This window comes from Ruditapes philippinarum, unplaced genomic scaffold, assembly GCF_026571515.1.
Source record: "Ruditapes philippinarum isolate M1 unplaced genomic scaffold, ASM2657151v2 ctg406_1_1_1_1, whole genome shotgun sequence".
Lineage (NCBI taxonomy): Eukaryota > Metazoa > Mollusca > Bivalvia > Venerida > Veneridae > Ruditapes > Ruditapes philippinarum.
This window is the reverse complement of record NW_026865760.1, coordinates 84,028-228,206: the sequence shown is the minus strand read 5'-3', so window position 1 is coordinate 228,206 and position 144,179 is coordinate 84,028. Positions and strand designations below refer to the sequence as shown.

At 32.4% G+C, this 144,179-nt stretch overlaps 4 protein-coding genes across 14 annotated transcripts in view; 1 reads left to right on the top strand and 3 right to left on the bottom strand.

Annotated features, from left to right (window-relative positions):
* Positions 1–12,072, bottom strand: part of LOC132730207 (uncharacterized protein KIAA0825-like) — a 30,112-nt gene extending 18,040 nt beyond the window's left edge. Inside the window, exons 1-8 of the mRNA XM_060716074.1 lie at positions 11,990–12,072; positions 9,365–9,522; positions 8,729–8,897; positions 7,884–8,086; positions 6,905–7,039; positions 5,263–5,846; positions 4,689–4,844; positions 2,435–2,670 (exon numbers count right to left, since the gene is read on the bottom strand). Coding sequence (XP_060572057.1) covers positions 2,435–2,670; positions 4,689–4,844; positions 5,263–5,846; positions 6,905–7,039; positions 7,884–8,086; positions 8,729–8,897; positions 9,365–9,498 — 1,617 coding nt within the window. The 5' untranslated portion in view covers positions 9,499–9,522; positions 11,990–12,072. The remainder of the gene's footprint in view (positions 1–2,434; positions 2,671–4,688; positions 4,845–5,262; positions 5,847–6,904; positions 7,040–7,883; positions 8,087–8,728; positions 8,898–9,364; positions 9,523–11,989) is intronic.
* A 21,572-nt stretch (positions 12,073–33,644) lies between these two features.
* LOC132730199 (sodium channel protein 60E-like) lies at positions 33,645–35,731 on the bottom strand. The gene is made up of 3 exons (XM_060716053.1): positions 35,674–35,731; positions 34,883–35,009; positions 33,645–34,440 (listed from the first exon to the last, which is right to left on the bottom strand). The coding sequence occupies exons 1-3, from the start codon at positions 35,729–35,731 to the stop codon at positions 33,693–33,695; spliced, it is 933 nt and encodes a 310-aa protein (XP_060572036.1). The 3' UTR covers positions 33,645–33,692.
* A 3,604-nt stretch (positions 35,732–39,335) lies between these two features.
* Positions 39,336–122,708, bottom strand: LOC132730205 (sodium channel protein 1 brain-like). 11 transcript variants are annotated; one of them, XM_060716065.1, is made up of 29 exons: positions 122,625–122,708; positions 113,873–114,036; positions 105,907–106,426; positions 88,600–88,814; positions 81,974–82,102; positions 80,487–80,599; positions 79,277–79,492; positions 74,132–74,334; positions 73,551–73,685; positions 71,081–71,137; positions 66,605–66,695; positions 64,340–64,677; positions 61,382–61,405; positions 60,314–60,485; positions 58,796–59,052; positions 57,813–57,983; positions 56,610–56,803; positions 55,855–56,005; positions 55,274–55,496; positions 54,548–54,983; positions 54,252–54,269; positions 53,176–53,320; positions 52,448–52,621; positions 51,662–51,784; positions 49,800–50,063; positions 49,299–49,490; positions 48,714–48,824; positions 45,878–46,148; positions 39,336–43,178 (listed from the first exon to the last, which is right to left on the bottom strand). In XM_060716065.1, exons 3-29 carry the CDS (start codon positions 106,276–106,278, stop codon positions 41,908–41,910), a joined length of 6,066 nt encoding a protein of 2,021 aa, XP_060572048.1. In that variant the 5' UTR covers positions 106,279–106,426; positions 113,873–114,036; positions 122,625–122,708; the 3' UTR covers positions 39,336–41,907. The 11 variants fall into 11 exon arrangements, with proteins under 11 accessions (XP_060572048.1, XP_060572051.1, XP_060572045.1 ...); XM_060716068.1 differs by lacking the exon at positions 113,873–114,036 and having other exon boundaries at positions 122,625–122,706; XM_060716062.1 differs by lacking the exons at positions 113,873–114,036; positions 122,625–122,708 and adding an exon at positions 113,215–113,411.
* An 8,377-nt stretch (positions 122,709–131,085) lies between these two features.
* On the top strand, positions 131,086–143,770 carry LOC132730204 (molybdopterin synthase catalytic subunit-like). Its single transcript, XM_060716061.1, has 6 exons — positions 131,086–131,207; positions 131,615–131,753; positions 133,640–133,748; positions 139,031–139,181; positions 142,237–142,360; positions 143,333–143,770. The coding sequence occupies exons 3-6, from the start codon at positions 133,652–133,654 to the stop codon at positions 143,393–143,395; spliced, it is 435 nt and encodes a 144-aa protein (XP_060572044.1). The 5' UTR covers positions 131,086–131,207; positions 131,615–131,753; positions 133,640–133,651; the 3' UTR covers positions 143,396–143,770.
* Positions 143,771–144,179: the final 409 nt, after the last annotated feature.

Sequence of the window (144,179 nt, the reverse complement as noted above, 5' to 3'; positions counted from 1 at the left end):
ACCATTTTCAGTTTTAAGGTAATAGTGACCTTGACCTTTGACCTTTTGACCCCAAAATCAATAGGGGTCTTCTACCCAATATGGACAATCATCCTATGAAGTTTGAACATTGTGGGCCAATTGGAACTTAAGTTATGCTCCGGAAACTGTTTTCAGTATCAAGGTCATAGTGACCTTGACCTTTGACCTTGTGACCCCAAAATCAATAGGGGTCTTCTTCCCAATATGGACAATCATCCTATGAAGTTTGAACATTGTGGGTCAAATGGAACTTAAGTTATGCTCCGGAAACCGTTTTCAGTTTTAAGGTAATAGTGACCTTGACCTTTGACCTTTTGACCCCAAAATCAATAGGGGTCTTCTACCCAATATGGACAATCATCCTATGAAGTTTTAACATTGTGGGCCAAATGGAACTTAAGTTATGCTCCGGAAACCAAATTGCTAACGGACGGACGGACGGACAGACGGACGGACGGACGGACAGACAGACGGACGCCAGGGGGTATAACATAATATGCCCTTTCGGGCATATAAAAAGAGTTGAAATATAGAGTTATGGTTGTGGGCAATTAAAGATAGTTGTGGTTCTTGTATGTTGCATTTCCTGTTAATGTGGTTGGCCATTGATGAAGTTTTATTGAATTACTCTGTAATAAGTCCAGAAAGACAAGGAAAAGGAACAAAGGGCAATAACTCTATAAATACTGAAGATGGAGTTATAGTTCTTGTGCACTGCACTTCCTCTTATTGTGCTTGACAATTGTATGAAGTTGTTTTGAATTCCAACCAGTACCTTTTATGTTATGCTCCGGACAAAGATAAGTATCAAAGGGCAGTAACTCTATATTTTGTCAAAATGGAGTTATGGCTCTTGTGCACTGCACTTCCTTTTAATGTCCTTGACAACTTTATGAAGTTTAATTGAATTCCAAACAGTAGTTTTCAAGTTATGCTCTGGACAAGGAAAAGTAACAAAGGGCAATAACTCTGTAAATACTGAAGATGGAGTTATGGTTCTTGTGCACTGCACTTCCTCTCAATGTGCTTGACCATTGTATGAAGTTATATTGATTTCCAACCATTAGTCTTCAAGTTATGCTCCGGACAAAAAAAGCAATGGAAAAGTAACAAAGGGCAATAACTCTGTAATTAGTCAAGATGGAGTTATGGTTCTTGTGCACTGCACTTCCCCTTATTGTGCTTGACCATTGTATGAAGTTATAATGAATTCCAACAATTAGTCTTCAAGTTATAGTCCGGACAAAAGAATGTATGAAGTTGTTTTGAATTCCAACCAGTAGTTTTCATGTCATGCTCTGGACAAGGAAAAGTAACAAAGGGCAGTAACTCTGTAATAAGTCAAAATGGAGTTATGGTTCTTGAGCATTGCACTTCCTCTCAATGTGCTTGACCATTGTATGAAGTTATAATGAATTCCAACAATTAGTCTTCAAGTTATAGTCCGGACAAAAGAATGCAATGGAAAAGTAACAAAGGGCAATAACTCTGTAATTACTTTAGATAGAGTTATGGTTCTTGTGCACTGCACTTCCCATTATTGTGTTTGACAATTGTATGAAGTTGTTTTTAATTCCAACCAGTAGTTTTCAAGTTATGCCCTGGACAAGGAAAAGTAACAAAGGGCAGTAACTCTGTAATTAGTCAAGATAGAGTTATGGTTCTTGTGCACTGCACTTCCTCTCAATGTGCTTGACCATTGTATGAAGTTATAATGAATTCCAACCATTAGTCTTCAAGTTATGGTCCGGACAAAAGAAAGCAATGGAAAAGTAACAAAGGGCAATAACTCTGTAATTACTTTAGATAGAGTTATGGTTCTTGTGCACTGCACTTCCCCTTATTGTGCTTGACAATTGTATGAAGTTGTTTTGAATTCCAACCAGTAGTTTTCAAGTTATGCCCCGGACAAGGAAAAGTAACAAAGGGCAATAACTCTGTAATTAGACAAGATAGAGTTATGGTTCTTATGCACTGCACTTCCTCTCAATGTGCTTGACCATTGTATGTAGTAATATTGAATTCCAACCATTAGTCTTCAAGTTATGCTCCGGACAAGGAAAATGCAATGGACGTCTGGACCGACCGACCGACCGACCACCGGGTGACTCCTATATACCCCCCCAAACTTCGTTTTTGGGGGTATAACAATTGTTTCACCGTTTGTTTTAAGAAAAGGTTTGCGGTGGCCTAGTGGTTAAGATGTCTGCCTCTCAACCCAGGGATCATTGGTCCAAGCCCTAATAGGGTTTCAACCAGGTTTCTCCAAATGACACCAGTACTGGTTGGTTCCAGGAAGTGGACTCGAAAGTGATTAACAGAAGTTTCAAGAACTTGTTTCGCAATCGAGCTTAAATAAATATATTTTAACCAAAGGTTTGACTGTAATGTACTGTATTCATTTAAAACTCACCTTAGAAATGACCTTGGGATAGTCTAATCTACCACCCCACTGTGATGCATCCAGGGAAACAGTCGTCAAGGTGTGGGAAGATGTCCACTGTCTTAATTCTACATCAAGGCAGTTTCTCACTGTACACTCAATACTAGTTTGCATACTGTGAGCTAATTCTGGAGCAATTTTCTTAAATATAAACTTCCAGTCCCAGCGCACTTTCTCCTCCATCTTCATCTTCTCTACCACAGTTACTATAAGTTACAATGATAACAATGGTATCAGAAGTTTTCATTTAACTTTCTTTGCATAACAAGAGCTGTCAGTAGGACAGCACGCTCGACTATTCTAAGTGCTTGATAGTAAGAGAGCCTTGATAATGTTTAATTTTCTAAGTTCACAAAAGGGCTATTTTTTTTTTTTTAATTCATGTTATAGGCCTTACAGAGAGTCTAATTATACAGTATTGGCTTGACTATTTGGAAGGTAATGTCACAAGGGTGTTTTATTGAGTATAATAATACTAATTACCTATGAATACATAAAATTGACAGAAAAGGTACAAAGGCTTGTTATTAAGATGTTTTATCAAGTAAATCACTGCTTTATTATTATGAATGCATAAAATTGTCCCAAAAAAGGCACAAACCCTTCAGTAGTTATGGAGATAACAGCTTACAAGCAAAACTTTACCATGAATTTCTAAGTTGAAAAAGGGAAGAAAAATCAGCCTAAATGCAAGATAGAATTATGGATCTTTGTCAGTGACCTACAATTCTGACCCTAAATGCATATGTGAAGTTTTAAATAAATATCTTTAATAGTTATTGAGATATGTAAAACTTGCATGTAAACATTAACCAGGAGACTAAGTAGAAAAGGGGATATGAATCAGCCTTAATGCAAGATAGAGTTATGGAACTTGGTCAGTGACATACAATTATGATCCTAAGTGCATGTGTAAAGTTTCAAGTAAATATCTTTGAAGACCTTTTACCTTTAATCAAAATTTCTAAGTTTCAAAGGGGCAAATAATTCTGCAAATATTGCAGACAGAGTAATGCAATTTTGCAAAATGATGAACATTGTTACTACAAAAAAGTATTGTAAATTTCAATTGAATATCTCAAGCAATAATTGAGATATTTGACTTTACAAAAAAACTTTAATCAAAATTTCTAAGTTTCAAAGGGGCATAATTCTGTCAATATTGTAGGCAGAGTTATACAACTTGTCAATCTGATGTACCTTGTTACTATAAATAAGTATTGTAAGTTTCAATTGAATATCTAAAGCAATAATTGAGATATTTGACTTTAAAAAAAACTTTAACCAAAATTTCTAAGTTAAAAAGGGGCATAATTCTGTCAATATTGTAGGCAGAGTTATCCAACTTGTCAATCTGATGTACCTTATTACTATAAATAAGTATTGTAAGTTTCAATTGAATATCTCAAACAATAATTGAGATATTTGACTTTACAAAAAACTTTAACCAAAATTTCTAAGTTAAAAAGGGGCATAATTCTGTCAATATTAAAGGTAGAGTTATCAAACTTGTCAATCTGATGTACCTTGTTACTATAAATAAGTATTGTAAGTTTCAATTGAATATCTCAAGCAATAATTGAGATATTTGACTTTACAAAAAACTTTAACCAACGCAGACGCCGACATGGACGCTGACGCCGACGCCGACGCCGGGGCGACTACAATAGCTCTCATATTCTTCGAATAGTCGAGCTAAAAATGATCAGTGACTTTCTTTAAAGACTAGGGACAAGGTATAAATTAATACAGTATTTGTTTGTTTTGGTTTTACGTCACATCGACACAGTATAGGTCATATCGCGACGTTCCAGCTTAACTGGTGGAGGAAGACCTCAGGTGCCCTTCCGTGCGTTATTTCAGGCACGAACGGGCACCTGAGTAGAACCACCGACGTTCCGTAAGCTAGCTGGATAGCTTCCTCACATGAAAGAATCCAAAGTCCCTGTCGGGATTCGAACCCACAGCGGTGAGGGGCAAGTGGTTTGAAGTCAACGACCTTAACCACTCGGCCACGGACGCCCCATTAATAAAGTATAAATTAATATATGACATATTTTTGATATACAGAATTTTTAGTCTTAGGTTAAGTTATATAAACATCACATATGGTATGTTTTAAGATACACAGATCTTAAATGTGAAATATAATTCTCATTAAATTTGAGTAGATTACATAATCTATATTAACTCTGAATTTGACAATTCCTGCAATTCAAGATACCTTTAGGACCTGCTGGGGCTTCAAACATCATATTAGATGATACAGAACTGAATGAGCTTGCCATACCATCAGACATCCATGACTCAGAGTCTATAGATAGGCTGGCACTGTTAGGTCGCTTTGACAGTTCAGGACTAGAACTTGGCTTCAGTACACCTGAAAAATTTATTACATAAAAACTTATTATCTTCCGTAATGTTATTTTAATCTGGGGGAATCCGTGTTCTAGAATCAAAAGTAAATGTCTATTTGTTTATACAAAATAACAAGCAAGTCTGGATGTGACCCCATCATAATGTGACCAGTGAATACAAAATTTCCGGATATATTATGTTACTTTTTAACATTTATAGCCATAGAAAATGTGAATAAGTTTATTGATGAGTCTATGCCGTTGCCAGCTAAAGTTGCAATATAATTGAGAATTGTTTTTTTCCCGTTAGGAGATAACATAACAACATCCATACTGGAAAGTAAGGAGAAATAGCAGACCCCTTTTTAACCTTTAATTATATGTAAGTTGTGTTTCTATTTACTTTTGAATTCATGAATACATTATGAATACATGAATTACCTTTTAAACTTCCTTTCCGATGACTTTTCTTAGTTGAAATTCCACCAACATCCCAGATTGCTGCTCTCTGTAGATAGTCCATATGCTCCTCTATCTGATGAAGAGTTGTTACTATATTTATCATAACCTTCATGTACTTAGTAGGAATTGTTGGTAGCTGGCTCCCAGCTTCAGATGTTTCTCCAGGTACGAGGACAGTCTCAAGACTATGTGCCTGCTGTAATGTACTGGCGCCAGGCTTGGTGACATTTGATTTCCTTTTTGACCCCTGTGCACTGAAAGACTGTGAGGGTCCACGCTTGAGTAAATCCCTTATTTCATCCCAAACTTCATCAATCAAAGCTGACATCTCATCTGAATACTTGTCTAAATAAGTTTTATGAAACAAGTGAAAAATATTTGATGATTTCTTCATGACCCCAGCATTCAGCACCGTAAAATCTTCATTCATCATCTGCATAATAACCTTAGCTACATCAGCACAATGTTCAGATATGTTCAGTATATCTATACCATCAGACTCATTCTCTGGCATCAACAAACTTAAACATCTTTCCAACTGTTGTCTTCTAATGGCCTGGTATCTGGTCAGAAAAAATAAATCAAATCAAATAAATGTATCAGAAACAAAGTCTGATCAAGTAAGTTATCCATGCCTTCAAATAACTAGAGATACCCGAGGAGTGACGAAATACCCACACTTATGACACATGATATTATGTAGCGTAATTTATCCTTTTTTTTTTTAAAAGAAACCAAACAGTCCAGTAAAGTTTGAAAAAGTCATTTGAAAAGTATAGAATTTATAGCAGACAGAAAATGTTAAAACTTTAATTTACAAGAGGAATAGGATTTATAGCATGGACATGATAGAGACTGACACACCTACTGACAGGCCAACCAACGTGATAAATTGATTCCAGTACAGTCTCCTCCACATTATGTGATGGGATAATTTGTCGGGTATAGTTATTTAAATAAAGAAATGTCTATATGCAAAATAATAACATGCACATTGCATTTGCTCTAGAATCCACTTGCCTAAAAAGTTCTCAAAATGTCATAACTATTTCAATACTTTTACTCACAAAGATTTAATTTCAAGACATAATTATCACCTATACTAATACAGGTACTTTAGTTACATTGATTTGCTTGGATAATCATGTTTCTTATATTATCTACATACAGCACTGCTGTATATTAATTCTTTCTTTCTTTATTTAAGTATAATTATCATTCAGTCATTGCAGTAACATATTGAATAGAGACATTTAAGTCTTAACAGGTTATATGGCCAGTAAAATGTTTGACAGGATTTTTATATCCCTGTAAACACATTTGTTAGCTATAAAACCCTCACAAAACCTTTTGACAAAAATCTGTAAAACTAATATGAGCCGTGTCACAACAAAACTAACGCAATACGTTTGCGACCAGCATGGATCCAGACCAGCCTGCGCATCCGCGCAGTCTGACCAGGATCCATGTTGTTCGCTTACAAACCCTATTACAAGTAGAGAAACCGATAGCAACAGCATGGATCCTGATCAGACTGCACAGATGCCCAGGCTGGTCTGGATCCATGCTGGTCGCAAATGCATTACGATGGTTTTGTTGTGACGTGGCTCTTATTATTTACCGTTCCCAAACTTCCTCTGCTGGTTGAAGTGTCATCAAACTTTGCAGATATTTTAAACGTCTTCTCTCATATATATCTATCTGAGGGGGAGTGGGTGTCACTGGTAAACTTGTCAGTCTGTCCTGGAAATATCTCCTGTGTAACATAAAATATATGTTCAGTTTCCTAAATGTTCCAATAAAAAAAATCATATCTTACATTGTATTCCAGTTTTATGAACATTAAATTTTTAAGATGACATTTTTTAAGAAGTTGAAATTACTATCTTTCATCGAAAATTTTTATTTAATGTTAAACTTTTATTGAAATATTTTTATCTTATGTACTAATCTATATACCTAAAACACAGTTTTATAGGAATCAAGCTTGTCTAAGACTTCTTTAATATAAACTTGCAATATCACTCTAAAATGAATTTTGCACACTGCTTATTACCTCTCTTTAATGTCAACTTTTATATTTTCATCACTTATAAAATGTAAATAGGTTTCTCTTACCATAATGGTACAGCAAATACATATGTAAATGTTTTATTATTATTACTCAATTCATGGTTGAAAGATTTAAACCAGACAATCAAAACATTTTAAAGATAGAGCATGAAACTTGTAATCATGATATTGTGGGTTCAATTCCCGGACTGGACAACTAAAATTACAAAATAATCTTTCAGGTGAGACTTTAAATTGAGGTGCGTAGAAGAATCTTCTGGAATTGGGGCATCTTTCTGTATCTGTATCTAGCACTATTCTCCAAAACTTTAAAATGACTCACACTCTACTGGAGGACTCGCCCATAGGGGCAACCAGTGGCAAGTATAAATAAAGTCGGACAAACACACTATTTTCAAGCAACAGTTTGTGGATTGCAGTCAGTCCTTGATCTAGTCTAGTTCAGTCTCCCTTTATCTAACAAACTCTTTAGACCTTTAACCTGGACACTGTTATAAGTAAAAGTATCAGAGAATATGGGAACCAACCTAAGTCTAAGAGCTATCTGGTCCCATGCCTGTGATATATGCATCTCACTGTTATCAGATACAGCATTTAGAGACAAAGTCGAGGCTATAGGATCAACAACTGTTGCCCTCAGTGGTAACAACAAACCCTGTTTAGATGATAGTGATAACAGGTCCTGGAATACAGCCTCTTCACTGCCTGGTACCTGGTCTAACATATATGCCTGAAATACATAAATCTGATAAACAACAGCATGAAATATTTATAATACCTTCTAAGGCGTGTTTTAAAATCTAAATATTCCTGTTTACTTTAGGTTCAGTAAGAACAGTTATGACACCAATGAATGCTCCAAACCTAAAACGTTTTCCTCTCAGTTACTTTGACTCCAACAATTTCAAGTCCCATCAATCTGTAACTTATTATGCAAGGTAACAAAATGCCAAATATCTAAGGTATAGATCAGTAAATGTCTGCTTTACAAGGAAAAACAGGACTACTGGACAACTATATACTTTCTCAATTATATAATACTTATAATTTTTAATTGTTAAATTACTATGATGATTGGCATTTTAGTAACAACAACACTACTGACATTTTATGTTATACTGAGACTTTCTAAAATAATTAAACTCAAAAAACTAACTTCAGGAAACAGAGGAAATTTTACAATGTCATTTGCTTCAATTTTAGTTGGTCTTTATAAAAGGCTACATGACTACAAAAAATTCTTACTTTAAAACCATTGCTAAATCCTAAAAGCTAATACAAACTGTCTTAAAATTACTATCGCCATTCATAATGTTAGAAATTTATTGGATCATTTACATCCTTCATGTAAAGATTTAACAATCTAACTTACAGCATGTGTGAGAATTTCAGTGACAGCGTCAGGTTCAGGATCGTAGCATGTGTCTTTCTCTAGTGTATGTGTACTGATCATGGTGAGGAGAGCATCTCTAGGTGTAATATATTCCTTACCCACTATTGTGTTAGTGGTCTTTAACATGTCATGTAAACAAACATCTAATCTGAAAATAAGGATTAAATCAATCTATGTATATTGTTTTGTTATAAATATTAATTAATATATATGACCTTTTTTCACAAAAATCTTTTTTTTTTACCCTTATTCAGCTATATTCTTATACTGGATCTGTCCAGCTTTGAATTTGAAACAATCCATTCAAAGTTCAAGGGATTTCAATATCAAAATACAAAATATAGAGCTTGAACAGATTGCAGGGACGGCTCTTTGCTGGTGGCAAAGGCTAATCACTTTTGGTTCAAGCAGGTTAAGTGTTAAATAATTGGACATTTACAATCATTTCTTAAAAATTCCCTTTTTTTTAACTTAGAGTGAATTTTGCTAAATCTTTCATTTACTATCTAGTATAAATTATAATATAATACATGCAATATTTATAGTATGTAAATACACATCTGGAATTTTGACATAAATTGGAGATCTAGAAGGAGGAAATAATTTTAAACTTACTCTTTGGTATTATCATCTAAGTCCATGTCCAGATCAGCAATGTATGTATCTAATGCTGCTATACTTGGTAACCCACCAGCCAGCAGGTGCTCTATCGGCGGAACTTTCTCAATAAAATTCAAAACATTAGCCATCTTGATGGCAGTAAATCACTTGACCTGCATAAATTAATAAATTTAATTGATTAGTCTTTGAGCAAGACCTTTCTGATAAGTGAAATAAGTCTAGCACACAAAGTGGACAAAGTTAGAGGAGCATTTAAAGCCATTCCTAATGGAATCATTCAGCTTTTAAATCTATACATTGGTTTACAAAGTTTTAGACTATTGCACATTTTGTACAGACAGCACAACTTAACTTTTATCAATGTAACCTTTTAGCACATGAGCTTATTGTGAAAAATGCCTGTTTTGATTGAAAACTTTCCTGTTAAAAGTTCAAACTGGTATAATAAACTATGAAAATTGCTTCAATACTGATGAAACTTGGCACAAATGTTTACTGGACCATAGCCTCTGTAACAGCATGCTAAATCTTAAATTTCCTGTTACCATGGCAACAGGGTGGTTACACATTACCTTAAGATTGACCTGAGGCCATTTTTAGCCTGTCACATGTCCAAAATTTTCTTGGAGATGAGGGCTACTGACCTCCTTCAAACCCCTAAACAGAAGGGGGTACATCCCCCTTCTGGCAACCCTTTGATGTACCTTTTTGATAGGGGGCACCGCCGAAAAAGTGATCGCTTCTTTAAACAACATTTCTCAAACAAAAAACAGTAATTCAAGCTTGATAATTCAGGAACTAGACTTGTAGCATATTTCTGAACTCTTTCTAAACTTTCAATATCTTTGACATAATGGGGGTTCCATGTCCATTAAAAGTCTAACATAGTTAGATATCTATCTATCTTCCATTAATGTCAAACCCTTCCCGGGGACGTAGACCTGTCTGCACCTTAAAAATATATGACTTTAAAGCTATTGATTTCAATATGTTTAAAAACACGTCTCAGTAAGCCAAGTATTTTAAAAACTGACTAGACTTTAGAATATGTCTGCAGCTATTTTTAACATTTTACAAAAATTATTACTTCAGTATATATCAGTTTATGTTCTCTAAACATCACTCAGATTACATCTAGGTTTAGGGCTAGAGGGTTAGGGTTATAATGTCACAGCGTGAGAAAAATGTGCAGCCTGATTGGGACTCAAACCTGGGACCCTAGGAATACCATACCGCAGCTCTACCGGCTATCCGGCCGCTTACACATCTTCTCTCCTAAATAGTGAACAGTTCTGAACTGTGACATACAGTTTACTCCCCCGCTACATTGAAATTCCTCTTCGAATTTCTAATGTGTACAGAGAACAATGAGAAATTGGACTCAGAGCTTATACAATCATCATCATCGTCCCCCATTTAAGGCCCCCACGGTTACACGTTTAAACGGATAAACGTTTAAACGGATAAACGTTTAAACGGATATGTTTCAATTTTTATTCCTAAACGTTTACGATATTTTTTACCGTTTAATCGAAATGACCATATTGTCTTACAAAATATCTTCATCATTGCCTGTAATCACAGCTTTTATCAATTCCAATTGGTTTATTCCAAAGTAAAAATAGAAAATGGGTGTTTACAACACACCACACAGCATCACAGTGCAATGATCGCTTTTGGCAAAATAAATTTTGGTAAAGTTGATTTATATGTTTGTATATATATATATGTATATATATGTTCAATATTTGAAGTATTTTTTCTGTTCATTAGCCAAAGGCAAGTTTTTTGTCGATATTTGCTAATAAAAGTTGTTGTTGATATTCCTTTGATCTTTCAAAAGAGCGAAATGGGGATACAGTGCAAAAAATGTGTGCCGACACCATCGTGATGAGCCCTGAACATTATTTATTTGTACATGTATTAAAATTAGAAAGAATGTCATCATTTGCCGACTTGAATACATGGTGTAGTATAGTACATGGAAGTACCACCGTTTAAACGGTATCGTTTCGGTTCTTGGCAATCTTGAAAACGTTTACAAAAACTGTAAACATGGGAGCCTACCCCCATTGGGCAACAAATGTCACAGGGTTAGAAAAATGTGCAGCCAGGACTCGAACCCGGTACCCTAGGAATAGTATACCGTACCGCGGCTCTACCAACTGAGCTATCCGGCCACTTACACATTCTCTTCCATAAATAGTGAGCAATTATGAACCGTGACAATAACACATGAATTTTGCTGCAAACGGTGGACGGGTCAGTGCTCCCATTTTCACTTCAGCTTTATAACTTATTATTATTAGTTTAGCTAGTGCTATATAGTATATATGTACGGTGAATGGAGTTTTATATAATTTTATAACCCATAATAGTATTTTTTTTATATCTTTATCAAATTTAAAAAGGTGCCAAAAAGACCAGGCCCGGGATTTGAGGCCGAAACGTCCAGATGTAAACAGTGGTAAAGTCCTGAAATCCTATGTACAGTAGATCTACTGTATGCACAACGTCAGTGATTTTACTTTCGCAAAATAAAAGAACTGTAAGCAGAATAATGTTTTAAAATAAGTTTTGACGAAGTTATGTCTGAATAATAATTAAATAATTACTTACAACCTAATACTTGGTTGCCACCATAAATGGCAAAAATGTTTACTTTTCTGATCAGTAGGCAAGGACTATATCAAAAGTATTCCAATTATAATTTCAGGGTATAGTCTAAAACAAGGACGCCTTAGGTGGACAATATAAACATATAGGGAAAACGCGGAAAATATAGACATTGTATAGATCTATATACTGTAAAATGATTGAGCATAGTTAAAGTTATAAAGTCTTTAATTTTAAGATGGTGTATAACTGACTTTTATAAAGTAATATTTGAATGACATTAGTAAGAACACGGATTTACATTACAAATGTAATATAAATCTGTTGTAAGAAGCAATAGATCTACCGTATTATGTTTTGATTGAAGCAATTTGGCAGAATTATGCCTCTAATTTCATTAGTTTGCATACAATCTCAAATATTTTCAAAGTCCATGGACATCTGACTTTGCACACTTGTTCACCATCATGCCCCAAACCTGAAGACAGGAGGAGGTAACTCTATTAAGCAGAAAGGGAGGAAAAACAACAGAAGTGCTGAAATTTAAATAAATCAATTTTTTATTAATTAATACATGTAATATAGATAAAATATAAAACCTATCTATAAAGATCCAACTTATATATATATTTTTGAAACTATTTAAATCAGCAGAATAGCAGGACTGAAAAAAACAAAATGTCCTGATAAACAGTTTCAGTTTGATTGGCAATATGCAAATAATTTTCATTTTATTATTACAATATTAACCCATTGAAGACAGTATAATAAACATGAAAAACTCAAAGAACAGAAACAAGAGCTGTCTGTAGAACAGCATGCTCCAATATTCTCAGTGCTTGTATAACAAAAGCCTTAATCATGTATACTTTTCTAAGTTCAAAAAGGGCTATAACTCTGTCAAAAACTATGTAAGAGTTATGGGCCTTGGATAGTAGCCGCAAATAATTAATGCTCTTAAATTGTCAAGCTAAAAAGAGCTATTATTATCATTAATAACAAACAATGATTAGTTAAGTTTACAAGCATTCAACAAAATAAATGCTCAAGTTTTTAGTCTAGACAACAAACATAATGTGAAAATGGAAACGTGTCAATGCTTTAGGAAGGGATATAACTTGCACTTAAAGCCTGAACTTAGCTCACAAGTGTGTGTAGCTCATAGTCATTAAAATCTATGCCAAAGTCTTAATATACTGTAACATACAAGTAAAGCCCTGCAGAAAAGAACATTTGGGATTTTATGTGGAGTTTTTTTACCATAACTGTGAAAAGGAAAACAGCCTGGTAAGTAAATTAAAATCAAGTCAACATAATGACATCATGGTAAGTTGAGCAACACATTGACAAGACAGTAAGTAAAGTTGAACCAAAATGTTTAAAATATAAAAGTATGGAAGTCAAAATACTATTTTATTTACATTTTGCTACCTTTACAACACTTTACAGCACATAAAGGACTACTTTCTTCAGCTACCCAACATCTTACATGCTCTAAATTCATCATAAGGACATTATTATTTGCATGTTTAAACTCTCTCAAACATTTAAACACTATTGATATCTAAAGCATAATATACTTTTAAACAAAATTGTTTATGTTCGGTAAACAATTGAGCACAATTATATTGATATTGAGGAAAACTACTGATTAAAAATAGATGATTCAAAATGTAAGATAAAATTATAATGTAACATGGTTTTATAAAATAATAGTGACAATATTTTAACACATTTTCTTACGTTTTGCTTATATAAAGTAACATACCCAGAAAATAAAGTAGAAGTATAATATACACATAAAAAGATATTAGAAATGAAATGACAAAATATTACTTTTTTAGTGCAAAATGTTGATATGAAAACAAGCACTATCATATTATTATAGATATCTCTTTTTAGTGCAAAATCACGGGGGAGGAAGTGTTACACGAAGGATGGAGTTCTTATGATAACTTGTTCAGGAGTTCTTGTGATAACTGTAACGGAGTTCGTCGGAAAACATCTGTATATACTACAAAAACACTCGTTAAAATGGTTATTTTCATCGTTCAAAAATGAGTTTTAGGTGCTTAATTAAACTTTAATGATTAAGCTTGTCTTACATCTTTTATTATGTGTCAAAAACTAATTCACATGCCATTTTTAATCGCCTCTTGCTTTAAATCTGGTAGTTTTCAGTAAAATTTCCAAATTATTTGCCAATTCACAAGTTTTGACCTGTTTATTTCTGGTCTTCATCCTTGCCATACATAATTACCTAATTATAATGCAAAATTGCAAATATAAAGCACCGGCTAACAGATATATACCCGATTTTTCAAATGTTCCGGAGTTCTTGTGATAACTCTAAAGATGTCACAGAGTTCTTATGATAACTTTTGTTATTGCCGATGTGTTTCTTGCGCTAAATCACGGCACGTTTTAGCGTTTTTTATTATTCAATAAGATTGTAAATCATTATGAAATGTAGTACGCTCATCCTTTGCGCAAAAAATAGGATATATAATGTTGGTTTTGAGTGAATTTTAGTTCAAGAGATATTATTTCTTACCCCCGTTTCTTTTTCATAGTATGTTTTTTTGTTTGACGCAGATTTTGTCCGGCTCCTAGCAGTATTCTGGCCCTTTATCATTTTCATCCAGGCATACAGACTATTTTTTCTCAGTTAAGCATCTATGTTACTGCATCAGTCAGAGAAACAATTATTTTCTATGTAACACAGCAGTTATAATAGTACAGCGATTAATATGTTTCAAAGTTTTAAGTTACATTAGAGAACTTGCGACACTTACAAGCAACACCTGGGGAATTCTAGTTTGAATGCCCATGCACAATAACTGAAATCCCATTCTAGGTAAATCACTACTTTTAAACAATATATTTGCAGACGACACGGAAAAGTTTGGGAAGTTATCTACATGTGTATTTGAAAACCCAGCTTAACATTGCTTATTGGTACTGAATTATATTCAAAATAAAAAAGGTTCGAAAAACTGCTCTGAAATTTTGAATAAATGTGAACAAAGTTGTTACATCTCAGGCCTAAACTCCATCAAAATGTAAAATAAAAGAGCAACATTAAAACATGATAATGCTGGACAGGTACCTAACTTTGTTCTGTCAAAGTTTGCACTCTTTGGTAGACAGATTTTTACTTTATTTGTTAAAAAGTGCGATTTGGTGCCGGGAACTGCTATGAAACCAGTAGGGCATTTATGTACGTGATAAAATGCGCTTTGAAATACTCAAATATAGTATTTTCATGCCTATTTCTCTGTCGGTGCTTGATGAGTATTTCCCCTATGTAATCTTAGTGGAGGAAACTCTGCTACTTTTGCTGTAATTGATAACAAAAATATATAGTCAAACTTAGTTCGCTTGAACCTGGAGGGACAGTTTAAATTTGTTCGAAAAATCGGTTGTTTAACATGTATCGTACTTTTTTAAGACATAGGTGTGAAAATTATCCTGGTTATATACTTATTTATTATGGTATAAAATGATACAAATTACTTAGCCCTTAGGTAAGGGAAGCATGCCTATATATAGTCTGCTTAAGAAAGGTGGTTGCTTAAAACATGTGAAACTGAGAACAACGTGTACGTTTTGAGACATTTTTGTTTTGTGGTTTAAGCAATTATCCTGCTGAATATCAGTGACCGCTGGTTCAATTTTGACTGTAGATGATAGCCATTCAGCTATTTATCCTTTGCAGACACTTAAGACCAACTTTTTATCTACATTTTTGTGCAAAGGATGATCGTACTGCATTTCATTATGATTTACAATCTTATTGAATAATAATAAACGCCAAAACGTGCTGTGTTTTAGCGCAAGAAACACACTGGCAATAACAAAAGTTATCATAAGAACTCTGTGACATCTTCAGAGTTATCACAAGAACTCCGGAACATTTGAAAAATCGGCTATAAATCTGTTAGCCGGTGCTTTATGATTGCAATTTTGCATTATAATTAGTAAATTATGTGTTGCAAGGATGAAGACCAATATAAACAGGTCAAAACTTGTGAATTGGCAAGTTATTTCGAAATTTTACTGAAAACTACCAGATTTGAAGCAAGAGGCGATTAAAAATGGCATGTGAAATAGGCTTTGACACATAATACAAGATGTAAGACAAGCTTAATCATTAAAGTTTAATTTAGCACCTAAAACTCATTTTTGAACGATGAAAATAACCATTTTAACGAGTGTTTTTGTAGTATATACAGATGTTTTCCGACGAACTCCGTGACAGTTATCACAAGAACTCCTGAACAAGTTATCATAAGAACTCCATCCTTCGTGTAACACTTCCTCCCCCGTGAAAATGTTGATATGAAAACAAGCACTATCATATTATTATAGATATGTTTTAATAATCTAACAACAGTCTGATGTAACTTTCAAGAAATTTTCCTGGTTAAATAATAAATAATCAAAACATTTTCTTTCATATTGTAACATTTGCTCTCCTATCATGTAACATTCAAATTAACATTGATGTTGTTACATTCACATTAATTTCCTTATTGCAACATTCAAATATATTTCTATATTGTAACATTCAAATTAACTTCTATAATGTAACATTTGAATAAACTTCTGTATTGTAATATTTAAATAAACTTCTATAAAATAACATTCAAATAACTTCTATATTGTAACATTTAAATGAACATGCAAATTAACTTTCAGAGTAACTTTTATATTGTAACAAAAAAACTTAAATTCAATATTGTAACATTCAAATCAATTTCCATACTATAACACTCTATATTGTAACTTTCAAATTAACGTCATAAATTTTCTTTAAATATTTGTATACCACACTTCAAACACCTTAGTGTTATTACAATACCACAAAATCATTCTACAGACTTTTGGTTAATATTAATATTATTCCACAAAATATAGTTCTTTCTCTTCCATTACAGAACAGAACATAATTTTATTATGATTATCAACTATGTCACGTGATTGGGTAGTGTAACACGTATAATGTAGTTGGTAAATTTTTGGATAAAATTAATATTTGTGGATTTGTTTTTGGATCCTTTTCTATGTAGACGTGGATTTAAACATATAATGAGTGCAAAATCTGGAAAAAACATAAAAAGCGTAAACTAAGAATCAGTAATGAAGAAGAGTTTGTGAATCTTAGTACAGGGTCGGAGGCCCGTCATGGGAGGCAGATTTGGACAAACATAATAAATCGGTGAGCGAAGTTTTGAATGAAACTAATAATATAGTGTTTGATTCTTGTAGTAGCGTTTTTGAATATATCAATTCAGTCAACATGGATAATTGCTCTCATGCTAATCATGAAACTACCCACGGACGGAAACACGTAGAAAAATGTTTGTTTCCGGCAGAAAGTGTCTCACAGTCTAACCCGTGCACCGTCAAATAGTGACATTATGAACTTTTGAGGTCAAACTGGACAGTGTTGAAAATCGTTTAATCAAACCAGATTCCTTAGAGAAGAATGTTATATCATTTGAGAAAGATCTACAAGTGCATGATCAACATAAAACATTAGATAATAAATTAACAAGTATAGCGGAACATTGTGAATGAGTAGAATATTTATCCGCCGAATATCAGTCCAAGGTAGAGGAGCTGGAAAAAGAAAGATAAAGTAACTTATTTAGAATCGCAAAGTATGAGAAATAACTTGTGCTTAGTGGCTTCAAGGAGGAGACGGGAGAAAATTTGGAAGTAAAATTTCGAGACTTTCTGTTACAGAAATTGAAGATCGCAAAATCAATAGTGGATTCTATCAAATTAGAACGCATACACCGTACGGGGGCTCCCAGTGCCGACACGAATCGTCGGGGGCGAAATATAGTTGTTAAATTTGCGTTTTTTTCTGACAGCGAGCTGGTTCGTCGGAAAAAGCATTTATTAAGAGGGTCAGACTACTATTTGTATGAACAATTTCCGCCAGAAATAGCAGCTCGTCTTATTATTGTTTTTATCTTTATAGTACATATTTAATGTACTTTTAAAGTACACGTGTAATGTATTGATATTACATCTGTAATGTAATTTAAAGCGCATCTTTAATGTTCTTTCTAGCGCATCTGTTACATTTTTTACCTGTCAGAGTGTAAGTTAATTTGTTACAAGAATAGAATGCCAGAATGAATGGTACTTTGTTTTTGCATGCCTTTTGCAAATATACATATTAAGGTTGTTGCACACTTGGTTCAAGCGAGCGAATTGGTTGCAAACTTGACAAAATGGCGAACACGGCGTAATTTTTTGAAACGGGTGAACGAATTTTTGCCAGGCAAGTGGGTTTCTTTGTTATTTTGAAGTTCATTAGTATGTCTATTCCATAATGCAATATATATATACTACACTCGGTTAAAGGTTTCAGCATCTCCTAGATTATGTTTTGACGAAGTTATTGAAGATATAAACTGATCATGTAGATATTTTGAAATTTGACATGTGACTGTTCTGGTCGGTTTTTCTCCTATTTTATTCGAATTTGTAAGTTTTGAACTGCATTTAACAATAACAAAATATGTTGCTGTCAATGCTGTACAAGTGGTTTAGTTCGCAAGTCCGAAGATAACGTTCAATACACAAAAAATATCTTGTTCAAGCACATTTTGGTTGCAGGCTTATACTTCAAGCATTTTTGGTTGCAAACTTTTGTGTCAATAATGTGGCATGCATATTTTTAGCGAGGAATAACTAATCATTTTTTTTAATAATTAGCAATATTAAGCAATTATACCCTGAAATATATATACAAATTGTGCATGTGTGCAGATATATCCTAACACAGGGTCTTTCAAATAGATATATAACACAATATGCTAAATTGAAGTTCAGTTGTGTTTATCTTCATCATTTTTCTGCTCGATATACTTCTTTTCCTTTTTACAGTCTTATGACTTTTTTTATATCTTGGCATGACTAACTGTAAAGGAAAAGAAAAAAATAGCAACACATAGCTTTCATTATTGTTCGTTTTTTGAGATTTGAAATAAATTTGATTATATAGTAGATAAAAACTATATTAACATTGACACAAGGGCATTATTTACATGTTTCTTTAAATTGTTCCTTATTATTGACCAATCAAAACATCTTCCAAATTCCCTTACTCGAACAATGACTTTAAGTAGTTTTGTCACGTATCAGTCAATGTAAATAACCAACCGTATATCATCTATATTATGATCTTATAATCAAAACCATCTTTAGAATACCAATTGACATATGATATATACATCAAATCCGAAATATTGTAAACAAGCATGTCATTTTAACTTTTGGTTTGTAAAAATATTTTAAGTACATTTACATACTTTATGTCTAAAGCAACTGCTGATCTTTACATACGAAACAAACAAATTAACATTTCTTGTGGTTTTGATAAACTTTGGAAATTTTGACGAGTAACATCGTATGTGTGCACATGTCCTTATGTTTATGATGAAAATAATTCACTTACATACAACAGTACTCTCACATACGTTTGTTTTGTATGTAGTTTTCATTTGCATTTTACGTATGATGACATATTTTAGAATTGAAGTATCAATGAATATTTTTCTATATGCTATTATTTTGTTTGCAGGCTTTTGCTGATGATTATAGTATTGAACTGAAAACCATGTTTGAAACATAAAGTGCATAATTGTTGTAAAAGAAGAAAGTATAAATAACATTTATAACAAAACAAGTAACAGAACATAAATGTCAATAATTGCCATTGAAAAAAAAATAACCTTCTACAGTTTTACTATGGATTTCAATAGAATAAGAATAAGTTTGCAACCAAAAAAAGCTTGAAGTATAAGCCTGCAACCAAAATGTGCTTGAACAAGATATTTTTTGTGTATTGAACGTTATCTTCGGACTTGCGAACTAAACCACTTGTACAGCATTGACAGCAACATATTTTGTTATCGTTAAATGCAGTTCAAAACTTACAAATTCGAATAAATTAGGAGAAAAACCGACCAGAACAGTCACATGTCAAATTTCAAAATATCTACATGATCAGTTTAAATCTTCAATAACATCGTCAAAACCACAGGAGCCTGAAATTATATCAAAAACAAAAAAATAACGATTTAAAAAAAATTCCCATATATATAGATCTACTATTTTTATAGTATGTATATGGGAATTTTTTTTTAAATCGTTATTTTTTTGTTTTTGATATAATTTCAGGCTCCTGTGGTCAAAACATAATCTAGGATGCTGAAACCTTTAACCGAGTGTAGCATATATATTGCATTAAGGAATAAACATACTAATGAACTTCAAAATAACAAAGAAACCCACTTGCCTGGCAAAAATTCGTTCACCCGTTTCAAAAGATTCTTATGGTCTATTAAAATGTGATGTATGTGATTTTCCGCTAACGTGTGTAACACCGCAAAACGTCCGTACCGCAAAACGTACGTGTGTGGACGTTTTGCGTCGCATGTCGTACACATGTGAACCATATTGCGGTGCATATCGTTCTTGGTACGTTTTGCGGCGAGAGTGTGTCTTTGCATCGCATATCGTCCATATTTTATGTATTAAAATATATTCATTATAAACGTTACTTTTCCATCAACGCCGTTTATCTTTTTTAAAGATATTTCTTGTTACTTGCTGTATTAACATATTGCCACGTGGTATGGTCTCCCTTGTTATGCTAAATTACGATGAGGTAGGTTTTCGGCGTGATAGAATCGTTAAAGGGTTAGATACCGTAATATACGGTTCTGTTGGTTGAGTCCCGTTATGGTTTCCTACAGAACCGTGTATCCCCGTATCGGGTCAGTAACTAACCCTGTAACTTTTGATACATTTTCTCAAAGATGAGATTGTAATTTTTGAACATCATCAATATGTGGAACAAATGACGATAGTGCGCATTTCTGCTTGATGCGGCTCAAATATTTTGAACTATAAATCAAGTAAATGCAAGTTTGAAATTGTCATAAAATTGACAAAAATGATTTAATCTATAGGTTAGTCGGAAAGTTCGTCCCTTTACTAAAACCGTATTATTTTATCGCATGAAGAACAAAACATTTTGCCTATAAGTTACATAGATAATGTGTAATAAAGTATATTCTAACAAACATTCTTCCGCATAGGAAATGATGAAAAAGAAGTTCAATGTGTTCTATTGATAAAAACAGGTTATAATCAAGCGATGGTATGAAACCACAATGATATAAGAGCAATATATGATACAAATGTATAGGTATGACAATAACATACATATGAAAATTATTTAGACGGGTATCATGTTATTGCCAATTGAAGTACTTAATAATTAAGTTCTTTTATCATCGATTTGATTAAAACCCATTTCTAAATGTTTAATGAACATATATTTCTGCTTTATACATGTATAAAGGGGAAATGGCACTTTTATTTCATGTTTAATATGACAATCAGTTGGGCCTCTAGAGAACATTAAAGATATGTTAATTCTTATACATGTACATACGATATAAATGTGCCTTGCATAATAATGCACAAATATTCATTAAATAAAGTTGATATTTCCGGACATCCATGAGAAACATTTTACAAACACTTGTGCAACATGCCATAGTAGTAAAATTATTGATTGATTTAAGAAGGATGCATGCATAAAAAATAACAAATTATATTTTTCATCTTTATAGCGCATCTGTAATGTTCTTTCAGTATGATTATTGTGTAAGAAGAAACCATGATAGAAAAGCATGAGTCAATTAATATTCTACCGTTATCATACGAGCTGATTAAGATTTTTCCCCAAATAAAAGACCACAGTCTTTGGCAACAAAGATGAATGCACCTTTATTTGACCATTTCCAGGTGTGTTTATGTTGTATCAACAATCATGCTACCTACAAGTGTATACAATCATGTTAAGCGTGAAGATTATGTTTTCTACCAGCGTATACAGTCAGAATATCTACCAGAGTGTACAATCATGTTATCTACCAGCTAGTACAATCATGTTATCAACCATGGTGTTAAATCATGTTATCTACCAGTGTGTACAATCGTGTTATCTACCAGTGTGTACAAATATTATCTACCAGCGTGTACAATCATTTTATTTACCTGTGTGTACAATCACGTTATCTACCAGCGGGTTCAATCATGTTATCTTCAAGCATGTACAACCATGTTGTCTACTAGTGTTTACAATCATGTTATATTTCACCGGCGTGTACAATCATGTCATCTATCAGTGTGAACAATCATGTTATCTAACAGTATGTACAATCATGTTATCTAACAGTTTGTACAATCATGTTGCCTAACAATATGTAGGAGGAGAGCTTATTATTTACGATATTATATTTTTTCCTTTCCAATGTGTACAATCATGTTATCTACCAGCGTGTACAATCATGTTATCTAACAGTGTGTACAATCATGTTATCTACTAGTGTGTACAATCATGTTATCTACCAGTGTGTACAATCATGTTATCTACCAGCTTACACAATCATGTCATCTACCAGTGTGTACAATCGTGTTATCTAACAGTGTGTACAATCATGTTGTCTAACCAAATATAGGAGGAGGGCTTCTAACTTATGATATTAAAGTCTATTAAACTAGCAATGGGCAATGCAGATTTAATGTAGGACAAGAACATCATGTACGGGAAATCGATTTGAAGCAATGTAGTATTATTGTTTTGTAATATATTTGATTGTGTATCTGTAATGTACTTTATAGTACACGTGTAATGTATTTGATATTACATCTGTAATGTAATTTAAAGCGCATCTTTAATGTACTTTATGGCGCATCTGTAATGTTCTTTCTAGCGCATCTGTTACATTTTTTACCTGTCAGAGTGTAAGTGAAATTGTTACAAGAATAGAATGCCAGAATGAATGGTACTTCGTTTTTGCATGCCTTTTGCAAATATACATATTTCACCGGAAACCAAATTGATTACACAACAAGCTCCGTTTGAATTATACAATGATTTTGATAATAAATGACATCGGTCAGAGAATAATATCAATGGATATCATATTAAGTTTAGGTAATTCCATTTTAGTTCGAGTACGGGCTAGACTACAGCCTGATGAGCCTAAATATGACATCTTAGACACACTCGAACCTACTACTGCGGTTAGCATATTATTTGTGATAATATATCTATCTTTGCATTGATATTTATCCCGTCTTGGTTTTTTCGCTGTTCGAGTGTTAATTTTTCTTTTTCAATGACCTGTTGCTTTTTACCGTGGTCTCGTGGTGCAACAATAACAGACTGTCTTGGTTTGTTCGCTGTTCGAGTGTTAATTTTTCTTTTTCAATGACCTGTTGCTTTTTACCGTGGTCTCGTGGTGCAACAATAACAGACTGTCTTGGTTTGTTAGCTGTTCGAGTGTTAATTTTTCTTTTTCAATGACCTGTTGCTTTTTACCGTGGTCTCGTGGTGCAACAATAACAGACTGTCTTGTTTTTTCGCTGTTCGAGTGTTAATTTTTCTTTTTCAATGACCTGTTGCTTTTTACCGTGGTCTCGTGGTGCAACAATAACAGACTGTCTTGGTTTGTTCGCTGTTCGAGTGTTAATTTTTCTTTTTCAAGGACCTGTTGTTTTTTTTTATCGTGGGCTCGCGGTACAACAATCGTAGACTGTCCATCGGAAGATGTCATGTAACCTGGCTTTTTGTACGGGTGGCGGCGAAAACGGTGAAATGCTTAACGTCTCTGTTTGACGGTTATTTCTACATACATAGATTTGATATAAATTTCCATTGAAATAAAAGATAAAGAATTTAAAATATAATGGAATATGGTAGAATATGCAAGAAAAAATATCTGACATATGTTTGCGGTTCGGATCGGAATATCCGTCCCTCGGTCACCCGCCCATGTCACCCGCCCATGGGCAAGCCTCGTTACCGCCCAATGGGTGGGTCACCTCGGACGGATATTCCGATCCGAACCGCAAACATATGACAGATATTATAAATCTAGTATATAAACATTTGATTATTCAGTCTTATGACAAAAAATGGCTACAAAAGTTGTACTCTTTGGCGACAGCTATGTAGAACGCCTAAGATTCTTTTGCGAGGATCGAACAGGCTTTCACATCCCATACAAAATAAGATGGTTTGGAAAAGAGGGTCTCAGAACAGACAGAATGGATACCAACTTCTACAACAATATGATACACGAGAATGCTGAAATCGTTGTTATTGCGGTGGGTGGAGACGAAATCATCTCTACATCTAGTCCGAAGGAAACTGTTAGGCGAATTATAGAAATTAATGATGATTTACAGGCACGCGGAACAAAGCACGTGCTTGTATCTGAGATATTGACACGTGGTGATTTTTCCAAGTGTCCGGGGCTAACCAAAAAATGTTTTGATAAACAACGGGTACGAATTAATAAACTTTTGGCAAAAACTTTCAAAAACAATTTCTTGAAATCAATAAAAACGGCCCTTTTAAGGGCCCAAAATATATTACGAAAGAAATCCAGAACAATATTGTCAACTTGTTTACCAATATAGCTACATTGTATTTATAAATTAAAAGTCTTTTGTTATATGTGCCATTTTATTTTCAGGTTCAGCGCATAAATTACGAAACAGTTAGGATTAAAGTGAATTGTCTGGGTTCAAGTATCTAATCTACGTATATATAGAATACATCAAACATTAGCTATGTCTTCTTCGGATTTTACCTAGAAAAAATGTTGCTTTTAAATAATTGTCATATAAAATCATTTATTGTGTTTCCGGCCATTCATTGACTATACTTATTATATAAATCTATAAAGGACGGTCGGTCCGTGCATTCTGTGTTGATTGAAATTGTAAGAACTGGTTTCATCGAACTTGTACCAATTTAAGTGTCATTTAGTCTTGGTCTGCTAGAACTTTGGTGTATACCTCGCAGAAATTAAACAGAAATGTAACTGATAATGAGACGACAAAATGATGCAAAACGCAGGCTTCGGCTTCCTCAGATCAAAAACTTCTTAAGGTCTATTGAAATGTGATGTATGTGATTTTCCGCTAACGTGTGTAACACCGCAAAACGTCCGTACCGCAAAACGTACGCGTGTGGACGTTTTGCGTCGCATGTCGTACACATGTGGACGTTTTGCGGTGCATATCGTACTTGGTACGTTTTTCGGCGAGAGTGTGTCTTTGCATCACATATCGTCCATATTTTCTGCATTAAAATATACATTGTATTCATTATAAACGTTACTTTTCCATCAACGCCGTTTATCTTTTTTAAAGATATTTCTTGTTACTTGCTGTATTAACATATTGTCACGTGGTATGGTCTCCCTTGTTATGCTAAATTACGATGAGGAAGGTTTCCGGCGTGATAGAATCGTTAAAGGGTTAGATACCGTAATATACGGTTCTGTGGGTTGAGTCCCGTTATGGTTTCCTACAGAACCGTGTATCCCCGTATCGGGTCAGTAACTAACCCTGTAACTTTTGATATATATTTTCTCAAAGATGAGATTGTAATTTTTGAACATCATCAATATGTGGAAACAATGACGATAGTGCGCATTTCTGCTTGACGCGGCTCAAATATTTTGAACTACAAATCTAGTAAATGCAAGTTTGAAATTGTCATAAAATTGACAAAAAATGATTTAATCTATAGGTTAGTCGGAAAGTTCGTCCCTTTACTAAAACCGTATTATTTTATCGCATGAAGAACAAAACATTTTGCCTATAAGTTACATAGATAATGTGTAATAAGGTATATTCTAACAAACAATCTTCCGCATAGGAAATGATGAAAAAGAAGTTCAATGTGTTCTATTGATAAAAACTAAAGCATATTTTATAATATCGTAATGTAAGCGTTTTGTTTGAATGCCATACTGTAATTTTATAATTGAACAATGTAATTTTATAGGCAAAAAGGTCATGGTGGCCTTATATCGTTCACCGGCCCTATAAAGGCTCCACATGACAAGGGTAGATAGCATTGAATATTACAAATAAAAGCAAGTACATTTCATGTACTTGATCAGAATCTGGGTAACAGATATCAGTACTCAATTATACGTCTGAAATGGTCATCAATATCCAAATATCTGTAAATGACAAAGATATGGTAATTTAAGCAAAATTCAATAGTGACATTGAGGTCAAGGTCATTTCAAGGTCAATATTATGGTGAAACTATTCAAGATGTCCGTCCTGTCATAAATGATTGTATCAATGACTGACATTTGATCATTGATAACAAAGAAATGGCAGTTTTATCACAATTCAATAATTTGACTTTAAAATATGTCTTTATTTTTATTATTCAAAGGCAAATAACTCTTGACATATTCAGTCGTTTTCGCTCATAAATGAACTTGATCGAGACCTTATTGTTATTCATGTACATATTCTGTATGAAAAAATTTAAGAATGGAGAAGAAACGAAAGTTCTAACAAGGTGAAATATAGTGCGGTTTTTTGTTGTTGTTTTTTTTTTGTTAGATTTAGCCTATAATCTAACTTTGTTGAGATTTTATGGTCATAGATATTCTGGTGAAAATTGTCAATATAGAAGAAGAAATGAAAGCGTTGGAGTGGTAACAATGTGAAATATAACATATATTGTAATTCAAGGGCAGATAACTCTGGACATATTGATCAGGGTATGTGGATGCTAGAGTGGTAACAAGCTAAATTTGGACGGACAGACAGACAGGTGCATACTCATGTGAGCTAAAATTATCACACAATAACACCTGATAATAACTGGTCAAAATAAACGAAAATTATATAATCTTTAAAATATGGACGTTATGCGGCAGGACCATGGCTTTTTGCCGCAAAATGTACGTCAGAAAAAATGTGGACGATATGTACGTTTTGTGGTACGGACGTTTTGCGGTGTTACAAACGTGACCCTTATATGTGAAAGCGGAGTATGTTTTCAACTTTATAAAATCCAAATCGTTTCCTCTATATTTAAGATTTTTTGTATAGGATTTCATGAATTCTTCGTGCATATCGTGAATATACTCTAGTTTTATGGACCAAAAACATGCGATGCGTTTAAAGAAAATGTTAAGAGAAAAAAACAAACAGATTCTAAATAGGGAGTTTCACAGAATCTGACTGCAGTTTTATGATAATAAGCCATTCAAATAAGCCTCAGTGAAACATTAAGATTTGGCTTCAAACAAAGAAATCGGCGGTCAAAATTTCATTCTGGGATTAACCCCATCCCTCACCCCCTGTTAATTGGCATGTCCGTGTTATGTATATATCTCTATACGTTGGGTTAGCCTTTTTGCGTGGAATTTATCCGTTTTATATCTGGTTGAACAGTTGCTCCACATACTTTGAGTTATTGCTTTGTCTGTGCGTGTCAGATATAACTCTACATATACATTATCTTACCACTGTGGAAGTTGCTTTAAATACGTTGGGCAAGCAACATATAATTATTGCTTTGTATTTCCGATTAATATTTTGCTGTAAATACGCTGAATTATCTAATAGGTGTGCTGGATATATAAATGTCTGTTTTGTTAGTTACTAAGCATACGTTGATTAGCCAAATGGACTTCTTGCTGTACATGTCCGTTTTATGTGTTGCTCCATTAACCAATTTAAGTTCTCACTGCACATGTTTTTAAGGTGTTACTCTACAAACATAGGACTCCGGTCACAATTACTCTTTTCATGTTTCAAATCGGATATAACGTATTGACGGCATTTGACCGGGAGCTATATATGCCAATTGTCGGCTGCCGGTTTCCAGGAAATGTGTGAATTCAGTCTTGAGTCTTGAGGTCTGTGGCCTTAGAAATAAAAAAAAATGTGCTACCTAATTCTTATCTTTGTGAAAGAGGTCTTAAAAGTAACAAAACGACAAAACAACAACAACTACAACAGCAACAACAAAGGATTTTGTCATAAACGGTAAGATATAAGTCTCGCGAACGAACACTGCCTTATAACAATGGTATATTCGTTTACGTACGAGACCTCTCATCTGAATTATGTGGGAATAGCCGATGTTTAACTGAGTCGTAAATCAGTCACGTTCACCCTTTGAATAACATTACCGGCAATAATTGTCCACTTTCTAAACCTTACTAAAGTGATCATCCAACATGTTAACGTCGGGCGATGCAAGGTTGCCGGGCAAACCTTTCAGGTTACATGCCAATCCAAATGCAAATGGTGAATGTACAGGTAAAAGTCATAATAACTTCACATTTGGTCATAGTTGTTTCAAATTTTATATTATACTTCACATGGATAATTAATAACACATGTGACTCACAAAAATGTCTATAAACATCCTTCGAAATATTTCGGTAAAGTTCAAATTATAAAAAAGCGGGTCAGTCATTTTCTATTACAATTTTTATGAAATCACCATTATAATAGTCAATCTGGTAAAATATATAGTTATTTCAGCTCAACTTAACAGCAAAGAAATGAGCATAATGTCACATTGAGTATACGTCCGAAGTAACATTAAGTACACTCTATTAGCTTGTTATCACAAACCCCCGCTGGAAAATAAAAAAAAAATGTGTCAGAATAAAGACAAATACACGATATTATTTCAATATTTATTGTTAAACTTTGGTCAACATAGCTTCAAATAATTGAGTCTTAGATTTTTTTACAAGTAAACAAATAAATAAAACAAAAATTAACAACATTGTTTTATATGAATCAATCATATAAATTCATCAGAGGACATGGTGAGTGTACTTCAAAGTAAACCGTGACAAAACATTCATACTTATTTTCTTTTAAATAAAATCATCTTTTTCTCTAACATTTTGCAATTTGATAGTATTCAACTCATATCAGTTATAAAATATAAAGAATAGAATATTCCTTAGATTTAGATCTACTTCAATTTTTCATGACATTAAAAATAAAATCACATGATACAAGATATTACAGTAGAAAAATGAACAAATGCTGATTCAACAACCCATTCTTCAAAGCAAACAGAAGTTAAAAACTATAAAGCAAGAAATACGTCTTAAAAGTACTACCGTCAGTCAAAGTTTGAGTTAAAAACAAATCTGAGCAATATATTTATCAATAAATACATAACAAAAAGTAATTCTATAAATATCACAGTTTTAAAACAATTTAAATAATGATATACAGACGTGTGCCAAATTAAAATTCGCACTCCAAAGTTTTTGTATCGTATACCACATACAGTCGCAATTGACAGAAATATTACTGCTTTTTGCTTATATTTTTATGCCATACTTTATATTAATTGTGATATCTTTCAACAAAACGTTAGTTTAATCAAAACAATATTTATGATGTTCTCCTAAATTACACGATCTTTTATTGTTACTGTACACCATTTACAAATAGTAATCTTTAGAACTTTAATTTGGCACACATTTGTATTTATAATGAACGGCGATTTGCAATGACATGGATTCAACATAGGTAACAAACTAGCTATGTAAAGTGGAATTACTCTTCCTTTTTAATGTAAAACATATGCACTGGCAGGTAGTTCAAATAATCAGGTATACTAAATTTCCTTAATATAAGAAGTTTAGCTTACTTTTCTAAGCAATGCTTTGTTATAGGTAAAAGCAACATTATACATAAACTGTAATTTTTTTGCATTATCATTTTCATATTTTTTTGTGAAATTGTAAATGCTTTTGTTAAAGATTTGTAAAATAAACATACTGTAAGTTGATCAAGTTATTTAAATTCGTCAGTTTATTCGTGTAACATTTTCTATACCCAGACAAAATTATGACATTCATGTAGTTGAAATGAAGTCCATTTTGAGATACGTCTATAAAACAAGAACATAACATAACAAAAATTGTATCTTATGTCATTTGGACAATTTTGTACCATTGTGCGCTTCATACCGCAATTTCAATTCAATCTATCATACAATCAATTAAATAAGATGTGCACCTTAAAATAATAGTTTACTCTATATTACTTTTCGTGATAAATGTGATACCGTGTACATTATCATTATTACACATTTAAATGACGTATACATATAATAATTTGATATCGTTATTAGCCAGCCAATGCATTTCTAAATGATCTTAAACATGATTCTGTATATAACGCTTTTAATTAACATCAACAAGGTGACACATATTTATACTTTGACAAAAAGAAAATCATTTGTTTCAACATAGAAAAAGGCAAAATATTTTGTATATGTAAAATAATAACAAAATACATGTATTATCATATACTTAAACATTGTACATACACAGGTCATACCATGAAATAAACCGATGAAATATGAACATTGAAGTAAAATAATAATACATTCCCTTAGAAAAAAATTGTATCATAATTTAAAAAAAACTGTTAAATACAAGTATGCGGCTTTTTTCAACCCCGTTATTAAATTTCTTTATGTACGAGTCTGAGCAAATGAAACGTAAGTAGTTTTCTTAATATTTGCAACATTGTTCATGAGCACAAAAAAATAATAAACTAGAACTCCGCGAGTCGGATGTGTCGCCTTGTAAACAATATAGTTTAAGAGAAATGGCAAAGACAAAAATGAAATTTGAAAATCAACAAAGGGCAATAACTCAAAAAATAAGAAATGCAGATCAGCAGTTTCTGTGCACTGCACTTCTTATCAATAAAATCTGTCATCCTATTAAGTTTCAAGTCTAAAGCTTTTATAATTTATGAGAAATGGCCTGGACAAAAATAAAGTATGAAAATTAACAAAGGGCAATAACTCAAAAAATAAGAAATGCAGATCAGCAGTTTCTGTGCACTGCACTTCTTATCAAAAGATCTATCATCCTAATAAGTTTCAAGTCTAAAGCTTTTATAATCTATGAGAAATGGCCTGGACAAAAATAAAGTATGAAAATTAACAAAGGGCAATAACTAAAAAAATAAGAAATGCAGAGTACCAGTTCTTGAGCACTGCACTTCTTCTTAATGAGATCTATCACCCTATGAAGTTTCATGTCCATAGCTTTTATACTTTAGGAGAAAAGGCCTGGACAAAAATAAAGTATGAAAATTAACAAAGGGCAATAACTCAAAAAATAAGAAATGCAGAGTACCAGTTCTTGTGCACTGCACTTCTTCTTAATGAGATCTATCATCCTATGAAGTTTCAAGTCCATAGCTTTTATACTTTAGGAGAAATGGCCTGGACAAAAATAAAGTATGAAAATTAACAAAGGGCAATAACTCAAAAAATAAGAAATGCAGAGTACCAGTTCTTGTGCACTGCACTTCTTCTTAATGAGATCTATCATCTTATGAAGTTTCAAGTCCATAGATTTTATACTTAAGGAGAAATGGCCTGGACAAAAATAAAGTATGAAAATAAACAAAGGGCAATAACTCAAAAAATAAGGAGTACAGAGTACTGGTTCTTGTGCACTGCACTTCGGGTCATTATGAGAAGCATGCATACCAAGTTTGAAGTCAATCCGACTTATAATGACTGACTTATGCTCCGGACAAGCTTTAGGGGACGCCGACGCCGACACCGACAACGACGACGACACCGACAACGACGCCGACAACGACGCCGCCGACAAAAGTAACCCCTATATGTCGCCTTTTTCAAGGCGACACAAAAATTGACGCACCAAGTATATTTAATATTTAATGATTTCACTTCCTTGAAAATAAAAATCTGAAATTTAATAAAACTAGCATAATAACACGGAGGCATACCTTTAGTTTGCTTATAAATAAGAAAAAAAAACAATATAATTCGTAATAATACATACATTATTACTAATCAGTAATAAAAGTTTGTAATAAAAAGTGTATTTAAACAAGAGCTGTCGGTAGGACAGCACGCTCGACTATTCAAAGTGCTTGATAGTAAAAGAGCCTTGATAATGTTAAATTTTTTAAGTTCACAAAAGGGCTAATTTTTTTTATAAATTCATGTTATAGGCCTTAGAGAGAGTCTAATTATACAGTATTGGCTTGACTATTCGGAAGGTAATGTCACGAGTGTGTTTTATTGAGTATAATAATACTAATTACCTATGAATACATAAATTTGACAGAAAAGGTACAAAGGCTTGTTATTAAGATGTTTTATCAAGTAAATAACTGCTTTATTATTATGAATGCATAAAATTGTCCCAAAAAAGGCACAAACCCTTCAGTAGTTATTGAGATAACAGCTTACAAGCAAAACTTTACCATGAATTTCTAAGTTGAAAAAGGGGAGAAAAATCAGCTTAATTGCAAGATAGAATTATGGATCTTTGTCAGTGGCCTACAATTATGACCCTAAATCCATATGTGAAGTTTTAAATAAATATCTTTAATAGTTATTGAGATATGTAAAACTTGCATGTAAACATCAACCAAGAGACTAAGTAGAAAAGGGGATATGAATCAGCCTTAATGCAAGATAGAGTTATGGAACTTGGTCAGTGACATACAATTATGACCCTCCAATTATGACCCTAAGTGCATGTGTAAAGTTTCAAGTAATTATATTTGAAGACCTTTAACCAAAATTTCTAAGTTTCAAAGGGGCAAATAACTCTGCAAATATTGCAGGCAGAGTTATGCAATTTTGCAAACTGATGTACATTGTTACTATAAAAAAGTATTTTAAATTTCAATTGAATATCTCAAGTAATAATTGAGATATTTGACTTTACAAAAAACTTTAACCAAAATTTCTAAGTTAAAAAGGGGCATAATTCTGTCAATATTGTAGGCAGAGTTATCCAACTTGTCAATCTGATGTAGCTTGTTACTATAAATAAGTATTGTAAGTTTCAATTGAATATCTCAAGTAATAATTGAGATATTTGACTTTACAAAAAACTTTAACCAAAATTTCTAAGTTAAAAAGGGGCATAATTCTGTCAATATTGTAGGCAGAGTTATCCAACTTGTCAATCTGATGTAGCTTGTTACTATAAATAAGTATTGTAAGTTTCAATTGAATATCTCAAGTAATAATTGAGATATTTGACTTTACAAAAAACTTTAACCAACGCAGACGCCGACGCGGACGCCGACGCCGGGGCGACTACAATAGCTCTCATATTCTTCGAATAGTCGAGCTAAAAACTACCCCTATATCACAGATAAATATATTTTTGTAATGATTTTGGCAAGTGACAAATATACCAATAAGCATCGAAGAAGTGACAGGCAGCAGGGCCTTACTAAATACAATCTTATCTATCAAAACAATCACAAACATAATCGTAATGCAAAACACTATATTGTAAGTATTCAAGATAGTTGTATGACCAAACATAATAATTCATTTATTATTTACTTTTCTTACGTGTCATCCGGTAAAAATTTCAGATTAAAATCTAAGTTGATGCCAGACAGTATGATGAAATGAGACAAATCTTTTATACAATGATTAAATGCATACTGAGTTTTAAATGCAACACACTAAAATCTTATCGCTTCGTTTTGATGTCACTCTTCATAAACACTCGCTAAATTTTATATTTTCTGGAACAAGCAAAATTCAGGTCTTGTGTAAAATTAAATCTTCAAGTTTGGTCTAAAATATAATTTTAATGTCATGAAATAAAACGTTTAGAAACTTGTCAATCAAATGATATCTTTGTAAATTTAACTCTTAAAATGTAGCACCCCCATATCCCGGGGACACTTTTACCCCTTTTTGCGGGAACGGGCCCCTTTTCAAGTAACAAAAACAATCAATAAGAAACTATACGTACATGTAGTTTCATCACAAAACTATATCAGCATCTTTCTCGGGGCTGTATAAAACAGAAACTTTAGGCATCTCAAGCGCGTCTCGAGCTTTTGCTCTTTTAGAGTTATTATCACTCTTCGGTTTAGACTGTTGCTTCTTTTCATTGATACTTGTCACACTTACTCTACTGATAGCACTGGAAGGTCTAGAGGAGCCAAAAAATCCCGTTAACGCTGTCGACAAACGTACACTAAGATTACGTATAGAGCTAGCTTTACCACGAGCCTCCTTAGTTTGACCAGTTTTCTTTTGATTTTGTTGTTGTATTGCCAATGATGCAATATTTTTCATTTGTTTCTGTGTTTTCCAACTTCTCCAAGCGCGCTGTAATGTTTTCGCAGCGACATCTTCCTTTTTCCGCATCATGGTCGTGGTTTTACGATTTGTATTTACACGTGTTGGGAAAGCATCTTGGAATCGAACTTCCATTTGTTGATGAAGTTCTTTAAACTCCGGTGTTTCGTCTACACTACCGAGCACGTACTTTACAAGAGCCATAAGTACGTCAAGACAATGTAACTTATCTCCTTCTACTATTGGTAGATCAAACGACACAAGTGCTATTTCGTTTGGCTTTGGAATACATAAAGGCGGTTCTAAATCCGCTACAAAATGAGACAATTGTTCAAATTTGATAAACTGTGTGGCGAGAGGATCATAGCGTTCCCACACAGTATAAAACATTTCAAAATCATCCTCAGTAATGCCCACCTCCCCCTTTCTCCGTGAGTTGGGTTTAAGTTTTTTTTAAAAAAACAGCCCATAAAAAATGTTAATAACCACAAGGAAAATTTTGGAAAATAAGAACAAAGTGCAGGGGACTGCATAAAAGTGTTCCCCCCAATCTCCCCCGGGGTTCCCGCCTTTAACAAAAGTTTCCATCAGTTCTTTTAAAATTTGTACTATTACAGTCCGGGGTTTAGTTAAACCCTCATCGGAATAAGAATATATTCCCCCCTGCCCTGTAGACGTCTAAATAAAAAATTTAAAAAATGTTTTTCCCAAAAAGGGTTTTTTAAAAATTTACACGTCCTCATCCCAAAAGCTCCTTTATTTTCAAGTTTTGAAATGTTGAAAGACATACAATAGCGTATATGTACATGATCAGGAAAAGCAACATTCCGATATTGAATAAGGCTGGTAGCGAAATAATGAGCGCAAACATGAGTTTCCTTATACCCTTTGCCGCCTTAATCAAACGTAGTACGCGGCCTATTCGGAATACACGGACAACACGCAGTAACGTTGGACTGAAGTTGACATTCTGTAACAAGTCCTCCAGTATCACACCTGAAAAAAAGTAGAAAAAAAGTAAATAATTAGGATTGGTATTTTATGAAATAAAACAATCAAATTACGCTACACTACTTTTGAAATGTTCTCTTGACAAAATTTTACAAATCTAAAATGCAATATACAACAAAAGGTAGTCTGACACAACGCATCATTTAGTAAAACAATACTTCATTTTGAATCTATGTAATCCGTTACAGACATTACAATATGAAATGTTACAGTTTCAAAAAATGATTATTATTGAAATCTCAAATAAATTTTTACCAATTAAAAACAACTGTCAGTTGTGGTAATAGTTAAAGGATGGGGCAAAAATAATCATGAAATAAAAAATAAAACAAATTTCATTTAAACAAAAGAAATTGGGTACACTCATTCGAAAGAGAAATGGAAGCTCACACAAATAATCAAATGAAGTATCCGAGATAGCAAACTAGAAGAACAAATAAATTAACAGCGGACATAATCATTGTATAACAAATGGTGCTTTAACTACCAAACATCTGAGACTTTCTGTCGTGTATTTGAACAACGTGAATCATCTAACAGTGCCATAAGTCTGGCATGAGATCAGTGTAATTACTGTCTAAGGCTAGTGGAAAGTAAATCATAAGCTAAGCAGGGGCCACAAGCAATATCCTTACTGACGCTACACTACCTTTCGTAGCGTAGAGTATCGGAGCGTAGACGAAGAAGAATGGTTTCACTAGATTCATAGTGATGAATGATTCGTAAGTAACAGTCTTTGTAGGAGTTGCGTGTAAAGGCACATTTATTCGCGAACGTTTATTTGTATAACTTTAGCAAATTACTTATAACAAGCTTTTTTTGTTTCTTTTCTCCTGTATGGCATATAATGAATTTTGAAAGTAAATTTTAAATATGCAATACGCCGTTTAAATTGATTTTCATAGTGATCGCAGAGCACGACTAAAGATGTTCGGTGAAGGATGTTAACATATGGCGCAAGATAAGTTTAATGTTAGTGCGAAACTCACCAATATATCTACCTCGCGATTACATGCAGAAACATTTGAGCCACATCATGACAAAACCAACGTAATGCGTTTGCGACCAACATGGATCCAGACCAGCCTGCGCATCCGCGCCGTCTGATCAGGATTCATGATGTTCGCTATCAGTTTCTCTACTTGTTATAGGGTTTGTAAGCGAACAGCATGGATCCTGATCAGACTGCGCGGATGCGCACGCTGGTCTGGATCCATGCTGGTCGCAAATGCATTACGTTGGTTTTGTCATGACGCGGCTCATTTAGCATTACCCATACACAAACTATTCATAATCAATATTTCTACAACATCGAACAACGAGCCTGTTCATTGTGTTTGAATGTAAATTTTAATTCTATTAGTAAGGCAGCTTTGTACATGTTTACAATTGTTTACACAAAAAAGACACGTTCGAACTAACGAACCTTTGTGGAAATGATATACCAATTTTGCACAAGACTATGAATAATTGGATTATAAAAGTCCTAGATGGACCATTCGTTTGTTGTTTATATACAACCAGTTTGAATCTAAAATTACATGAACTTTTAACCTGATTCTAGCACTGCAGACCAAGTCAAGTCATATCTTGAAAATTTCCCTAAAAACAATTAAATGTTTTGTCCAGATTAAAAAAACGAGAAATTCATTAAAGATCTTTGGCGTGGTAAGGGTTAAAAATGCTTGTTTTAAAACCAAATTAACAGGTAATCTATTATACAATGTACTTATAAATAAAACAGTAAATTATTGATAATCGTTTATCATAAAAGAAATCATAAAGAAAAGCAATAGTTGCAGTCATGTCATCTTGCTATGTAATTAGTATTTTACTTATGTACACATGCAATTGTATATATATGTATTATGAAAGCTTGTATTTGACTCTTTTGAGAGTTAATTTGCAAATGAAACATTCTTCTTCTCATATGAATTTCAGGGAATATCTTTAATGACATGCTGTATGTGACTATTGTGGTTATCTATATTTTTGAAGTCATACGATTAAAGTTATGTCACAGTGTATATGGTTGATTAAAGGTATAAAGGTAAGATTGGTCTTATTAAAACCTAATATCTTTATATATATCACAATTATTATGATGTTTATTAACTTGTACTAATATCAAGTTTCATTTTAAGTATACAGACGACAATTCGGGTCTAGAAAACAGGATTACGATCAGTGCATATTTGTTTTGAAAAAGATCTATGTATTATTTAATCTCATTACAATCTCGTTGCAACTGTATAAAGGTATATCTATTGTAAAGAAATGTACATTAGTACATTAGTAATTATACCACATGCTTAAACCGCATGCGTTTAATATAGTTATAACGATTGTAATATATGATTTTTAAATGAAAATGTTGATTTACTTGACATGCAATTTTCAGCACAGTTTAGTTGACTTATAAATTGAGACAATCGGTCACCTTGGCATATAAAGCTCTTAACGTTAATAGAAATATTCATTCTTATGTATCATTTTAGAATGCAGCATTCAAAAGGCCGAAATCGTTAATTACAACAGTACAGCATTTACTTACACTTATTATTGTAAGAAGCATGTCCTTATGTTATAAATGCTGTTACACTATTTCTAAATGCTTCAAAGATACAGTAAAACTTATGTTACTTTTTGTTGTCAGCTCAGGTGAGCGTTTTTATTTTATAAATTCAAAATGTTAAAGAGATGCTGCATAAACTGTGCTTTGTATAATTACATATTATTTTTGTTAATTCTTTTATATAGTCAATATGCATGTTAAAATGATATCTTTTTTCAAGCGTCTTACCAAAACTGACAACTAAAACAAATAAAGCATGGTTATTTGATAACAGATTCTGTTAAAAAAAGTACAGGACCCTAAATTGATTTATTTACCTATCAACAGGTAATAAAAATTGAAATGAAAAACAATATTTAATATGTACTCTAAAACTATTACAAGCTCACCTGCGCTAACGGTTTAAAGTAACAAATTGTATGAAACATTAATTACGAAGTTAAACTGTTGGAACCACTGCAAATGTAACTAGACGTACGAAATTAAATCGTTACAAGGCAATCATATAAAGGACAAAAACAATTCCCCAATTGACTATCGGTAAAAGGATATTTACAGTAGTACATTTATTGTAATTATACTTCCTGAAATGTATATGAAAAGCGTTTTGTGTATATACAGATTACGAATCGGTATCTAAGGATAAAACCCTTGACACAACAGCAGGCATTTGAATTTATTTCAAAGTTATCCAAGGCATTTATGATTTTATAGCAACTTCAGTTTTGCATACTTTTAAGTAAACGGTATGTAAATAATAAGATTTTGCGGCTTTGTAAAATGGTACAGCACGTCCGTGTATATATTTTGACGTAATTTGCGTTAGCGTAACATAAGAGCTTCCCTTTCACTGTAAACAGTTCTTATTTGGATATGTGATAAACAGGATATTTTAGTCGTGTAGGTCCAATACTGAATGTACTGAACGAGTTGAATAAAATTATATTATGCGAGCCTTTGGTGAGCAAAATATGATTTTATTCAATAAGTTCAATAAATTTAGTATTGTATCTACACTTATTCACTATCCTCTATGTCTGTATATATAGTTGCTGTTTATCTCATTGCTTTAATATATTATTAAAGTCAGTTGTATTCATGGACTTTTTTTTCAGATACTGGAATGTAAAAAAAAAATAACCATTCAATTTTCTACAGACTCAATGGAAAAGTGCAGCATCTCCCACGCCCCCTAGCACTGACGTTAGCGGCATTCAATATTCAACAATCAATGATGCCAAAGGACCAGAAAAAAAACCATATCAACTTCTTGTATGTCTTAAGGCCAATAGAATATAGCTGTATACGGACATGTGTCACTGTTGATCGCTATGGCATTGTAAATCCTTGGATGTACAAGAATAAAACACATTCTCGTAGACGATTATTTCATTGCATTATACACATCTAAAATCTGATGGAGAACAAATAGTTAGGTTACCAAAATTAGAAAATTTCATTAACAAAGCATTTCACATATGTTTTAAAAATGGCATTCTAAGTTAATGCCTCTCTGTTGCGATAATTGAATAGAATGTAACTCCGTGAGAATAAATAAAAATATCTATATTACAACCAATTTGCAACAAGTCAAAATTATTCTCGAGTCTTTTTTACGATGTAAATATATCAAAATGATGCTATATTCCGCCCTGGTTTCTTAAATCATTCCTGTCTCTACCTAACAGACCGACCTATCACCACTGACAAACAAGGAAATAAGAATAACGTAAACACTGATTTTGTTTTTTTATTTAATAAACCTTTGGTCAACCTAGCGTCAAGATATGAGGCTATTAAGGTAAAACAAACGTCAACAACTCTGGGAAAACAATAAAATATCCCTTGATATCCATTAAATCATGTTAATAATCATATACACGAAGATTTACAATTGGTACATGTTTAAATAATGATGACTCATGTACAGAGAAAAAGTAAACACTAATTAAACAGTCATATTAGGTTGAAGTATCTTTCTTTACCATTGCCACTTCTACAATTATCCACACACTAATATACATTGTATTCTTATTCTTCTAAACTTTCCAAAAATGATTCTTCCTTCTTTTCTATTTTTAGAATAATTGATCTAAAATTATTTAATTTTCTAGTATATTCGAAGCAGTTATCAACAAGTACAACGAACATTGTAGAATACATTGTTTTTTTACATGATATCTTAAACCAGGATGTAATTGATTCGTGATAATTGATTATCTACAGAGTGCTTGCAATTGACATCTGTAGGTATTCTAGAGTATTATATACGACTATTAAAACATAAGTGAACATGAATCAAAATATGATTGACATAAAAAAATGAAAGTATTATCATATTTTCAACATGAAATGTGGGATAGAATTTAACGTACTTAAATATGGATCATATATTTGGCATAATGATGGAATATGGATCATAAAACGTTGGGCTTACACAAATGTTTTGTCAAATTCCCTGAAAAAAGCTTGTTGTTCAGTATCAGATACTTTATAAATGATTTATTTATATTGATATTCATGGCATCATGATGTTACTAAGTCTTTGATGCTAACCGAGTTAGTCATCAGTGATGCCCCGAAACCTAGAAATCAATAATGTGATAACTTGAAATTAAAAATGAATGAAATTTGTAAAAAAAAACCCCTGTCGTTGCCATGATACTCCCTCTTTTTAATAAAAATTATATAAAACTATACATGACTGACTTTGAGTAAAATTTTGGCATGGAATAACTATCATTGAAATTTGAATACAGCACAGACAATAAATGATGATGTATATATAGATGGGACAAAGGGAAAACAGAATAATGGAAACAATATCTAAATGGATAGATTTAACCATTGTGATAGAGACAAAAATATTGGTATGACATATTGACATAAAATATGCAGTAAACGAAACAATTTATTGACAATGAACAGTGGAACATTACAGATAAGTAAATAAATGTTTCGGAATAGGAAAAAAAATATTCAAATTAATGAAATAAATTCAATAAGTCCTTAGTAGGTTATTTTCATTAGCCAACAATAAAATAAATAAGTCAATCATCACATATTTTGCTAGGAAGACTTTAACAATAAGTATTGGCAACAGTCTAATATTTCCTAAACATCGTATTCATTCTCTTGAGCCTCGTCAATTCTGATTTTATCGTCAATACTGCATTATCGGAAAAATAATTTCATTTTGCTTTTTTTTCTCTCAGGTAAATGTCTTACTAAATATCTAATTAGATACTTGTATGGAAAACAATACTTTGCAATGTGAGTAGAAACCTCAAACTGATTTTGAAAAGCTTTTTAATTTAACTCAAATACAAAACTTGTAAATAAAATGAGCAAAGCAAACGAGAAATGGACATGGGTAACATTTGCGTTATAAAGGTAAGTCATTTTTAAATATCATGCTAAAATAACCATATTTTATGAATATCGGTAAGGGCAAAAAAATTTTCAACTCTCTAAAATAATTTTGGCACTAAAATATATAAGCAATGAATAAAACATATTGGATATATTACATCAAATTGTTCACAAAATATTACAGGAACATTGTAAAATGGGTCAAGCACATTTGTCAACTATTTACAGAATAAAAACATGTTACAAAATATAATATCAATCATCATTTAAATAAGTTATCACAGATGATAAATACTATCTGGCAAGGGAAGTTTTTGACATGTACAGGTTTCCAGAAAAATACGACACATGTACTTATCAAATTTATAATAATACTTAAGTAGGAATAGGGAATTGTATTACGTTTACCGTTCAAGATTGGAAAAATGTATTACGTTTTAAATTTCAAACTCTTATGGAAACTTGAGTAATCTTTGAAGGTGATCAAATGTTCGGCCGTGCTAAAACAAAACTCTGCCAGCACCAAGCAAGTTATCTCTAACAGTGTTATGGCATATAAAGAATAATTAAGAAGGTTACTCAAAATATAAGATTACATTTTACATGAAATAATTCTCGGAATTAAAGAGAAAATGTAATACAGTAGCTAACAAATCAGTGTCTTTCTCAAACATCAACATAACATTGTTCCATACATAGCCATCGGTGTCTCATTTTCATTGTGCATATAACTGTCTATAATTTGGAGAATGGAAGAGCTGAGACATATTAGCTTAATCGCCCCTTGAGTACAGGATTTCTTCACCATACAATGGCATCATATAAATAAAAGATATGAAAAAATGTTTTCCGCAAAATAGACAAACTGATCATAATTTACAATCAAATGTTGTAGCACATAGTTTTCAACAAGTTTTCAGGTCAATAAGGCCCCTATCATAACACAACATCACGCTTCCTTTCCGACCGGTACGAACTTGATACCTGAGGCAGTTCTATTGCGCTTGAAGCTTGTTTCCTTCTCGGATTGTGTGATTCTCCCGCTGGCAAAGTTTCGCTTTCAACGCTACTTACTGCACTACTTGACCGTGTCGAGCCAAAAAATGCACTAAGTGCCGTCGTTAATCTCGTCCCAAGGTTACGAATTGAGCTCGATTTCTGGCGAGTGTCTGAAAGATTTGCAACACTAATACGACTATGATGCTGCATCGCCAATGCAGCTATACTTTTCATCTGCTTTTGAGCTTTCCAGCTCCTCCAAGCTCGTTGCAGAGTCTTTGCTGCAACATCTTCTTTTTTCCGCATCATTGTTGTTGTTTTACGTATAGTAGTAACACGAGTTGGGAAAGCAGTCTGAAATCGTCTTTCCATTTGTTCGTGTAACTGTTGAAATTCTGGAGTCTCCTCTACATTACCAAGAACATATTTTACTAAACCCATTAGTACATCTAAACAATGTAATTTGTCTCCTTCTGCAATAGGAAGGTCAAACGAAACAATAGCTATCTCATTGGGTTTGGGTATACTTAGTGGTGGATCCAAATCAGCAACGAAATTAGACATTTGTTCATACTTTATAAACTGTGTTGCTAAAGGGTCATATTTCTCCCAAATCACATAAAACATATCAAAGTCATCCTCAGTAATTCCTGCCTCTTCTTGCTCGTGAGCCTGATTAAAGTTTTCAAGAATAACTGCAATAAACATATTGATCACCACTAAAAATATTATAAGAATGTAACTCGTGAGTCCGATAACGGCCATCCACGGTGTACCGCAGTCCCCAGGCGATTGCTCCATAATAACTCCATCATCCCGAGTGTAGTGGGTATCATTACAATTAGGTGGTTGGACTAACATAGGGAGAAGTACATCATTCCAGCCAGCTGCTGTTGACAGGCGGAACAAGAGTAAGAAACTGTTGAGGAAGGTTTTAAAATTTACAACATCATCGTCTAATACTCCAGTTATTTTCAGATTTTGGAACGTAGAGAGAAAGATGATCGCGTATATGTACATTATCAGAAATAGAAGCATTCCGATGTTGAGCAAAGCTGGTAATGAAATAACGAGAGCAAAAAGCAGTTTCCTGATTCCTTTAGCAGCTTTAATGAGGCGTAACACACGGCCAATTCTGAAGACTCTTACAACACGTAACAGTGTTGGACTAACAATGACACCTGACATTACGTCACTAAGAAGTACACCTGAAAAATAACAAGGATGGAGAATTCAGATCGAAATTCTTCATTATCTTCTTTTTTATAATAAAATGAAAGAAACTAATTTACTTTTAACTGTAAACTTCGTTTAAGAAAGTGATTCATAAGGTTAAAACAGTAAACATAAATAATTATTCTAAAAATTATTAAACTAGTTTCCAAAAGGGATTAAAAAGATAACAAAAAGCAAGCAGTATGCAAAGGAACGCATCTCCAACAAATGACATGCAATACAAGGTAACTTTATGAACAATTTTCAATACAGGTATTACGTTAAGTATGTTAATTAAAGGCAAAATTCTCAAAAATATAATGTAACAAATACTGAAAAAATAACAACTTACCAACTAGAAACGTCCACATGAAAAATTACTGAATCCGTATGGAATTAACACGCCCTTTCCATACGGATTTTTTGTCTTTTCCATGTGGGAATTAACATGCATCCCATGGAATCCTTATGGAAAATATATGGAATACGTTTGGAAAATACACGGTATCCCGATTCTTTATGGAATACGTATGGAAGTATGAAAATATACAGGGCATCTAAAAGATGTATAAGACTGCTTCAGATATATCAAAATTTCTGACTGAAGTATTTGTGTTGCTTAATTTTTGTAAGCTTCAGCTATACAAGTGTTTTGTACCTTTCTGTGTTCCATACATATTCCATTGTGTCCATACTAACTCCATTCGTTTGAAAAATGCTATTTCGGCACTAGAAACTTTGTGTATAAGACAGTTGTATAACACTGCAACAAAACTTGTCTCCCTACACCAACATTATTGTGTCGTAAATTGAATTGTCGTATACAACTGTCTTAGCTTTAAATAAAGCACATGCAGTAACCAAAATACCAAAAGTGTAAACAATAAAATGGGAACAAGAACAAACATGTACAAAGCAATCAAATGTTTTGTAAATTAGTTGCTGTTCCTAATTAACGCGAAAACGCTCATCATATGTTTACTAGTGGTCGGAAAATATTTTCGACGAAAGCGAGTTTAATGAAACTTAAAGAGTCCAAAATGGAACGTAATGGCTGGCAGAAGAAAATCACAGAAAAGAATAAGACAAAGGTAAACCGAAAGTTGTGTGTGAAAACAGTTGTTCAACATTATTCCATACCGTTTTGTGCTGCGGCGATCAAAATCGCTACGTCTGCATGAAATGTAGGATTTACAAGTAAAAATTTCCAAAGACTGGTCACATATTATACCGACAGTTAACATAAGTATCTAATTTTGATGTTGAAAACAACAATCTATTTTTCAAAAGCCTAGTTGCTATAATAACAATCGTCTCCATTCTTTCCTGCTCATTTACCAGTCACAGTTTGCATTGTATCTCATTTTTTGAATACCAGGGTCAAATCAAAGGCTTTTTTTTCAATTTCGTTTAAATATTTAAGTTCAACTGTCGCAGAGATAGAATAAAATTATCTCTGAGAAAAGTCAATTACTTATGGACAACTTTAAATAAAGACGATGACAAACTAAAGAACGTATTGTAAAACCATGCACCCGATACCATTACCATTATGCTTAAAAGTGCAAAAATGTTTGAACCTATGGCGCCCGGCAATAACATATCTTTTTAATATACACACCACGAAAGCGTGTACAATGAAGAAATGATTTGTTCTTTTATTTAAAAATTATACGGTTGGTACTATTCAGAAAAGGCTGACACAGTGCACAATTTGAAATGATAAAAGTCTATGTATCTAAAGCTAGCGTACAGAAAGACGGGTATCTAGAGATCGGAGATGAATTTAGCCTATACATCACGCTTTAGACCACTAAATGGTCTGGACACTCTTTAAATTACCTCCTTCAACTTCTTTGAAAATAACGTCTGAACAAAAGTTTAGCATAATTATCCTTACGTATCGAATAATAAAATCATATTAGTTTAACAATCATGGACCATGTAACAAGCAATAACGGGTAAGGTAAGTCTTAAGAAATATAAGAATGTCAATGCTACTCTATTCTTTCATGCAAATTTTACATACAGTACAATATGATAAGGCGATGCAATTGGTTGTCCTTATTGGATAATCACCCAAACATAACAAAACAGTTTGCAAAGAAATACTAATTCTCTTTTGTAAAATCATGCCCTCCACCCTCATTGATGGTGTACAGTTTTGTCAAAGTAATGAATCTAATAATACAATATAGATTGCTGTATTTAAATATTTATAAAATTATTTTCTTTTTGTTTTCATAGATACAAAGACTTTTAACAGTACACCATAGGAGAACAGCCATGCAGTAATATCTGGTTAGTAAATGAGAAAGAAAGACATTATATTGCATGAAATTGCACATAAACATATCGCTAGGAATTTTAATGTATAATTTAGAAAAAATAAGGACAAGATAAGTATCATTTTAATAACACGATCTCTACTGACAACATTATTTCTTACTTTAGTTTATGATTATTATTGAAATATAAGAATTTCTTATCAAATTTATACTATTATATATGAACTTTTATATTAAAGGATATTTAAGCAAAAATGTAATTTAGAAATATTTGAATTATGTTTTGAATAAACTACGGAAAGAATTATATTCAAAAGTGTGCAATGTCATGAAAAAACAACAACAACAAAACACTGAACTTGTCATATATCAAAATAGAAATATTTCCATGTAATTATACATACCCAAAAGAGAGAGAACAACCACGACGAAGTCAAATACGTTCCAAGGCATGGTGAAGTAATGCCAACGAAGACCGATGATTTTGACGATGGCCTCAAGGGTAAAGATGACCACAAAGAGAATATTAAGCATGGCAAGTACATCGGTGACCATCTGTGTCTGGTTGTAATGATCCACAGCCATTTGGATCATGTTTAAGAAAATAAAGACAACAATACACAGCTCAAACTTGCTGCTATTGGAAATATCGTAGAAGATTCCTTGAATTTTGTTCTGAAATGATCAATGGAAAATAAAACGTGAAAACATAATCATATCAACAATGGTTTATCAAAATAAAAGTACATCAAGAATGTCAATTTTCATTAGAGCTAAGTAAGTACATTCAGTTTACAACAACCTACATCTATAAGACAATAGCTGTCACTAAACTTGACAGACCAAGGAAATGACTGCTAAAACATCTATCTAAAAGAATAAACACAAGCCAAATATTGTGAAAGCTCAAGACAACCATATACGTTCTGCTGTTAGTCATTCTTGTGAAAAATGTTTGAAATTCAAATTTCCATATCCAAATATTGTTGAGAAACACTTATCCATAAACAGGGATAATGTGCCAGGAAGCAAACGAAATATACTATCATTCCTTGGGTGTTGAAAGTTCGAATCCTGCATGGAACTTTTAAAGATGTATAAAATGACATTTGTGTCATAAATGTCCATAATTGCATTATGTTTTCACAAGCTTTCATAAAGTTAAAAGTATGTCATATGACATGAAAAGTGGTGGTTTAACTAAGAATATGAAACTTTTATGTAAAAAACAATCAATCAGAAATTAGTCAGTATAGCAGATGAATGAATTATTGTCTAAAAAAATATGGGCAAGTTTAAATATGTTTAACAATTATACAATGGTGTTATACAGTTAATACATAAAAAGAAATGAAAATATTTTTATCAATGTGAATAAAGCATTATTTCCAATCGTAAAATGTAAAAGAAAATGGCCAAGAGCTAAGCTGTGATATAAATACATTGTTTTTCAAGCTTTAGAATATTGTATAAATTTGAATATTTTATGCATTCTCCCATGCACTTGATAACATTATTCAGAGGACTTAGTCTTTTAAAAGTGCACAAAGAATCAATAACAAGAGCTGTCCGTAAGACAGCGCGCTCGACTTTTTTATTGCTTGCCAATAAAAAAAGTTTTTGCAGTAAAAGGCAATACAAGAATCTCTGTATTTTTAAAGTGAACTAGTTGTTTGATACCCTTGAATATTACAGCAATGTTTATATGACATAATTTATGGTAAAGTGAACAAGTGGATAGGAATGAATTTTTTTAGATTTTTTAAGTTTTTTAGTGCTTGCCTATAATACAAAACATTGACAGTTAAGGGCCATAATTCAAATAAAATCTTTGACAGAATTACCTTCTCCTGGACATGTTTGGGAATCATGATTGTAAACAAGTATTCCAACTTTCAAATTAATATCTCAAACAGTTCAGTCAAAAAGTGGACTGGTACTAAAAACTTAACCAAGATTCTAAGTCGATAAAAGGCCTTAATTTTTAAAACAAATCCTTGACAGAGTTACCTTCTCTTGCGTACAGATGGGGGTAATGATGTGAAATAGCATTAAAAGTTTCAAAGCAATATCTCAAAGGGTTAAGGCATAAGTGGATTTTACCCATATTCAATGTATTTTCTAAGTCAAAAAGGGGCATAATTCTGTCAAAAACCTTGACAGAGTTATGTCCTCTTGTCTGTTGATGAAGGTCGTGATGGTAAACAATATGGTCAGTTTCAAAGCAATACCTCCAATGGTTTTGAAATAAAGTGAGGTGGTACAAAAAACTTAACCAAGCTCAATACACTTTCTAAGTCAAAAAAGGGCCATAATTCTGTCAAAAACCTTGACAGAGTTATGTACTCTTGTCTGTAGATGGAGGTTATGATGGTGAACAAGTATGGTAAGTTTCAAAGCCATACTTGTAATACTTCTGAAATAAAGTGGGGTGGTACGAAAAACTTAACCAAGGTGTGACGCCAACGCCAACGCCGACGCCGACGCCGGGGCGAGTAGGATAGCTCCCCTTTTCATAGAAAAGTCGAGCTAAAAAATGAAGATTTTAAGAATAATCGACACAAAAATACATCAATTGGACACAGAAGAAACTGACATTTAGACAAAGTTTGTTATAAGAAGCAATATATTCATATTGAATTAATCTCTTTTTCTAACACAGTGCATTTCTAAACCACTCACCATCCATTTTAAGCAATTCTTTGTAAGCAAAACAACATTTATAAAAATTAAAAGTGAAACTACACTAATTTGTCTTGTCTAGAAACTTTGTCAAGATTTTTTTTTAATTTATTTTATATATATAAGAATATACAAGACTTATGTATTTAAGAGAATGGAATTTTGTTGCAGTCTTGATTTAAAGCATCAGAATAAGTAAACCAGCATAAGACAATTTTTAAATTGAATAAAGATAGATAATTACAGATAATGAACCATCAATTAACACAATACAAAAGCATACAACACTGCTTATCAGTATATATTAGATGAACTCAGTACATACATATAGTTTGATAAAAAATAGACATTACTACAAGTATAACATATAGCATGAAATCAAAATATCCTCATTTATATTTACTCCTTAAATTAAAAATCAGAACTTGTATGACACACAAAATCAATCATTGCAGATCGCATACCATCCACTGTCATCCTCAGAATACAAATAGTTTCAGGCAAGGGGATGGTTAGTTTAATAATGAATTATACAAATATTAAACAATTTTAGCCTACCTTTGGCCTCTTTATAGTTTTCTGTGGTTTCTTATTGCCCAGTTTCTTGATTGTGTTGTAATACTGTCGTTGCCCAGATGTGAGGAACATATCTAAATAACTTCCATCATACTGAAAACATACATATCAAAATAGAACATACATTCACTTAAAAACCTAAGGGCAACACGACTACAATTTTGTCTTAATGTCTTAACAGTACATATATTTTGTAAAAATAAATCTGACATATTTTCCAGGTACATTCCATGGTGTCACCTTATCTGAATAAGTTGAATTTTCTAAAACTAAAACTGTATTTTACTAAAAAAAGTTTACGTTTTTTCTATTCATTTGCAGGTGTGTCACATTACAAAATATCAAAATCATTTCCACATTTATTCCAATTATATAAACATCAGGTTTGTTTTAGAATAATTTTTTTCAGAAATCATATAAAATAACACATATTTTACTAGTAATCTGATCATTATTGAATAACAAGCTACCCTGATGGTGTGATAAGTACTAAAGCTGTCCCTTCTTTGAATAGACAAGGCTTAAAATAGAAAATATTGTCAGGTTATAACAACTTTGATGATGTACCTTTTTCTTGAGCATATTAAAGTTGTCTATAATGACACCAATGAAGAGGTTGAGGGTAAAGAAGGCTCCAAATATAATAAATGCAACAAAGAACAGGTACATGTACAGTGAGTTCTCAAACTTTGGCTGCTTGTCAATACCAACACTGTCTACAGCCAGTGACATCACTTCCATCCAACCTTCAAATGTTGCCTAAATAAAAACAATGTAACATATGTAACAAAAATCTCTAGTATTCTTCTTTAAAACATTTTTTTACAAATATAACACAACATTCCTTTTGATTAAAGCAAAATATTTTGCAAAGTGCATTTAAAAGAAAAATTTGATTTGAATAGTTAATCTAAATGTGTGGTAACTATATGTTACTAACTTTGAATTTCAACAGTGTACATCCCATATAATAACATTAAATGATTCTTAATTCTTTAATCATTTTCTTATTCTATTTCATCTAATGCTTTTCTGTTACAATTCTTCTGAGCTGTAAATATTACATACCACTTGAAACAAGGCTAAAAATCCTTGTAACACATTATCAAAGTTGATGTCATAGTTCTTCCATGTCAAGTTATTGGCCAGACATGTTGCCTTGTCTGGTATAATGTCAGGGTCTGCCATGTTTTCACCATCCTCAGTACAGAAATAAAACTCTCCTTTGAAGAACTGCACACCCAATATACTAAATATGAGCCAAAACACGAGGCACACCACAAGTACATTCACAATACTAGGAATAGCCATCATTAATGCATTCACTACAATCTGAAATATAAAAAAGTCTTTAAGTGCATTTAATGTCAAAGCAAAGATGTTAAGATATTTTTTAATCAAGGTTTAGTATACAATATCTGATTTGTATCAAAATCTGACCTTAAGTTAGACATTTTAAAAGACACATCTTTAACTCCATCCCTATATTATGCTTTAATGAATGATTAACTAATACTAAAAAGGAAACAAAAATATTAGGATGTCATTCAGAGTCCAGATGTCCGAACGTTTGGATCACGTTTGGGTGTCCGGAGCCGTTTTTTGGATCCCGATGTTCGTATAAAATATTTCAGAATGTTAAGAAAATGTGAAAAATACATGCGTTAAAATACTCGACGTAGGCATGGTGTTGACACCATATTGTATATGTACCTTAGTTTGACAATACACATCATAATCTCTGCAGACCACAAAAAATCAATAATTACTATAATAATTAGGTGTCCGGTATGACACATGTTGTTAATCTATATTAAACACCAAACAAATATAGATTTTGTAGGATTAAAGATGAATATTCTCATGCGATTTTCATCGGCAGCGATGTTACATTTTTCATGTCCTAATTTAAATATTTAATTAGACTATTATTTTTTACATATATTTCGGAGTACTGACCCATCGACTCCTTATTTTGAGAAGATGAAAAATCTGCAGAAATAAAATAATCAAATCAAGAAATGCACTTACAAATAATAATATGTTAATTATCACAGTTTTATTATTCTACACACCTGTCAGAGGTCATCGTGTGTAAATTGAATGCGCGTTATTGAACAATGGAAACATTATATCTAATTTTTTAAGGGTGACTATTTTGTTTTCCCAAATGTGAGAGAGTGTTATTGTGTATTATAGCACTAATTGAGGAATTGAGAAAATTGGCCATAAATTTCGTTTTCATTTCATTTGAAATCGTAAGTACCATACTCACTAAATTTATCGATAACAGTCATATACTACATAGAAAAAAATAAAATCAATACCGAAATTTTTTTGATACGTAACATTCAATTAAAAAGGAAGTAAAACGAAATACTACACTTTGAAAAAGTTTGCGAAAAAATGGTTATGTCATATCAGCCAACTAAGAATATAACAACGATCCGAATATCCGGATGGCCATTTCGGCTCCAGATGACATCCCTAAAAAATATACTGTGCAAAAAATGAATTTTACAACTATCCAATCAACCTTAATAATCAATAAAAGAAGACATAAAATTCAGCATGATCATAGTCATTGATACAGTAAAACAAATAACTAAATATTTTCTTATACAGGATAAAATTGTTATGCAAACATAAATAATAATAATAATTAAATTAAAATGAGCCGCGCCATAACAAAACCAACACAGACTCAGTGCATTTGCAACCAGCATGGATTCAGACCAGCCTGTGCATCCACACAATCTGATCAGGATCCATGATGTTCGTTATTAGTTTCTCTACTTGTAATAGGGTTTGTAAGCGAACAGCATGAATCCTGATCAGACTGCGTGGATGCACAGGCTGATCTGCATCCATGCTGGTCACAAATGCAATGTGTTGGTTTTGTCATAGCGCTCTTATATATTTGTATTTACCCTCATTCCCTGCCATCTAGATATAGCTCTTAGTGGTCTTAATGCACGTAATGTTCTGAGTGAGCGGAAAGCCGAGAAGTTAGCAGCACCATATGCCTCAGCTATCAAGCTAGCTACTGATATCTATAAATAGAAAAATGTCTTATATTGAACAAAAACAAGAACATTTCATAATGTTGTAGCATTTCATTCATGCACTATGTAAAAAACTTAAGGCAACATATTGAAGATTTTCAAGAGACTACAAAAAACGAAAGGAAGAGAAAGCATATTACAGTTGAGGAAATGTTAAAATATTTATCCGGTCCTTTCATAGAATAAAAAAAATGATAAATTTATATAATTTAGAGTGAATATTTACAGCCTCAAAACATAATAAATATAAGACATGATACCATGTCATCCTTCATGTGGAGAAAATATTTCATGGAAATTTGAGAAAAATAACAACAACAACAGATGAAGTTGTCCTCAATCAGAGAATTCTTTGTATCATAATGTAAGAGCTAGTTAATTTTTTTGTTGGATTTTTCATTGCACCAACACTGTAAAGATCTTATGGCAACTTTCCAGCTTTACTGATGGAGGAAGACCTCTGGTGCCCCACCTTGCATTATGATGTTCTCAGGCACACACAGGCACCTGAGTAAACAGGCACCCCAAGTAGAAAGAACCACTTATGTTCTGTAAGCTAGCTGAATACTTCCTCACATGAAAGTGAGTTGAAAAGATAAAAAAAACAAAGAAAAGAATAATAAACAAAATGAATGTAAAATGAAGTCTTACCACTACAATCAGGAAGTCAAGTAAGCACCAGAAGCTTGTAAAATACCGTTTGAAACCAAAAGCACACCATTTTATCAACATCTCAATACCAAATAATGTAGCAAAGATAATATTGAGCCAGTATAGAGCTGATACTAGAGCTGGTCTAGAATACAAGTTCACATCCTCAAATGCCTGCAATTGAATAAATCTAATATGTAAAACAAACTCACAAAGTTACAGAACACTGGTTAATACAAGAAGCTAAAATTATTTAACAAAACAATTGTGAAACGCCAAACGTAACATTATATGTAATATACAATATATAACATTGGAACAAAATATTAATTTCACTTTATTTGATAAAATGTAATAATAGTTTGCCATTCACATCATTACAATTTTAGAATAAAGTGTAAAAAGGAACAGTATTTATTCAACTAATACCTTTGACTTAAAAACAAAAAAACTTAAGTGATCTTAAATGTGATCTAACATGTAATAACATGCATTTAAAAATTCTCTATGTTTCATTTTCTTTGGAATTTACATTCAAGAAATATATTTCAGTTTTTTAAAAACAATATTTCATGATTTGTTTTCTAAGGAGAAATTTTCATGACTGTTATATATATAAAATATCAAGTGTTCTAATTTATTTTTTCTTCAAACTCTCCATTTTTTTTTATCTCCTTTTGTTTAAACAAAACAAAGTTGTGACAAGAAAATAATTTGTATGATCTCACCAAGGTAATACTGCTGACAGCAATAAGGAAGAGAATGATCGCCTCAAACACCTTGTGCTCAGCCACCATATTCATATACACTCGAAACATAAACCATTTCTCCCAGAATGGTGAATTCTCATCATAACCCCAACAGCAGAAACACCTGGGTGGAAATTATATATAATACAATATATTAACAAGTTTTAGAATACAGCAAAATGACTAGATGCATTGTAGATTTACTCTTATCTGATATTGAATATATCTCATTAGTCAGCAACAAAATCAAACTTTTTCAAAAACAAGAAACATGAATGAAAATTTATGTAATTAAAAAGGTTTTCCACTATACTCATAAACAAAATGTTAAATGATATTAAACTATCATTATCACAGTAAAATTTAAAAATCAATAGATAATATCTAACTTTTAAAATACAGTATTTTTTCACTTAACATGACTAAAAGAAGACCAGATTTTAAATTATGCAATAACTAAAGCAGTACAGTCGAGACTGCCTTAACGACCCCCTGAATTAGACGACTCCCTGTCATATGCGACGCTATTTTTTGCCCCCGACGCAATTTACTATTAATTTAGACTGAATTAAGCGACTCCCTGTCTTACGCGACAAACGACTATGAAATCCGGGTCCCGATCAGCTTTTCAGACTGTTTTTACCGACTTTGAGACGCTCCCCAGAAAATTTATACACGAAAGAGTTATCGTTCGTTATCTCGCGCGATGTTATTTGTGACGAGATTCAATTTGTTTACAAAACATGGCGGCTGAAAAAAGCAAAAAAAGAATCGTAGGTAGGTCTCTTAAAACAGTCTAGACTGTATTTTCATCTGATTTAACATTGTAAATTGTGTGATAATTTTTTTTTAACATATTTATTGGTATGTTTTAAAACTTATGTTGTAAAAATATACAATGTACAAAGCAACCAAACAAGAAATTGCAAGGTAAATAAGAAAGTTCTATAGAAACTCTTATTAAAATCCTTTAAACTTTATTTGAATACAATTTGGAAGAAATATATGCATTCAAAAAATAAATGATCCCATCAAATGACAAAATTTAATCTTACCAATTCTTCTTATGCAGCCTGCAATATAAAAGTTGAATAAGGTTACAAAATGACATTCATCTGTTATTGTTATAAACAGGCCAAACAATTTCTCAAATCATATAACTAGAGCAATAATTAATAGGGTGTGTATTTAATCAAACAAAATATATATGATTGAAGTTTCAAAGGCTGTGTAAATTCTGAAAATTTATGAGGTCAAAAAGTTTATTGACTTGCTGAATTGGTCAAAAACAAAGAAACTGTGGTCAAATTAAGCAATGTATTTGGTTTGGTTAAAACTGAGACTGTCATACCTTTTTGATATCCAAAGCGGCCACCAATCATAGATTTCTATAATCTTGTCCTCATTCTCTTTATCATCTTTATCTTCTTCTTTAATATTTGAAGCTTCAGCACCAAGTTCAAGCTCATCAGCATCTTTTGCTGGTTTCACGTTTAATGTGGTATCAACTTTGTTTCTATCTTTACCAACCATCTTTGGTATCGGCCTTGGCTTTGGTACCTTATAAATACGCACCCCTTCTTTTTCCTTTTTGTCAGATTTTTTATCTTCATCTAAAATGGCTGCAGTGTCTTTTGTATTTTCCTTTACTTCATCTGCTACTTCGTTGCCCTTTTTCTTAGATGCTTCTAAAGTCTTATTAAAGTCATAATACTGATCTCGTTTGGTTGTAAATGCATTGTCCACTACATCATTTTTAACAGCACCATTTACAGGCTTCATTCCATCTGTAAAAACAATAATGTCAATTATGTAAACAAAAACTCTTAAACCTGTTCTTTGAGACCAGACTTGCACAAAGATCATAAGTGTTTTGTAAGATATACATTTATGTGACATTTAAACATAATTATTGATTATATTACAATAAAACAAGTGATGTTACATGACAAAAAAAAAAGAAAACATTTATTTATGCAACTTATGCAACTGTGAAAGTTGCTGTACAAGCTTAAAGATTTCATGAGTTACTGGCAAAATTTTTATAAATATTACTCAAACATCACAAAATACTTACTTGATTTTTCATGAATTTCTTCAACAGAGCCCAAATCTTCATCATCCCTATCAGGTGTGACAGAGTTAACATCAGAATTCTTTTTCTTGAAGCAACAACAACACAGGTCAAACAGTCTTTTGAAGGCAATCTTCAGCTTTGTATCTTCCTCGCTCTCCTTTGCGTCACGTAAAGTATCACTAGCAAACGCATTCAGCAACAAAGCCAAGAAAAGGTTCAACACCTGTCCAATACAACCAAGTCTATTGTATAAACTTTATAATAAATCGTAAATATTGGAGCTTAGTGACTATTAGTAAATGTTTTAGATAGACTTGACATATTTATATAAACTTGACCCCTACACTTGTGGTATAGACACAGCCTTTACACAAGTGGTTTATTCTTTATATATTTTCATAAAACAAAATCTGCTTTCATCTAATGAATATTTAAATTACAATGTAAATAACACACATACTGTCATGGTCTTGAATTAAGAAATATTATTTACTAAATTTCTAAGTTGATGCATGTTTACATTTGACATGCAAAGAAGGAGGAAAAAGTTCCAAACCCTGATAAAATTTGTCTCAACTTACAATGAAATAACCTAACACAAGTGTAGGAAGGAAGACAGCCATGCAGATTTCATTAGCAGCACGCATACAATCCCAAAGTGGTTCTATCCATTCTCCACATAGTACACGGAATATCATCATAAATGAATGGAATATATCCTTAAAATGCCATCTGAAATAAAAACAAAATTTTGTATTTTGCCCCAGGTGAGGTAGGAGTTTAAATTTCACTTTACTTAGTAAATTAAAGATTCTATGAAAATCTTAAAACAAGCTATAGAACAATACCGTTACCATTTAAAATTCAATTGTAAAGCCTGTATCATTTGAGATTCATAAACATTTTGAAATATATAAAGATAAGTAAAGTAGATTATGAGGGAAATACATTTCACAGGCTGCATGACTTAAAATGCATATTTGAGACCATAAATTGTAAGATTAACAAAGCATGATTGATTACCAGGTAGAAAACATGTAAGGGCTTATACTCAGACTCCACCTAGAATAATCCTTGTTATCTGAGGAAACATTTACCAATTTATGAACTCACCAATAACCTAATGGAAACAAAAGTGAGTTACCTTTGCCACCAGTATAGAGCCAGACCAGCCTGCACAGCTGTGCAGTCTGACCAGGTCCAAAACTGTTGGCTCACTAACTTTAAACTTTCATCTTGATAACCTCAAAACTTATATTGGAATGTCCAAAAATGGAAAACAAGTTCATTAAAGAAACTCAAGAAGTTAACAGTTAATGGAGACTTTTTATTATACCTGGGAACTCCATCGTCACCAAATTTATCTGCGGTGTATTTATCATTGAAGAGCTGTAGACCAATGACAGCAAAGATGTAGATAACAATACACAAGATGAGTGTCAGGTTACCAAGGGCACCTAGGGTGTTCATAATGATAGACAATAACAGTCTCATAGTGGGCCATGACTGGGCCAGCTTGAACACTCGCATCTGTAAATACATTAATACATACATATATAGTACTTATATATCAACATAAGACACAAAATCTAGACAATTTCAAATGATAACCTTACAAATGTACATCAATATAAACCTCATTTTAAAGTTCACTCTTATGTATATAAATCTTAACTATTGGTATACTTATAAAATTTATTCCTATGGATTTGATCACATGATATTTAAGTATTTATCAGAATAAGACAATCAAAATAAAACAGTAAAACAGATACAAACATAATGTCAATTTAGTGAAATTTTGTAAGAGACAGCAGATAACTACTGAAAATAAAATATGAAAAAAGTCACAATTAATTTTCTTTAAAAATGTGAAAAGATATTACATAAAAACTGCAGACTTGACAAGACAAATTTAATGTTCTGAACCAGTGTTTTTTTTTCCCTTTTGGGGGAAGGGGGTCGGTGCCCTTTGGAGGGGGAAAAATGCAATAGGAGGGGGAATTTTATTTGTTTACTTATTTTATATTGTTTTCTTTGCGGTGGAAAAGGGGAGCAACTCTTGCAACACAAGTTTAAAATACGTCTCTTCCTTAATATACAGATCTAAAATTTGATGCGTTGTATGTTAAACTTGTTGGGACGCCAAGAGTAGCTCCCCTTGCCTACCATAGAACGATTTGTAAACAACCTTGCTTAACAGTAACTACTCTTACAGGCATTAAATAAAACATTTTTTAGCAGTAAGTTGCATAAAAAAAATGATATTTATTGCAGGCAAATTTGGGCTTCCATATAGGGGGAAATTTAGGCTTTGAGGGGGGAAAAAACATACTATTTTGAGGGGGGAAAGGGACCAAATTTTGCCGAATATTTTGGTGAAAAAAAAACACTGTCTGAACAAACAAAGCAATACTTATATCTTAAATGTAATCTTGCAAGAAGTATTCACAAGTGTGACTAATGACATGTGTTACATCTAAGATATAAAATCCAGAATTTAGTTGGAACAAATAAAAAATAAAATTATTATACTAACCAATCTGAAGGATCGGAATACAGTAAGACCATCAACACCGGTCACTGACATATCTACAATACTGGCTATGACAATCACAAGGTCAAAAACGTTCCATGGGTTCTTGAAGTAAAACTTGGTCAATGCTGACAATTTTAGTATTGCTTCAACAATAAATACTCCAGAAAACACCTGAAAATATAGGACACCAACTGTAAGAGTAGAACAGAATAATAATATCTGTCATATATTTGCGGTTTGGATCGGAATATCTGTCCCAAGGGCCCTGATCTGAACCGCAAACATATGTCAAGATATTTATTCTTGCATATTCGTTACATGATATTCCATTATATTTTAAACTCTTTACCTTAATAGAACAATTTTCCATGGAAATTTATGTTGTTACACCCGTAACTATTTTCTTACAAGAGCATATGAAATTACAACTTCATTCATAACGGTAAAATTACATCATCCTTAGCATGCCATCCCTCATGCCAGATCAAATTCTGGCATGGATAGAACTAATGGAAACGTCAGTCTGATGTGCAAGAAATGTGTACATACAGCAAGAATTGTAATAAAATAGATGTAGGACATGATATCATGAGACAAGTAACTAAAGATTAGTATCTCAGCATCTCTTCATCCAATCAGGCATTCACACCACAATTTTGACATGCTGATTGTTAAGAAATGGTATTTTTGTCCATAGAAAACTGTAATTTTCAATAGTAACAACAAAGACATATGAATAATCACTTAATTTATTGATTGATTAGTTATCTGTCAAGTGGACATCAACTTGTCATTAGACCATTTATTAAGTGGGACTTATATCATGCCTCAGCATATACAAATTTTTAAGTACAAATAGTTTGTAAGGCATTTAGTATCCAGTTTTCTTGCTTTAAAAACGTAAAGGTAAAATATGGTAAATTTTCTTGAATTCTTTTAAAAGCCTGTATTAGTATAAGAAAGGGTCATTTAACAAGTCTTACATAGTTTGAGACATCTAGTAGTTGTGTAAGCGCATCTGGCTGGTTATGGTGCTCAGCAGCCATGAAAGCTGTGTTCAACAAAATACACAGAATGATAAATAGATCAAACAACGGCTCAGCAATAATCTTGAAACATATCTGTTGAAATTTGATCCAGTGCAGCATCAGCCTGCCCCCACAGCAGTTCCAGCAACATTCAGGGTTCCTGTTAATCACCTGACCTTTCTCAGGGTCATTCTCGTATGTGTCTTCAGCAACTGAAAAGCAAAATTATTAATATTTTACTTTCCTGGAAACAAAATACAAAAAAACAAAAACGTCTGGCTTTGGCTTTAAAGTGTAAACAAATGGCTTTTGCTTTAAAGTGTAAGACTATAGTTTTATTACATATTGCTTTTATGTTCTGACTTTGGTTTTAATTATAGCCTAGGTTTGAGTAAATTTAAAATCAACTGATTCAGTAGAATAAGCCCATGACAGCTGACATTTACAACACTGTACTTGATGCTAGTATCTTTTAAATTCAACAGTAGCTATCATACTACTAGCATACTTATATTGTTACTGCTAACATTTGCAGAGTTAAATGAAATTTTAAAATAATAAAGGGCAATAATGATATATGTTTAACTTTTCTTTCTTTTTTTTAATCAAATTGTAATATACATAAAACTTGTCCTATTTTTTTTGTCGTTTTTCTACCTAATAATACTATAATCTATTTCTATTGATTGATTGACCTAACTAAACCTTTCATATATCTAACACATTTCTCCAGGTATTCAAATCTATGTTTCCAATTTTATTTTTTTTACTGAGTGATAAAAGTTCAATTGAATTAACAAATAAGGAGCTTATAACTGAAGAAAGTAATTATGAAATCTAAATTGTAGGTATAAGGCCAATAAATAGGCATGTTAAAGCAAACACTGACTTGACCTTTTAAATTACATAACATAATCCTACTTAAAGTTAAAATATTATGTTTATATGGTTAAATGGCATAACTATAAAACTGTAGATTCTTTTTAAGAAAGTTTAATGACTTAAGACAGTCTTGCTCTCAACAATTAATTGTGATCTTTTACCTAGAGATCTGTGGTCCAAGTGCAAAATGGTGTTGACTTATACAAAAATAAATCAGCCGTATCACGACAAAACCAACATAATGCGTTTGCGGCCAGCATGGATCCAGACCAGCCTGCGCTTCCGCGCAGTCTGATCAGGATCCATGCTGTTCGCTTACAAACCCTATAACAAGTAGAGAAACTGATAGCGAACAGCATGGATCCTGATCAGACTGCGCGGATGCGCAGGCTGGTCTGGATCCATGCTGGTCACAAACCCATTATGTTGGTTTTGTCATGACACGACTCAAATGAGATCCAATCATACTGCTCTTAACTTAAACAAAATTTCATAGTTTATATTCAAGTTGCATCACTAAATTTATATAATGTGCAAGTAACATAAATTAAGCTTTAATGAAACCAAACAAACACTGCGTTAGAGACTTACCATCTATAATAACAACATTTGGATATGTTTTGGCCACATATTGTCTACCAGGACCATTTCTATTAACTGTCTCTTCTGTGTCATCTTCGTACATTCCTTGATCTATATCTCTCTCCGTCTCCTCACCTACCATCTTATTATCATGTGTTAATGTCACTCCAGAAGATGACACCTGTAATAATATTGCATATCCATTACCCAATAAGAAACATTGTGGGTTTTTTTCTAATAAAATATTTAAGCTGTCTCTCATGTGTATATTACAATTTATCTTGGAATATAACATTTTTTCCTAATTCAAAGATTTTTTTATGTTTTTATAGCCTATTTTCATACAAGATTTTCATATTCTTTTAATTTAAACATATGTACCATAACTTTGTATTAGTTACAATTAAACATTAACTAAACATTAACTGTATGATTTTTATACTTATTGATTAAAACTATTTTTATATTATTACATTTTTCTCAGATTTATAAAGCCTTGTGTTTTTGGTACATTTCCTGACAAATTAATCATAAACAAGGATTTTAAATGTCATTTAATTGGAACTTGATTAACCAGTTTCAGTGCAAGTTTACAGCAGTCAGAAAAAAAGGTTCTGTGCAAAAAAAGTACAAAAAGAGATATTTTAGTATCAAGACTATTGGCTTGAAAAAAAGCTAATTGTTGAGTGAGTATAATTAGGTTTGGCCGATGCCACCAACACTGTAAACAGCTTCCTGACACCACAGTGTTTATGAGCTGCAGTAACATTGTTTTAAGAAGAATTATAATCAGAAGAAGAATAATAATCAGTGTATTTTACAGTGGTCCAATATATCACCTGTTGTCATTCCTTACTTCAGTTTAATACAACCAATATCAGGAATAAAGATAAAACTTTATTCTATGTGATGAAAGCTTAAAACAAAACAGAGTGCTCTTTAGAACAAAAAAGTCTGTATACGTTATAACAATTATGAAGGTACCGGTATATGAAAATTTTAGAGTCATATTAGGAGAGAAATTTGTTGACTTGGAGCTGTTAGTGACAGCAACATTAGGAGAGGGATATAACTCACCATGGACCTATTAGTTGGTTGACGCTGAAATTTATATCATTGCTGTTGTTTTTGTTTTTATACCAAGTTTTATAAATAGTTACATAATTCCTGGGAATATGGTTATTTATTTGTTAAGCCAAACATTTTGCTCTTGAATCACGAGTATTTTTGGCTTATAACTATGAAATATTTCACACAAGTGTTCTGGTCGTTTTTTTCCCCCCACTATTTAATAAAATGCTTATTGTACAATACAATTTTTGTGCTTTGTGTACTAAATAAAGTTATAGATGGCATGATGGTTACATTTATCATGCAACTGCTATGGTAACTGCCCGATAACACTTGCCTGATAATTATTTTTGATATCAGGTCAGTAACCTGATATCAAAAATAAGCCCCGCCCATGTTAACGGACTTTTTTCAATTGCTTATATTCTCATTTTCATCAGCATGTGAATTCTACAATGTAATCTCATTCCCTTACAAGTCTTGAATCAATGTGCGATATTTATTTATTTATTATTTCGATTTCAATTACGAATAAATTAGATAGCGAATAGTTTGAAGTGACGTCATAATTTATATTGCAAATGACATCATCGATGTTCACGTCATACTATACATGTAATCATAACAAACAGGCTAGACAATTTTCTTTGAGAACTTGTAAATGTTTACTTTATTTCGCCGGATTATTATTTAATAAGTGAACAAATTGTTTCGTTTGAAAAATATGACGCATGTTTGTGTAGCTTTTGTTTGATTGCCGATTTGACTTTTCTTTGATTGAAATAATCGAGAACTTTTGAATTTGACAATTCAAGACAAAAATTGCAGTAAAGTTTAGTTTATGTGATTCTAAGCGGATTTTTGGATCGATGTTTAAATTAAAGGTAAGAATGTTATCGTATTAGGCCTACATTCTGTTGTATCTTTTATCCGAGTCGAAAGAAAAAATGGCCTCCAATTACAAATTCTAAGTTTCAGGGGCGGAGGAATTTGTTTTCAAGAATTATTTCTTTGAACAAAAATGCCCCTTTTTAACGAAATTCGCTATTTAAAAGTAGATTATTTTGTTATTTTGACAGTTATTATGTGTTACATGATAAATAGAAAAACATGCTACTGTCTTTTGATATCAATTTTATCAGGCTCGGCTGATATGGGCAGAAAGGGCTCGGCAAGCCTCGCCCTTTCTAGCCCATATCAACCTCGCCTGATAAAATTGATATCAAAAGACAGTAGCATGTTATTCTCTATATGTAGCCCTGTCTTACTAAAATATATATAAAGTTATGTCTTTCATTTAGTCCAAAAAATAGCAATTAAATACTAATTACACACAGGCTTTATAGCTTGGTTAATTTTGGTAAATGTTTGATTACACTTAGTACTGATGACAATGACATTTATATAAAAGATTTAGTGATGAAAATTATGCAAGAAGCTGCAACTCTGGTACTTTTTGCCTTCAGATATCAACTAAGAATCTAGTGAAATTTATATAAACAAGGAACATTACAAATTGATATTAACTATATGATTACAAAATAAATTAATGTCAACTTAAGATAAAATGATATGTTGTTAAATTCATGAACTATTTATCAGATAACTACAATAGAAATGCATATCTGATATCAAAAAAAGGATATGATAATTATATATCAACTACAGAAACAAAAAAATAGATATCAACTAAGGATATATAAATTTGATATCAGCTATGAAACCACTTGGATATATGTATATCTATATAAATATCAGTCTAATTATCAATATAAAGACACCATTTACTGGTATCAACTTTATGACACTAATAAGATATCAACTATAGAGAAAACATTTAGATATCAACTTTAATGACACTAATTAATTATCAATTACCGATATAGAGGCACCATTTAGATATCAACTTTAATGACACTAATTAGATATCACTTATGGAGACACAATTTAGATATCAACTTTATTGACACTAATTAGATATCACTTATAGAGACACAATTTAGATATCAACTTTATTGACACTATTTAGATATCACTTATGGAGACACAATTTAGATATCAACTTTATTGACACTAATTAGATATCGACTCCAATGACGCCTGAATAACATATCAAATATAACAACACTAATTTGATATCAACTGTCGAGACACCAAAAAGTCATGAAAGCTAATCTAAGTTTAACTAATGAAGTATCAGATAACTAGAGATGCAACACGTTTTGACTATATGGTCTTTATGCAGAAATAATACTTACATCATTTGACATCTTTGTGTGAGAGAAAAAACAACAAATAGAAATATTAGAAATCAAAAGGGAGGAAATGGGGACCAGCTTAAACATCAAGTATACAGATAGTATACTTCGATCATTATCAGCATATCTATGAATAGTTTACAAAGTCAAGAGTCATAATACACTGAGACAGATTTTAAAACTATGATATAGTAAACATATACAAACTAGCAGTACAAATTAAAATTAGGAAATGTAAAATAGATTGAAATCAAGCCTTTTTTCCTTATATACATGTAGTTACTTAAATTATAAACCAAGGCATTCACAATAGCAAAACAAATCTTTTTTCTCGAATTGAAAAGCATAAAATCCCATTGTAAGTCTGTATGTATTAATGTTGTTGATTTTTCTTTGAAAAAGTAATTTTGTTATAAAAATGAATCTGTTGAAATACTTATAGAAAATATGAATACAAAGGCTATCCATAGAAGCTACTATTTTATTAATTATGTGTTTATTACAAGTAATAACCCTAAATTTGCTAACTTTGGTTTTTCATTATGCTTTTTTCCCCAATTCAAATGGTGTTGGTGGCATTTACAAAATGTTGAAGAAAAAAAAGGCCTGATAATATTAAAAACATTTAGCTTCTACAACATAAACCAACAAATAGCTAACTTCTAGGATTATATTCATAAAAAGTAATAAACATTTAAGTAATTACCATTCCAGAGCTGGCTTGTTTCACAAATGGTTTCTTGATCTTTTGTCCATCTTTCTTTATGATGTCTATTGTGCTTCCTCCAAAGCTGCCATCCTCATTGATCAGATAGTCTCCATCTTTGCTACCATTTGACCTTGAACTTTCTACAGAATTACCCGTACCACTGTCTTTACTTGCCATCTTTACCATAGGATTCCGTTTAATATGAGGCCGTGATTTATCTGCCATTGTTTGATGGTTTGGGTTGCCTAGGGGACGTGTAGTGGAGCTTGTAGGTATTTTGGCATGATGGTGTGGATACGCCATCTCTACTGCAGCTTTTGCAGCTTTCACCGTCTCTGTTAACAGTGATAAATATATGTCACTAAACACCTTAAACACCTGACCTAGACCAGGTTGAATTTATGTTATTGGCTTGCCCAATGTTGTGAATTTGTAAATGTCCATTGTTAGATGTATTTAAATATCAAAATACTGGACAGATTGCATATATTCTGGCTCTAAACTGATGGCAAAAGCAAGGTACTATTGCTATAGACAGGAACAGAATTCTTCTTTTTACTGACAGACTCATATTTTTATAGATTTAAATACTACAAGGTAAGTTCCAGTGCTCAATAAATCAAATGTACAAATAAATATTGGCTTTTATCAAACAATATTCACTACATGTTTATAGAAAAGAACAAATTAACAAATTAAACAACATTCAAAACAAGAACTGTCTAAGGAGCATTCATTCCACCTTTCTCAGTGCTAGGTAGTAAACTGCACATTTTTTACAAAAGATTTAATTTGAAAAAAAAAACTTGGTCACAGTTCAATTAAATTTTTGTCTTGTTACTACTGGAACACTTGAACTTGACTTTTGACTGAAAAAGGGTGTGACACATAGCACTCATCATTGAATGCTACATACAAAAAGTTTGAAGTACAAAAGTCAATTCACTTTGATATGGCCAGTTAAATGTTTTATTAATACAGGTATCAGTGACCTCGACCTTTTGACCTCCCCAAATAAAAAACAACAAACAAAACAACAACAAAAAACAGGTGTCAGGTACAACTTATCAAGTTGAAGCTACATACAAAGCTCTCAAGGAAATGCACATAGATCAAATGACCAGTTTTATGTTATTGCAGGTCCCAGTGACCTTCACCTTTGACTTTTTGACCTCAAAATAGATACAGAAGATAGAACTTATTCAAAGGCATCTGCAAGTTTAAAGATAATAGCTTGATTGGTTTTAAAGTATTTGACCACTAACAAAAGCAAACGGTTAACCAATGCTTATGCCACCAAGAGGGTCTTAACAATTCGCCTTTCCTCTAAAAAGTGGAGCTAAAATCTATCACTGTAAATTATTAAACAAACAAGAAGATTTACCTATATTCTGGTTTCCTGAGATTGTTAGAAGCAAAGCAAAACAAAAAAATACAAGTATATAGTACATTGTCATTTAACAGATTAAATATACACAGGGTCAAATTTTAATACAAAGTACACACACAGAAAAAATATTTTTACAAAATATATGAACAAGGAGGCTAATTAACATAATGAACTTAAAGATCTCCTGGAGAGTAAGTTAAACTGCTGTTCTATCAACCTTAATTGTTCCTCATATATCAGGTACACCTTGATGTTATTTTAACCTATAGAATTAACTATAAAACATAAATAGTTCATCATTCATACCATATTTTGATCTACATTTAAGACTTAATTCACATTTTGTCTTACTTAAATCTTTTAATTTGAAACTTAATGTATAATGGATTTGTCCAGTTTTGAACTTGGATCTCACCATCATTGACATTAGAGGATTTGAAATAAAATATTAAAATCAAGCAGCCTACACAGTCTAAGGTACAGGCCAACTAAGTTACCTTACACTGGTGATTAATCTCTTTGATTGCACATCCAAAACTCCAGGCAAATTGTTAATTGGATAATACATGTATCAGACTTTTACTTTTTGTATCTAATTTACATGATTAAACCAAGATAGCACGATGGTATCAATGTAACTGTATAAACAATTCTATTAAAAAACCCAAATGAAATATACTATTGTAAGAATATAAATTATTATAATGTCAGTACACATCATTATCAAGAAATGTTTCATTGTGTGCTAGACAAGACTTGATTATTTAGCAAAATTTTTAAATGAAAAAAAGTTTCCAAGTGACATTACAGAAATGTTAAAGAAGTATTTTGTGTTATGAGAAAGTTTTCATTTTTCTTTAATGTACACTTACCATCAGCTAGGTCTTTCCATGGATCTTTCTTTTCTTCCTTCTTCTTCTTTTTCTTCTTTTTATTCTTGTTCTTCAATTCTTTCTCTTTTTCCTGAAATGAAATAATGAAACAGAAATAATAGGTAATAACTTAAAACGAAGAATTGGGCATTATTCATGTAATGAAACATATAAATATCTAAAAATTTGAAGCAAAATTCTTAATAAGTAAATAATTCATTTTTATAATCTTCTCAGTGTATAATAGAAATATAGAACTGTACACTAAACTATATTTCAAACATTAAATTTTCATGGAATTTATATCATTTATGAAGAGTTTCTCGGGAACACATGCATTATAGATATAATATACATGGTTTTTACTGATCTACATGACTGTTATCCAATACATATCATATAATGTGGTTGTTAAATTACTTGTTCTCAGCAGGGTTGAAAATATTAGCACATATATCACTCCTATAGGTTGACTTTAGCAGTTTGTCAGTGTATCTATATATTAAAGAAATAAATTTTGCAGAAAGTTTTAGCAATCATAAGACATTGGTTGAAGATAAGAAAAATAGCCTTTTTGATAATGTTTGTTCTTGATTGCCCATCATACTTACTCAATGACCTTGATTTCTGTCAAGGGAAGAGACCTAGACTTAAATTCATATTGGAAGAGAGAGTCACAATGATTTAGATTTTTTCGTGTCAGAGAAAGACACATTGTTTAAATTTATACTGGCAGGAGTCACCTTAGAAGAAATTTGTAATGACCAATGACTGGTTGAATTCATAAAAAATATATAAACTTAAAATGTTCAACCCAACAATGAACAAGCAACTTAAATGCATTTAAATATACCATAAATATATAGTATAATTGTATTATGTATAATACCAACTTGCCCCAATATTATATCTATCATATAGCATATATCTATACATATTCAAGTATGTAAATGACTTCTTTAACATTCAGGCATAAAAAATATATAAATACAGTAACTTGCAATTATAACATACAAATTTTAATGACTTCTTGTGACATAAATGAAATAAACATTGTAACTTGCATTAAACATACAAATTTGAAAATTATATGTGGTCAATAAACACTGAATAATTGACCATTATGTCTTCATCTTATACCTACTGCTCTTTTTATTGCAAAAAAAACCCCATTTTTTTTAAAGAGAACATTGGAAAATACAAGGAACATAAAATGCTAATTTTACTAGTATTTTAGTGCCACTTTAATTTCATAACATAGAGGAACTGAAACTATTGAAACTGATTGACCACATATAAACGAAACACGATGAACAAATTGTGAACAATAATAAATAATGAAATGACAACATATCAGAATGAACAAAAATGAATGTAAAATGTGAACATTGTATGAGTTTAGTGAAATACAATGGTAATGTTAACCTACCAGCTGCTCGAGTAACTGTTGTAAAATATGAATGAGAAATATCTGTTATATCATTCAATACCTACACCTAGCTTGCATTAATAAATTTTGTATCTAAAATGATTCAGTTTATCTCAAAATTCAGTTGTTTTTTTAAATGATGTATCCTTTAGTATGTTGAGTGAATTATGCATGTACAATTTACATGTAAGTAGAAAATTTGAACAACCGAAACCTTGCAAAGTATGGTACAGTAAGGAAGGGATTGAAAAAAAGTATATATATAATATAAAGTGTTATCTCCCTTTGTTTTATGAACACCATTGTAAATATGAAAATAATATATCAATATTTCATCAGTATAGATCATAGGCAAATCATAACATTTCTTCAATTCTTAAGTATGGAAGAAAAGTTTTATCTATCTCAAAATTGTATACAAGATGTGTCGAACATAATTGTACAAATTTCTTACTTGAAGATAAACTGCATCTTACCTAACTCACACAATTACAATGTTGTTAAACTATATCAAAAATCACGTTTTCAATTAAATTGTTAAAGACTATATAAAATTGGCATGCAATAATTACACTCTAATTATATAAACTTTATATTCTGTTTACTCATGGCCAGTTTTTATAATCTCATAAACCTAATCATTCAAAAATGTAACAGTCAAAAAGTATTCTATAACTGCATGTATATGTAAAAAAAAGAAAAAACAGACAGGAAAAAGAAACATCACAATTGTTCCTCTTTATTTATGTACTAAAGCATATTGAAGAAAAGCATAGTGAAAAAAATAATACTAAGAAAAGTGCAATTTTAACTGTTTTTGGAATGAAATGTTTACTGCTACTAAAGTACAGCATTATTTTGAAAAGAATAAAGCATTTTGTACAAAAGTCAAGACAATAAATACTACAGTCAATATAAAAATGACAAAAACAACATAGCAATACTGTCAATGATTCTGTTATACTCTCAAACATCCCAGCATTGTCCGATATTATACATTCATATCTATATTTTACTTTTCTATATTATCCCCTAGTATTCTTAAAATTAAAAGCCATACCTGTGTCATTAAGAAGCTCTGAATAAAGATCTGACATAAAATATATGTATTTAAATGTTTGATTTTCTTTCCCAATATAAAATAGCAATCTTGAAAAATCTAATGTGAGAAAAAGCAATTGTCAACAGTGTCCTCTTTTCTAGACATAGTATTGGTCTTTATCTACAGGTTTTACAAATATTACTACAGTTCCTTTAAAAGTTTAAAGAATTTCAATATGAAAGTATATTGTGCTTTTAGTACAGATTTAGGTCAGACTGCACTAAGGTGCAGCTAGGCTGGCCTGGCTTTATGCAGATGAAAAAGGCTAATCACTTATTGCTAATTGGTTAAAGTAGATGAAATTTTGTACAGTCAAACCTGTATAATATATCCCCAATATGTGGTCATTGTTGACAGGTGGTCTAAATAACCAGTATTTATTGCCATGGAATTATTGTAATGGAAAACAAATAGCTAGGTGTGCTGAAGAGAGAGGTCTTGCTATGAGGCAGCTTCTGAAGAACAGGTATGACTGAAGTCCTTATACTACAGGTAATTGTTAGTTCCTATCATACTAACAAACTTGTAAACTTTGTAAGTTACAATACATTAAAATGGTGAGGCTCAACCCTAAATATGGCTTTAAGTCCTACAACTAAACCAGCTGGTGACCATTTAACTAAGTGGTTAAATCATATATAAAAATAGCATCTTATTAAAATCTGTCAATTCATTTATTTATAAATGTTACAGCACTTCCTTGCCTACAACCTACGATGAAAAAGGTCACAACAAGTTGTACTATAGTACATATATAAAATCAGGTCTGACAACTCTTATTATACTTTATCATTATTCAAACATGTTTTGAATTGTTAAATAAATAAAAAGTAAATAAAATATATTATCAGACATAAAATCATGTCAACAAATTTGTAAACGAAATGTTAACTATTGATTTTTTAAATGAATACTTTATCTGTTTGTATACAAATCATTTCAGTATTATTATAATGCAACAATTGAGAATAATCATCATGAATATTTTGATGAAAAACTTTAACAAAAGAGTTAAATTGAAAAGGATAATCTATTCCTATGAAAGTTAATTTAGTATCTTCTCCAAGATGAATAACAAATTATTATTTATAATACTTCATTCAATAACTTTTCTTTGATAAATAATAAATCATTATTTTTATACTTGATTCAGAAGGTTCTCTATAATAAATTATTATTTATACAGTAAATGTGACTGATATACTACCTTATTGTCTAAAAAGAAAATTCTCCAAACTTGAAACTTGACTTTATAGTTATATATCATTGTATAATGTTCAAGTAAACACAAATTTATAAAGCTTTAATACCATTCACCAAAGTGTATTAAAACAACTCACTTTATTTCTGACATATAATGACTTCAAAGTCTGATCATGGTCTGCATTAAATGTAATTCATACAGTACATATTTCCATATTTTCTCTAAAAATATTGAATGGTTGAGTCCAGATTGATGAATTACTAAGTCCATTAATGATATTTAGCATTGTAAAGGATAATAACAAAGGTTTTAATAGTTTCCAGGGAAACTTGAGTAAAGTGAGTTGTTTTATTTAGCGAGGAATTTTCATATAACTTTTAACCTACTGCAGATAAGCTTTTACCACCAGTATCATAGAGCGCCAGGCCAGCCTGAACATCTTGTACAGTCTGACCAGGCTCTACACTGTTACCTAAACAATTTTTAGATTTTCATTTTGATATCCCAAAAATTGATATTGGACAGTTGATGTCTGTTACAAAATTTCAGTAGGTTAAGAGTTAATTAAGAATTGAGCTGAAAATAAGAAAAGACAAGACACATGTAAAGAATGTCACAGGTTCAATGCAAAATTGTAGTATCTCATATTATATAACCTGAGAGATTCAACATTTTTGCATCAAGCCTTTAAGATAGTGTTATTTTAGGCGCTTTGAGTCTACACTAGTGAATCACAGTTACCTCAGTCCCATTCTCAGAGTCAGCGTATTGTTTAAACATTTTCATTTTCGGTTTACCCTGAAACAGTTGCACCAAATAAATCAATATCATAACCCATACCCTGATGAATTTATGTAATGGACACATTCCTGTTTTGAATTTTTGAACAGTCCATATTTACTTTAAGAATTACACAATACACAAAAAAAAGAAATTGTACCCAACAGCACAGACTGTCCTAGCTCTATACTGGTGACAGAAGCACAGACTGAAGTCATTCTCATCTTTAACATTAACCGAGTGAAGTAAATCAGTGGCAGAAAGACTGCTCACTGTCATGGACTATTCTAACAGTAAGTGTTGAAATAAAGTCTAATACCAATTTGGAAGTCACTAAGTGCTCAAATTTACTAAAATCTATACTAAGAAAAATATTACATATAAATTTGGAAAGAAAAAAAATGACGGAAAAATCAAACATAAATCTATAATCAGGTGTGACTGTTTAAAAAAAGTTATAACTTCAATGCATCTTAGTACTATAGACATTAAATGAAAAGTGCATTGATGAAAACAGAATAAAAAGAAATGCAAAGTGAATGACATGTCTGCATAATTTTCCTACTGGAGTTGATATAATATTGATGGATGATGCATATGAATATTAAACTAATCAAGGTGCATAATTTACTGAAATGAGGCAGGGATTTAATATTAAAATTTAAAGAGCATCAAATATCTCCTTAACATTGAACAAAATATTTACTACTTATAAAGAATGAATGTAATGATGAAATTCTGGATAATAGCACATATACTTTAGTTGAAAGTTAAACTTTATCACATATTAACTGTAGTTTTTAATTTAACAATTTTATAAATACATAATTGTAACTCATTCTTGATATAATTATGAGAAATAGGCAGCATTAAGCAGTGTTTTTTTCGTTATCAACCTAATATTATTAGAAATGTATGATGAATATAAGAGGTAAACAAATAATTCATTTTTTCATGATTTGAATGATGTGTTTGAAATATAAAAGCATAAAAACAAATGATGAAAAATTCTAGAAATTTATGCTAGGCATTTTTTCTAACTGATGTCATACAAAACAGTGCAAAAAAACAGTTTAAGCAACTATATGTGTTTAAATTCTATTGCATTTGTATGTGTGTTCCTTCATTGGTTTATCTACTCTAGATTTGCATTGTTACCATGTCAACAGTATTAGTTTGAGCTGAAATCTTTTGGTTAATTGCAGAACGTGAAGTCTTGTGGCGTCTTTGTTTATGAACTTCCTGATTAGTGAGATAGGCAAGTGGAAAAAAAGCAAACTAAGTTTCTACACTAGATATTATTTTCGCTGATTCATATATACATTGTATTCCTTATTATTTTATTAAATGATAAATTTCCAATTTCATTTTACTTTTTAAATATCATTTACATATAGGTAAACTCTCAGGATTCTTTATGACCTACATTGCATCTTGGAAATAACCTGTTCTTGTTATTTTTTTATATTCATCTAGACATAAACCTCTAAGACTTTTAATTTCATAAATCTAGAGATTACACCTAGATTGCACCTATAGTTACCGGGTAATCTGTGTTGTGTTGATTTCTGTTACAAACATCTAGAAATTGCCTCCCCTGATTTCATCACAACATAACCTTTCTCGTTTCTTTATTATACACATTGACATATTATTTATCTCCCCTGATTAATATTTCATTGTAATCCTACCTCCCTTGATTCTTAGTATTACATTGGTTGATGATATTTACAATCATTTGGTTTAGTCTGATGCTTCTAAAATGAAACCTTAAATCATATGAAAGCAAATTAAGCATAAGAAAATATTGTATCACACTGGAGAAAAAAAATATGTGAAAGATTTTTTTCTCCAAATAAGTAAACAAGAGCTGAAATTCTAACATTAGCACAGCATAGCAAACTTTCTAACACTCTCTCATCAAATGATGCTTAAAAAGTTTAAAAAGTTTTCATTTGCCTTAACTCATGTTCCTTAACAAAAATATCATTGATTCATCAATATATACCCTGGTATATAAGGTGATTAAAAAATATCAGTTCCTGTTAGTTATAGTGAGTTTGGATATTAATTTGTTACCTAAGTTACATAGCATAATAAAAAGTTCTGTTGAACAATTTTTATCCATTTTGTTTCTATTGTTAGGAAAATTGAAATTAAGCATTTCTTATTAGCATTATTACATTTAAGACAGTGCATTAAAATTAGAGGAGTATATTTTGTGTACCGAGTACATTGTGTGCATCTATCAATGCTATAAGTCAAGTGTTATATGACCACTTCAAAACAGCAAATGTGAATATCATATTAATCATCAATGTTGAACCATAAGTAAGCAAAACTTGGTCAAAAAGCTGTGATCTAGGGGATGTAACTCTGTTTCAAATAACTGCAAAAAACATGTTCCATATAATCGTGAGAGGATGCCTACCTTGCCAGCTGCCTCAGATTCCTGTTCATAGGACATTGCTACGACAGCCAACATCAGGTTGACCAAGTAGAAAGCACCGAAGAATACCACAAAGATGAAGAAAATTACATTCCAAGGGCCTGAAGTCTTTAAAACCTAAAAAAATAATACCAGTTTAGGTTAGAATCAACTTGTTGCTAACTTGTTTTAGGAACATATTTGTTTTTAATATTATAGAACAAAAGAAATTATCTCACAGGTAACAAGGATCAAGCATTTCCTACACAATATTTCCTTAGTTATATATCTTTAGTGTTTATTAATAAATATAAAAAACAACCCGATGAGCCAATCAATTACTATGAACTACTATGAACACAATTTAATTAAATAGTAAATTTGAAAATTTCCCCTTAGCAATCTTACTAGCATGTACCACTTCAATATGCAAAAGGAAACTTTTTTTTAAAATTTACTTAAGATATTTTTTATTAACTGATGCATAATACATGTATTAGACTATTGTATTGATTTGAGTCAAACAAATTTGCTACAGTAACTACATTTTATACATTGAGTCGGCCGTATATAAACAACTGTACCTTGTTATATGTATCTTCCCAGAAATCAAGTGTCATCAGTTGAAACGATGTGAGCATAGCCCATCCAAAGTGGTCAAAGTTTGTGTAACCCCAGTTGGGGTTTTCACCAATGTCCTTCAAACACGTATAATTGGTGGGACACTTGAATGAGCCGGAAACATTGCCACATAACACAAACCCTTCACCATCGTCATACCAGTTAGCTGTAAAATATTTATAATTTTTCTTTTTATAGCAAGATAATTCACATGTTACACTTATCTACAAAGAGACTGCAAAATGAAATTAAACTTGAAATGTGTCTATAGGACACATATTTCCCCACTTCATTTGCTTGTCACAGTAGCATTTTTACATTCTTATTGTATATTATAAATTATAAATTGTTATATTATGACACCAAATCAACAGGAGTCACATGCTGCTCATGGGCAGGGTCTCTACAGAGTCAAGATTTTACAAACTTAGATTTATTAATTTGAAAGTTAGTGTCTGATCAAACAGAGATTTATCATGGAAAATGTCCCTTAAAAGTAACATTAAGGACAGGTTATACATTCAATGACAAGGGAAACATCATGTTGTAAGTACAGACAGACAGACATACAGACAGACAGACATACAGACATACAGACAGACAGACAGACAGACAGACCATACTATAACAGAATGCATCCCACTTTACAAGTGAGGGACATAGAAACAAAAGTGGACAATTAATAATGAAAATAACACGCTAAAAGGGAGTGACCCACAATAAAATACAATTGTACAGGCCAATATGTCAGTAATTCTGCATTAACCTTCAAGAACAGGATTATCCTTTTCTTATATTTATTGTTAACCTGTACTTGATTTCAACTGAGCTTAAATGTTTTAGCATTGAGAATGTAAGTAGTTACCATAAGATATTGCTTTAACACAATGATTTGTTTGCTCTATGTATAGGATTTAATATATAATATAGGGTTCAAGTTGTCAACTTGTCCGGGGCAAGCATATGGAGAAATTATTCAAATTAATATTATAAATATAACATTTCTGAGGAACAAATTTATTAATTAAAGTCAATGTACAGTAACAGCACATGTCACATTATTCTTATTACTGATTATAATAATGCAAAAAAAAAAAACAACCAAAAATTACCCCCAAAAACTATGAAAAACAGCAAATATCACCATTCTCAATGCAATAAAAACAGAGTTTTTGATACTATATCAAAATTGAAATGAGCCGTGTCATGACAAAACCAACATAATGGGTTTGCGACCAGCATGGATCCAGACCAGCCTGCGCAGTCTGATCAGGATCCATGCTGTTCGCTATCAGTTTCTCTACTTATAATAGGTTTTGTAAGCGAACAGCATGGATCCTGATCAGCCTGCGCGGATGCGCAGGCTGGTCTGGATCCATGCTGGTCGCAAACCCATTATGTTGGTTTTGTCATGACACGGCTCAAATGTCACACCTATGGAAATTATACTTTTAACCAGGTACTGTCTGATACAATATGGTGCATCAATTTAATAAGTGTTCAAAGTGACAAGTAATTAAATCAACTTTTGTAGATACAGTCACTATTAATTTTTTGGGTAAATTTCTGCTTTTTACAAGTGCAAAATAACAACAAATTTTTTTATACATGTTAACTTAAATAGTTATAGTAAAACCATTACTGATTAAAAGAAAGAAAGAAATTCAATCCTAACATGTAGTAATCTTAATCTGTAAAGAATAGGGGCAACCATGTGACTAAATTTTAATTATTTTTATCTCATTAGAAAAAAGTTCTCAAGGACATATAATTTACATGCAGGTAAAAAAGCAATTAAGGATATAATTAAAGTGAAATGTGTACAGACAAACGTCACACAGATATAACTCTGGTACCTTTGTATGCCTATATAAAAGATAGGAAGTGTATTTTCAATTATTTGTTTAGAACAAGGACAGTTATTCGATCTTAGTGTTAAAATCTCAATAAAAGGACATTCAATATACAATTGTTAGGAAATTGATCTTTTTTTATGAGCTATCAAATGTCAAAACATTCAAAATATTTTCAACTTTTGAAATAAAAAAAGCTGAGCCAATTCACAAAAATGACAGGTAATAAAAGTTTTTTCCCACCTATAATCAATTGGTATCAGCAAATAATTAAATCACAGTAAAAACCATCAGTGCTGAGCATAGTCTTGATTTCAGTGTGATTTTAAACTTAACTAAAAATGAGTCCCACAGTACTTGCATTTCTTGTCTTGTTTTTATTAATTACAAATCCAACATTTTCATCGGGTGTAGTGTATCTGATTAGGGACATCTACCACTTCCATAATGCCAACACAATCAAAAGAAACCAAATAATGTTTCATGTTCCATAAATAAATTATGAATATTTTTATTGTATTTTTTTGCTTCTACACACGCGCATTTATACCCGAGATATGCCATGGTAATTAAGACAATATAGCATTTTTTTTTTCACTTTGAAGTAAGTCAGAAAATAATATGTTCTAGGTAATATATTTCATTTACAAATTCTGTACTGGTTTAATTGTGATAAACCTGTCTTAACAATTAAGTCTTTGTAAGTACTTTTAAGTACAGATGTACTAATATAATTCACCAGTGTTTTTGCAAGGGAAACTAAAAAGACTGTCATCTGTGGTAAACTTGCTTCAACTGGGTAATTTTCAAGGGAACAAATATGTATTAAAACATATATAATGAGTTTCTCTAAAGAGTTCTATAGCAATATTAAACTAGAACTGCCACTATCATGGCTTGAATACCCCCGCATACCACTTTGTCAGAATCAACAGTGGCCATTTAGAGCTCAAGAACAACCTCCCTGCCAAATCTGAGGTTACTAAGACAGTGCATTGCTAAGTTATGTATTCTACATGCTTCAAATGTGAAAATGTCAAAATCAATACATTGCGGACAGGACATTCTTTAGCAATTGAGAAGAAAAGCTTTTTTTTTGTCAAGGTCCCTGTGACCTTGACCTTTGACCCAGTGACCTCAAAATCAATAGGGGTCACCTTATAGTCATGATCAACATCCATACCAAATATGAAGACTGTGGGTCAAAGGAATCTTAAGTTAATGGGTAGACAAACTTTTTGAAGTCAAAGTCCCTATGACCTTGACCTTTGATCCAGTGACCTCAAAATCAAAAGGGGTCATCTACTAATCATGATCAACATCCATGCCAAATATGAAGACTGTGGGTCAAAGGAATCTAATGTTATTGGGCAGTCAAAGTTTTTGAAGTCAAAGTCCCTGTGACCTTGACCTTTGACCTGGTGACCTCAAAATCAATAGGGGTCATCTACTAATCATGACTAACCTCCATGCCAAATATGACGACTGTGGGTCAAAGGAATCTAATGTTATTGGGCAGACAAAGTTTTTGAAGTCAAAGTCCCTGTGACCTTGACCTTTGACCTGGTGACCTCAAAATCAATAGGGGTCATCTACTAATCATGACTAACCTCCATGCCAAATATGACGACTGTAGGTCAAAGGAATCTTAAGTTATTGGGCGGACAAGCTTTTTGAAGTCAAGGCCCCTGTGACCTTGACCTTTGACCTGGTGACCTCAAAATCAATAGGGGTCATCTACTAATCATGACTAACCTCCATGCCAAATATGAAGACTGTAGGTCAAAGGAATCTTAAGTTATTGGGCGGACAAGCTTTTTGAAGTCAAGGCCCCTGTGACCTTGACCTTTGACCCAGTGACCTCAAAATCAATACGGGTCATCTACTAATCATGACTAACCTCCATGCCAAATATGAAGACTGTAGGTCAAAGGAATCTTAATTTATTGGGCGGACAAGCTTTTTGAAGTCAAGGCCCCTGTGACCTTGTCCTTTGACCTAGTGACCTCAAAATCAATAGGGGTCATCTACTAATCATGACTAACCTCCATGCCAAATATGAAGACTAAGGGTCAAAGGAATCTTAAGTTATTGGGCGGACAAGCTTTTTTGAAGTCAAGGCCCCTGTGACCTTGACCTTTGACCTAGTGACCTCAAAATCAATAGGGGTCATCTTCTAATCATGACTAACCTCCATGCCAAATATGACGACTGTAGGTCAAAGGAATCTTAAGTTATTGGGCGGACAAGCTTTTTGAAGTCAAGGCCCCTGTGACCTTGACCTTTGACCTAGTGACCTCAAAATCAATAGGGGTCATCTACTAATCATGACTAACCTCCATGCCAAATATGAAGACTGTAGGTCAAAGGAATCTTAAGTTATTGGGCGGACAAGCTTTTTGAAGTCAAGGCCCCTGTGACCTTGACCTTTGACCTAGTGACCTCAAAATCAATAGGGGTCATCTACTAATCATGACTAACCTCCATGCCAAATATGAAGACTAAGGGTCAAAGGAATCTTAAGTTATTGGGCGGACAAGAAAAAACCGACGGACGGCCGGACGGACGGACGGAGCTGATTCCAGTATACCCCCCTTACAACTTTGTTGTGCGGGGGTATATTTTTTGAAGTCAAGGCCCCTGTGACCTTGACCTTTGACCTAGTGACCTCAAAATCAATAGGGGTCATCTACTAATCATGACTAACCTCCATGCCAAATATGAAGACTAAGGGTCAAAGGAATCTTAAGTTATTGGGCGGACAAGAAAAAACCGACGGACGGCCGGCCGGACGGACGGACGGACGGACAAGCTGATTCCAGTATACCCCCCTTACAACTTTGTTGTGCGGGGGTATAATAACAGGTAACACAATTGCACTAAATATTGTATTGAATACAAACACAATCTGCCAAAGTGCTTACAGACGTTTTAATACCAGCGACTGAAGTATTTCTATTGTGAATATAGCTACATGTACCTAGAACTTGCAGTAATTTTCCAGACAATACATATAAATAATGAACACATTAATGATTAGTAAGAATCAGGACAAAGAGGTGAACCTGGGAATGTGATCAGCACATTTTTATTACAAAATCAAAGACATAATGTTATAACAGCAGATCCTTGTATTTCGGCATAATTTGCCTCTTTAATTCCCTGTGTTATGTCAGTGTTTGCAACACTGAATCTGTATGTTAGTGATTATGTAGCTATAATTAATCACCCATCAAATCATACGGAGATACTTACATGAATTCTTTATATGATCATTATAGAACTGGGCATAGCTGTATGCAGGTGTGCCTGTATAATCTGGAGCTTCTAAAACACATTTCTGCCTCAATGTTCCCATGTAGATTTGTAGAGAGAATAAAGCAAATACCATAAGGCAGAACAAAATGAGCATCATCACTTCTAACAACATTCGGAAAGCTCGAAGTAGTGCGTTCACAATTGTTTTTAGACCTAAAATACAAAAATTATACAATGATTAAAGTTCCTTTTAGCTATACTTTCTCATTTTCAAGCTCATCTTTTATTTCAACTTGAATCTTAACTGTAATCTGAGCAATAAGCTTATTATATTCCAGATTTACTTAAAGCCTTAACTTTACTTAAAAAATTCTGTTCTGAAATAAAAAAAAAAAAATTAAGAAATTAAAACCATTTGATTTTTTTTTACTTAAAAAAGTACGCAATATTATTTTTTTAATTTAACTCTACTGTATACATCTCTTTCAAACAATCAAAAGTGAAAATGATGAAAAAAAAATTCAATAAATGGGTGGTCTAGCTTATATAATATATATCAATAACAAATATCTGTATTATCAATTTCCAATGCTCAATCATTAATAAAATCTAGATGAAATAGAGAAAAACATCTTGACTAGTTTTATTTTAAAGTCATAATAATTGAATTCAGATATACAATTAACTTGTCAAGGCACCAATCATCTGTGAACTCGTGGCATATATTATGATATCTTAATAAATCAAACACAACAAAATTGAGCACTTAAAGTAATTAGGTCTCTCATTTATTTCACAAGAAAGTTTGACTATTAATCAATACGACTTTATGCCTCCGTTGATAACTAAAACATAGTTAGCCAGTTGTTATGGGTTTTAATTCAATAGCATTATTTCTACCACTTTAAACTTGGAGTTAGTCTAAGGCATGGTTGTATACATGTATTTGTAATTTAAAATGTCAAAATGGTCGAGTTTAGTGTCAAAAATTTGGTAAATGATCTCAGATATTTTTACATTAGTATGAAATGCAGACAAATTACACAATTTTGGACACTATCACATTGCATTTACATATTGAACAAAAAAGCAATAGGGCATCCAAGCTACTGGTTTTTACATGTAATTAAATAATTATGAATACAGGAATAAGTAGACAGGTGTGAAAAAAATATAACTTGTATATATACCAATATTACATATATACCTGGTACAATTGAGATGGTGCGAAGAACTCGGAATACCCTAAATGTACGTATTCCCTGCAGATTTCCTAGACCTCCTCCACCACTTGTATTTTCTAGAATAATTGTTAAATATCTGAAAGACAAAATGCCAAAGATATATTGAATTTAAAGCATTTTTCATATAAATAAAAAAGAAAAGAAAAGTACAAATAGAAATATGTCCAAAGGACATAGATGAAGCCTATGTTTTGTCAATTTGAGGGTAGTGTGACAGCAGCAGGAACAGATAAGGGCAATTCTATATGCCACCCAAATTAGTTAAAGAAGGAGGCATAAAAAGTAAAAACAACAACAATGGAGAAGTTCTCTATTACAGCATTTTTAAATACCACTCGAATCATTATAATTTTTCATAACTTAAGAAATTCAGACAATATAATAATAAAATCCCTAAAATATGTTCTCATCATATAAATGTATGTTTTTACAAAACTACACAATGACATGGACATAGTATTAAAACATATTATGAATGAGTTCATATTTTCCTATCTTTTTTTATGCTATTCTGAGAAATTGTACCGTATTGCACATTTCTCCACATTTGTTTGACAAACTGACAAAATATATATGAGAAATGAATGAATATATCAAAGAACATAGAGACTATGTACCAGGTGGAATATATATTAACGTTTGTAACAATGACGTGGGTAACATTCATAATTACTATATACCAGATATTAGTGATGTTTTCTCATTTCCCTAGTACAAAAGTGCCACATTTAACATAAGCACTTTCATACATATTGTTCTTTTCTCAGCTCAAGTATACAAACTTACATAAATATTCATTGCAAGTCTGGAGGTTTTTTGTTAAATCATAATTGTTAGTAACAAGGAAACAAGCAATAGCAAAGTAAACATTATGCTGAAGTCAAAGGCAATATCTAACATTATCATAAGAGATTTAATAAAGCTAATCTAATTTGACGCTATGACCAAAACGTACTTAAAACTAAATCAATAATAAATTGAAAGTTATAATAAGAATCTAGCTAAATGTATATCAAAACCAACACAGAATGGGGAACTATGACCTGGTTATTTAGGGTGTCTGCCTCTCAACCCTGGGAACATGGGTTTAAGCTCTAGTGGGGTCATGACCATTGTTTCTTGTACAATACCAGAAATAGTTAGGTTCCAGGAGAAAACAAGAGTGGTAAAAATCTAAGCATTTAATCTTATCACTAGGCAGCTTAATTAATTAATTAAATAATCTTAGAATTAATTGTGGAACATGTTTCCGCAAAATTTTAGAAGAAAATTCAAGAAGTAAGAACAAAATTCTAGCTAACATTTTTCTGCTTTTTACCTAAATTGTCAGAATATCAAAAAAATGTTTTGACTGCAACTGACCAATTCTAATGAAAGAAACAGAAACTTTATTTTCCTTTAAACATTATTAAGCCTAAAGCATTGTCCTATTTCAAAATAAATATCTTACGCTGAACAGATGACAAGAAAATCGAGCCAGTTCCAGGCGTCTCGAAGATACGTGAACGAGTTAATGATAAACCCTCTAGCAAGCAATTTGATTACCATCTCAACGGTGTAAATAGCAAGAAATACATACCTGAAAAATAAAAATAAAGTAAAATTAAAATGACAGATTCATTAAAAACACTCTTTCATTTTCATTAACAAAAATATTTTTCTCACACAAAAAAATGGCTATATGTTAAAATTAGTAAGAAAGTAAATATTTGTTATTGTAACATGGGCGTATATATTACATTACAACAAAAGTACATCCACCTTATTTTAATTTAACACGGTGTATAGTCTAAAAGTACAAGGCATCTAATGTATGACATGACGGTTATAACTATGACACAAATAAGTATGCTACAAAAATTGTTCAGAATAAAAATCTTATGGTATAAAAATTTAATCTTGATGTCAATTTGTGAAACCGATATAATAATTATAAAACAGTTAAAATGATTATTATATCACGCTTTGAATTTGTCAGTTGTTAAATAAAAGGATTGAGATATTTGAAATATAAACAAATATTTATAATTGTATGGCTATTAAGATTGACATTTGTACTTTAGGACAAGTGCTCTTTATATTTAATGCTCTACAATAAAGCAGGATGAACTGAACATGTTGTTTAAATTGTGTGGACCTGAGTTTCAACTGGAAAAACAAAACAACATGATATTGAATGAGCAGAATATTTTGGGGTTAAACCATTTTTAGATTTAAAATCTTAAAGAATTTTGAATTTGATACAATTTATTTTGGTACATACAACTCCTGACAATATTTTATTTCCAAATTACATTATTTCTATAATCTTGTTGATACACTGGACAAGTATTTATCAGTATTTGATTACCTAAACTACGTCAGAGCTTGAAAATCCAATCTATATTTGGTAAAATCATTTTACATAATATAAAAACATAACATTCTGTGAAGCAAAGATCATACAAGCTGTTGCCAAAGTTCATTTATCAGTATAAAGCATGAATTTTGTATACTTATATTATTGTTACATCATGCATCTATCATACACCATTTAATAATTTAAATCAATTAGTTATCTTATTTATATATCTGTACAATTTGGCTCATGCACAAGTCTCAGTCAAGGCCAACTCACCTACTTTTATAACATTATCTTATAATACCATCAAATTTTGAATTGACAAAAATGTAACAACTTGATTTTGTACAATGATATACAAAGACTGGCTCCCTGCATGGTTATAATTACAAAACTTTCAACAATTATGTGGCTTTGGATGAAACTAAATAAAACATTTCACAATCCCCATCATACTGAGTATGTGATGAATCGTAAATGATAGTATAATTCTACAAAAATAAATGTTCTTTATTCTACAATTCTGAGATGGAATCTTTCCTTTCTTTTTTATTGATTTCAAAAACTAATTTGTGTACATTTTAAACGGCAAATAATTGATAAATGCCATTAGTATCCTGTAAATCTAAAAATAGCAATTACTGCAAAAACAGGGATCAAAAGAGCATTATGCCATGGTTAACAGCTTTTCTCAACAACACTGTTATGAAAAGTCACTAAAACTTATCAGTTGTCACTAACCTATATAAACTCTGTCTTAAGACAAATAAAACCGGACTAGACACTTTGAAATTATTTTTTTTTTACGTTATCATTTAACTTTTAGAATATGTTTCCCTTAGTAAGCATTAAGGCCTAAAATGACATTTTTATGAGTAAAGTAAAATGCAGGCATCATGTGCTTCAGTCAGATTATGACATCTGGACATAAAGTTTTATTATTTTTGTCATCTTCCATCATAAAACAGCAAGATGCATCAGAATTTGAGAAATATGATTCCTTTTATTTTTCGTGAAAGTAAAACAAACAAAAACTGCAACTGTATAATATACAGACAGAGAGACAATAGACAGACTCTGTGATACCAAACATTAGATAAGATTTTCTATTCATAAGGTCTCCATGGAACATCAGAGCTGTCAACATATAAGACATTTGCATAATGTCTCTCAATCTCTCTTACATAATTTCCTTCTTACATTTTCTCATTTTCTTGTCTGCGAATAAGTTAATTTTTTACAAAAAAAGGAAAAGAAACTCATTTTTTAAGGAGTATGAATCTCTTGTTTTCGCAAGGAAAGTGGGTGGGTGGGAGAGGGTCATTGAATGGATATTGTGAAGAAATTAGTGATACATGGTCAACCCTTTATTCCTATTACTTTGCAACTGAGTCAATCTATTTTATAAACAATTAGTCACCTAAACAAGTAAACTGCTGTGCTTTACAAAAAACATAATTGTCATGTTCATACATCAAAAATAGATATAAGTAGCAAAAAGTATAATCATTAAATTATAACATTTGTACAGTTCCCAGATTGTTTAGTTAATCTCTTTTGTTTTTTATAATCTACAAATACCAGTATGCATAATGAATGCATAGAGAACAGTATAAAGGGGAGATAACTCTTTACAATATACGGTTGTCAAGTATGTACATTATGTATGTTATGGTAATTACTTTGACAGGCATCCAAGAATAAGTAACACATATAAAAACTTCTTCAAAGGTAAAAAGATACAATTTAGGTACAGAATGTGAGATGATTATTTTGCAACATTTTTACAGTAATTATAGAACAGCTTCATGTATAATATATTATATATCATGTAAAATATATAAAATTCATACCTCTAATTTGCAGAAATATTGATTTTGTGAAATCCCAATCTTAATTAAGCTATTGAGAAACTAAATTACTCTTTTAAACATGCGTTTTTTTTTAAATTAAATAAAGCACTTAGGTGTTTGGTCTATTCAATATTAACAATACATTGTAAACAAGAGCTGTCACAGGAGACAGCGAAGCTCGACTAATAAAATACTGGACGCAGTAAGGAGGACAAAACTATGAAAGAAAAATCAATTATGTATAATTATGTATTAAGTTATAGTAAAAAAATAACATTTGTTAACATAAATTCCAAGATCAAGGGGAATAATTCTAGAAATAGTCATGCTAGAGTTATGGACCTTGTCACACAACATTTGTGTAATGATAAGAAATATATATTTGAAGTTTGAAGTAGATACCTTAAAAAGTAAAGAAGTTATTATATTTCTTAAAGAAAATCCTAAGTTCAAAGAGAGATAAATCTGTAAATATTGCTTCAAGAGTTATGAACATTGTCACATAAAATGTAATTGATGATAAGGAATAAGTATTTGAAGTTTGAGGTAGATACCTTTAAAAATAAAAAAGTTATAATAAAAAATAACATTTTTCTAGTAAAATAATCTAAGTTTATGGGGAGATAATTCTTGCAATATTAGTGCTAGATTTATGAACCTTGTCACATAAGATGTGGATGATGATAATGTAAATATATTTGAAGTATGAAGTTGATCCCTTTAGAAAAAAATAAGTAACAGTAAAAAATAATATTTTTTATGGAAAATTTTAAGTTCAAAGGGAGATAAATCTGAAAACATTGGTGCTAGAGTTATGAACCTTGTCACATAAGATGGGGATGATGATAACGTAAATATATTTGAAGTATGAGGTTGATCCCTTAAGAAATAAAGAAGAAACAGTAAGAAATAGCATTTTTTGAGGAAAATTCTAAGTTCAAGGGGAGATAAATCTGAAAATATTGGTGCTAGAGTTATGAACCTTGTCACATAAGATGGGGATGATGATAAGGTACATATATTTGAAGTATCAAATTGATCCCTTAAGAAATAAAGAAGTAACAGTAAAAAATAGTATATTTTAAGGAAAATTCTAAGTTCAAGGGGAGATAAATCTGAAAATATTGGTGCTAGAGTTATGAACCTTGTCACATAAAATGTGGTTGATGATAAGGAACATATATTTGAAGTTTGAAGTTGATACCTTAAGAAATGACAAAGTTATAGTGAAAAATATTTTACTGCACCAAAACTTTAATCTAAAATCTGGATGCGGAAGCCGGGGCGAGTAGGACAGCTCTCCATATACTTCGTATAGTCGAGCTAAAAATGCATTCAGCTTAAAGTTTATGGCTTTATGTATTCTGTTACACTGTCATTATCATACTTATTTTAAATGACATTTGACCATTGAAATATTTCTGATACAGGTAACAATTAAAATTTTGTAATTAATAACTCTCTGTCAAATTGCAAATAATGGAACATTTTGGCCAGAAAAAATAAAATACACATTATAACAAGAGCTGTCGGTAGGACAGCATGCTCGACTATTCTTAGTGCTTGATAGTAAAAAAAATGCCTGATACAGTTACCTCCTCCTGTTTACAGGTTGGGGTCATGATGGTGAACAAGTGTGCAAAGTTTCAAAGCCATATGTCAATGGACTTTGAAAATATTTGAACTATTACAAAAACTTTAACGTAAATTCTAAGTCGAAAAAGGGGCATAATTCTGTCAAAATGCTTGATAGAGTTACCTCCTCCTGTTTACAGGTTGGGGTCATGATGTTGAACAAGCGTGCAAAGTTTCAAAGCCATATGTCAATGGACTTTGAAAATATTTGAACTATTACAAAAACTTTAACGTAAATTCTAAGTCGAAAAAGGGGCATAATTCTGTCAAAATGCTTAATAGAGTTACCTCCTCCTGTCTACAGGTTGGAGTCATGATGGTGAACAAGTGTGCAAAGTTTCAAAGCCATATGTCAATGGACTTTGAAAATATTTGAACTATTACAAAAACTTTAACGTAAATTCTAAGTCGAAAAAGGGGCATAATTCTGTCAAAATGCTTGATAGAGTTACCTCCTCCTGTCTACAGGTTGGAGTCATGATGGTGAACAAGTGTGCAAAGTTTCAAAGCCATATGTCAATGGACTTTGAAAATATTTGAACTATTACAAAAACTTTAACGTAAATTCTAAGTCGAAAAAGGGGCATAATTCTGTCAAAATGCTTGATAGAGTTACCTCCTCCTGTCTACAGGTTGGGGTCATGATGGTGAACAAGTGTGCAAAGTTTCAAAGCCATATGTCAATGGACTTTGAAAATATTTGAACTATTACAAAAACTTTAACGTAAATTCTAAGTCGAAAAAGGGGCATAATTCTGTCAAAATGCTTGATAGAGTTACCTCCTCCTGTCTACAGGTTGGGGTCATGATGGTGAACAAGTGTGCAAAGTTTCAAAGCCATATGTCAATGGACTTTGAAAATATTTGAACTATTACAAAAACTTTAACGTAAATTCTAAGTCGAAAAAGGGGCATAATTCTGTCAAAATGCTTGATAGAGTTACCTCCTCCTGTCTACAGGTTGGGGTCATGATGGTGAACAAGTGTGCAAAGTTTCAAAGCCATATGTCAATGGACTTTGAAAATATTTGAACTATTACAAAAACTTTAACATAAGTGGTTACGCCGACGCCGACGCCGACGCTTGGGTGACTGCAATAGCTTTACTTATTCTTATCGAATAGTCGAGCTAAAAACTATATGAAAGCTTTGTATATAATCAGGGCAACCTGAGAATGAATGAGTTTTAAATTATAGGGGTTAAATTATTCATTATTGGATGAAGTATTACCAGAAGTGTTTAAGTGTAACCATACTTTCTGCCAGGTCATTTGCAACTCATATAGGTGGAGATTTTAGCTTTTAACTATCATTATTACACAAACTAGTTACAATGACACCATTACCAGAGAGAGAAAGGCACTGTCTCTGCATGGAGCACACATTTATAGAACAAAGATACGATAACTAATAGCTATGATTCAGTATATATATCACAAAATACATTTCTTACACATTAAATACTTTCCCACTCTTACAGCCACATAATTGCATTTCAACATTTGCTCTTCATTAGTTTTATTACATAAATCCTTAGTATACAATTAATATCATATACCGAAAGACAATATATTCAACTTAGCACTACAGAGACGTGTCTAAGGGTTGATACCTGTATGCCTTAGTCTTTAGATAAAAAATGTATCCCCATAATCATTGAAAATATAACAAAGATTTAATCAAATGTGCATTGTCAAAAAAATTATAATAACTTGAATTTCATGTTATCAATTTTCCTATAATGACTTACATATCTCCATATGCTGCTAGAGTAATCTCCCATGACTAAATTGACACCATTTGTATATATAATGAAATGGTATCATTTCTTATGTTTTGGATTATATTTATGTGCAGGTTAATTTATAGCAAATTATGCCAGTGTTACTCAGTATGTGTGGCTGTTAATTAAACAGTCAGTTGCATGAAACAATCAACAGTAGCATTCTGCTATTGATTCAATTAAGAAAATAATTGTCTTTTTTTCTTTTTTCTCTGAATTATTACTGTATCTTCATGCACAAATCAGCACCTGTACTTTTCATAAAATGCATGATAAATTTTGTTAGTGACCTTAACTTGCTTATATTAAACTTGTTTTTAAATTTTATTGTATTATTTTCCTAATGGAGAATAGAATTAAATCAATGAATTTAATTTGGCAAAATAAACGACTGACAATGCCATATTAATTATATAACAAGTCTTATCTGATAGGAAGGGAGTTTAAGATAGAATAATACTTACTCGGAAATGGTAGCTGCATCAGAGGATGGCATTGCGAGAAATATACAGTTTGTGAGAATAGTTGTTATAATCAAATAGTCAAAATACTGATTTGTGGCAATGTACACACAAAACCGACGGAATGGATTCCACACATTCAGTAAGTAGAACGATGGCGTCGATGAAAAACGGTAGATGTATTCTTTCTTGAATCTAGGAGCAATCACGCAGAAAGTCTGAAAATATATAAATAAAGATATGATTAAAATAATGATAGCAGAGAATCTATGAGACTTTCGATAGTTATTGGGCAACAACTGTAATAGAAAATTTTCAAAAATCAATGTAATAAAAAAACACCTTTAAGTAAGAGAAACTATAATCCATCTGATCATCTGGTTTCAAATTGTTCTTTGGAAAAAATCAAAGTTTTTAAACCTGGACATTTGTCATATTCACATAAATGTATATTGTTGAACATGTGCATTATTTATTATAATATACAGTATATATTAAAGAAAAATTTTCAAAATTAAAAAAAGAAAGATATTAAGAAATATTGGTTTAACTTTGGAAAATTGATGATGGGAGATTTAAAGAAAAAAAGAAGATACATTGTTACTTTCTTAAAAGAGAGACTATGTGCAGAGTTTATATATTGTGTAATATTGACTATTTCTGTATATAAACTTTCTGTAAATTACTGCCAAGAATAAATTTTAGTTTCCAGATTTGAATTTCAATATACTTAAGGCTATTGTGGTGCTATGAAGGCCTCCAAGCCTGTAAAGAATTCCCCCTTATTGACAAAGGTTAATGAAAATATTTTCAACAAAGTTAAACACCAATGCTACAGACCAGATTTCTAATCAATGGTGCTCTTTAAAATTCTAACAATCTTTAACTTCAGGTATAGAGAAATAGTTGCTGAGGGCAGTTATATAAATAGGGCCTATGATAATGACGTTAACAAATATGCTCAAATACAGAAAGATGAAATAGCTTGCTGATGAGCCAAAATATTTCAAGAGAATCAAACTTGAGAAAAATGTTCTTACATTTTAGGAAAAATTAAAAAGGTTCAACATTCAAGTAATCTTACACATTTTTTTTTTGTGTTTAATGACTAATTTAGCAGTATTTATAACAAAATTTCTACTTCATAAAATTAGCATAAATCTGCTGGCATGCTACTTTAAAATATCAAGGGACAGCTTTATAAAGAACTCCAATTAAATACTTACCAACTTGTACATTTATTTTATCATAATACAGAAGGTCCTATTAAGGATTAGGTTGTTTATAACAGATCTAATTAAATTTTAAAGCTAATGAAGCTTGTAATTATTGAACGTGGGTCTGTAAAATTTGATTAAACAGTTCCTGCTACACATATTGAGAGTACAAGTTGGAATCTGCATGCATCATATATCATCACAACATTTATACCCGGCTTATTGAATGGCTTTATTCTGCCCAATTAAGTTTGTGGTGAGCCCTGCAGTGCTATAATGAAAACTGATTGATCAAGTATTGATCTTAATAATCTATGGGCCTCTATACTTTGGTCCTAGTACTAGGTAATCTTATAGACAACATTATAGACTGTCAAACCTGTGCAAGTAAAATCAGCAACATACAAAATCTACTTTACATAAATGAGAAGAAGTTTTAATGCTTTAAATGATCATCGTAAAGGTCAGGAAAGAAATGTTTTAGACTAAAGATTTGACTGTTGTCCCAATATACACAAATGCCATGTATAAATGTCTGAAAATATTAACAAATTTTCATCATAGATTCTTTTTTATTGTATACTCTTGCATAAATTGAACTCCAATTGATTATTCAAAGTCAACTATCAAAATAAATGATCAGGTAATCTAGTCTTCGTAAATAAATATAAATATAGAAAGACAATTACCAAGAACAATAACCATCAGATAATCTCAGTTTACCTAAAATAACTGATGTTTTGCTTAACTTATATTTATAATGACCATCTTAGGACTGTGGGAAGGATAATGATAGGTCTGTTCATCCCCAGTATAATAGCTGACAGCCAGCCCACAAATTAAATACTGTCTGATCATATATATAGACCATGCAGATATGAGTGTTTTATGCTGGGAACCTTGAAATAAAAATGGCTATTCCAAATTCAAGGTAGGGCAAGTACCTTGAAATAAAAATGGACTGTTCCAAATTCAAGGTTAGGCATGTACCTTGAAATAAAAATGGACTGTTCCAAATTCAAGGTAAGGCATGTACCTTGAAATAAAAATGGCTATTCCAAATTCAAGGTAGGGCAAGTACCTTGAAATAAAAATGGCTATTCCAAATTCAAGGTAAGGCAAGTACCTTGAAATAAAAATGGACTGTTCCAAATTCAAGATAGGGCAAGTCGATTACACAGATTGAGCAGGGAAGAATAGTTTATGTCCAGTGATGAAGTATAAAAGTTGTTGCCTCAGCAAATAATTTGTCATGTGTGTTTGATTAACACCACATAAACAAAATATATATACTTCTGTTAGCTTGCCAAAAGGACAGAACAAACATATACCATTAGTACAATAAACAAAATATATAAGCACAACAAATCATCAATGCATGCTGCAATTTCTGTTGTGATTCTTTTGTCTTTAAAATGAAACTGAGTTTTGAGTTCTTTACTCAGCATTGAACCCTCAGTTCTTTATAGTATGTAAACTGCATGCTATTAAACTAATTTTTGTATGTAACTCTTTTTTTGTATAGAAAACAACATTTTGACTAATACAACATAATGTAAATTAACAATTCTCTATGGGCATTCACCATAATCTCTATCTTTGGGCTTTTACATCCACAATATTTAAGTGAATTGAATCAGAGTGGCCTGTTTTAGCAATTACAAACCATCATAATTTAGTAAGGCCCTTTTAAACAATATGAAAAGGACATGAGGTCATGAATATATTTAATTAACCCTGTTCCAATAACAGAATTAAGTGTCTTTATTGAATGAGGTCTTTAATTTAGAAATCTTTCTCGAAGTAACGGTATTGCCTAAAGGCAAATAATCTCTTTAAGTGTCTAATACCATGGTACCTAACAAATTAGATAGTGTAGGTTCTCCTCAAACTTCAAATGCAAAAAGCACAAATAAGGGGTTGTAAAGGAAACTTATTCACCAGTATAGAAGAAATACAACATTTTAAGTTTCAAAGGAATCAGAATGATACAATTATTAAGAAACTTTAAAACTTAAAATGTTCAAGTTTGAAAAATATGTTCTTTTTATTAATTATTTAAAACTCTTTTCAAGCCTCAACCATTATTAATACAAGCCTAAATGCTTATCATGCAAAAGTTATTGAATTAAACTGCTTTAAAAGTATTTCAAATCATTTATAATTAGAAGTACCTTTAATGTTATTATTAAATGTTTGTTACCTAGTTTAATACAAGAATGTTAAATATGTGATCACGATTGCCTTACATATTATTGATCATATTTCTATAGATGATTAAAACATGTTGTACAGCCTATTATGACTGAAGATGGTATCGATCAACCAATGATCAGTGTTTTGTTTATTAATTGTTAGATAAACAGAATATGATTGAAATGACCAAGTCTTATATCGATTGAACAAATAGTTTTTTCAGCCAATTAATTTGAAATTATTGATACGGTTTAGATATTGTTTGATTATCAATCCTTTCTCAAAGTCTAACAGTCGCAAAAAGTAACAGGTAATAGAAAGTGAATATTGCTTTTATTGGCAACAAAATAATAACAAAATTAAAATATATTTGAAGCTGAAAGCTTAATTTTGCTCCATCTTAATTGATTCTGATATTAACACAATGAAAATATATGTAAGCATACATATATACTTAAAGTGACATTATGCTCCTTTTTTCATTGTCAAGTTGAGATTTATTGACAATATATTTAAAAAGATGGTCTGTTATAATAGTGCTTGACCACCAGTTGATATTAGAAAATGTTTAGGATAAAATATAAATCTAACTAAAATATAAAATGTCTGCAATTCGGATAGATATTTACAGACATCTCTTATGCCGTGTGAGTTATTTATTGCTCATGCAAAGTAAATTATAAAATTGGAAGGTGCAAACTTATTTTGATTTTCACCTGTTCACTCACTGTGTAACCCTTGGATGGACATAACGCCACTTTAACATATTAAAGAAGGACATTTTAATAACCAACAATAAGTAGTATCACTGACCACTTAATCCTGTGTCAGTGCAATTTATATTGCAAAATTTATTTTCAGAAGTTTAATTGTTTTTTTTTGGTGATATTAACCATCTTGGATACTTAATTACAAGGGTTGGTTTGCTATGTCATAAATCTATAACAGTAATAGTAAACAAAATAGTCTTATAATTCATCTTTAAGACATTAAAATTCTTTGATCTTAATGTTTCTATTTAAAATCATAAAGCAGGCATCATTGATTTATCTAATATTAATGTTTTCATTGTGTGTTTTGGTAACTTGATATTATTCAATGTTATATCAAATCATTCAATGCTTGAACTTTGCAGCAGTCTATTTTGTCTGTTTTATATAGAATGAAAAAAATCCATTAAGTAAATATGTACTTTGTGTATAGAAATTTCAACCGTTTTCTTGTTAATTATACATGACCAGGCCTTTGTTGCCACAATAAGTATCCAGTACAACTCCCAGTTCAATACTGTTAACACGTCAAAGTTTATACAATTTAAAAGGAGCTTAATTTTAAAGATTTAATACTTGACAAAATTGATTACCAAAGAATTTTAAATGATACCATTATATTTAATATGCAGAAGAAAGGAAGAAGGTTTCAAAATAAACCTGACATTTGTAACAACATGTGGTTAACAATAGATTTATTTCCTTTTTAGAAAAAGAAGCCATTTAATATTGGGACATGTTAATTCAGTTAACAGACATACATTTCATTATTTATGCAGCAAAACAAAACATTCCAATTAGAGACAGCCATAAATAAAAATTGCCACATCTACCGGAAGATTTTAAGAAATAATGATATAGATAAAAGAAGCGAGCGGGCATCAAAATATCAGGCAAAGATTCACTGGGGTGATGGTGGAGAGCTTTAGGAGTGGAGACTCCCAGATGACCTGGCCTTTTGAATTTCTACAAAAAGGGATATTTACAGTAAAATATGAGTCAAAACTGGCTTTAAGTAAATGTAGGTCATTGAATCCTTGTTAATTGGAGTCTGGAACCCCTGCTGGGATTCCTGTTGTTAAACTCTGTCAGCCACAAACACTGCATGCCTTGATGCAATTTCTGGACATAATGAGTAAATGTGTAGGGTCATTAAGATGCTTTCTGCATGGTAGTGGGTATGCCTGCATGATAAAGAATATGTCCACATGGTACTAAGCACCATATATTAGTCTAGAAAAAAAAATGGCCCCTTAGTAGACTAACTGTAAAATTATCAATTGCCCCTTGAATAATGATAATGTTTGACCATCAAATTCTTTTTTAAAACAGAAATTATGGAAGCATAAATGCAAAATTTTAACAAATAGGCATTTAAAAATTAACTCTTTATAGGTTCTTTTAAGACATTTATGTTATACAGCATTATTCACGTTAATATAAAAGAATAGAATTTTTTTTTAATTTTTCTGGGAAAATGTAGAAATACCTAAAATGCACTAGAAGTCATTTTACTTGAAAAAAAAATCCTTTGGGAGTCAGGAACCTTTTTCCTTTTGTAAACTGCCTTATAAACATCTCTATTTAGATTAACTCTAAGTTAAGGAAATATTAAAGAAGCAAATCAATTCCACTTACACGCCAAACATTTTCTGATGGCATTAAACTTTTCACATGGCTGCCAGCCCAGCATGGAGCCATTGAAACTTCCTATGAATAATTAAATATCTATAATAATTATCTAGCTCTTACATTTCATTTATAAAAGATAATCTGTGTGTAAGAAGTAGCAGAAAAGTCATAAAGTGGTTAGGTCACTTCGTTCAATATGTCATATGTAGACGTATTGAGACCTAAAAATTTATATTCAAAAGATTTTGAAACAGCCGGGTACAGACTACCTTCTTTAAAAATACAACCTACTATTACGTCAAGTAAGACAACTAAAATGTGTCAATTTTCATGCCGCCGAATTTTGGTAATGTACACTTTATGGAATTTCAGAAACAATGTAACAAATTGTTACAGTAAACATGTAAATAGTTAAAATTTGATTTCCATCTAACAATCTTGCGCGTCTACAATTTACATGCAAGTGGCGTTTGGAATTAAAGGGACTCAACTCTGTAAATATAACAATATTATATGAACACATATACGCCGATTCCCGCTGTTTGAATGCGTAGTGTTACAAATCAAACCTTCTATTATTACGGTGCTAGCCGTTGAGTATATATACGATGTAAAACGCAGTAACATTGGTTTTTAGTACGGGATTAATTCTCAGACGTATATATATACGTAAACCATCTTCAAATGATAAAGCTTAATGATATGTAAATATGACAATAGTGTCTGCACGGCATATTTCATCCTCTTAGAAATAAGAAAAGAAACTTGCTTTCTGGTTTTAATATGAACTTTTTTTTGAAATTAGGTTGCCACGAGTCATTTTCGGTATACCTAACCAATAATTTCTCGTTTCTTCTGACCTTTTCTATCACGTACGCTATGATATGGGCGTGAAATGTTCATGGTGATAGAAAGGTTGTGAAAATGTTCCTACATTTTCTGACATTAGCTTGAGCGTAGTCTTACCATCATGTCGCACCAAGCATTCCTCTTTTCTCGCATGCACGCCTACGCATAGTAACTACCTGTAGGTTACTTATTCCTATAGTTATAGGCTGACTGTATATGAACGTCTTTTAATAAATACTTGTATAATATATTCCAGTACGACAACCAGGCCAACATTTGAAACATTTAACATATAATCACTTTATTTTTGGCACGCGTTTCAGATGTTCAGTTGTTAAATTTTATAGGTGATAAATGAATTCTTTTTGACACTGTCGTTTGCTGGAAAGGCGCACATAAATTTATGTTAACTTTACTGGGTTCATTGGATGTGACATAAATAAAGAATGAGTCTACAAAAAGACCCCATGTTACTTCTTTCTGCTTTTTGGGCATTAAAAAATGAAATATCAAAGCTCTTTGTAAAAGTAAATATCATCGTACGACATGACGGAAGACATAATTTTAAGTCTAATATCTGCAAAGTATACCTCGGCATGATATCATTCAGGAAATATCAAACTTAAAATCAAGGATACAAAATGCCTAACAATAAAATAGTAAACACCACTGTTCATTTGCAATATACCTAAAGATATTCAGCTTTCCATAGTCTCGATGTAAAGCAGCGTTTATATATAAATGAGCCAGTAGCTTAAGTGGTTTATTTTAACGACATATACAGTCATACGACAACATGAGCCGATGTAACAATCAACATTGTTTGTAGCGAAGGACAGTGTAAAGATTCCACCAAGAATGTCATCTAAACACATCGTCTTTAAACTTTGTACAACGAAACACCATAAAAAATGACCATAAAACTGCACCCTGCCTTTCAACTCAACTAATGTTAACATATTTTTTTCTTTAAAACGTCAATTTTTACCTCATATATAAAAGAGGAATTATATATATTGGAAAAAAACAAGCCAAACAAAAAGTAAAACAGTGCAGCGTGTTTCAATATAATTTGGTTTTTGCATGTCTTAAGCTGATACAAATATCATGTACTTTAGTACACACCATATGTTTTTGAACAATAAATTTTAAATAAGTACTACAGTTCGAGAACAGATTCGGTGCATTACTTGCAAAATACAATGAAAATAATTAAGTACCATGAAAAGACGCGGTCAAAAATACAAATTATTAAAGTCGAACAAATATTAAAGTCGAACGGCACTGACAATGCTGTTTATAAGTTAATTGTTCGTATTGTCATGTCATTGTTTCTATAACAGGCCAAATTAATAAGATTAAATCACACCTTATACACAAAGCTTTGATTTAAAAAAATCTTTTCTCAATATCTATCACAAAAGGATTCACAATGTCGTATTTCGTAATACGTGTAAATAGGGTCTGATAAGATAAAATCTAAGCATAGACGCATCCAATGAGGTTCAAGCATTGTTCTGTTACGACTACAATATGTATCTTGTAATCAAGTCAGACTGTATAATTGATTTTGGTTATAATATATACATGAAATATATAGATACTATATTTATAGATACATAGAGAATAATAGTTAATTAGTATCCCTATTGTTCGTATTCCCTATAAGCCTCTTTATATTGCACTCTGTACTGTACTCATTTATCATTCCCATGCACATTTTATACTGCACACCATTTGATACAGAAATGATTAGATTTTTTGTGTGTTTGTATAAAAATCATCTGTGAATACCTTAATAGGTTACAATTAAATAAGAAAATCTGTTTAGGAAAACAATGCAGGCATGCCTCATTTGAAATCGAAGCATTGAGAAAGTGTAACGGATATAATTGTAAAGATATCCGTAACAGAATCTTGTTTTATACGATTATTCTCTGTTCTTACTGAATATTTTTATATTTCTAACATACAAATGGGAATTTCCGAATCTTTTTCTATTTTTTTTCTTTACAAAATCGTAAATTCCTGAGATTTCTAACTGGATGAATGAAAGCTGAAATGTTTTATAAATAAAATCTTTGTTTGCCAATATTAAGTTGAAAAAAACATTGCTTACGAATTCAGCAAAAGATTTTAAACCGGAAGTCCAGGTATTATTTAGGGGGCATTAAGCTTAAAAATGGATACGATTAACATCTGACCTGTGTATAACGGTGTTCAAATGGTGGATTTATAGAGGATAATAGATGCTTATCATAAGACATTTGGAGAAAGAAGCGCTGCATGTGAAATGACTCGTCAAAAAAGTAGCAAAACATAAAATAAATCTAAAATGTGTGTGTGTTTTTTATACAAAATACTAAACTGCAACAGAACAGCGACAAAAAACTGGCTTTTGAAAAACAATAAAAACTAAAAAATATGGGCATTTAAGAGACTTGCTATTATCGAGTTCCATAAATTGATCGAATAATGTTGAAAAAAATCCAAACACTTGAGAACAGATTTCTAAGGGAAAAAAACCCTCTCATTCCAGTGTCACATTTTGCATTATCATGTTCAATACAGTTATAGATATTTCCAGGATGAAAGAACATAATCTTAATGCCTAAATGTCTGTAACCGAACACTTCCGTTGAGAGGAACACACAACTGTGACGTCAATCATTTGTTAAAGATGTCACGTGATTTTACAGGCTAACGTTCGACACGTTCCGAAAGACAGCGTCGATATTTAGAATTAGAAATTGAAACGGAAGTTTATTTCAAGAAGCAACATAAGGAATCAAAAGTTTCTATAATTACCGCATCGACTGCCTATTTATGATTGTCAGACCTGACTAGAAACTTAACAAAGACTGTGAAGGTAAAAATGTCATTGCAATATATTGATAGGCATTAACTGCTTGTTCAGTTTTCTTCAGTCAAGTGGTATTAGATCGATACAACTCTGATTGTCATTCATTGATGCCGTCGCTATGACGTAATCAACATTGCTTATGTCTCTTTGTTTCTTATTTATTTATTCATGGAACAGCGTGCAGACAAAATGTAAACAAATCAGTTCTTGACATAATCGTCCCGTCTCAAACAACAAATTAAAATACCAACAAGAATTTTCTCTTGCAAATTAGAGACGGAAATTGTTCAAAATTCAAATTAAAAATATAAGAATAGTTTTAAAGGTGAGGCTGATTTTGTAATGCGGGACTGAATCTCGCTGGTACTGTATATTTATATGCAATAAGAGCTGAATTTTCACACATTGTTTTTTTTTAATATTAATCGATTTTTATAGGTAGTAATTATTACTTTCATGAACAATTCATACGGAGCCCACTAAAAATAAGGAAACGACGATTTATTTTAACAATAACAAACGGTATAATGACCGCCAATTATTTAGTCCTGTCACATTTTGTCCTGGAACAACATCTTAAACATGTCAAAAACCTTTCCACTTTAATCAGTATTGACAATTTAAGACGAGTGAACTGAAATGAAAATGTACCCACTGCCCGACCTGTGTTCTGGATGCATTATGCAAATGGACTAATTGTTGCCAAATGGGTAGAATACCGTTTGTCATTTTGTATATATTGAACATTCAAACCGTACCATATAGGCGATACCCCGATAAGATAGCTTTTATAGATTCATAACGACAGCTATTCATATTGCTCACCCGTAACATCGATCAGTTCCTCCTACAACCGAGAAATGAAACAATGCTCAAACAACTGACTTAACCTACAGGGAAATTGCTTATGTATTATTCTCTAATTCGTACAATACTCACACTTCGCGAGTAGATTTTTCAGGCAGATTTATTATGATGATTATTATGATTATTGCAAATCTAATTTTACTTCAAAATGTTTTACATGATAGCTATACCGATTTAACATCATCGCTCATGCAATAAATAATGACTGTATATTCATAGAATTATAGATATATAGATACATAGAGTTATAGAGATAACTTACTCTCATTTAGTTTTATAGTTAGATGTAGATAGATAGATAGATAGATATAATTGATCAGGTTTGCACAAGTATACTTCCAAAATATGGAAACGCCAAGAAATGCTTTCTCAATCAAACTGCTTATATTGATATTAGTTTCCTTTCCGGACACATACATTAAAACATAAAGAAAAATCATTATCCGCGTACGTTATTATATTGACAGTATCATGTATAGAGTAACTTGGTAACGAACAATACAAGAATAAATGAATTGCTTAAAATTGATCCATAATTGTTTAATGGCCTGTTTCTAGTTATTTTCCCTTTATTATTATTAAACAGCATGGTGTTTACTTTTCGCAACAAATCTTTTCGGAGTCGGTAATAATGATTTGTCATATGACAAATTCGGTTTCGATCTATAAATTTATATCGAGCTTTCCATTCACCTTGTATCTCTTAAAAAATACTTGGCATCATATTTAATATACAGTATGACTGTAGGATACATAGCTTTATTTGCTTACGTAGGCTAATTAAAAATGCACTAAAAACAGAGTGTTTTCAGAGATTAAGAATTAAAAAGACAAACCAGAGTAACAACCCACGCAATTCTTAAATTCTTAAAACAGAATACAGAACAAACTTACATAAACAAATGTTTCTATTTTCGAATAATGTGTTCACATAGATTATGCATAAACAATGCAAGCATGTGACCCCTCACTATATTTGACGTCATGTTCACGATGATCAAAGAATTATGACTTGTATTTTAGAGCAGTTCCTTTATATTTAAATGTCCGTTGTGATTTTAAAAATAATCATCTATCTTTTAATTAGTTTTATAGTCGCTAGTTGCCAATATATATGATCTATTAGCGATAAAGTTTAAAACTTATCGCTACATCTTGGCTTTATTTTAAGTGTATACATGAAAACAAAACGAATGTTTGCCAATAATAGTTTGCAAATTTAGAAAGAAAGACTAAATAAAGGTTAAGATACCAAATAAAGTTTACGCATGAATAAATCAGCATGATATGCATTCTCGCTTTTTATCTTTAGAAATGAACGAAGTCGGCAATAATCATAAAGTAACATTCCATCACAATAAACAATCTGGCTAAATAAGACAAGCTTTACTGCTGCAATTACGAGAAATTGTTTTATGGCTGTACTCTGACGTCTAGGGAATAAATGGCCGCAACACTAACACCTTATCACTCCTTCACGGGTCGGCAGCGTCAGAAACTTGAATAATTAAACACAATTACGGGGGGCAGAGAGAGCAATAGAGAGACTAACATAGTCTTAAGATCCTATATATTGATTACGTAATGATTCAAGTGATTTTTAGCACTGAATATACATGAATATGGTTGTGAAGCATATACTCGTTTCGACAAAGAGGACAATGCTTATAATTATATGATCTGTATAAAATCAAAACAAGAAACAAACTTTTTGAGAAACGCACTTATAAGGACAGATAAATATATAGATTGAAATAAAGACGCTTTAATTTTCTTTTCTTTTTGTGCGATACGGGTTATATTAAAGCCGGTTTGAATTTTATAAATTCATTTGTACGAGTATAAAATCAGTTCAATAAAAACAAACGCTTTTCTTTGCTTTCTATATTTAGTCTTCTTCAGAAAAAATTGACGTTTATGACGTATTTTTATGAGGTTCATTAGAAAATACAAATATATCAAAATTGACCTTCCAATACAACTCTTTCCCCACTTGAGGGTAGTCCTCGCTACCCGGACATCTAATATTTAACTGGCCACTAAGTAAATTTAACCTTCTTCCGGTCGCAGACTCCTAATTGACTGTCTAAATATATCTCTTTCATATCATTCGATCAACCAAATAGACTTTACAGAATTAATTGTGACATGTGAGCTGTAACCGTTTCATTCCATTTTCTTAAATAATTAACTAACATGAAAACAATTGTGTTCTAGTCTCTAATATTGTTCACGCATGCGCACAGATGATAAAGGTATGAATGTTTGATGTTAGTGCTCATTAATGAATAGAAATCTGGTAGTAATCATCGTGCAATGATAACGTATGTAATACAATGACAGTAGGATGTCAATAAGCATCTAACATAAGCTCTATCATACAGCTGCAGTATACAAATATATAAAAATAGCAGTCGTATATCTAAATTATCAATCAGCTACGTTGTTAATGTCAGTTCGTGTTATAATTTATAATTACCTGTAAAGATGGTCAGGCAAATTACAATTTATAAGCGATGAAAGCTGAATATATCTTAATTATTTACCTATGCTTCATTCTTCCGAACAATAGTTACTTATGTGTGTACGTAATTGGTGGGGCGCACATTAAAAGTTGATCAAAATGTTCTGTTCAGTGTTGCGCTTTTTTCATCATAAGTGCAAAAAAATCAAATTCAGGTCAAGTTTCCATGATTTTTTTTGTTAAACAAAAATTTGTGACTAAGGAAGTTTTAAATGTGCTTAACATACTTAATATTTCTTCAATGGTATCAACTTTAACCTGTAAGCATCAATTCTTTTTAAGTACGCTGAAATAATCAGAGCCAAATAAATGACATCATTGTTCACTTTAAAACAATTACTTCATCAATGGTTTTGAAGCCTATACGCATATACGATATTCTATCGACAAGATAAAAAAAAGAAAAAATTCTCGAAGAGAACAGTCACTCTTGCACCAATCTAGCTTTTGTAGTCAAACATTCAGTTTTCATCTTATGATAGGTCAAAAGGTATGTATTTAACATCTACCCGTTTACTTTGCTTTGATACAAACAAATCAACAATTTTTAAATGGGATAGGTGAATACGAAATGTGATCAATTAAATTCTGATTCAATATGATGTATACACTCACTGATAATCAAGTACATTCATATCGGGTAATGAACCGTATTTTCAAATTTGCATTGAAATGAGCATAAATATTTTAAATGTAACAGTGTTTAACCAGCAAAGGATCAAATAGAGTTCGTTTAAAAAAAATAAGTAAATATAAAAACAGTTTATGTTTTCAAATATTTTAAAACATTATATAATTCACGTCATAAAGTACATGTTTACGGTGACTTAACAATTTTGTTATAAGTATTTATATTTGAGGTGTCGGGGCAAATACGGGATAACAAGTTACACCACAGTAACTACGTCAAGATTGCTGTAAATTATCGCACACTTTTAACATTTACATAGTCGGATTTCATCGTAATCTTTCTCAAGATATTTACATTATCTGTCTTTTGTTATAGAATTCAATAGAAATAAGGTTATACTTGTATTTTCAGTTAATATTGAATTGCTGTCATGTAATCTTAACGCAACATTTGTAAAGTCTAAAAAGCACCCCTGCTCCCCCACCCCACTCCCCCCAATAAAAAAAGAAAAAGACAAAGAAAAAAAGGCGTTTGCCTTGACAAGATTTGCGTGTTAATGAATCAACTGATCAGTTGTTTCTAGAATATAAAGAAAGTTCTACACAGACCGATGACTGTATATAAGTACATCACTGCTATATACCGTGTCATGGTAATCATGTATATTTGTCCACTGGGAGTCAAACAATTTCCTCTTTTGTGTTCATAATACTATAAGAATAATTAACTGAACTTTGCTTGATGTAAATTCGGTCGTACAATTTCGCTTTATAATTATCAAGCTGCAGAGGTGCTATAACTGCTATTCTGAAACCAAAGGTGGCCGTAATTTGATAGTTTTTGGATGCTTTTAAAATGTCATATGTTCTTTAATACTGGTCTTTTGGAAACCATTCCTGTCATTTGTTTATATTTACAATATTGTTTCCGTATTCAAAGAAAAATAAATCGCTCGTCATTATCGCAGTTAATCTATTTATCAAAAATGGCTAATGCTTTAGTACCATTAAAAATATATATTGTTTTGATTCATAAACTGTCAAAAATGAGCATGCATGTTGTTCTATTTACAATGAGTGTGGGCTTACGTTGCTAGAAAAACGTCTTTCTTGGCAATACGTCAAAAAGATTGTGAAAAGTGGTTAGTCTTTTTTTTGTAAGTCCACATTCACTTCATTCCTGTATACCTTTTTTCAACATGAACATATGAGTACAGATGTTTATAATTTGGTGATCATTTCATTAATGAACAGCATACTGTACACATGCTACTATTTCTTCATTTAGCAAAAAACGATTACGGAATAAAATGTATTAATTTAGTTCAAAGATAGATTATACTGAGATCATTATAACTGTTTCATATTATATGTAGTAAATACTAAATTACAAGCAAGGGGATATATTTTTTAACATTGTTATTGAAGCAACAGTGTAACGTTTATTATATCTCCTGTAAAAATAAATTCAGGAAATTGTCAAATTATATTGTCTCAAACTGCATGGTGATAAGAATGTTTCCCTCGAAATGATTTAAAAAAAATAACGGATTTAAATCTTTAACAATGACTTTCTTGAGGGCAATAACGACGAGAAACGTATTTCCAAAAAATGTTAACAGCCAGGCGTTCTCTCTTCTGTGTGTTTTATAATGTCTTATTTTATGCAAATTACAACACTGTTGTTTATTTGATCATATTCCTAGAATTTCACATGGTCTCTGTTCATTTACATCATCTGTCTTTTGTTTGAAGCCACTGTTAATAGCTTCTATTTGCATACTATTATCTTCCATGCATATCACATGCATGAGAAAATAGTATAGTAATTTCAGAAAAAAAAAGTGAAAAAAGTGAAAACAATTTATTGTTATATAAGGTAACAGCCTGTATATGTGATCTAACACATACAATATTATAATATAATATCTTACATGAATATGTTCCTTTTTTAATATAAGTGTCAGCGGACCTTTAAAAAGTATATTTTTCACGATATCAGCGGTCCGACAAAAAAGTATAGTGACCGCCTGATTGGTGTGTAACCAAGAGGAATATTAAAATATAAGCTGACTGACAACAATATTCAGCAGATTTTACAAGAATTTTGTGATTAAAACAATATGATTTTCAACTTTTACAATTATATTGTAAGAAAGTATGGTATGATATAAGATAGGTTGGGTTCCAGTCTGTCAATTTTTTATGTGCTTCTGTTCGGCAAATCGACACTATCAAAACCAGAGATGTTGTGTTGTCTACGACGATCGAGTATGAAATACCGCGTAAGTTATGAATAAGCAAAAAAAATAATAATATCAACGCCTGAATCCCAGGCTAGATATAAGAAATAGCACACTGTATTTCGGACCTCATATCATTAAAGTGACCTTCTTAGTCAACCCGAAACATTGAACAGACCGTAGCCGATGTTTCTGGGCTGACTGATCGGTCACTATAATATTACGAGGGCTTCAGTTCTGTGTATTAATTCTTCAATAATAGTATTCGGGTTTGAAATATAATTTTACTTTGTAAAGTTATGAAAATTTGGTTCGTATAAGAAATATGTAAGTAATTACATGATTTGGGGCTTCTTAAAACGCCCATATCTTATAAAGGATTTCTTTGAGATTTTATAATAACTTCAATAAGTTATTGTACATATTTTAGATAAAAGCTCTTTTAATGAAATAGTGTCCTACATTATAGCCGTCGTCTTTGAAATGTATGTAAGCATGTTGTGGTTTTGATGTAAACTGATTAAAAATACAATGTTTTGATATGTTTATGTCGAAATAATAATGTAACTTATCTATATACACATGGAATCCGATCAACTTAAAAGTTATAAAAGTGTATTGGAAATAAATGGAAAAATTATGTTATTCCGTGCTTAAACCGAAGTAAAAGTGGTACTTAACTACCGTTGTGGGTTTAAATATTGACATTACCTGACCTTTTATGTACACATGTATAATGGTTCAGAACAAACATATCATGTATTATTCAGGGTCTTCATACACATTTCTTTGATCTTTGACTTAGTTTTTTTTTTTAATTCAACTTTTGTTAACCATGTAAAACTATTTAATCATTGTCCCGAATGAAATGAAAAAGATCTATCTGAGAACCAAAGACATAGACATAGCTATTACTTAATGTTTAGTTCAAGATTTTGGTTGATATCTGAATATGTTGGATAACAATAAAAAATATTTATGTTCCGTGATTTTCATTTGTTTCATCGTGGTCATGGTTAACCAGTTTTGAATATGTTAATTTGAAAAGAGTGTACTTTAAGTTTTAACATGAAACATTTTTCATTTCGATTTTTTGGACAGGGAATGTTTTATAATTTATAGCGTATATAGCATTCTTTTGTCAAAATCTTTCCCTAGCGACCAAAAGCTTATTGGATATAGTTTATCACAGTTTTATTAAACAAGATTCGAATATTAAAAGAAGGTACATCTATAGTGTTATACATTCCATTAAGAACAAGTCAATTTACATCATATTTCATTAAGGACAGGTCAATTCACATCCCCGATTCTTTGTGTATGTTATTCATGCGTAGTAAACTTAATTGAAATATTGGTGGTGGGGCTCATTGTTATATTTATATTCGGGACTGAAAAATTAATAAATGAAGTACATTTATGAACTGATGAATGTATACTTGTATATCTATCAGTTGATGATCTTATACTCTGTTATATATTAAGCTTATATTAAAGCAGTGTGCAGACAGTGCCTTACCTTGTCATTTTCTCTGATGAGCTTGTCAAATTCCTCCATAGGTTGTCCATATTTCTCTTTCGGGAAGCCTGAATCTTCTTTCAGAGTATTTCCTTCAATAAGAGCTGGATTTCTAGTTTTTTGAGGCCCATGATGTTCTTCAGAGTCAAAATGTAATTCTCCGTCCACAAGATGGGCCTCACCTTGGTTTTTCTTATTTTCTTCTTCTTTCTCTTTGGCCATTTTCTCGTGAAGAAGCTGGTTTTCCCACGACTCCGCTGTAAATGGTGCGAATATAAGGTTTTCATCTTCATCTTCGTCATCACTGTCTGCCTCGTCGGCCGGCGGATTATTCGTAGGGATATCATCTTTAGATCCTTCAACCGTAGTCATGACGTCAACAAATCCTTTATCTTACAGTAACCTCTCTTTTTTGTTTTACCATAAATCACTATATTCCCAAGTTTTATTAGCACAGTCAGTTCTCCGGCGGTTAGTCCGTAAATTCATCGCGGTTTCAATGGATCACATTTTTTAAACCCTGAAATAGAATGAAATAAATATAATTCCTTATTATTCCCACTTAAGTTCGTGACACCACTTTTAAAAATGTCACTAGATTAATATACGAATAGAACAAGTTCCCTGTACCAAACACCAAATATGATTTAATTCGAAGCCGATTTCGAAATCAGTTCATAAAATTAATAGGAGTTTATATACTAAGCCCGATCGCACTATATAATTTTCAAATGATTCGGCTAATCCAAAATCGATAATCAAATTTTCAATAAATTCATGTATGTAGAGGTCTTAATTTATATAATTTCTTAAATATACCATGTATCATATTTTCAATACAAGTTTACACAGAGAAGATCGACAAATTTAAATCCATTTGAAGCAGACTTGATGTTAAACGCTTAATGTTTTCAATTCACCTCCCCTGAAACATTTACACTTCCATTGATTCTCTTTCGCGTCAGTAAAAATAATATCAACAAGGTCCATGGTAATGCAACAATATAGAATTAATATAAGTTTCTAAAGCCTGCGTTTAAACAAACAAAATAGAACGGATCGGAATACCTGTACAATTCAAAATGCGATGAATAATTTACGGCATTCTAGCGATATTCTCTGTGAATAAAGCGCCAACCAGAGTTCCATATCATATGTACAATGATCGATCTTATTGAAAAAAAGACCGGAAGAGAGACTTTTACTTAGGCCACTAATTACTGAGAGCTCAGTCCAGACTTATCTTGTTCCGTGTGAATTACTACGAATTTCCGTTTTATTCTTAAACCTTAGATACGCTGACATAAGATGGCACAGATGGAATTATCTTGAATTATTTTCTATTTGTCCAAATTTTATTTTATTGGTGAGGATAACTACATGCAAAAGCGAATTTGTGAGACATCAAGCTATAAAAAACCCGATATTGACAAATGGCTTTCTTTCATGAATGTGACGCGTCACGTAAAAAGGAAGGTTCTTAAAAGAGAATGACATAAGTTATTTTTTTATTATTATTACTTTTAAACAGTTGTAAAACATGTTCTCATGCTAGAAGCGTGGTCAACAAATTCTAAACTGTTAACATATACTTTTACACTTTCATTTGAAGTCATATGCATGCATACATAAATATGTAAAAAATACAAGTTACTAACAAAACAAATCGTGTAATTTATTTTAATTACTGTAAACTGAAAGAAAATATCGTGATCTCAGTAGTACTTAAGAATTTTTTATGTAATTATTATAGTTGCTACAATTTTCATATAGACAGAATGGAAACTGAAACATGACACGATCTTAGAATTTTATAAAACTAACATTTTAAGCACAAACAATTGTTTTCATTTTGTCATAAGTATCTAGGAAACATATTTAATAATACAAAACACACATGTATAAATATACTTCTAACCTATTTTACTATCACCATAAGAAAAGACCAAGTACAAAGTGACATAAAATACCATCTTCACCTTCATATATACAGCGTTGATTTTAACCGGTAAGCAATATCTATAGGTAGCATAGTGCTCATCATTAAAAAATACAATAAACTTCATGACCTTTGACATATTAACCCATATATTTTTACACAAAAACAACCATGAAACACTTGACTTTGAATGCAAAGTTGATAAAGAATTAAACGAACTGCAGGCAGAGTATATCAGAAACAACACAGACTCTAAACGAGAGAAGAAATAAAAAAAATATCAAAAGGTAATCAGTCCAGAATCGACATTTATCCTGAGTAAGTGTACTGTGTGCAAAATATTTTTATTTGTTGGGCTTAAAGTCACAATGACATCGACACTTTCATAGGTCATATGACATCTTTCCAGCATCACAGGTGGCGGAAGACTTCATGTGCCTCTGCGAACATTGTTTCAGGCACCCGAGTGGAACCACCGACGTTCTTTCAGCAAATAGGATAGCTAGCTTACATAAAAAGCACTTTTTGATGCATGGAATTTGAACCCACAAGTGGTCCGAGGACACCAAGTAAATTATGAGAAAATAAATGTTAAATTCTGTTATGTTTATATAATGTTTATATATTCTATATACACATTACTGAATGAAATATGAGAGTCAGATCAGATAAATCTTTGCAAAGCATAGAAGTAAAATACATTCATCAAATGCCATTATAAAAGCAACGGTAGTTAAAATACCATTTTCTTTTTCAAATCATCCCTTGAAAGACTGTAAGTAAGCTTTATGTATAAGTATTTTTTTTGAAAAACAGTAACGAGTCGTTTTTAGGATAGAATAATTAATGCATGCTTACGGATTTTAAAATTTAATATGTATATTTCCTTTTAAAACTCGCCTGACAAAATTGTAAATTTTCCTCCCCCGTATTTATACAAATGTACATACCCAGTAAATATATTCCAGCATACCACTAGTAATATCCAAGTAGAAACAGAATTTGAAGGTATACTGTATTAACGGCTGTATACACTAGTGTTAACTAAGTTTTCGGTACACGGAATAATTGAGTTAGCATGGCCTATTGTCGTTAATTATGACTGAGGCACGTGTAGACGAGGCAACTGTTCTATCAACAATGCACGGTACACAGTGACGATTAATCAGAAAACAATTATCATAGAACTATAGAGCCAACCAGTTACTATACATCAACAAACGGCAGATTGATACAGTTTGAGGAGCATTTTTGTTATACCTCACCGTGTGAAAGAGTCATCTATCCAGACTTATGATTGTTTCTGGTACGTTCTCATAATTAAAAGTAAATAATTCTGTCCGTCTGTTCGGTACATTTAAGTTAAACATTAGCTATGCAAAGAATTCCTTTGTTATATATTGCCTTTTATTTTATCTGTGGTATTTTATTTGCATGAAGTCTAACCCTTACCGTAACATTGTGTTATAAAGAATGTATCTTATTTCTATATAACTTATGACCCACCGGTACACTAAAAAGATGCGGAGTTTCCTTAGGTACGTCACTGAAACTGTCGTACATTAATTCTAAAGTGGACACTAACTCGCTAGAAAATTAACGAACTAATGAGCCGAGCAAAAAACTACAACATAGTTGCACCATAGTCGAATAACTTATAGATTATATGAACTTATAGTTTGAGGTAATTCAGTAACAAGTAATTCAACTTAATACTGAGCATCTGCTATATCTATTTAAAACGCAATTACTATTATATAGCATTTTAAAACAAAATTTTGTGTCATTTGGAAACACTCGGTTTTCTGTCATAGGAAGCACACTCTCTTATATGCTCCGACTTTTCCACATCGTGCATATCACTTTTTTAATTATAGGTCAAAACTTTTTAATTCTTTAAACGTTGGCGTTTATCGCGCCTTCTATGCTACTCCATCCAAAAACCAAAACGTCCTTTCGATAATAGTTCTTCAACGTCTTTGTTAACAATAGGATGCATGGCTTACGAAGGTACAATAGACTACCTTGGTCTCAAAACTTTAGGGATATATCATATTCTGAGAAAAAGACCTGTATTTTGCCATGCGTATGATCGTTCTCCTAAACAACCTATTGCTTTATTTGAAAAAGCGGATGGAGCCTCGTTTATTATAAAAAAAACAGTCATTTATCAGCTGATCTGAGCAAATCATTTCTTTACTCACCAAAAACTTGTCCTAGAAAATAACCAAAAATCACGTTTGATACACAAAACAGGGTGTTTCAATTAGCCAGCTGACAATGTACAAAGTAAAAGAACTTTTTGCCGGCTCGCCACGGCGAGCCGGTATTACGGTAGGATTTTACTGAGAAACAACCTAAAACTCCGAAGCTATCCAAATATTTAATCGAAGCTTGGCTTCCAGCTTTCTACAAAATTTATCTATCAGGGCTAGGATCCAAAATTATTTAGCCAATCAAATTAAATCTTACATAGCGTCAAAAAACCTTCAATTTTCACGCCATTTTTAAAAATCAGCAAGTATTGTTTTGAGCGCAAAGATATAATGTGGATTAAAATGTGTGTCTTAATGAATTCTTTTCAATAAATCATATTTACACTGACTTCTGATTTAGCGATTTCACCCATTTTCTCCGTAGTAAGTTTTCGTTTGGTTAATTAACATAAGTGTACATCTAATTAACATAAGTGTACATCTGGTTCTGTGCATTTTTTATTTTTCCTTTTTTCCGGTCATTTTATCCTTTCCGGTATTTAGTGTATGTATTTACCGGCCGGGATCCGGGACGCCCGGGATCCGGGATCGTATAAGATATGGAGGAAAAACCTTTTGAACTATATTTGTGTTGATTGTTGTCGAAATGAAAGGCCATTAAACGTTAATTTTTTTATTGTATATAATGAACGTTAAATTAATTTAACTTAGAATATGGATATATTTAGAGCTATTTATTAACAAACTTAAAATGCGGAAATCACAAAACTTATAATTATATGCCTAATTAATTGGAAAAATCAAAGACTATTTTCTTGAATTGGTCAAATCCCGGGATCCCTATATGTTTTAAAACGATCCCAGCTTTTATGAAAACTATATACTTAAACTGGCCAATCCGTGAGATCTATTTACATTTTAATACGATCCGGCTTTTCTGAAAACTATATTCTTGAACTGGTCAATTCCCGGGATCCCTATATGTTTTAATAGGATCTCGGCTTATCTGAAAAACATCTTCTTAGACTGGTCAATTTCCGGGATCCCTATATTTTTTAATAGGATCCCGGCTTTTCTGGCTGAATTGATTGACGACTTGTGTTTACTTTAGGACTTGTGCCTCTCATTCCAATACTAAATAACATACATGTATAACAACTTAATTTTGTATAAAGAGACATCTTTATGAAATCTACATATCTAACATTTGGTGGTCAAGGTCAACAGGCCATATAGAAAATGTGCATAGACATAGGTTCTTCATTCTATCTGTTTACATGCACCTTCATATATACTCATACTCATCTTAGTTAAACTGAGAGAACTTTATATGTCACTTTCAGTCAATGAGTTTAAGATTTTGAATTTACTGGCCCGAATTCCAGTTTTGAATTTATTCTACTAAATAATTAACAAAATTTTCTTAAATTTACACTGGCCTGAACTTATATACACTGGCCATCGGGCACCGGGCCAGTGTTGACTTCACTTTTATTTTGATGTTCGCTTAAGTCTCTTCAGCTTACAGAACTGTCATTTTACATTTAAACACACCCCTTGAAAAAAATTACGAAGCGAGTCGCTACTAGCTTTTTTAAAAGCTAACCTTGTTCAGTTTATACAATAGATTTACTGTATACACAACACAAGGAACCCACCCAGCAGTGCTAAACATAATCCTCTTTTTGTTACTGCGGCTTGTTTACATAAAGAAAACCTTGGTTGACGTTGTTAAAAGCAAACTTTATCTCATAATACATGTTTCCAAAGAAGAATAGTCCAAAAATAGAATGAGCATTTAAGTATTGTAAAGAATACTAACCAGTGAGTGAAATGAGCGGAAATTAAATTAATCATAAAGCGTCATTACTAAATTGCCATTCACAACTATTGTATTTGAAGAAATATAACTTTAAAATTAGCATTCGTGTCAGTCGAGGAATAGAAATCTCTTTTTTTCTGATACAATTTAATGTTGACGACATCATCTGTTTCACGTCACATGTCACTGTAAAAATCTTTATTTCGTGTTATTCCGAATGTTAAATCTTGCAATAAATAATATTATGTGTTGTCCAGCTTTAATTCGTTTTTTTTTTCAATTCAAATCATATAGAAGTACGAGATTCATTCTCCCCTACCTGTTTTTAAAATCGCAGTTTTGTCAGTCCTCTACTCTTTCATTTATAATGAAAAAAAACTACTAAACCTCCTGCGAAATCTCAATGCATGGTAGGATATCATAAGTATTAAAACTCCTTGTTCAGAAACCCAAAGACAACGGAAACTGACATGCACATGTATTTGTACGAACAAGAAAAACCACCGAAGCGGCATATTTAAAGAATTTAGACATAATAAAAAAGTATGGGTAACGGGCAATTAATTCAAATACCTATAGTGTTGTGAAAACAAAAAGAAAGGTGGCGAGCTTTACCAAGCAGGAGGAACGTTTTCACGAGCTTCAGAACCAAAAGAATAACGAATTGAAGTCCATGATGTCCTCATGTGATAGACCTGAACTAGCGTATGTAGAACTCGTTCAATTTAAGTTGTTCCTCTCTCTATATATATAAGTCTTAAATTATCCTTTCGAACTTAAATTTAGACACTTCTTTTGTCCCATTGTATTGAAAATTAACCACATTTACTATTGAAGACTAGATAGTAGTTTTTAAATCTTAACGCTTCTAATAGCGCGCGACATTCGATTACCCTATTAGCATTGTTTTCCTTGTTTATAGGAATGCAAAACTGTTTGTCAATAGTTGAAAATGGAAAAATGACATGCAAACATTCATTAAATTAATGTATTTAAATGGGAATGCATTGCATCTGTATAGAAATTATATAAATGATCATTAAAACGACGCATTATTAAAAGAAATCTTTTCCGAAATCTTTTTTCGTGAAAAGAAGTCACCGTTTTGTTTGATAACAATACAATTTATAAATAATATCATTTTTAAGCAAATTAATGTACAAATTCACGGAGAGGCTTTTTTTTATAGAACTTTGGAGAAGACTCAAATCAAGCATAGTTACAGGCATATAAGACAATGTTCCCACTAAAATATGTTCCCAAAAATATATTATATAAGCTGTTCTAAAAACAGCACAGTGTAGCTTGCCGAAAATGACATATCTGCTTACCGTTTACCTTGGAAACTTATATCCATATCATAAAATCCCTTTATTTCGTCGACGAATTAAAAACAGTTGCAAATGATAACCACCATTTATTGTAGCGGGGTAATAAAATACGAAATGTCTTCTATAAAGTCCAAAAACCGACAATAAAGCGCTCGTTGAAGCGTATAAAATGATCCACTGTTCAATATTGTGTATCTAGGATTACAGCATTATGCTTGAGAGGTACAAATGTTTGTAACGGGTCCTATTCAACCAGGTTGAACATGCTTAAAAGAAATGTATATTATTAATTTTTTTGGCAGTTTATATTTAAATGTTGATAAGATTAATGTATTTCGGATTAAAGAATATTTGACGAAAACAAGAGGGTTTAAAGATCACAATTGTTCCCGGCCATGAAAGTATAGGATTATATATTTATATATTTCCGAATTAATCCGATTAAGGCATTTCTGATTTGCAAGGGCGATACTAAGCAAATCAGAACGATGTTTTTCACGACCAAAAAATAACATGATGAAAACAGTCGAAGAACAGACAAGTTAACTTCCAGCACAAATATATTTTGTAAGACCCTGCTCCGAGCACCTGAAATTGGACACCAATTATTGCTTAGATGCTATCCAAATTTAAACAAATTCACCGAATTAAAACTTACTTTTTCAGATGAAAATCTTGTTTTGCTTTCTTCTAGTCCAGTTCAGCAATTACTAGTAAATACTTAAACATTCAACTTTTTTGTCCCTAGCTATAGGAAAATGACGCCCACTTTCTTTCACCATTGCTAATACTTTTCCGCTTTATTGATTATATTTTCCATTTCTGAAAAATTCAAATAGTAGTTATGTAAACACACACAATACAATTGTTTTAGAGTTTATATAACTTTGCAATACACATAACTAATCTATGCCGGTTAAGAGGTTATACCTTTATATGTTGTATTGTTGTTGACCTTGCCGGCTTTTTCGTCTTGAATGACATGTGACATTTAAACAGAATTGTTGGCAAGTAATAAAATGTTTTTAGAAAATTAAAAAAATACTATTATTTTTCCTCAGATTATACGATTAATTTCTATTCTGTCATAATAAAATTATATATAACACAAGCATGCAACTGACGGTCAACATGACCACGGGACGGAGATTCTTAACATTCCGCAAAGCTACCATGTTAAATTAATTTGGTTCGTTTCTGAAGAAAATGATTGTAGATTTGTTTCCAATTTATCGGACACACACATACATGTGTAGTCGTTTGATTTTAAATCATGATAAAATGCAAAGAAAACAAAGAACTTGATGTATGTTTAAAAGAATGAAGCTTTTAGAATATTTACATCACTTGTATCATAAAATCATACAGATCGGTTTTGAATTCCGAAATGTCCCAGCAGTACTGCAAGAAAATATAAATTTCATTGTTATGTTGCGACTGAATAAAAGAACAACTATTTTAACTTGTCAATGGAAATATATAGATACAATATATCGTAATATTGTTACATAATATTTATCTTGTTATATAACAGCCTAGATGTAGCTACAAATCATCCGACAGTTGTGATAAGGGTATATGTATGATTATTACCTCTACAGTTAATACCTACAGCAGGTAAGTATTCGTCGGCTAGAAGCATGGCGTGATGATATAATTATGATATATAGTGCCCGGGATAACTGGTACCATACGTGTGCAGAATGTTAAACTTTGGTCAGTTGGCAGTCGCTACATTAATAATAACTTATTGATATACCATAATTAACACCGAATGATGCCAATGCCAGTTACTTTCTTCGTTATCAAGAAGTCTCCCGCATTCAGGCAGGCTGATGACCTGTCAAGTTGACGGACGGACACAAGATGTTTATACTTCAGTTTGGTTTCCAAGCTTTTAATCAAAATTACATACAATCACAGTCTGTTTTACTTTATTACATTTCTATTGTTTCACTGTTGTGAACTTATAAGTTTCTATAACATTTCCTTAAATCTATTGCGGTCGGAAAATTAACAATCTGGAGTATTATGAGTTAAGTCTGTGCAGGGAAACTCCCACACAACTTAGCTGGTGACTAGTGAGATGTAATGCAAAAGAAACGTGTAGCTCTCAAGACAGTAAATACATGTACAATACAACAGGAGGGTGTCTTCATTATTCAAGAGTATAATTATCATATTTAATAAATATAGCTATATAACTATAATACGTAGAGGTTATTACATGGGACAAGTGTTAGTCCATATTGGCACACTTGGTGACTTATTTGCCCGAGGGCAAATTTGAACCAAGTGTGCCAATATGGACTAAAGGCCCACTTGCCCCATGTAATGACCTGTTTATTGCATATGTTCCGCAGCAATTTTTCAGACTGGAATAAAATCAAGTAACAAGTAAAATGGTTTCCTGCGGGAAACATTTTTAATGATATAAAGATATTTCATTTAACTATTTTCAACATTGTTTGGGGAAAAAATAAATAAACGTTTGTATCAGGAATATAGTTGAAAATAATCGATCAATAGAAGAAGGTCTATGGAGACTGGTGACCGTTGAAGAACGGAGGCCGGAGAGAATGTCGAACATAAAACAATTACGGTATTTCTTTTTAAGAAAATGATTAAATACCATTGTATGAATAATTCCGTGCAAAATTTACACAAATTTACGCAGAAAATATCTCTATTTATTATGGCAGATGCCACTACGAATGTTTTGTAGATTTTCACTATAAACAATTTATTGTTTGTAAAATTTGAGATAGATATTAAAGAAACATTGATCATTGATAATATTTTTTTTCAAACACATCATTCAAGATTTTCCACCTTAAACGGTAAAATAATTATAGAAAATTGGAAATATCACGTAATGGTTCTATGTTCTTAATCAGATGTAACTCGAGGTAAATCCGTAACGTACCGGCTAACGGTATTTAGCTAGGTTTTCGAAAAGGTCAAGTAACCAATCATGTACGGTTAATAGATCACATGCTCCTCCATGTACCGAAAACAGGTCACGTGCTCCTCCATGCGTCAAAAATTAAACGCGTACCAATACCCTGCGGGCTCCGGCCCGCAGGGAATAACGTTATTGTTCTAATATATTTATTAAGTGTTAGATTATCTAAATCCATCAAGCGATTCGACAAGGATTTCAACGTTTTCTGAGTCTCGACGTCCATTTTTTTGCGATGCTGTTGTCAATTACGTAACGTGTAAACGCGCGGACGGTCTGCCGTTACTGGACAACAGATGCGCGATGACCGGAAATAGCTTCAATATGGGATTTTGGCACACTTGGCAAGTGCGCCAATATGGCTTATTGGTACACTTGCTCAAATACGCGATTTTCGCATGTCATATTCAGAAAAAAGAAACGCATTTTTGTTACTACTTATTTCTAATAATAGTAACATGTGCAATAAAAAATTGTATTATATGTAAGATAGTGTTACAAGTAAAAATCCACATTTATAGCTTTCATCTCTTTGTACAATTTAAAGTTGTTTTTTTATAGATAATAAAAGATAATTTCATTCAGTATCACTATATAACATTGAAACATATATCCCAGTTTGATTAATTTCAAACTGTAATAAAGATATAAATGTTTCATTAACTATTTGCTATAACGAATACTGGCTGCAAGCTCCCGGTAACCTGGACCTTATTATTTGTATCATTTTAACTTGATACCTATCAAACTTACAGAAAACTGTTTTATAGTAGCATTTAAGTATGGAAAAACCATTCTTCTAAACATTCAAGTTACGCTTGGAATGTTTTGAGATATGCACTTAATTAGTAGTGATTTATATACAAAAAGGAGGAAAACCCGGAGTCCTTTCCTTTGAATGCTTTACGCCACAAAATAAAAAGACTGATGTCATTTTCACCTTTTTAGATGCAAGTCCGGGATTGAACAACTGACATCACCAGATCTCATTTCGGGTAGTTCATGCACTCCAATGTCTTGATAAGTTCTCATTTGCTAGCCTTGGACTAGGATATCATGGCTATGTAGATGATTTGCTGTGCATGTACATGTATTATTTCTATACCCGACTAAATTTGATCAATGATGTCGATCCATTGGTGTTGATTAAATATTTGATTATGACTTTGAAAAAATTTGATGGAAAAATGCAGAAAATGTGTGAATTCCAATTTCTTGATACGGTATTACCATTACAAATTTCATAACTTTTATATGCATATTTTGTCTCTTAAATAACAGCTAGAAATGAGCATTGTACATAATAGAATAACACCAGTCAGGGATCATTTCCAAACTACAAAACTATTACATAGGATGCTGCGAGTCTTCAATATACATGTCCACATTGGGAAAAAAAGTGCCCACTTTTATATGTAACTTTGAGTACGGGAAACAATGAAGATGTTCGTAAATAACATAATGATTGTGTTTAATCGATCTCAGAACAAAAAAGCAAAAGCCGTTGTTTCTGAATAACATTCAACTTTATGTTTGAATAAAACAAAAACAATGATTGTAGAATTGAAGCTAAACTTCACGCACTGACAATACTGTTACACTAGTTTTTGTTTTTGAAAAAGGTAAGATCTACACTCGGTTCCTATGATATCAAGGGTTCTATGATATCAAGGTATTTAAATTTTCTGTGACTTTTAGTAAAAGCAACACATGATGATGCTAATATTTGTAAAACTTGCACACTACATTCATTTTCATCTGCCAAGTAATTTACTTTGGTGAATAATGAATGTATTTGTGGCAAGAAAACTGTCTTGTAAACCTTCATATTTGACTACCATTTTCCTTAATGGTTTTTACACAGTCAATTAAAATATGTTATAAAAACATATACTGACATATAGTCTGTTCATATAGTTTAATTTCATAGCAAGTTAACTGTTGGAAGTTTTTCAAAACTTAACTTGAAAGTTTTGACCCATCTATCCTTCCATACTTGCTTTTTTGGGGATTACCTTGATACCGTAGTAACCTCCTCTGAAATAACCCAAAATGGCAGACATTGAAAATATTCTAAAAAATGTCATTTTTATTGGTTCTTTTGAAATAATTTTTTGACAAACAGTTCTGGAAAAGGTTCAATTATAAGATGGAAGAAAAATCTCATTCATTTATGATATTTATAGCGAGCTCGACGAGCTGGCCCGAAGGGCCTGCTCGCAAAGCGAGCTTTACGGTAACGCGAGTACCTGCTAAGTGATGGTTTTCACGGTGTCAAGGGTAAACGCATCATTTTTCCGCGTACCGTCGATAATTTATCATCCTGCGTGCAGCACCGTATCATTTTAGACAAAACAAACACTGAAACACAACATGCATGATGGAAAACGACCTGAAAATCACACTTTTGAAGCAAGTGTATTCATAAAAGTGTGTCTACGGAATATTATGATCATTGAAGCTTATGTCTTCACCTAGTTTTTATCAAAGACTTGTACGATTTCTTTGTGTTAATGAAAACAGCTAGAGCTGGCTTGGGTAAAATGATCATTTGGAAAACTTTTAAAAGGAGAAAATTATGTTGTCAATCAAAATATTTATTTGATATAACTGTAAGCATCAAGGATATGTATACAAAAAATATTGTACACAAATTTAAGCTGTTTAATTTCTTAAAAAAGTCATAAAAGCGTGACAACTGACCGAGTTCTTTGTACCGTATCATCGGTCCGCACCTAAAATTGGGGCACCGTATACATTAGCGCTAGACTTGCATGGCATTATGATGATTAACCTAATGCTGAATAATCTTATTTGTATTTATTTATTGTTGTCATTCTGGGCGAAGCATGTAGATGTATATTAATTATTTACAAACCGGAGTAAAATGCATAAATACTTGTCAGTTCTAGAAGCAAACCTGGTTCTTTGTGTGTGCGGCGTAAACACATGGGACCACGGTCACATTCGAAAGAATCTTTACTTTATTATTAAGATCCGTTCGATTAGGACAACCTGAGTGCAAATTGCTGACTGTATTATGCATGTAAAGAAGCAAGTTTATAGTGAAAATGTTATGCATATTTAACACAAATATGCATATACATGTACAATTGTTACCATTTTATACATACTCTTTGAGATAGTGCTTACGGAGAGAGTTTCTAAGAAAAATTCATCCGTGCAATTCAATATTTGTCAATTATCATGTAAATGAAATGTTCATAAAAATATTGTTATAACTAAAGAATTTTAGTAAATACATTGGAAGAGTAAGGAATCGAAGCAGAGACTTCTATGTGGCAAAGGTAATAACTTGTAGCAAAGGTAAGTACTTGTGGCAAAGGTAATTACTTGTGGCAGATGTAACTACTTCTAGCAAAAGACTGAAACGGCGGACTTGGAATTCTGGCATCGCTTGTCGAGGCGCCATGTTTCCTTGAGCAAAAATCTGAAATTGTCATCAATTAGCAGAATGTCAAATTTACTAAAATCGATTATGTCAGTCAACATTGAAATCGTCTCTAACTTGTTTTGCGTCAATGTTATATTGATTACGTTTTGGACCCTAAATTTAGTAGTTTCCTTATTCACATGCTTACCTTAACGCAATGTTCAGCCGTTTATGGCAGTTGATTGTTTGGTGTGTGGGCCGGTGGGTACAGTAAATGTCACGTTTATGTTGTTTTTTTATAGAATGTCAGACGATATAAAAAACTAAGTGCTGTACCATCTTCCAACGAACAACTGTTAGTTTTGTCAATGCTAAAATCATCAGTTACTTTGGTCCTGGAAATGGCCATCCAATTTCTCGATAAACTGGATACTTTCATGAGCTGCGCACTACTGTCCATCGGTTTCTATAGTGTCCAGTTTTAGGCAGTTTAATATCGCCTGTTAAGATTGACTAAATCTTTTGTTTAAAGTTCAACTATTCGACAAATTCAATGTTGAATGGCGTAAAAAGTATTTTGTGAGAATGTAAAATCTTGCTACTTTATCTATAAATATACAGAAAGGCGGACAAAACTTTAAGAAAAAATCGAGCATGTCAATAGCAGTCCTTTAATTGTCCCAGGAAGGACACCGTATATTTCAACTGCACTTAATCCATGTGGAAAGAAACGGTTATTTAAAAGTGTCATCTTACTATTGTGGCCGATTTGGAACACTTTTGTGCGTCGTGTTGGCGCTAGCCAAACGGCGTGTTGTAGTGCGGCGTGTTGTCGCTATGTCATATTGTCGCTCGGTTCAATTCGAAGAATTGGCTTAAAATAAGCCAAAGGACAGGGCGACATCGCGTTGTCCTACTTTCGTCTTGTCGTCCTGTCGCTAGTGACAACACGACAAAGCGGCTACTTCCTTAACAAAAACACTTAAAAAAAAGAATTTAACAAAAAAAAAAGTTTTCTCGACTTGGATACGAACTCGAGACCTCTCACTCACGAGGCGAGCGCGTTACCCTTGTACCACGGAAAAGTTATACACTTGTAACAAAATAAAATATTTCTTTCTTTTAAATCGCTAGTTTTTAGCTGTTTTGAGAACTACTTGTTGTTAGGTTTGTAGTAAACTTCTGTGTCAGAGATTGAATGTCCGCTTTGTATTTAGTTATTTTCGATCAGAAAATACAATAAAACAATATTAGAAATCTTTGACCATTCGGGAATTACTTTGCTTGAAAATTGATGCGCCTGTCTTTGACCATCTTTACGCAGTGATCTCCCCTGAATTTTTCGGCTTTAGTGTACATACAAAAGGGAAGTAACCGCTCCAAAAAATTGGACTACTTTCGGCATTTGCAATTAGCAACATTAGACTCTGAAATTTCGCTACCATTATTTGTTTGGTCTGACGACCCAAACAAATAAAAATTAACAATACCCACCCCTTCCCACCAGAAAAAAAAGAAAAAGTATTTCCGCGCAAAAAGAAGCGGTGCCATGGTTCTGCATGATGCGGTACCATGTTTATCAAAGTTTTCATGATTTTACAACATTATTTTGCATTATTTGTATAAAATTGGTATGTTATCAGCTCGGGTCAATTCTTTTGTTATCATTTGACATATTATACTTCTTCCGACAGCTTTACTTTCGGAAAAGGATAAAAAATGTTTGCTTCAAGATCACAAATGTTTCACATGTATAAAAGTGTTTTCATTAGTTTCAGGTTATAACAGACAAATATTGTTGCAAAATGTTTTGCACACATAGATGAATGATTCAAAACTTCCGTGATGTATGCAAACCCTCTAAATAAAATCAATTTTAGTAAGAAATTTTCGCATTTTTGAATTGACCTCTTGCATTTTTCAGAAGATTACGTAAGAATGATACGGTGTTGCGCACAGGATGATAAATGATCGGCGGTACGCGGAAAAATGATGCGTATACCCTTGACACCGTGGTTTTGAAAACTTTCGTCCAAAGTACCGAATTGGACACATCGCAACCTTTCGAATTTAAAGATAACGATAAAAACTGAGGAATTCTGACTGAAAACAGATGTGTAGACTTGTCACCCGCGCACGTCTATGGGAACCATAATTGGACAGGGAACCAGAATAACGGAAGCTGTGTATAAAAAATGAAAATCGAAGGCGCCATTTTGTTTGAAATCTGATAAATAAAAACAATTTTTGTCGAATTTTGTTGTGAAAACTATCTAGAATGAAAGAAAATGGTCTAACTAAGAAAATGAATCCGAACACCAATATCTTTTATTCAGTCGTTAACGCTGTACAGACGTTTAAAGTATTGTTTACGTGACGTCACAATGTAGCGCCAAACAGCATGTGCAAAACAAACAAATCAAGTACGCTATTTTAATGTCGCAAACGTTTTAAGTTTTACATTTATTTCACTAAAAATAATCTTTATTTCGCTTGAAAAATTATAGAGTGAAATAAAATAAACAAAGTTTTATCAACGTTTTCAAAACTCGTTATTCATTTCACGACAGGGACGGGCCATATTTAGCACAGTACGTGTGACGTCACACGCACTCGTCAAGTGCTCCATTTGAGATTATACGTAAAAAGTACATCGAGCTCGCTTTGAGGCTTTGCCTTTTTCATATTATTTAAATATTTTCCGATAAACGTTAAGTACCGTGATATCATAGAACCCCGGGCTAATGCTTATTTTTAGCTGAAAGTGAAATATTTTGGAAGAAAACAGCTACAAGTTTTTTATGTCATTATTGTTATCGCCAGTTACAGGAGAAGGCTTGGAATTATTAAAAAGTATGATGTATATAGATTTTACTCGCAGGAATAAATTAGGCTTTCAATAGTGATCATTCATGTCTCGAAATATGACGAGTACGAACAAACTCGATTGACGATTTTAAGATACACACAATATGATAAACAGGAACTGTAAAATGTGATGAGCCGGAACAAAATTTTGTGATAATTTGCAAATTTTGAAAACATGTATCATACCATTTACCAACACATGCTTGGCGTCATGAATTTGAAATTTCCTGCCAAAATAACTATGTATCCAACAACCAATAATTTATCGCCGGAAGTTAGAGAATACGCCTGCGTCAGACAGGTGCACGTAATTTCCGGTTCCTCCATGGATGTAAATAAAGTAGAGGTTAGACATATTTAAGTGTTTATCAGTTTATAAAAGATGTCAGCTATATTTGAATATGTAAATGTAAATGCATACCAATAACGAATTCAATTGTGTTATTCATTTGTCTCAGATTTTAAATGTATTTACGATTTTGACATAGTGTAAAGTGTAAACATGTTCGGACAGTTTTGTTTTAAATACCTGTTAAAACATGTTCGGACAGTTTTGTTTTAAAAACAGTGTTAGAATACCTGTACATTCTCAGTGTCTATTCTAGGAGGGGGATTCACTCATATTTTTGAGAATTCCCCCCTATTTTTACATAGGCAGGGGGGAATTTTTTTACAAAGAGTGCTGAGAAAGAAGGACAAAGATCAACAAATGTAATAAATTCTCACTTTTCAATAAAAATCCTCCCAGTTTGTCAAATCCTAGAATAGACACTGACGCTCATTTCTTAGGAATGTCACAATTTAAGTGGTAAAGTGTCTGGGTTGAGGGAGGGGTGAAGTGTCTTGTTCCCGAAATGTAGGGTTTCAACAGTCCAGTTTCAGAGTTTGAGTTAGACTTTACTAAGAGTAGTGGTATCATAGTCAGGGCTCTCAGTAGGGTCAGAATTTCACGAGTCAAAGACTCTTTGGCTAAAATTTTCATGAGTCAAATAATTTTTTTCTAGTGTCATTTGACTACATGTATCATTTTTATGTTACAAAAATAACTGTATTGGAGGTCATTTTTGGAGATTCCAAAGTCTAAATTGACAGAAAAAAATGCCTAATTATAAATGTCTATACCCCCACCACCTAAAAAACAAAACAAAAAACAAATAAAACAAAAACATGAATTGCTGTGAAAGAATAAAATAAGCAGCAGCTTTTCTGATTAAATGTATAAAATATAAAAAAATATCTTTACTGGTATGCTATATCATATTAACTTTAAATACCAAAATGTACCAGGAATATTTATAAGAAATGCACAGGTACTCCAAGTAAATGAAAGACGTATTATAAACCTTCAGAAGCAATCAATAATTGACACCTCAAGTATGTAATTCTTATCAGTTGTGTAGAGCTATTTTTAGCGCTGTCAAATTGCAGCCACTGAATTGTCGCGCTTCAGTGCACAGGGTATAAACAATTGCTGTGTGTAAAGCATTTTTTAGACCACAGCTGTTTTCTCTCGGCCAATCAGAGAAGTTTAAAAGTGTTTGATATATCCCACACATCACAGTAATGTGTTTGATATAACTATCATGTTTGTATTCAACTGAAAGGAAAAGTTATGTGTACGCTTTATGCGGGGAAAATATTTATGTATATGGTAAAGTAAATAGTGTAATGCCCCTTTTAAAATCAAAGAACAGAAGGCGCTGAATTTGTTTGGGTCTCAGAATGTCAGAAAGATGAAGGTTGTGAGATTATCAACCAATTTGTTTTTGTATTGTGCCACCAATGCTTTCCAGTGTTTTAATTGTAGTAAATTGGCTATAAGAGTAATTGCAACGCTGATATTCAATTCAATGTTTATTTAACTTAAACAATTTGAAAACAAAGAGTTGCCTTAATTGGGATTTGAACTCCAGACCTTTCGCTTCCTAAGGGAGCGCACAAACCACTCGGTCACGGTGAAGTTATATGTTAACGGCCTGAAGAAAACCATATTATTCTAAATTAGGGTTTGTAACCCTTATTATTTCGATGCTAACTGTTGTTTAACACAGATGTAAATAAACATGGAGCTCACTATAAGCATGTATATCTATAAAGAATTAAACAATATAGGAAATATTCGACCATCCGGGAACTATTTTACTTGAAAATTAATGCGCCTGTCATTTGACCATCTTTACGCAGTGATCTCCCCTGAATTTTTCGGCGTTAGTGTACATATAAAGGGAATTAACCGCTTCAAAAAAACGGACTACCTTCGGCATTTGCAATTAACAGCATCAGGGTCTGAAATTTCGCTACCATTATTTGTTTGGTCTGACGACCCAAACAAATAAAACACCTAACAGATAGCAATAGTCCTTTCACCAATTTATTTCGTCATTTCAATAGTTACTGTATTCGTAAATAAGAAAAAACAAGCAATAATAAAATGAAATGCGTTTATCAAAAACTACTTAAATCTATATATGTATTTTAATTTTACGACCCCTTTTGTGCTACTGTAATATTGTCAGGCACATATTTTAATAATCTCATCCTGAATTATGCCCGGCTCACTCCTAATAGCAGACATTGTATATTTATATTCATTTACTGGTTTTGGAAGAGGGGATTCCACTGGTGGGGAAGGGGTGGAGTTTCTGAAAGGTTACTGGGCTGAAGTTGCAACGCTAAGGAAATGCTATGCTTTAAGGCTTCAGAGGGACGTTTGTTATACTTTTTAGTTTATGAATGAGGTAAAAAAACGTCAATGCAGGATGTATATAAATAAACAAATCTATACGTCAAGTAAAATATTTTCAACTTCAGCCGGACAACCAATAAATATCCTGTCTCATAAAATGTTTAAGCATTAAGGAAAACGTTTAATGAAAGTTACCTGCCCGTTTCTCCAACACGCCCACTTTTGATAAGCAGCCATCGCCCATGATTTCTGTCTAAGAGTATTTTTCGGAAAGCAGTCTTGCTTCTTGACTTATTATTCAAGCGCTGTGTACGGTGCTGTCATTAAATCATTTAAATGAGCAATCAACAGGAATAACAACAAATCTCCCAAGTTGCGAAATTGTAATAATATCACATTCAAAAATGTTATTTTTTCCCAATTTTCTTCTGAGTAGAAATTTATAATGGAATGTAAAATCTATCATTCATAAGATTGTGTATTCAGTGACTATATTCATGAAATAACATGAATTATGCCGTTTTCTCGTGCATTTTATTGCCTACAAAAAGGCCAAATAAATTGAATAAGAAATATTTGGATATCCCTATGTAACAGTCGGAGAATAAATCGTTTACGCACGTCTAATCTTCACCTTAAACAGAGAAAACTACCTGTGGTCTAAGTCAGATAGATCGCTCGTACCAGTTGGATGTGAGATTTATCAACTCGCTTCGCTCGTTGATAAATCTCACATCCAACTGGTACTCATGATCTATCCTATACATACACATCTTATACTGCCTGTTGACATTTTTTATGAGTGTGATTTGAACACATGTAGGATTTGATAGATAATTAGGGGTGGATTTAAGGTAATTATTATTGCATAGCTGAAAATCCCATGTGGAAAATTGACTCTTGAGCAGATTTTATCACGTGTCAAATATGTGCATTTCCCGATTTTCACGAGTCAAAACCCGGATCCCCGTGTCAATCGAGAGCCCTGATAGTCAATCGACCATCGCAAACAGAGCAAAGAAATATTAAAGATTTGCATGCAGCACCAATTTAAATTAACATGCGGTGTACAGTGTACTTACACAGTAACTGCCTAACTGGGTGTCTTGATGGCCTATATCTCTGACATGCATTTTGACTAAATTATGACCCATTCTGAACTTAAAAATTCCTGGCAAATGTTTTGCCTGCAACAGATACTTATCTCCAAAATGTTAGAAAGGCGAAAGTTTGGATATGGAATTAACCCCTCCAAGTGTCAAGTTATCCATGTCACAAAAAGGAAACATTCTATTCTATTCTATCATTACTACCTTCATGGAGTGTAATTAGAATTGGTTACCTCAGCTAAATACCTACTATTTAGGCATGGATATATCAGAAAACCTTACATGGGATGCCCACTTAAACAGGACACCCAAAACAGCAAACCAAACCTTAGGATTCCAACGCAGAAACATAAAAGTTAAATCCCAGTCCATTAAGTCCTTGCTTAACAGACGTTAGTCTGACCCCAGCTTGAATATGGTTCAGCAGTATTGTCTGCCCACACCGAAATACAAAGAGGTCAAATTGAAAATGTCAAAAGAAGAGCAGCCCAATGAATCAATCTAGGCTATGGTCAGACCTCTAGCATTACGGACATGCTTCAATCCCTTAAGCTTCGAAAAATGGAACTCGGACATATAGATCCTAGGTAACCGAAATAAGCGTCCCCGAGAACCCTGAGGTTATCCCTTTTATATAAGATTCACCATGGTCTGGTTGCTATCCGGTTCCCGTGACACTCCTCTGCCAAACATCATGCAATGGCCATTCCCTGTGTAATAGGTAATTCACAGCAACCTCAGACTATTATGAATTCTCCTTCTTTCCTAGTTCAGTATACTGCTGGAACCACCTACCCCCTGCAGTTGCCCTACTCCCTCCGCCAGAGCAGTTCAGTGCAGCCATAGCTTACATTGAATATGTCTGATCCTAGTTTTCTAGCCCCCTGTTTTTAACATTTTTAATATTTTTTTATTGTGTCTTGAAGCATTTCTCTTTTTAACTTTCTTGCGATTTTGATAGGCATACATATCTACATCCCCATGAGGGGTTTGACATTAAAGGAAGATAGATAGATATAAAATAGATTTAAGTACTAAAGGGATTAAGCTGACGCGTTTCTCAGAATCATTGTATGTGGTCAGTACCGAAGGCCCGAAGATCCGAAGACCTAAACCTTTGACATGGAATTTTAATGAATTATGGCTGTTTGAACTTAGAAACTTTTTGGCACACCATCAAAGTTAATACATGTCTTTGAGATCATAACTTGGGCCTGGGGTCACTGTCCAATTCCCATAATTGTGATATGAATTTTGTCTGAATTATGGCCTTTTGTAAAGTTAAAAATTATTTGTGCAAAATTTATATTTAAGATTATTATAGATGGTATTAACATTTATTTTTTTGTCCCCCGCCTTTTTAAAGAAAAAAGGGGGATATAGAAATAGGCTCCGTCCGTCCGTCCGTCTGTCCGTCTGTCCGTCCGTCACACTTTCGTGTCCGGTCCATAACTTTGTCATTTATGAAAGGAATTTGAAATAACTTGGCACAAATGTTTATTATAATAAGACGATGTGTCATGCGCAACAACCAGACCCCTACCTCCAGGGTCAAGGTCACACTTGCTCATTCAAGGTCAAAATTGCCTATTTGAGGGTATATGTCGTGTCCGGTCAATAACTTTCATATCTATGAAGGGATTTTGTAAATACTTGCCATAATTGTTCACAATAATCAGACGATGTGTCATGCGCAAAAACCAGTCACCTACCTTCAAGGTCAAGGTCACACTTGGAGGTCAAATATTAACATAGTCTGTTACAGGGTATATTTCGTGTCCGGTCCATAACTTTCTTATCTATGAAGGGATTTTGTAAATACTTGCCATAATTGTTCACAATTATCAGACGATGTGTCATGCGGAAAAAGCAGTCACCTACCTTCAAGGTCAAGGTCACACTTGGAGGTCAAATATTAACATAGTCTGTTACAGGGTATATTTCGTGTCCGGTCCATAACTTTCTTATCTATGAAGGGTTTTTGTAAATACTTGCCATAATTGTTCATAATAATTAGAGGATGTGTCATGCGCAAAAACCAGTTGCCTACCTTCAACGTCAAGGTCACACTTGGAGGTCAAATATTAACATAGTCTGTTACAGGGTATATTTCGTGTCCGGTCCATAACTTTGTTATTTATCAAAGGAATTTGAGATAACTTGGCACAAATGTTTGTTATAATAAGACGATGTGTCATGCGCAACAACCAGACCCGTACCTTCAGGGTCAAGGTCGTACTTGTTCATTTAAGGTCAACATTGTCTATTTGAGGGTATATGTCGTGTCCAGTCCATAACTTTCTTATCTATAAAGGACTTTTGTAAATACTTGCCATAATTGTTAACAATAATCAGATGATGTGTCATGCGCAAAAACCGGTCACCTACCTCCAAGGTCAAGGTCACACTTGGAGGTCAAATACTTACATAGTCTGTTACAGGGTATATTTTGTGTCAGGTCTATAATTTTTTCATAGATCAAAGGATTGTGAAAATACTTCGCACAAATAGTCACTATAATAAGAGGATGTGTCATGCGCAACACCTGCAGCCCTACCTCCAAGGTCAAGGTCATACTTAGAGGTCAAAAATTAACATAGTCTGTTATAGGGTATATTTTGTGTTGAATCTAGAACTTCTTCATAGTTCAAGGGATTTTGAAATAACTTGGCGCAAATAGTCACAATAATAAGACGTTATGTCATGCACAACACCTGCTCCCCTACCTCCAAGGTCAAGTTCACACTTAGAGGTCAAAGCTTAACATGATAGATTTTTAAATTCCGTGTTTCATTTTATTTTTTTAACAAATTTATTGTTACATTTGCAGATCTAGCATTGATCATAATTTTGGACTGAATGTCCTGAGATCCATACCTCAATCTTTTGAAATAGCACAATTTTATGCTTCATATAAAACTCCCGGGGCGGGGGACGTTGGTAACTCTGTTACAAATTCTTGTTTATATTTATTTGCCCAGGGCATTTTCTTATGGTCAAGAGTTTTTAAGTATCATACTTCCCATTTCGCTACATGACTTTCAAACAGAAGACTTAGATACCCTGAAGGTGCATACATGATTAGAGCTTGATTATAGTGTAGTTTTGCTTCAGATTGATTAACAGAATATTTTCGATTTTGTAATCATTTAAAAATCATGTTTTATATCAGAAACAACAAAAATTTAAACTTTGTTAGATTGTAAATTATTATATAAATTTTGAATTAAAATTTTTTCCTCACTTTTTGAAAAAACAACAACAGAATTTTAAATTGTGAAGAAACCCAAGATCGCCTCCTGTTATATCACACACAAAAAAATGCCCTGATTGGCCTGACAGTTTTTTTAAGCCTTGAGCAAAGTCTGTAATGTAAAAACTAGGGGTAATGAACAGTCTCAAAACTGAGCCTGTAACCTTTGCAATCTAGAAGTTTTGGGCATTCATAAGGGATAACATATTTTTCTATTGCATTTTAAGTTCATCATTATCTACACTTTACAGTACATACTGTACCTTGGTATGTTTAGTGTTTGCTAATGCAGAAGTAGCGTTGAATACACAGAGTATGAAAAGACAATCATGAATGAGAAAGTACTGTTTTAGATGTATAAAATGATGTCTATGTCAGTTTATGTTGCAGCCAGTAACTGTTGTTAAATTAGATGTTTACAAAGTATTTCATACATTGGTTTACTATTTATATTTTAAGATAAAATTTTACAAACTTTTCAAAATGGTCCTCATATACAGTTAACACACACTCTTAAAACTGCTGCCAGCCACATTTTATTCATAGTTATACTCGGGACAACTTTTTATGCAGTTCACATTTTATACATGCCTCAAAACACCAGAATGTTTCCCTAGGTTGTCAGTGTTATCCTGTTTCTCCGAAGTTTCTATGTGAAAGAGACTTTCATTTTATGAACATTTTCTCTGAAATTATCTCTTTCATAGGATTTGTGCATTATAAAATTGAATGTACACATTACATTATACTGTTTAAGTGTGCAAGTAAATCAGGTAAGTATTAGTTATAAATAGTAAGTTATTTTGTGACATAAAAAATATATATATATTTTAACAGAGAAATCAACATCTCTGTCATTTACAACACTTTAGTGTATGATTAGCTCTTGTAAATTTGCCGTCAGGTATTTATTGCCATGTGGAGTTCTTGTTTTTATAAGTTCAATACAAGGATTAGGTCTCTTCCTGTTTTTTTATAAGAATTGTAGAAACTATTCATGTTGTATTTCACATGTCACATGATGGAAATAATGCAGCTTGACTCTAGTATCCCGGGATACTGTTCTGCAGCTTTACAGACTGAGCCCCCAGACTGCTTACTTATTTTTACCCCTATAAATGAACAGTTCAGAAACTGTAACATTCTAAATGTTATATAAAAATTCGACCTCAGTCCTCGTAAGTTTAATGAACATTGTGAGTTGAAGCAGATGTCTTAAACCATCATTTCCCCCACTTTGGGCCCTGAAAGTCACAAAATGAGAAAATGTGCTGCATGCCCAGGATGAGAATCTGGGATCTTGCCTTCCTTGGAATACCACTCTGCTGACTGAGCAAATTTTAACATTTTTACATTTTCTTCCCTCAATGGGAACATTTTTATGCTATGACATATATCAGGCTTGTTGAATCACTAAAACTTGTGGCATGCCTAGACTAGAAAAACAAAAGTATGTTGGTTTTAATAAATAATTCAAGATTTTTCCGCTAATTACATCATAAAAGACATTTTTATTGAAAGAGATTCTTTGAACTGATATATTGCTATTTGCAACAACTCAGACTTTTATGGGTTATACATAATTGATATCTGTTTTAGATAACTGTGCTATTTTTTGCCAAAAGTCGTGAATTGGCTGGAACAAGGGAGGCAATCCTGCACGTTGATAGAGAAACTACTTCTATAGATTTACTGAGTGCAATTATAACTCAATTTACGAGGTATATTAATAATATGTTTTCTATAACTTTATAACTGTACCACAGTCATATTTCTTGTTTCTTTTATTTCATTAGGATACATTGTTTATTATATAGATCTATTAACAGTGTTGCTTTTTCAATCAAATTTATTATTGTTGGGAGACACAAAAGGCCACAGATTTTAGGGACATTTTGATAGAAATCATAAGCAATATTTTAAAATAAAAACTCACAAACTTTTTGTCAGTCCAGTTTTATTTGACTATTCACAAGCATCCACCATTTTTTGAAGAATTACTTCTTTAACTATTTTAGACAGTAGATATTGAATATGAACATAGAAAGTTGTTTTAATCTCACTTTAAGCTGTTGGTCATGTGTCCTTACTACATGCTGTGTTAACATTCTATTATATTTTAGTTTAGATATCCTGAGGGAGAATATAGTGTTATCATTGAATGAAGAATATATAAGTTTAAGTGAATCACAAGATTTGACACTCAACACCGGTGACACAGTTGCTGTAATTCCACCTATCAGTGGTGGATAATATCACAAAGTCAAGTAAATATATCTTATTAATTGCATCTTCATATTAGAAAAAATTGGAAACTTTTTCATAAATAATATTTACTGTGATAAGTTTTTATTTTATTGCTGTTTTACATGATTTTATTACGAGGTTTCTGAAATATTGAAGCAAGAACTTGAAAGGGTGGTCAGGATCTATACTGGTGACGTATCATTATTACCAGTAGTGTTGGTTTGTTATAACATATATATTTTTGTTATCAAAGCCATCAAATCATAGCCATAAAATAAGCATTGCTTTCATGATTGATCAATTTGCCTTTTTTATTGGCATTAGATACTTGGTAACTCTAATTAAAAAGACCCCAACAATAACAAGAAATAAGTACATATCTGATGATAAAAATGCTATCTTTTTTATGAGACAAGATAATGTGGACTTGGAGAAACTTGACATCCTTTCAACAAAGTTTATTGATTTATTGATATAAATGGTTCGAAAAAGAATCACTAACTTACCATAACCAGTTGATGAGTTCATGATTTGCAAACAATTTGTTTGTTTTCCTGGTATTATATCTTTATTTATATTATTTATATGCAGAGTTCTCATACTGATTATATCAAAATTATGCAGCACATTCTTTTCAAAAACTGAACACACCATGCAACTTGTGTGGCGAATTTCTCTTTAAAATTTACCCATTGTTGGCACCTACAATTGGCCTCTACATGTATTATCTAAAGTAAAAATACCCTCCATGAAACAATACAGGCATCCTTTATTCTTGTATAAAAGCTGCACACGCAATTGTACATTAATGGAGAAGAAAACAGTCATGCATTTATGGATAAAATCACATTAGCAGGCGCCATTGTTGCAGGTCTTTCAATTTGGGTGACTCAGGGCGCCATGTTAAAAAAGCTTACAGCAAAGATTGCCTCGTTAGTTTCTATCAAAACATAACTGTCAAATGACATCAGACTAGCTCATAGAAGGCATGACAAAATGGTTTCTTTATACGAAAAACAGATAACGAAAGGTTGAATAACAGAGCTAGACTTTCATGTATACTTTATGCAAGAATAGGGCTAATGCAATTTATTTTCGTGCACACACATCTGCAGAAACCCTTATACTTATTAAATCCCTCACCCTGTGGGCTTGGGATTTAAAATGCATCCTTGCTATCCTGCAAAAAGTTGCATTTTACCTATATATCAAACCTTGTCTTGTTAGCAAGTTCAGGTTTGCTAAAATATACATACCTCATGTCAGGACTGGTCCTGCTCTTAAAATAGATTTGAGCCGAGTCACGACAAAACCAACAAAGTGCGTTTGCGACCAGCATGGATCCAGACCAACCTGTGCATCCGCGCAGTCTGATCAGGATCCATGCTGTTCGCTAACAAACCCTATAACAAGTAGAGAAGCTGATAGCGATCAGCCTAAATCCTGATCAGACTGCATGGATGCGCAGGCTGGTCTGGATCCATGCTGGTCGCAAACGCACAATGTTGGTTTTGTCGTGACGCGGCTCATTTATCCATTATATCACATCTGATTTTAACGAATAAAAGAAACTGTGTATTCAATTTACATGTGTTTGGGTGCACCTAAGGAATAAATTGTCTCAATAGATTGTCTTTGCAAAGGAGAGAATTATACATGATTGTCAGTGCAAGACAAAATCAGTGGATGTTAAGATGGAAAAGATATCATTAATTGAAGGAACCTTATATATTATGTTCTGATGAATGATGCAGGACTGTCATGGCCCTTTACATAATTGTGATGAACTTCAAAGGGAAATTGGAAATTCTCTTGATTTGGAGTTTATCTTTTGATATTTTGAAATATCAATTTATTTTCTGATTAAAATAACACTCAAATTAATATTTCACTTATATTTTACTAGGACAGCCAACAGATGGATTTCATTGAAATATCAGAGAATGTGATTCATGTGGAGCGACTCACAGCAAGAGTAACTTCCCCTACATCTGGTGCTATTTCTGTATTTCTAGGTATACTACAAATTTAATATGATTTGTCAAATATGTTCTTAACAGTTGGTATCAAGTATAATCTCTGTGAAATTTGAAATGGGCAGTTGAAAATTATTATTTTATTATTTATTAGGAAACAGCTCTTAAAGTTTGGCCATTAAATTTACAATAAGAATTTGAGAATATTTTTAAAGTAAGTATACTTAGACACTTACTAGAATAAAGGTTATGATTCTAGCAAATTATACCACAGTCACCGCGACATTCATTCTCAATTTATTATGTCAGTTATTTCTTGATGGTTATTATACCCCCACCACAAAATGTGGGGGGGGCTATAATGGATTCGCTTTGTCGCGTCGGTCGGTCGGTCCGTCCGTCCGTCGGTCCGTCTCCATTTTCGTGTCCGCTCTATAACTCCTATACCAATTGAAGGATTTTCTTCAAACTTGGCTCAAATGTTCACCTCAACAAGGGGATGTGCAGAACCCATATTGCCCATGTGTCAGCTCAAGGTCAAGGTCACAATTGAAGGTCAAATATCAAACACTATCAAATATTACACAGTATGTTGTGTCCGCTCTGTAAGTCCTACACTAGTTGAAAGATTTTCTTCAAACTTGGCTCAAATGTTCACCTCAACCAGGGGATGTGCAGAACCCATGTCGCCCATGTGTCAGCTCAAGGTCAAGGTCACAATTGTAGGTCAAATATCAAACAATCTAATATTGCACAGTATGTCATGTCCGCTCTGTAAGTCCTACACTACTTGAAAGATTTTCTTCAAACTTGGCTCAAATGTTCACCTCAACCAGGGGATGTGCAGAACCCATGTTGCCCATGTGTCAGCTCAAGGTCAAGGTCACAATTGTAGGTCAAATATCAAACAATTAAATATTACACAGTATGTCATGTCGCTCTGTAAGTCCTACACTAATGGAAAGATTTTCTTCAAACTTGGCTCAAATGTTCACCTCAACAAGGGGATGTGCAGAACCCATGTTGCCCATGTACCAGCTCAAGGTCAAGGTCACAATTGAAGGTCAAATATCAAACGATCAAATATTACACAGTATGTTGTGTCCGCTCTGTAAGTCCTACACTAATGGAAAGATTTTCTTCAAACTTGGCTCAAATATTTACCTCAACAAGGGGATGTGCAGAACCCATGTTGCCCATGTGTCAGCTCAAGGTCAAGGTCACAATTGAATGTCAAATATCAAACAATCTAATATTACACAGTATGTCATGTCCGCTCTGTAAGTACTACATTAGTTGAAAGATTTTCTTCAATCTTGGCTCAAATGTTTATCTCAACAAGGGGATGTGCAGAACCCATGTTGCCCATGTGTCAGCTCAAGGTCAAGGACACAATTGAAGGTCAAATATCAAACAATCTAATATTACACAGTATGTCATGTCCACTCTGTAAGTCCTACACTAGTTGAAAGATTTTCTTCAATCTTGGCTCAAATGTTCATGTCAACAAGGGGATGTGCAGAACTTATGTCACTCTTTTGCTGGCTTAAGGTCAAGGTCACACTTGAAGGTCAAAAATTGACCTAGAAAATATTCTTAAATTTTAACATTTATTTGAATATTTTTAAATTTAGAAAAGGTATTGCTTGAAACTTAAAATATTTTTGAAGGGTCACAATTCCGATATGCTGTTCGTTCAAGTTTCATAACTCTGTATTGCATTTTAACAAAGTTATGCCCCTTTTTAAGTCTTCAAATTTACATACAATCAAATATTAGACAAAATGTTGTGTCCGCTCTATAAATCCAATACTAATGGAAGAATTTTCTTCAATCTTTACTCAAATTTTCACCTCAACAAGGTTATGTGCAGAATCCATGTCACCTTTGTGCCGGCTAAAGGTCAAGGTCACACTTGAAAGTCAAAAAATTGACTTAGAAAATGTTCTTAAATTTTAACATGTACTTGAATAATTCTGAAACTAACGCAGGCATTTGCTTGAAACTTAAAAGATATATGAGGTGTGGCAAATAAGATATGCAGGTCAAGTTTCATTACTCTGTATTGAATTTGGACAAAGTTATGCCCCTTTTTAAGTCTTCAAATTTACGTACAACCAATACTAGACAATATATTGTGTCTACTCTATAAATTCTATACTAATGGAAGGATTTTCTTCAAACTTTACTCAAATGTTCAACCAAACTGGGTGATGTGTAAAACCAATCTTACCCTTGTGTCAGATTAAGGTCAAGGTCACACTTGAAGGTCAAAAATTGACTTATAAATAAAATGTTTAATACATTGGGAAAATGAAAGGTTATTTGTAACTGTTTCGAACATGATTTGATAATATATATTTATACTATTACCTGTACAGTTAGTCTTTTTTTCACCAGAGATAATTTCTTTCTATGTATTTGTGCCACATAAGTTATTCCCTTAACCACCTTTCCAAGTGGTCTTCTGTCAAGGACATTGGTGGGGGTATGAATCTCATTCAGCGATAGTTCTAGTTATTTTTGCTGTTGATGTTTGTTTAAGTGCAAAACCTATATACAGTCAAACCTGTGAACAAACGTCACATAATGGAGAGACCAAACACAGCCTTTAAAGTGGTCTTTATTTTAGGGTTTTTCTGTTTTTATTTGTTTGGGTCGTCAGACCAAACAAATAATGGTGGGGAAATTTCAGACCCTGATGTTCTTATTTGTAAATACTCAAAGCGGTTACTTCCCTTCATATGTACATTAATGCCGAAAAATTAAGGGGTAAAGATTGTCAAATGACAGTTGCACTAATTTTCGTAATGAAAAAGTAGTTCCCGATTGGTTGAAGATTTCTAATACTGTGTTATTCATACATGCTTATATTCAGCTCCATGATTATTTACTTCAGTGTTAAACAACAGGTTTACTGTGAACAAAATATATCGAAATTAATAAGGGTCACAAACTCTAATTTAGAATAATATGGTATTCTTCAGATTGTTATCTTATAACTCCCCGTGGTTGAGGTGTTTACACACTCGCTTTCCAAGCAAGAGGTCTGGAGTTCAAATCCCAGTTCAGGCAACCCATTTTTTTTTAAGCCAAATAAACATTGCATTGAATATCAGTGCAGTGTTGCAGTCTTATAGCCAATTTACTATAGTTATAACACTGGAAAAAGCATTGGTGACACTATACAAACAAATTGGTTTATAATCTCACAACCTTCACCTTTCTGACATTCTGAGAACAAATTCAGCGCCTTCTGTGCTTTGATATTAATCAGCAGATGATTGTTAAAAAAATGGTCTTGCTTCGCATGGTGCCCTTTTTAGCTCACCTGTCACAAAGTTACAGGGTGAGCTTTTGTGATCGCTTTTCGTCCGGCGTCTGTCCGTCCGTAAACTTTTACTTTAAATGACATCTCCTCATAAACCACTAAGCCAATTTCATCCAAACTTCACAGGAATGTTCCTTTGGTAGTCACCTTTAAAAATTGTTCAAAGAATTAAATTCCATGCAGAACTCTGGTTACCATGGCAACCGAAAGAAAAAACTTTAAATATTATCTTCTAAAAAACCCAAAGAGCTAGAGCTTAGATATTTGGCATGAAACATCTCTAGTGAGTGGCTACCAAGTTTGTTCAAATAAAAGCCCTGGGGTCAAAATTGGCCCTGCCCCAGGGGGTCATTGATTTTCCCTATATGCATATAGTAAAAACTTAGAACCCAAAGAGCTAGAGCTAAGATATTTAGCATGAAACATCTTCTAATGAGTGTCTACCAAGTTTATTCAAATAAAAGCCCTGGGGTCAAAATTGGCCCCGCCCCAGGGGGTCATTGATTTTCCCTATATGCATATAGTAAAAACTTAAAAATCTTCTTATAAAGAACTCAAAGAGCTAGAGCTAAGATATTTAGCATGAAACATCTTCTAATGAGTGTCTACCAAGTTTGTTCAAATAAAAGCCCTGGGGTCAAAATTGGCCCTGCCCCATGGGGTCATTGATTTCTCTATATGCATATAGTAAAAACTTAAAACCCAAAGAGCTAGAGCTAAGATATTAAGCATGAAACATCTTCTAATGAGTGTCTACCAAGTTTATTCAAATAAAAGCCCTGGGGTCAAAATTGGCCCCGCCCCAAGGGGTCATTGATTTTCCCTATATGCATATAGTAAAAACTTAAAAATCTTCTTATAAAGAACTCAAAGAGCTAGAGCTAAGATATTTAGCATGAAACATTTTCTAATGGGTGTCTACAAAGTTTGTTCAAATAAAAGCCTTGGGTCAAAATTGGCCCCGCCCCGGGGGTCATTGATTTTCCTTATATGTGTCTAGCAAAAACTTAAAAAATCTTCTTTGAAAAAACCCAAATAGCTAGAGTTTAGATATTAAGCATGAAACATCTTCTAGTGAGTGTCTACAAATTTTATTCAAATAAAAGCCCTGGGGTCAAAATTGGCCCGCCCCGGGGGTCATTGATTTTCCTTATATATGTATGCCAGAAACTTAAAAATCTTCTTGGAAAAAACCCAAATAGCTAGAGTTTAGATATTAAGTATGAAACATCTTCTAGTAAGTGTCTACAAAGTTTGTTCAAATAAAAGCCCTGGGGTCAAAACTGGCCTTGCACCAGAGGTGTCATTGTTTTTTTAATTATATGTGTATAGTAAAAACTTAAAAAAATTTCTTTTAAAAAACCCAATGAGCTAGAGGTAAGATGTTTAACATGAAACATTTTCTTGTGGGTGTCTACAAAGTTTGTTCAAATAAAAGCCCTTGGGTTAAAATTGGCCCTGCCGGGGGGTGTAAAGGTCATTGTTCTTCTAATAGGTGTCTTCCAAGTTTTTTCAAATAAAAGCCTTGGGGTTTAAACTGGCCCCTCTCCGGGGGCCTATATACAGGTGAGCGACCTCAGGGCCATCATGGCCCTCTTGTTTAAGATGTGATCTTTAACACAAGTTTGACTGTTTGTGCTATCTACAGATTGTAAAATTATTGTTTATGTTGTGATTACAGAATACATTGAATGAAAAAAACTTATCAATATATTTTATTGAAAGCCAATGGGGGCATCCTTGACGTCCTGGCCAAACATACTAAAACTAGCAGTGGAATATTTTGTTCCAGAACATTTTATTCTGTCTATGTACAGTTTTCATGTTTAATAAATTAATTACATAGTCATTTTACATTACAAATCTTTCAAGAAATGGTCATATGGTTATAAAAACAACAGGAAATTGCTGTTTTTAAATTTCTATAAAATATTTCATCAGATATAGCTTTATACACCTTTATTAAGGACATTTTGTTGTTTTCATACAGGTACAACTAGGGATAACTTTAAAGGGAAGAAAGTAAAAAAGTTGGAATATGAGGCTTATGAACCTATGGCTAGGAAAGAAGTACAGAAAATCTGTGATGATATTAGATCAAAATGGAGTGTGGAAAATATAGCTATTGTGCATAGAATAGGGTTAAATAATTGTATGTAATTTTTAGCTCACCTGTCACAAAAGTGACAGGGTGAGCTTTTGTGATCGCTTTTCGTCCGGCCGTCCGTCCGTCGTCCGTCCGTCCGTAAACTTTTACTTTAAATGACATCTCCTCATAAACCACTAAGCCAATTTCATCCAAACTTCACAGGAATGTTCCTTTGGTGGTAACCTTTAAAAATTGTTCAAAGAATTTAATTCCATGCAGAACTCTGGTTGCCATGGCAACCGAAAGAAAAAACTTTAAATATCTTCTTTTAAAAAACCATAAGAGCTAGAGCTTAGATATTTGGCATGAAACATCTTCTAGTGATTGTCTACCAAGTTTGTTCAAATAAAAGCCCTAGGGTCAAAATTTGCCCCGCCCCGGGGGGTCATTGATTTTCCCTATATGCATATAGTAAAAAATTAAAAAATCTTCTTTTAAAGAACCGTAAGAGCTAGAGCTTAGATATTAAGCATGAAACATCTTCTAGTGAATGTCTACAAAGTTTATTCAAATAAAAGCCCTGGGGTCAAAATTGGCCCCGCCCCAGGGGGTCATTGATTTTCCCTATATGCATATAGTAAAAACTTAAAAAATCTTCTTTTAAAGAACCATAAGAGCTAGAGCTTAGATTTTTGGCATGAAACATCTTCTAGTGAGTGTCTACCAAGTTTGTTCAAATAAAAGCCCTGGGGTCAAAATTGGCCCCGCCCCAGGGGTCATTGATTTTCCCTATGTGCATATAGTAAAAACTTAAAAAATCTTCTTTTAATGAACCAAAAGAGTTAGAGCTAAGATATTTAGCATGAAACATGTTCTAATAAGTGTCTACCAAGTTTGTTCAAATAAAAGCCCTGGGGTCAAAATTGGCCCCGCCCCGGGGGTCATTGATTTTCCCTATATGCATATAGTAAAAACTTAAAAAATCTTCTTTTAAAGAACTCAAAGAGCTATGGCTAAGATATTTAGCATCAAACATGTTCTAATAGGTGTCTACCAAGTTTGTTCAAATAAAAGCCCTGGGGTCAAAATTGGCACCGGCCCGGGGGTCATTGATTTTCTTTATATGTGTATAGCAAAAACTTAAAAAATCTTCTTTGAAAAAACCCAAATAGCTAGAGTTAAAATATTAAGCATGAAACATCTTTTAGTGAGTGTCTACAAAGTATGTTCAAATAAAAGACCAGGGGTCAAAATTGGCCCCGCCCCGGGGGTCATTAATTTTCTTTATATGTGTATAGCAAAAACTTAAAATCTTCTTTGGAAAAACCCAAATAGCTAGAGTTTAGATATTAAGCATGAAACTTCTTCTAGTAAGTGTCTACAAAGTTTGTTCAAATAAAAGCCCTGGGGTCAAAACTGGCCCGGCCCAAGGGGTGTCATTGTTTTTAACTATATGTGTATAGTAAAAACTTTAAAAAAATCTTCTTTTAAAAAGCCCAATGAGCTAGAGCTTTAGATGTTTAGCATGAAACATCTTCTTATGGGTGTCTACCAAGTTTGTGCAAATAAAAGCCCTTGGGTTAAATTGGCCCTGCAACGTTTGGGGGTGGGGGTTGGGGGGGCCTATATACAGGTGAGCGACCTCAGGGCCATCATGGCCCTCTTGTTCATTTGATTGCTAGCTTTGAAGTCATACTTTCCTGTTGTGCTGGAACTGACCAGCCTTATTGATGTACTCAGTTTATGTATTTAAATGCAGAAATCCCTAATATTGTTGATGGACTCAGTTAATGTATTTTGATGCTTAAATTCCTTAACTATTAATGATATTGACAATTAATTTATTTGCAATATAAGGCAAAATACAAGTAGTTAGTCATTAACATATGAATATAATGCCATTTTTTTCATGTTTAACAATTAATTATCTGAAATAGAAATCCTCTGAAGTTGCACTTTACTTGTATTATGTAATTATCAATTAAAATCAATTATGCTTAAATCTCTTAGCTATTAATGGACTCAGTTTATGTATTTTGATGCGGAAATCCCTTGATATAAATAATGTTGGGTTTCAAACAAAATTATTCCTCTCTCAAGGCAAGACTTCATTTTACATAAAAATAAAGGGAAGTAAATCTTATATAACATTCTTATATGTTCATTTTAGTCGTGCACTCTTGGATGAAATGTCAATGATTAGCTGGTTGATATATTTATATTTAAAGTTTGTCTTATACTGTATACATGAACTTTGCAATGGATAGTTTGCACTATAGTGCTGTGGTCTGAGGTGTGGGTTTAAAATCTATCAGTATTTAGATCAAGGCTACTTATATTTTATATACAAAAGCTTAAAAGCATTTGACAACTATCTCAACAGCTGGGGCGTCCGTGGCTAAGTGGTTAAGGTTGTTGATATCAAACCACTTGCCTCTCACCGCTGTGGGTTCGAATCCCGATAGGGACTTTAAATTCTTTCATGTGAGGAAGCTATCCAGCTAGCTTACGGAACGTCAATGGTTCTACTAAGGTGCCCGTTCGTGCTTGAAAAAATGCACGGAAGGGCACCTGAGGTCTTCCTCCACCAGTAAAGCTGGAACGTTGCGATATGACCTATACTGTGTTGATGTGACGTTAAACCCAAAACAAACAATCTCAACAGCTACTAGATCCAATATACGATGTCTAGTATCTCCAGAACTACTGAAGGGAATGGGCTAAAATTTCACACACTTATTTCAGAGCATATGAGGATGTCACAATATAAGGCCCATAACTTAACATGAATTTTGACAGACTTACGGCACTTTTTAAACTTTCTACATTATCCAGGCTTTTGTTTAACTACCAAGCACTTAGAATACTTTAGCATGCTGTCCTTCTGACTGTTCTTGTTTTGATAATGATGCAGATTTCACATTATATAATGTATCCAGATGCAAGTATGAAATCTGGAATTGTATAAAGTATACATATATACATATATTATATTGGTTGCATCGAGTACAGATTTCAGTACTGGAGTAAGCTGCCATTCGTTTGATCGAATTCTTGGTCTATGGAAGATTTCTTAGGACTTTAAATGCATAACCATTCTATTATAGAGAAGTGCCAGTCTGCGAGACTAGTGTTGCAATAGTGATATCCTCGCCACATAGGAAAGAATCCCTGGATGCTGTGCAGTATGGAATTGACACATTGAAAGCTACTGTACCAATTTGGAAAAAGGTATTCCTTCCTTCAAGTAAATGAATTAGGCATATGTTTTCAGACAAGATTTATATAAGACCTAATTCTATTGCTGTCTTACCTTATATGGGGGCATAAATGGCCGAGTGATTAAGGTTGTTGACTTCAAACCACTTGCCCCTCACCACTGTGGGTTCAAATTCTGCCAGGGACTTTGGATTCTTACAAGTGATAAGGCTATCGGCCCAGCTAATGAAGTGACAGTAGTTCTACATGGGTGCCCGTTTTGTGCCTGAAATAATGTACAAGGGGGTACCAGAGGTCTTCCTCCACAAGTAAAGCTGGCAAGTCACCATATCACATTTAATGTGTTGGTGTGACACAAAACTCAACCAAATAAAAAAGTCTTACCTGATCCTATATTGTAAATATGGTACACATGTAATGTTGATTACTTAAATATTGAAATGTTATCCTAAACCTTTAGGAAAAATTTAAGAGATTTTAGGATTTTAGAATTTGTTTCAGTTAATGTAAGAGTAAAGCAAGAGTTCCTATCTTTTTGAGAGAAAAAAGAAAGAAAAAAGAATCTTGATACAATTTTAGGGATGACATTTTCATCATGATGTCTGAAGTGCAAGACCTTGAGAAAATATTCTCAAGTTATATGAATATATTTCATTGCATACATGTATCTTGTAGTTTTAATACATGTATAATTATGTAATATGGAAGCATTTAAATGACATGGAGAATTTCATTGTTTATTGTCTGATTAAATACTTCTTACTAAACTGTAAAATATATCAGGTGAAACAGACAGTCAACAAAGCATAATTTGTTTAATGATGTTAACCAGTGTGTCATCTCTGATGTATCTTCATCATGGTTCAAATTACCGTTATATGTTCTTTCTTAAAACATTAGAATGAACTCTTACCTAGTCTGTGACAGGTAATTAACAACACATCACAATTTTTAGTTTAAACAGGCTGTGTTTTGTTTTTGCAGGAAATTTATGAAGATGGTAGTTTTTCATGGAAAGAGAACAGTGAATGTTGTGGACATAAATAGAATATGTTGCTGGGCAACAAACTAGTTTATATAGACTAATATTCATAAATTTATCAGGAATCCAGCAATTTATAACATGAAATTGTTATTGTGCATTTTATATTTGAATCACAGTGAATTTTGATAAGCTTTGATTTTTAGCTCACCAGAACCGAAGGTTCAGGGTGAGCTATAAGTATCAAAGGGGGATGCTCCGGCTTCTGGCGTCCATCGTCCTGCGTCAACAATCGTCTTCTTCTCTGAAACTGCTGGGCAGATTTACTTCAAATTTGGTCTGTAGCATCCTTGTGACAGTCACACTTGAATTTGCTCATGTCATTTCAATTGGCCCTTTTTAGGTGTCAACAGAGCTAAAAATAGAAAAATATTTAAACATCTTCTCACGCCCGGCAAACTGTCGCTCCACTTCAAAATTGTGGTGTACGGTAAAACGAGCGAACGGCATTTCCGAGATAGAGCGGAAGGCCGATTTAAACGCCTAATTGTAAGTATTGTTTATGTTTTTGTCTTGTTATTCATTTAAGTTGTATTTTTTCGAAGAACGGAAAATGTGGTTCCGTGTAGAATTGATTTAGGCTTCCAATGATCTAAGCTGTTACAAAAAGAAAATTATATTAAGCCCGGGAGAACTTTTCTCCCTGACGAAGCGAACGATGATTTGTAGAATATTGAACTTCCCAACCATAGAAATGCCATACCTTTCGGATTTCTTGAAAAAGTGTATTATTCAATTATCGACCCGTAATAAGAACTTGTCCTTCTTGCAAAATAAATTACTCCTGAA

Bases quoted from the DNA above. Each gene is read 5' to 3' on its own strand.
- LOC132730199 (XM_060716053.1), bottom strand. From the start codon at position 35,731: ATGAATCTAGTGAAACCATTCTTCTTCGTCTACGCTCCGATACTCTAC. The intron at 35,010-35,673 runs GTAGTGTAGCGT...ACTTTTTTTCAG, and splicing joins GATACTCTACGCTACGAAAG to GTGTGATACTGGAGGACTTG. The intron at 34,441-34,882 runs GTTTGCGCTCAT...CAACTCACGGAG, and splicing joins AAGGGTATAAGGAAACTCAT to AAAGGGGGAGGTGGGCATTA.
- LOC132730205 (XM_060716065.1), bottom strand. From the start codon at position 106,278: ATGACTACGGTTGAAGGATCTAAAGATGATATCCCTACGAATAATCCG. The intron at 71,138-73,550 runs GTAGGCATCCTC...CAACTGTTTCAG, and splicing joins AATCTGAGGCAGCTGGCAAG to GGTAAACCGAAAATGAAAAT. The intron at 51,785-52,447 runs GTAAGACTTCAT...TTCTATTTATAG, and splicing joins TTGACTTCCTGATTGTAGTG to ATATCAGTAGCTAGCTTGAT.
- LOC132730204 (XM_060716061.1), top strand. From the start codon at position 133,652: ATGGATTTCATTGAAATATCAGAGAATGTGATTCATGTGGAGCGACTC. The intron at 133,749-139,030 runs GTATACTACAAA...GTTTTCATACAG, and splicing joins TGCTATTTCTGTATTTCTAG to GTACAACTAGGGATAACTTT. The intron at 139,182-142,236 runs GTTAAATAATTG...ATTCTATTATAG, and splicing joins GCTATTGTGCATAGAATAGG to AGAAGTGCCAGTCTGCGAGA.